The sequence below is a fragment of the Triticum aestivum genome, chromosome 3A (assembly GCF_018294505.1).
Source record: "Triticum aestivum cultivar Chinese Spring chromosome 3A, IWGSC CS RefSeq v2.1, whole genome shotgun sequence".
In the NCBI taxonomy this organism is placed as follows: Eukaryota; Viridiplantae; Streptophyta; class Magnoliopsida; order Poales; family Poaceae; genus Triticum; species Triticum aestivum.
This window is the reverse complement of record NC_057800.1, coordinates 450240532-450384710: the sequence shown is the minus strand read 5'-3', so window position 1 is coordinate 450384710 and position 144179 is coordinate 450240532. Positions and strand designations below refer to the sequence as shown.

At 44.8% G+C, this 144179-nt stretch overlaps 2 protein-coding genes, 1 long non-coding RNA gene and 1 pseudogene across 6 annotated transcripts; 1 reads left to right on the top strand and 3 right to left on the bottom strand.

The window, feature by feature from the left end:
• The first annotated feature begins 42854 nt into the window (after nucleotides 1–42854).
• On the top strand, nucleotides 42855–47001 carry LOC123061613 (uncharacterized). 4 transcript variants are annotated; one of them, XR_006429157.1, is made up of 4 exons: nucleotides 42855–43500; nucleotides 43601–43956; nucleotides 44787–45098; nucleotides 45187–47001. It is a non-coding gene; the product is annotated as an uncharacterized lncRNA (long non-coding RNA). The 4 variants fall into 4 exon arrangements; XR_006429158.1 differs by having other exon boundaries at nucleotides 43601–44019; nucleotides 45027–47001; XR_006429159.1 differs by having other exon boundaries at nucleotides 42856–43500; nucleotides 45027–47001.
• Nucleotides 47002–48942: 1941 nt separating this feature from the next.
• LOC123056931 (phospholipase A1-II 2-like) lies at nucleotides 48943–75281 on the bottom strand (annotated as a pseudogene).
• A 3656-nt stretch (nucleotides 75282–78937) lies between these two features.
• Nucleotides 78938–80901, bottom strand: LOC123061612 (phospholipase A1-II 1). Its single transcript, XM_044484789.1, has 2 exons — nucleotides 80295–80901; nucleotides 78938–79755 (listed from the first exon to the last, which is right to left on the bottom strand). The coding sequence occupies exons 1-2, from the start codon at nucleotides 80892–80894 to the stop codon at nucleotides 79171–79173; spliced, it is 1185 nt and encodes a 394-aa protein (XP_044340724.1). The 5' UTR covers nucleotides 80895–80901; the 3' UTR covers nucleotides 78938–79170.
• A 186-nt stretch (nucleotides 80902–81087) lies between these two features.
• LOC123061611 (putative pentatricopeptide repeat-containing protein At5g52630) lies at nucleotides 81088–84490 on the bottom strand. The gene is made up of 2 exons (XM_044484788.1): nucleotides 81707–84490; nucleotides 81088–81342 (listed from the first exon to the last, which is right to left on the bottom strand). Exon 1 carries the CDS (start codon nucleotides 84373–84375, stop codon nucleotides 82579–82581), a length of 1797 nt encoding a protein of 598 aa, XP_044340723.1. The 5' UTR covers nucleotides 84376–84490; the 3' UTR covers nucleotides 81088–81342; nucleotides 81707–82578.
• Between the last annotated feature and the right edge of the window lie 59689 nt (nucleotides 84491–144179).

Genomic DNA, 144179 nt, shown 5'->3' with positions numbered 1-144179 from the left:
AAGACCTCGGGCATTTGAGGAAGCCCATCATCGGAATATACAAGCCAAGTTCTATAATGAAAATTCCCACTAGTATATGAAAGTGATAACTCAAGAGACTCTCTATATGAAGAACATGGTGCTACTTTGAAGCACAAGTGTGGAAAAGGGATAGTAGCACTGCCCCTTCTCTCTTTTTCTCTCATTTTTTTGTTTTTGCTTTTTTATTAATTAATTTATATATATATATATTGGTGGGCTTCTTTGGCCTCTTTTATTTTTTTGTAAAGTCCGGAGTCTCATCCCGACTTATGGGGGAATCATAGTCTCCGTCATCCTTTCCTCACTGGGGCAATGCTCTAATAATGATGATCATCACACTTTTATTTACTTACAACTCAATATTACAACTCAATATCTAGAACAAAGATATGACTCTATATGAATGCCTCCGGCGGTGTACCAGGATGTGCAATGATCTAGCGTAGCTATGACATCAAAAAACGGACAAGCCATGAAAACATCATGCTAGCTATCTTACGATCATGCAAAGCAATATGACAATGAATGCTCAAGTCATGTATATGATGATGATGGAAGTTGCATGGAAATATATCTCGGAATGGCTATGGAAATGCCATAATAGGTAGGTATGGTGGCTGTTTTGAGGAAGGTATATGGTGGGTTTATGGTACCGGTGAAAGTTGCACGGTACTAGAGAGACTAGCAATGATGCAAGGGTGAGAGTGCGTATAATCCATAGACTCAACATTAGTCATAAAGAACTCACATACTTATTGCAAAAATCTATTAGTCATCGAAACAAAGTACTACGCGCATGCTCCTAGGGGGATAGATTGGTAGGAAAAGACCATCGCTCGTCCCCGACCGCCACTTATAAGGAAGACAATCAATAAATACCTCATGCTCCGACTTCATTACATAACGGTTCACCATACGTGCATGCTACGGGAATCACAAACCTCAACACAAGTATTTCTACTAATCCACAACTACCCACTAGCATGACTCTAATATCACCATCTTTATATTGCAAAACTATTGCAAGGAATCAAACATATCTTATTCAGTGATCTACAAGTTTTATGTAGGATTTTATGACTAACCATGTGAATGACCAGTTCCTGTCATCTCTCCAAATAGATATAAGTGAAGAAAGAGAGTTTAATTCTTTCTACAAAAGATATTCCCGTGCTCTAACAAATATAAGTGAAGCAAAAGAGCATTCTACAAATGGCGGTTGTCTATGTAAAGAGAAACATGCAATCCAAACTTCAAATGATATAAGTGAAGCACATGAAGCATTCTATAAAGCCATACTCAAAAGATATAAGTGAAGTGCAAAGAGCATTCTATAAATCAACCAAGGACTATCTCATACCAGCATGGTGCATAAAATAAAATTAAAACTAAATGCAAAAGACGCTCCAAGATTGCACATATCGCATGAACGAAATGAATCCGAAAACATACCGATACTTGTTGAAGAAAGAGGGGATGCCTCCCCAGCATCCCCAAGTTTAGATGCTTGAGTCTCCTTGAATATTTACTTGGGGTGCCTCGGGCATCCCCAAGCTTGAGCTCTTGCCTCTCTTCCTTCTTCGCACATCGAAACCTTCTCAATCATCGAACACTTCATCCACACAAAACTTCAACAGAAAACTCGGTAAGATCCGTTAGTATAATGAAGCAAATCACTACTCTAAGTACTGTTGCAAACCAATTCATATTTTGTTTTTGCATTGTGTCTACTGTAATATAACTTTTTCATGGCTTAATCCACTAATATGAATCGATAGTTTCATCAAAACAAGCAAACTATGCATCAAAAACAGAATCTGTCTAAAACAGAACAGTCTGTAATAATTTGAACATTCACCATACTTCTGGGACTTGAAAATTTCTACAAAAAATAGGAAAAATAAACAATTTGTATAGGAAGACAGTGCAAAAATAATCAGAACGATTTGACGTTCCAGCTAAGAATGTAAAATCGCGCACTACAGCCAAAGTTTCTGTCCTGCACCGTACAAACCATCAAGCAAATGTAAACATCCTAAAGGCAAACCTTGGCACATTATTTTTATAATAAAATGGAATTGTACAAGGGGATAATTATTTTTATTGAAATTTTTCTGTAATCAAGATTCACAAAGTTGCCGTGAGCATGAACAAAGTTCAAGGAGCTCTCCCACTTCAACAATGCTTGTCTTTCTCACTTTCGCTTTCCTTTTTGAAAAAGTTTTGGGTTCCCCTCTTTATTTTTGTTGTTTTTAAACTATATGAAAGCACTCAACAGAAATAAATGCTCAAGTAATGGATCCACCCGGATCCCAAGGTATATCAAAGCCAATTTTAATTAGCAATGATTTGTAATTTAGTAGTGAGCACAAAGCAACATATATCATGTAATGACGAAGTCTAACTCTCTTCCTATGCATCGGCATGTCATAAAAGAACAATTCATGCACACGTAGTAAAGGCCAATGCATAGTATAAACAGTTTCTTGCAATTTTATCATATTGGAAACATAGAGAGGTGGAGATATAGTTCCTCTCTCATAATAATTGCAAGTAGGAGCATCAAGCACATGCATATTATATCTATCAAAATCATCATGTGCAACGGTAAAAGGCATCCCATCAATATAATCCTTAATAAGAGCAAACTTCTCCGATATAGTATAATCGGGAGAATTCAAGAAGATAATAGGACTATCATGCGTGGGTGCAATAGCAACAATTTCATGTTTAACATAAGGAACTATAGCAAGTTCATCTCCATAAGCATAATTCATATTGGCATCTTGGCCACAAGCATAGCAAGCATCATCAAAAAGGGATATTTCAAAAGAGTCAAAGGGATCATAACAGTCATCATAGCAATCATCCTTCGGTAAGCACGAAGGGGAATTAAACAATGTATGAGTTGAAGAGTTACTCTCATTAGAAGGTGGGCACGTGTGATCAATCCGCTCTTCCTCCTTTTGTTCTTGTGCTCTCCTCCTCATCTTTTTCATCCAATGAGCTCACAGTGTCATCAACTTCTTCTTCCATAGATTCCTGCAAAATATTAGTCTCTTCTTGGACAACGGAAACTTTCTTAATAAGTGCATTAATTTCATAATTGTATTCATAATTCTCATAGCAATATTTGAGGATAGCTAAATTTTCAGATCTATAACAAGCATCATCAATATCATCAAACTCTTTAAACATAGATTCAATTTCATAAGCACCCATAAAAGCAACAAATTCTTCTGTTTGTTCAACATCATAATAATCATATATACCTCTAGCACAAGAAGCCAAGGTTTCATTATCATTAAATTTGCATGAAAAGGGGAGGTGTGGAGAATTCATCCTAGAGCAACAAGTATAATCATATTCCGAGCATAGTTGTCTAGCATACCACTTCAATATATAAATTTGATCCCATAATAGTTTCCCTTTTTGTGTCAAGCGATAATCCCTAAAGTATTCACGTTGATCCAACATTACTCCCATTACATAATTAAATGGGGTTTTCTCAGGATTATTAAAGTAGTACATAATATCTTTCACATAACCAGCATCGAGGGTTTTAGGAGGTTCCCCGTCTCCATGAGCAGAAAGTACACCTAATTTTTTTTTGGTATTTCGTGTTCCATATCCATAACTAAAGATAAAGAACAACTAAGAACAGCAAATAAAAATTACTTAGTGATAAAGCAAACAAGCACACACGAGAATATTCACCCCACGCTATTGCTCCCCGGCAACAGCGCCAGAAAAAGGTCTTGATAACCCACAAGTATAGGGGACCGCAACAGTTTTCGATAAGTAAGAGTGTCAAACCCAATGAGGAGCTAAAGGTAGAACAAATATTCCCTCAAGTTCTATCGACCACCGATACAACTCTACGCACGCTTGACGTTCGCTTTACCTAGAACAAGTATGAAACTAGAAGTACTTTGTAGGTGTTTTCGGAAAGGATTGCAAGAAAGTAAAGAGCACGAAAATAAAACTAGGGGCTGTTAAGGTAAATAAACGATAAAGTAAATATAGCGAGTGTAGAAAAGTGGTGGTAGGAGTTGCGAAATTGCCCCTAAGCAATTGACTACTTTACTAGACCGATAGCAAGTATTATGTGGGAGAGGCCACTGCTAGCATGTCATCCCTGACTTGGAATTCTATGCACTTATGATTGGAACTATTAGCAAGCATCCGCAACTACTAACGTTCATTAAGGTAAAACCCAACCATAGCATTAAGATATATTGGTCCCCCTTCAATCCCGTATGCATCAATTTCTATGCTAGGTTGAAGCTTCTGTCACTCTTGCCCTCCAATACATAGTCCTATAAACATACAACTAACCCTATGGTGTGATCCACGCGCGCGCTCATATGATGGGCACCAAAGGACAGCAACATAACCACAAGCAAATTAAATCAATCATAGAAATTCATCAACCACCGATAGGACAATGAAAATCTACTCAGACATCATAGGATGGCAACACATCATTGGATAATAATATGAAGCATAAAGCATCATGTTCAAGTAGAGGGTATAGCGGGTTGCGGGAGAGTGGACCGCTGTAGATAGAGGGGGAAGGTGATGGAGATGTTGGTGAAGATGGCGGAGGTGTTGGTGTAGATCGCGGTGATGATGATGGCCCCCGGTGGCACTTCGGTGCCACCGGAAGCGAGGGGGAGAGAGCCCCCCTCCTTCTTATTCTTCCTTGACCTTCTCCCTAGATGGGAGAAGGGTTTCCCCTCTGGTCCATGGCCTCCATGGCAAGGGAGGGGCGAGATCCCCTTCGAGATTGGATCTGTCTCTCTATCTCTCTCTGTTTCTGCATTCTCAGATTCTTCCCTTTCACTGTTTCTTATATTCTCAGAGATCCGTAACTCCGGTTGGGCTGAAATTTTGACACGATCTCTATCCGGAAATTAGCTTTCTTGCGGTGAAAGAAGGGCACCAACTGCCTTACGGGGTGGCCACGAGGGTCAGGGGCGCGCCTGACACCCTGGGCACGCCCCCCTACCTCGTGGGCCCCTCGAGCATCGTCTCGCGTGGATTCTTCTTCCCCAAAATCATATATATTCCAAAAAAAATCTCCCTCAGTTTTTATTCTGTTTTGACTCCGTTTGATATGGATATTCTGCGAAAGAAAAAACATGCAATAGACAGGAACTGGCACTGGGCACTGGATCAATATGTTAGTCCCAAAAATAATATAAAAAGTTGCCAAAAAGTATATGAAAGTTGCATAATATTGGCATGGAACAATCAAAAATTATAGATACGATGGAGATGTATCAGTATGTGACTCCTCCATTGATCCAATTAGTTTTTGTTCTAGTGCTTTATTCATTGCATATCTTTGCTGCTTATGTGACCCTATTCTTGAGCTTGCATGACAAATTTATGTGGTCAAAAGTAGTTTTGATGCATGAGGCTCTAGGCACTTGTAGGAGTAGTTGCTATCAATTTTGTTGAGTTTGGTTCACTTTTATTTTGAAGTTACTAAAAATTTCAGAAATTTTTCAGAGGAAGAAATATGTTTAGGAAAATGTAACAAGGTGCCTCTTCAGGGAAACAAGGACCCCGCTGCCACAGGAGGCGGAGGAGTATATGAGGAGGGCTGAGATAGCCCGCCTCCAAGCTGCAGCCCACGATGTAATGACTGATGCATCTCAGTATGACCCCAACTACAACTTTGGATATCCGCCAGGCCATCCGTGGCAATAGACCAACTTAGGACAAAAGCCTAAGCTTGGGGGAGTACGTATTTCCCACCGACATTACATTTATGTTCACACACTCATTGCTAGATGTCGGTGCTCATACTTTTTCATTGTAATATCCATGCTAGTTTATTTCCTTTTTTATGCTTTCTTCTTGTGTGTTTGATAAACCTTAAGAAAAATAAAAAAATTAGTAGTAGCTTTTAGCTAGTTTACTTTCCTTGTAGTAGTAATTAAAAAGAAAACCCAAAAAGATTTCCCTTTCTTCTTTTGCTTGTTGGGAGCTTTCCCGTGTAAATAGTTTCATTTCTTTTCTTTCCTTTGGGGGTCGATAGGAGAATACCATAATTAAATTGTTAAAGTGGTTCTTATATGCATTATTGTTGATCTGACAAAAGAGCCCATATTGCCTTGTCTTCTCCTGTTTATTGAATGCTTGCAAATTCTAGCTTAGTCCAATGCACATGCACTATTATTATTGTTCACATCGTTCGGTCGTGCAAGTGAAAGGCAATTATGACGATATATGATGGACTGATTGAGATGAGAGAAGCTGGTATGAACTCGACCTCTCTTGTTTTTGTAAATATGATTAGTTCATCATTCCTGATTCAGCCTATTATGAATAAACATGTTTGCAATGACAATTAGAGATCATAGTTTCTTATGCCATGCTTAATTAGCTAGGAGCTTATAATGGTTTACCTTGCGTGCCAACATGCTATTAAAATGGTGGTGATGTGGTATGATAGGGTGGTATCCTCTTTTGAATGATTTAAGTGACTTGACTTGGCACATGTTCACGCATGTAGTTGAAACAAAATCAACATAGCCTTCATGATATTTATGTTCATGGTGGATTATATCCTACTCATGCTTGCACTCAATGTTCATTGGATTTAATGCATGTTCATGACTGTAGTCGCTCTCTAGTTGGTCGCTTCCCAGTCTTTTGCTAGCCTTCACTTGTACTAAGCGGGAATATTGCTTGTGCATCCAATCCCATAAACCCCAAAGTTATTCCATATGAGTCCACCATACCTACCTATATACGATATCTACCTGCCGTTCCAAGTAAATTTGTATGTGCCAAACTCTAAACCTTCAAATAAACATTCTGTTTTTTATGCTCGAATAGCTCATGTATCAACTAGAGTTGTCCGTATCTTCCATGTTAGGCGGGTTATTCTCAAGAGGAGTGGACTCCGCTCCTCACTCACGAGAAAATGGCTGGTTACCGGGATGCCCAGTCCCATGCTTTATGCAAATCAAATCAAAATAATTGCAAACAAAACTCCCCCTGGGACTGTTGTTAGTTTGAGGCACTCGTTGTTTTGAGCAAGCAATGGATTGATGCTTGTTGGTGGAGGGGGAGTATAAACATTACCATTCTGTTTGGGAACCACCTATAATGTGTGTAGCATGGAAGATATCGCCATCTCTTGGTTGTTATGTTGACAATGAAAGTATACCGCTCAAAATATTATTCATCCTATTTTAAAATCGAGCTCTGGCACCTCTACAAATCCCTGCTTCCCTCTGCGAAGGGCCTATCTATTTACTTTTATGTTGAGTCATCACCCTCTTATTAAAAAGCACCCGCTGGAGAGCACCTCTGTCATTCGCATTCATTACTGATTAGTTTACATTGAGTGTGACTTGACTGGATCTCTTTTACCATGAATTACAATGTCTAGTCAGTCCTTGATCTTTAAAGGTGCTCTGCATTTATATTTTGCGGTCTCAGAAAGGGCTAGCGAGATACCATCTTGTTATATCATATTATGATTGTTTTGAGAAAGTGTTGTCATCCGAGATTTATTATTATTGCTCGCTAGTTGATTATGCCATTGATATGAGTAAACATGAGACCTAAACGTTATTGTGAATATGGTTAGTTCATAATCTTTGCTAAAAACTTGAATGATGGCTTTAAATACTTACAACAACAAGAGCAAACAGAGTTTGTAAAAGTTTTTATTTATCACTTTCAGTTTATCAACTGAATTGCTTGAGGACAAGCAAAGGTTTAATCTTGGGGGAGTTGATACGTCTTCATCGTATCTACTTTTCCAAACATTTTTGCCCTTGTTTTCGACTCTAACTTGCATGATTTGAATGGAACTAACCCGGACTGACGCTGTTTTCAGCAGAATTCCCATGGTGTTATTTATGTGCAGAAACAAAAGTTCTTGGAATGACCCGAAACTCCATGGAGATTATTTTTGGAAATAATAAAAAATACTAGCAAAGAATCAAGGCCAGGGGCCCACACCCTAGCCACGAGGGTGGGGGCGCTCATGCCCCCTGGGCGCGCCCCTGCCCCCTGGGCGCGCCCCCCTGCCTCGTGGGCCCCCTGGAGCTCCTCCGACCTCAACTCCAACTATATATATTCGTGTTCAAGAAGAAAAAAATCAGAGAGAAAGATTCATCGCGTTTTACGATATGGAGCCACCGCCAAGCCCTAAACTCTCTCGGGAGGGCTGATCTGGAGTCCGTTCGAGGCTCCGGAGAGGGGAATCCGTCGCCATCGTCATCATCAACCATCCTCCATCACCAATTTCATGATGCTCACCGCCGTGCGTGAGTAATTCCATCGTAGGCTTGCTGGAGGGTGATGGGTTGGATGAGATTTATCATGTAATCGAGTTAGTTTTGTTAGGGTTTGATCCCTAGTATCCACTATGTTCTGAGATTGATGTTGCTATGACTTTGCCATGCTTAATGCTTCTCACTAGGGCCCGAGTGCCATGATTTCAGATCTGAACCTATTATGTTTTCATCAATATACGAGAGTTCTTGATCCTATCTTGCAAGTCTATAGACACCTATTATGTGTTATGATCCGTTAACCCCGAAGTGACAATAATCGGGATACTTACCGGTGATGACTGTAGTTTGAGGAGTTCATGTGTTAATGCATTGGTCCGGTACTCTATTAAAAGGAGGCCTTAATATCCCTTAGTTTTTGCTAGGACCCCGCTGCCACGGGAGGGTAGGACAAAAGATGTCATGCAAGTTCTTTTTCATAAGGACGTATGACTATATTCGGAATATATGCCTACATTAAATTGATGAATTGGAGCTAGTTCTATGTCACCCTAGGTTATGACTGTTACATGATGAACCACATACGACATAATTCTCTATCACCGATCCATTGCCTACGAGCTTTCCATATATTGTTCTCCGCTTATTTACTTTTCCGTTGCTATTGTTACAATCACTACAAAACACCAAAAAAATTACTTTTTCTATCGTTACCTTTTGCTACCGTTACCACTACTATCATATTACTTTGCTACTAAATACTTTGCTACAGATATTAAGTTTCCAAGTGTGGTTGAATTGACAACTCAGCTGCTAATACTTGAGAATATTCTTTGGCTCCCCTTGTGTCGAATCAATAAATTTGGGTTGAATACCCTACCCTCAAAAACTATTGCGATCCCCTATACTTGTGGGTTATCAGTGCCTCTGCCTCCAGATCCGTGGAGGCCCCCCTTTCCTTCCTTCCCCCTCGGGGGGAAAGTTACTTTCCTCCTCCTCCTCATCATCATCATCCTCAATAGCGGGGGAGGAATGGGTTTCAGCGTCTTCGGACGTGCCTTTATGGCGGAGGCCACTTCTGGTCCCCTTGGCCTTCTTCTCTGGCGCCTGGTAGGGCGCCAGAACCAGCATCTTCATTAGAAGCGAGATAGCTGGGTTTTCAGGCAGTGGAGCCGGACACTGGATCCGCTCTGCCTTCTTTGCCCAGCCCTGTAAAGACAAATATGGAAGCTTAGACATCTTCCTTGAATACACAGGTGAAGGATACACCTTGCAATACGAAAAACTTACCGGACTGGCGGGATGGGCCAGGTTGTACCCATGGTCCTCGGTCGTCTCCGGCCACGTCTCATTGGCCTTGAAAAGCACCTTCCAGATGCCTTCGTGCATGACGCGGAAGAACGGTTGCAGGGTTTGGTGCTTGGCCGGATCGAACTCCCACAGATTGCAGGTCCGGCTCTGGCAAGGAAGTATCCGGTGAAAGAGCATCACCTGGATCACATTGACAAGCTTGATGTTCTTGTCCACCATGCTCTTGATGCGCATTTGCAGTGCAACTAGCTCGTCCGATGATGTCAAATCCAGGCCCTTCTCCTGCCAGGAAGTGAGCCGCATTGGGGCCCCGGATTTGAATTCAGGGGTCGCGGCCCAAGTGGTGTCGCGGGGCACTCTAACATAGAACCACTGCTTTTGCCACACCTTGATGGTCTCCACGAAGGTACCTTTGGGCCATGGGACATTGGATAACTTGCTCACCATAGCACCTCCGCACTCTGCGTGTTGACCGCCCACTACCTTTGGATTCACGTTGAAGGTCTTCAGCCACAGTCCAAAGTGGGGTGAGATGCGGAGGAAGGCCTCGCACACGACAATGAATATCGAGATGTTGAGGAAGGAATTGGGGGCCAGATCGTGAAAATCTAGCCCGTAGTAGAACATGAGTCCGTGGACGAATAGATGGAGTGGAAATCCCAGCCCACGGACAAAGTGGGGGATGAACACCACCCTCTCATGAGACTTTGGGGTGGGGATGATTTTCCCCTTGGCCGGAAGCCGGTGGGCGATTTCTGGGGCCAAGTACCCCGCCTCCCGGAGTTTCGTAATGTCCTTCTCCGTGACGGAGGAGGCCATCCACTTGCCCTACGCTCCGGATCCGGACATGGCTGGAGTGCTTTTTTGAGGCGGAAAAGATGGGAACTTGGGCGCTGAAGCTTGAGAATGGATGGGCAGAGAGAAGGAAGGTGTGGGTGAAAGAGGTGAATCCTTATCCCTTTATAAAGGCAGCGAATCAAGCGCCTCCCCACTCGCCTTAAAACTCGCCTATTCCCCAAGGGCCGTGCAGGTGGCGTGGTTGGATTGCCCACGCCCATATTGATGAGAATCTCGCAATAAGGGGACACGATCTCTGCTTTGACAAGACGTGCCAATGAAAACCGCATCTCGAAACGTGGAACGGGAGACTAAAAACGGTTTGAAATAATGACCGGGCAGAGACATGGCATCTCACTACAAAAATGTCAGTAGATGGGACTTGTTAAATATTATACTCTTTATGGAGCATGTTTTGCAGAGTCGGACACGTTCTCTGTGTTCGAGGACTACTTTGAAATATTCGGAGGAGGAACCCGCCTTGCAATACCGAAGACAATCTGCGTGCCGGACACCTCGTCATTGAAGCCTGGTTTAAGGGCTACTGACGGAGTCCTGGATTAAGGGGTCCTCGGGCGTCCGGCCTATGTGACATGGGCCGGACTATTGGGCCATGAAGATACAAGATAGAAGACTTCCTCCCGTGTCCGACTGGGACTCTCCTTTGCATGGATGGCAAGCATGGTGTCCGGATGTATTATTTCCTTTCTCTGTAACTGACTTTGTGTAACCCTAGTCCCCTCCGGTGTCTATATAAACCGGGGGGTTTAGTCTATAGAGCCAATCACAATCATACAGGCTAGACTTCTAGGGTTTAGCCACAACGATCTCATGGTAGATCAACTCTTGTAGTCCTCATACTCATCATGATCAATCAAGTAGGACATAGGGTATTACCTCCATCAAGAGGGCCCAAACCTGGGTAAAAACAATGTGTCCCCTGTCTCCTTTTACCATCGACCTTAGATGCACAGTTCGGGGCCCCCTACCCGAGATCCGCCGGTTTTGACACCGACAGCAACCTTCTGTACCCGTGAGATCCCATCTAGGGACCTTTTTCGTCACCCTGCCGGAGGGGGATTCGATCACAAAGGGCTTCTACATCGACTCTATTGCCCTTCCGATGAAGTGTGCGTAGTTTACCACAGACCTACGGGTCCATAACTAGTGTCTAGATGGCTTCTTCCCTCTCTCTTTGATTCTCAATACCATGTTCTCCTCAATGTTCTTGGAGATCTACTCGATGTAATATTTTTTGCGGTGTGTTTGAGAAGATTTGATGAATTGTGGATTTATGATCATCTTATCTATGAATATTATTTGAATCTTCTCTGAATTCTTTTATGCATGATTTGATATCTTTGTAATTCTCTTCGAACTATCGGTTTGGTTTGGCCAACTAGATTGGTTTTTCTTGCAATGGGAGAAGTGCTTAGCTTTGGGTTCAATCTTGCGGTGTGATTTCCCAGTGTCAGTAGGGGCAGAAAGGCACGTATTGTATTGTTGCCATCGAGGATAAAAAGATGGGGTTTTCGTCATATTGCTTGAGTTAATTCCTCTACATCATGTCATCTTACTTAATACGTAACTCTATTCTTCAAGAACTTAATACTCTAGATGCAAGTAGGAGCCAGATGATGTGTGGAGTAATAGTAGTGGATGCAGAATTGTTTCAGTCTACTTGACACGGACGTGATGCCTATATTCATGATCATTGCCTTGCGTATCGCCATAGCTTTGCGAATTTCTATCAATTGCTCGGCAGTAATTTGTTTGGTATCTTGAGAGAAGCCTCTAGTGAAACTATGGCCCCCGAGTCTATTTTCCATCATATAAGTTTCTATTTTCCATCATATAAGTTTCTGATCTACAATATTAGTTTCCGATCTACTATTTTTGCAATCTTTTACTTTCCGACCTATAAACCAAAAATACCAAAAATATTTACTTTATCGTTTATCTATCTCTATCAGATCTCACCATTGCAAATAACTGTGAAGGGATTGACAACCCCTTTATGTCGTTGGGTGCAAGTTGTTTGATTGTTTGTGCGGGTATTCGGTGATTTGTGCATTGTCACCTACTGGATTGATACCTTGGTTCTCAAACTAAGGGAAATACTTATCTCTAATTTTCCGCATCACCCTTTCCTCTTCATGGGAAAAACCAACGCAAGCTCAATAAGTAGCACTACCCTATCTCACATAGGTTTTGTTAAGTTTTGTGTGATTGAAGTGTTCAAGTTTTGCATGAGATATCGATATGAGGATAATCAGGAGTGACAAGACCATGATCTTGGGGATTACCAATGCACCCCAAGGTAATATTCAAGGAAGATCCAAGCAACTAAGCTTGGGGATGCCCCGGAAGGCATCCCCTCTTTCGTCTCCAACATTATCAGTAACCTCACTTGGCGCTATGTTTTCATTCATCACATGCTATGTGTTTTGCTTGGAGCGTCATTTTATTTTGTTAGGATTTGCTTGCTATTATTTAGAGTAATGTTTTGCATCTTTTATTTCAATAAAAATGTCAAGTATAACCTTTGACATGCTTATTTTGCAAGCCTATGTATGGTTGTTTGAAAAGAGAAAGTTGCAGCTAGTGCGTGAATTCTTAAAAAAAGTCAGAATGTGATAAAAAGTTGAATTTTTTTGCAGAATAAGATATGATCAATTTTCTATAGTTTGGTAATTTTTTGAAATTTTTTAAGTCATAGAAGTATGAATCTTCTTGCATTCTTTACAGACTATTCTGTTTTGACATGTTGCTATTATGTTTGCTTATGTTTGCTTGTTTAATGATTCTATTTGAGGATAGGAGTATTAAATATGCACAGGCATTTAGTATGCAATGTTGAATAACAATTTTAGTGATTTTCTATAGTAGAGAATGATAAGGTTACTGCATTGATTTATACTAACTTATCTCACAAGTTCTTGTTGAGTTTTGTGTGGATGAAGTTTTTAAGATTTAGGGAAACCATGATATAAAAGGAATTAAGGAGACAAAAAAGCTCAAGCTTGGGGATGCCCAAGGCATTGCTACCTCTTGAGCATGCGTTGGTTTTCCCTTGAAGAGGAAAGGGTGATGCAGCAAAGTAGCGTAAGTATTTCCCTCAGTTTTTGAGAACTAAGGTATCAATCCAGTAGGAGACTACACGCAAGTCGCCTAGTACCTGCACAAACAACCAAGAACCTTACAACCAACGCGATAAAGGGGTTGTCAATCCCTTAACGGCCACTTGCAAAAGTGAGATCTGATAAAGATAATAAGATAAATATTTTTGGTATTGTTGTTGTATAGATTGGAAAATAAAGGTTGCAAAATAAAATAAATAGTAAACTAGAATTATAGATCGGAAACTTAGATGATGTATAGTAGACCCGGGGGCCATAGGTTTCACTAGTGGCTTCTCTCAAGATAGCATGTATTACGGTGGGTGAACAAATTACTGCCGAGCAATTGATAGAAAAGCGCATAGTTATGATGATATCTAAGGCAATGATCATGAATATAGGCATCACATCCGTGTCAAGTAGACCGAAACGGTTCTGCATCTACTACTATTACTCCACACGTCGACCGCTATCCAGCATGCATCTAGAGTATTAAGTTAATAAGAACAGAGTAACGCATTAGGAAAGATGACATGATGTAGAGGAATAAAATCAAGCAATATGGTATAAACCCCATATTTTTATCCTTGATGGTAACAATACAATACATGCCTTGCTGCCCCTACTGTCACTTGGAAAGGACACCGCAAGATTGAACCCAAAGCTAAGCACTTCTCCCATTGCAAGAAAGATCAATCTAGTAGGCCAAACTAAACCAATAATTCGAAGAGACTTGCAAAGATATCAAATCATGCATATAAGAATTCAGAGAAGAACCAAATAATATTCATAGATAATCAAATTCATAAACCCACAATCCATCGGATCTCGGCAAACACACTAGAAAAGAGTATTACATCGAATAGATCTCCAAGAACATCGAGGAGAACTTTTTAATTAGAACCAAAGAGAGAGAACAAGCCATCTAGCTAATAACTATGGACCCAAAGGTTTGTGGTAAACTACTCACACATCATCGGACAGGCTATGGTGTTGATGTAGAAACCCTCCGTGCTCGAATCCCCCTCCGGCAGATCACCGAAAAAGGCCCAGATGGGATCTCACGGGTACAGAAGGTTGCGGCAATGGAAAGGTGGTTTCGTGGCTCTCCTGGATGGTTTTAGGGTACAAGAGTATATATAGGCGAAAGAAGTAGGTCGGTGGAGCTCCGTGGGCCCACGAGGGTGGGGGCATGCCCCCTGCCTCGTGGAAGCTTCGCAGACTTCCAGACTTGTACTCCAAGTCTCCTGGGTTGTGTTTGTTCCAAGAAAGATTCTCGTGAAGGTTTCGTTCCATTTGGATTCCGTTTGATATTCCTTCTCCGCGAAACACTGAAATAAGCAAAAAACAACAATTTGCACTAGGCCTTCGGTTAATAGGTTAGTCCCAAAAATAATATAGAAGTGCATATTAAAGCCCATTAAACATCCAAAACAAATAATATAATAGCATGGAACAATAAAAAATTATAGATACGTTGGAGACGTATCAGGCATCCCAAATTAATATTTCAACAAGTCTCAAGCATCTAAGCTTGGGGATGCCCCGGTAGGCATCTGACCTTTCTTCTTCAACAATTATCGGTTAGTATCGGTTGAGCCTAAATTTTGCTTCATCACATGAGTTGTGCTATTCTTGGAATGTCATTTTGTTTTGTTTTGCTTGTTGTTTTAATAAAATGCTTAGATCTGAAAGTTTTAAATAAAAGAGTGTCCTCAATTAGCTACCCATTTACTACTTGCTTGATCTTCACTTATATCTTTTGGTGTAGTTTGTCATTTACCCTTGTGCTTCACTTATATCCAATGAGTAAATTGTTGAATGAATTGAATATCATGAATTTGAAATTATATGCTCATACCATGCCTAGTATAGCTTCACATTGGGTTTAGAAAGTGAAATCTTTTGAAGCGTGACAATCACAATATTGGCCATACAAGCAATTCATTAATGATTTGTATAAGGAAGAGAACTTTCACATGCAAATATATTATCTTGGAAATATTCTATGATTGTGAATACCCATTAATTATTTTCAAACTTGAGCAAATTAGTTGAAGTTGGACAAGGAAGATGACATAATGAGTTATGGTTATGTATATTTGCATAGAAGTTATATTGTCATGGATCCTACAACATGTGGTGTTTGCCTAGGATCTTTTGCTAGCCAAAAATTCATACTAAGTAGAGATACTACTTGTGCATCCAAAAAACCTTAAACCTAGTGTCTTGCCATGAGTGTCCACCATACCTATCTATGGATTGAATAAGATCCCTCAAGTAAGTTGTCATCGGTGCATAAAGCAATAAGAATTGCTCCTAAATATGTTTGATCTTTTATTGTAAGGGAAAATTGAGCGTTGTACGAACTTGTGATGGCAAAGTAATAAAAGCATCGGACTGCATAATAAATGTTGCTATCATAAGGGGCAATATAACATGACGTTCCTTTGCATTAAGAGCTTGGTCATCCAAACATAAAAAGCACATGACAACTTGTGCTTCCCTCTACGAAGGGCCTATCTTTTACTTTTTAGTATTTACTTTTATGCAAAGAGTCAATAGTATGAATTCTAATTTGAACCTCAATTATCCTCTAGTTGGCAAGCATCATGTAGTGGGGAAAGATCTAGGCCCATATGACCAATCAAATATATCTGATCATGATTTATTATTGTTGGCAATTATCTCTATTATAAATGAGTTGGGAGGCAAAACATTAAGCCCCTATCTTTCTCTGTGTTCGATGGATGCCATTTCTAAGAATATGCTTGAAGTAGTAGCAATCATAGAAGACTATATGATGATTGAGTATGTGGAGCTTTTACTTAGACTCTTTTGAATAAGTTGAATTGCAATTGTTTGGTGACTAAGAATATATAGGTTGTTGAGTTTCAAGATAATTCATTGTTTGAACCTTACGTGTGAATTGGTAGCTAGTTTATCATGATGAGTTTTATGAGAAAGAGTTGCTGTTATGATGCTAGGAAAAGTGATTGAAATTACCATTGATTAAACTTATGCACTTTGTTAGCATTCACACTTCATAAATTATTTCTATTATCATTTACCTACTCGAGGACAAGTAGGAATTAAGCTTGGGGATGCTGATACTCCCCAACGTATCTATAATTTATGAAGTATTCATGCTGTTATATTATCATTCTTCGATGTTTTACAATCATTTTCTAGCAACTTTATATCATTTTTTGTGACTAACCTATTGACATAGTGCCCAGTGCCAGTTGCTATATTTTGCTTGTCTTTACATCGCAGAAAATCAATACCAAACGGAGTCCAAACGCAGCAAAACTTTTTGGAGATTTTTTTGGACCAGAAGACATACAGTGGGCCAAAGAAGTGCCAGAGGGCAGCCCCAAGGGGAGCACAATCCACCAGGGCGCGCCTGGGGGCCAGGCGCGTCCATGTGGGTTGTGCCCACCTCGGTGGCCTCATACACCGCCTCTTCACCCTATAAATTTCCAAATATTCCAACACCCCCGAAGAGAACTCTAGATCAAAAGTTCTGCCGCCGCAAGCCTCTATAGCCATAAAAAACCAATCTAGACCCCGTTCCGGCACCTTGCTGGAGGGGGAAATCATCACCGGTGGCCATCTTCATCATCTCGGAGGCCACCATGATGAGGAGGGAGTAGTCCACCCTCGGGGTTGAGGGTTTGCACCAGTAGCTATGTGTTTAATCTCTCTCTCTCTCATGTTCTTGAGATGGCACGATCTTGATGTATCGCAGGCTTTGTTAATATAGTTGGATCATATGATGTTTCTCCCTCTCTATCTTGTTGTGATGAATTGAGTTTTCCCTTTGATATTGTGTTCTTATCGGATTTAATATTTTCATGGATTTGAGAGCACTTGATATATGTCTTGCATATGAATACCCGTGGTGACAATGGGGTATTATATTGATTCACTTGAGATATGTTTTGGCACTCAACTCACGGATTCCTAAGGTGGCATTGGGGTAATCTATGCATAGGGGTTGATGCATGTTCTCGTCTTTTGTTTCTCCGGTAGAAATCTTGGGGCACTCTTTGAGGTTATTTGTGTTGGATTGAGTATTATAAATATGAATTTGTTTTGGTGTTATTTTAGTATAAACTCTTGATAGATTGATCAGAAATAATAACTTGGTGTTATTTTAGTATGAACTCTTGATAAATCGATCGGAAAGAATAACTTGGTGTTATTTTAGTATGAATTGTTGGATAGAGCGGTCGGAAAGAATAGCTACAAACAATTTGTTCTTATGTTCTCCGCTAGATAGCAACTTTGGAGTGATTCTTCATCGCATGTTGAGGGATGGTTATATGATCCAATTATATTAGCATTGTTGAGAGATTGCACTAGCGAAAGTACAGACCCTAGGCCTCATTTTCAAGCATTGCAATACCGTTTGTGCTCCGTTTTATCAATTGCTACCTTGCTGTTTTTTTATTGTTACTATTACAAAAATCAATATCTGTTATTATTACTACACTTGTATCACCATCTCTTCGCCGAACTAGTGCACCTATAGAATTTAACGTTGTATTTGGTGTGTTGGGGACACAAGAAACTTTTTATTATTTGGTTGTAGGATTGTTTGAGAGAGACCATCTTCATCCTACACTTCCCACGGATTGATAAACCTTAGGCCATCCACTTGAGGGAAATCTGCTACTGTCCTACAAAACTCTGCGCTTGGAGGCCCAACACGAGTCTACAAGAACAAGTTGTGTAGCAGACATCAATATCATCCATCCAGACCTTGTTCAAAGTAAATGTTCTTTTCAACTATTTGCATGTTCACTTCCCATCAATATCAAAGGAAGTGTGTATTATTTAAGCAACAAATTTCTATTCCATTTTCTTACTCTATTCCTACCTACTAACTTCTAGTTACCAATACACTTTTCTATTGACCTATTTTAACTATATTCTTTGTACTCCCACTCCTATCAGAAAGCGCCACTGACAAGGAGACTTCAAAGGAGGAGAACGGGGCTTCCAACAAGCGGAGGCGGGTCGAGCAAGAACAGCAAGCGACTCCAGCAGGACTAGACTTCATCAGCAGCCTCCCCGATGATATGTTGATAGTCATCATCTCCCTCCTCCCAATCAAATATAGGGCATGGAAAACCGTCCTTTCCTGACGGTGGTGTAACGTCCTCGATGCGGCTATATCTCCCACGTGTCGAAGCACGACTTAGAGGCATAACCGCATTGAAAGCAATGTCGCAAGTGAGGTAATCTTCACACAACCCATGTAATACATAAGGGACAGAGATACATAGTTGGCTTACAATCGCCACTTCACACAATACATGAATAAAACATTCCATCAACCAGATACAATCAAGGTCCGACTACGGAACCAAAATAAAAGAAGACTACCCCAAATGCTACACAGATCCTCGATCGACCCCAACTGGGCTCCACTACTGACCAACTGGAAAGAAACAACACAAAGGACAAGATCTTCATCGAGCTCCTCCTGAGCTTGGTTGCGTCACCAGCTCGGTAACATCGGCACCTGCAAGCTGGTTTTGGAAGTATCTGTGAGTCACGGGGACTCAGCAATCTTACACCCTCGCGATCAAGACTATTTAAGCTTATGGTTAGGTAAAAGGTATGAGGTGGAGCTGCAGCAAGCGACTAGCATATATGGTGGCTAACATACGCAAATGAGAGCGAGAAGAGGAGGCAAAGCACGGTCGAGAAGCTATGATCAAGAAGTGATCCTAGAACAACCTACGTCAAACATTACTCCAACACCGTGTTCACTTCCCGGACCCCGCCGAGAAGAGACCATCACGGTAACACACGCGGTTTATGTATTTTAATTAAGGTCACCTTCAGGTTTTCTACAACCGGACATTAACAAATTCCCATCTGCCCATAACCGCGGGCACGGCATTCGAAAGTTCAAATCCCTGCAGGGGTGTCCCAACTTAGCCCATCACAAGCTCTCACGGTCAACGAAGGATATTCCTTCTAGCGGGGAGACCCGATCAGGCTCAGAATCCTGGTTACAAGACATCCTCGACAATGGTAAAACAAGTCCAGCAAGACCACCCGCTGTGCCGACAAATCCCGATAGGAGCTGCACATATCTCGTTCTCAGGGCACACCGGATAAGCTAAGCGTACGGGAGCCAACGTAACCCAAGTTGCCAAGGGACGGCCCCACACGGTGCTCTGGGTTGGACCAACACTCAGAGGAGCACTGGCCCAGGGGTTTAATAAAGATGACCCTTGGGCAGGCCTACCCAAGGGAAAGAAAAAGGCTAGGTGGTGAATGGTAAAACCAATGTTGGGCCTTGCTGGAAGAGTTTTATTCAAGGCGAACTGTCAAGGGTTTCCCATTATAACCCAACTGCGTAACGAACGCAAAATCCGGGAACATAACATCGATATGACAGAAACTAGGGCGGCAAGAGTGGAACAAAACACCAGGCATAAGGCCGAGCCTTCCACCCTTTACCAAGTATATAGATGAATTAATTAAATAAGAGATATTGTGATATCCCAACAAGTAAACATGTTCCAACAAGGAACAACATCTCCATGTTCCAACAAGGAACAAACTTCAATCTTCACCTGCAACTAACAACGCTATAAGAGGGGCTGAGCAAAGCGGTAACATAGCCAAACAACGGTTTGCTAGGACAAGGTGGGTTAGAGGCTTGGCTTAACAATATGGGAGGCATGATAAGCCAGTGGTAGGTATCGTGGCATAGGCATAGCAAAAGAGCGAGCATCTAGCAAGCAAAGATAGAAGTGATTTCCAGGGTATGGTCATCTTGCCTGCAATCCCGCAAGGAAGAAGAATGAGTCCATGAAGAAGACAAACGGATGTAGTCGAACGGATCCTCACAACACGATGTTATTGAAACCAACCCGAAGAAGCACACCGGAAAGAAGCAAACAACATAGTAAACAACCACCACATAAACATGGCATCATGCATAAACAATTATGATGCATGTCCGGTTTGATGAAGCATGGCATGGCAAAGTGCACAAGCAAACTTACAAATTAAGTGGAGCTCAATATGCAACTCCGTTGCATATTGACGGAACACCACATCAATTATTTAGTTCACTCTCGGTTAGGTACTCAACAATATTAAATGTTGATTAGCATGGCAAGAGGTGAAGCATAAAGAAAACTACCTATCTAGGCAGGTTTAAATGAGGCCGGAACAACAAACAACAAGTCCGGAAACTCCTCATGTGCATATTTTAGGTTTTGGCACTGTTCTTCCCTAAACCATATTTTATAGTTGTTAAACATGCAAAGCAATGTCACCATGTTAAACTAGGCATTTTTCCACCCCATTTACATATATAATTTATTTAAAACCGAGCTACGGTTTAATAGATATGAATTAAAACATTTTAACATGGCATAGGAGCAAATTTAACCAAACAGCATTTTAAACATTTCAAACATGGATGAAAGTTGCATATTATGAAACTAGATGAAATTCTAAGCAAGTTTCATATATAATTTATTTAGATCCAATGCACGGTTGTGGAGTTATTATATGCATGAACCTAAAGGGGTTTTCTGAAAAACTGCAGTCTCTGGATAAGTGGGCAAATTAGCAGAACGGAAAAAAAATGGTGTGGGCCGAATCTGGGACAAGCCCAACAATGCACAGGGGCTGTAGGCGGCTCACCCTGGCCCAAGGCCCGTTCGGGCAGAGAAGGGAGCAGCGGATGGCCTCAACTGGGTCGTGGCCCACGCAGGCGCTGGCGCGGAACTAGGCCTCGCATGGCCCGACTGGCCCACGCGCGGAGGCGAATGGTGCTGGGGGTCACCGTCCTCCTCTGCTCGATGCAGAGGCAGAACCAAGCGCGGCGGCGCCCGCCGGCGATGTGGAACGATGGCGCGGCGGGGAAGAGTTCCGGTGAGGTTGGGGATGTATGGATCCGGCCTTGGGGCATCGGATCTGACGACGAGGATGGTCAGGGAGACGAGCGGCGAAGGTGGTGGACTCCAGCGAAGGTCAACGAGGCGAGGGTGACTGGAACTTCATCTGCAATGGCGCCCTGCGCGGGAGAGAGAGAGAGACGTGAGGGAGAGGGAGGACAGAGGAAAGGAGAGAGACGGATTTGGCCTGGGGTCACCGGCGGCGGCTCCGGGTCGCCGGAGTTCGTCCCGGCGCAGTGCGAGGTGATTCCAGCGATGGGCACGAGCGGGAGGGAGCGTCGGGCTCTCTCGACCCTGGTCAGGGACGGCGGCGCGGTGCGGGCGCCTCGGCCCAAAACGGCCCGGGGTGGGCCTCGGATGGGCCTAGCAGGGACCGAGGCGATGTGGGGCGTGGGGAGGCGACGTGGCGGCTTGCCACTGGCCACGGGCGGCGCCGAGTGGCGGTGCAGCCAATGGCCATGTGCCAAGTGGCGAGGTGGAGGTGGGGAGCGCCGGAAAACGAGGAGGAGGTGGATGGATCTGGTTGGTGGTGCAGTTTTCGAGGGGGATGCGGCGGCTGAGGGTAGGGGAAGGCTAGGGGCACCCAAAAATGGCAAGGGGGGCTTCTTAAATAGGCAGGGGTCTAGGGTTAGGGGTTTTCATCCGTTTTTGGACCCTCGGATCACGATCGGACGGCTCCGGATGGAGGAGGGACTAGGTGGAGTTTGTGGGCTGTGCAGAAGGCCTCGGGCTGAGAGGAGAGAAGAGAGAGAGAGAGGCCCCGCGACTATTTTCGGAGACCGAAAACGTCTGACGTTAGACCCACTATACTACCGCTGTAGTTATCCGTTGGGCTATCAAACGAACTCCGAATGCGATGAAACTTGGCAGGCGGCCTATCTACACTATAAAAAGACCACACGCCAACTTTCATCCCATTCCGAGAACATTTTCCGGCCACTTATAAAATAATATTTCGGGCATGCCGCAGGCGCGTGCAAGTGTGTCTGGGCTCAGAACAGACAACGGACAGAACGGGGAGACCGGGGTGGATGCAAGTTTTGAAAACATGATGATGCAAAGCGGATGATGACATGGCAAGATGCAACACGCAAGCAAAAGACAAGGCAACAACAGCGAATAACTGGAGGACACCTGGCACATCGGTCTCGGGGCGTTACAGGTGGCGCCCCCTATGGCACTCCATCCCTCTCGACCTCATCGACACCCACGAGGTCTGCCATGGCTATCGCAAAAGCTTGGATGCGTTCTCCTAGATCCTCGGCAGTCACCATGGCCCAACCAGAGGCCTTAGCATGGGCAAGTTCCGTTCCAATAGCAAGGACCGGACCAAGCTTGACGAGTGGTTCCGATCCCCGGCCCTAGATCAGCTCGAGGAGATCACTTTTGATGATGGACATATGTGCTCGCTGCCAACATCCGCGCTCTGCCTCGCGCCCACGCTGTGCGTCGCCAAGTTCAGGAACTGTAATCCCCCTTAATGACGTGTCTGCTCTTATTCTACCATGGCTGAAGCACCTCAATCTCATCGTCGTCTACCTCCCCAATGGTGACATGGAGCGCCTGCTCCGTGGTTGTACTGCACTCGAGTACCTTCGTCTTCAGGCGATCAATGGGTTGAGTGAGTAGCTTCCACATCACCTCCATGACTCTCCGGACTATTTATGCATGTTTTTGGTGCTGCAAGAAGACATCACAAAATGTGTACCATGGTATGGTCACTGAGGATACACCTTCACTTGAGAGATTACTTGTAGTTGATCAAGAAGGTCCAACAATAATCAATGTCAGTTCTACGCTGAAATTGACAGTGGTGGGCTACTCGTCTGACAAATAATTCGAACTCGTTATTGGATCCACACTCATTCAGGTACAATAGCCGCTTTCTACCTCTCCTTCTAGAAATTAACATTATTTCTATTTTTGAAGATGTATGTTTGTTTGTCATCCAGAAAATGATTCCAACAAGCTTGACCCTGAAACTGCGCACAATGAAGGTCTTGGCACTAGAATCTATCGGCCCCAACCTAGACTGCATGTAGGCACTAACACGTTTTCTTCTTTTGCAGATAAGATTAGGACAGGTGGTGGATACTGTGATACAATATAACAATCACATTGAATGCCTAGATCTGCATCTCTCAGAAGTTACTTTCAACTCCTACCGAGGGACCTTACCGGAGATTATATTCGCCAGGTTCTTTGTTGTCAGAGTAAGGGTGCTAAAGGTAATGAGGTTTTCCCTACATTTATTTCGCAAAAATGAATGGTTTGTTGATCAGCGCCGGCGGCTGCAGCAGAATGGAATTGTAACGCCCGGATAGTTATGCTACAGTAAACCTCTGCTAAAGATGCCATGTCACCTCTGTTACTGATGCTAATCACGTGTTAGTCCAAAATGTTTCAAATTCAAATTTGAATTAATGGAAAACAACCAAAGTTTTCAAACATTAAAACAAAAATGTTCGATTTGTGCCAAATATTGCACATATAATTATAGTGAAGAAAACACAGTTTTAGATAATGCTGAAATGCTCTAAAATAAATAAAACAGAAAAAGGGAAAATAAATAAAATAAAAAAATAGAAAACAAAACTAACAAAAAAAGAAAAAGAAGAAACCCCCCTAGCCCACTGTGTCAACCCGCCCAGCTACCGGCCGGCCAGCCCAATTGGCCCAGCCAGCCGACCCACCCCACTCCCCATAACCCCAGTCCCTCCCGAAACCCTAACCGGTCGCCCCACTCCCTCGATCCACCTCTCCCCTCCTATGCCCCCGATTGGATCGTGGAACAAACCACACCGCTGCCAATTCCCGTCGCCACCACGTCAACCCCCGTCGTCGGACCACCGCCCGGAACGCCCCTCGCCGCCTCGACCTCGTCTCCTCCCCGTCGCCGCCGTCTCCGACATCCTCCCCGCGCCCCACTACCCTAAACCCTCCACTACCCCGTGAGCTCCCCCTCTCCTCGTCGGACACCGCGCGCCCATGTCGTCCAACCCGCGCTTGCCATTGTCGCCCGACCTGCGTGCCGGCCGCACCCCGTGTGTGCGCCCGCGCGCGCCGGCCGCACCCCGTGTGTGTGCCCGCGCGCGCCGGCGGTGCTCACCCCATTGCTGCTGCGACTCGTGCGCTGCCTGCACCCCACTTCCACTCATGCCTCGCCGCATCGCCGCGCTCCGCCCGCGAGACCACCGTGGCCGCCGCACTTCGCCCTGTCCGACCCGCGCCTCACCTGCGATCCGGCCTGCCCCCTGTCCCAGCTCCCGCCGTCGCTGTTGGAAATATGCCCTAGAGGCAATAATAAAAGCTTTATTATTATATTTCCTTGTTCATGATAATTGTCTTTATTCATGCTATAATTGTATTATCCGGAAATCGGAATACATGTGTGAATAATAGACACCAACATGTCCCTAGTAAGCCTCTAGTTGACTAGCTCGTTGATCAACAGATATTCATGGTTTCCTGACTATGGACATTGGATGTCATTGATAACGAGATCACATCATTAGGAGAATGATGTGATGGACAAGACCCAATCCTGAACATAGCATAAGATCTTATAGTTCGTTTGCTAGAGTTTTCCAATGTCAAGTATCTTTTCCTTAGACCATGAGATTGTGTAACTCCTGGATACCGTAGGAGTGCTTTGGGTGTGCCAAACGTCACAACATAACTGGGTGACTATAAAGGTATACTACGGGTATCTCCGAAAGTGTCTGTTGGGTTGACACGGATCAAGACTGGGATTTGTCACTCCATATGACGGAGAGGTATCACTGGGCCCACTCGGTAATGCATCATCATAATGATCTCAAAGTGACCAAGTGTCTGGTCACGGGATCATGCATTACGGTACGAGTAAAGTGACTTGCCGGTAACGAGATTGAACGAGGTATTGGGATACCGACGATCGAATCTCGGGCGAGTAACATACCGATTGACAAAGGGAATTGTATACGGGGTTGCTTGAATACTCGACATCGTGGTTCATCCGATGAGATCATCGAGGAGTATGTGGGAGCCAACATGGGTATCCAGATCCCGCTGTTGGTTATTGACCGGAGAGCGATCTCGGTCATGTCTACATGTCTCCCGAACCCATAGGGTCTACACACTTAAGGTTCGGTGACGCTAGGGTTGTAGGGATATGTATATGCAGTAACCCGAATGTTGTTCGTAGTCCCGGATGAGATCCCGGACGTCACGAGGAGTTCCGGAATGGTCCAGAGGTAAAGAATTATATATAGTAAGTGCTATTTCGGGCATCGGGACAAGTTTCGGGGTCACCGGTATTGTACCGGGACCACCGGAAGGGTCCCGGGGGTCCACCGGGTGGGTCCCGGGGGTCCACCGGGTGGGGCCACCTGTCCCGGGGGGCCACATGGGATGTAGGGGGTGCGCCTTGGCCTACATGGGCCAAGGGCACCAGCCCCAAGAGGCCCATGCGCCTAGGGTTTCAAGGGAGGAAGAGTCCTAGGAGGGGAAGGCACCTCCTAGGTGCCTTGGGGAGGAGGGATTCCTCCCCTTGGCCGCACCACCCTAGGAGATTAGATCTCCTAGGGCCGGCGCCCCCCCCCTTGGCCCTCCTATATATAGTGGGGAGATGGAGGACTTCTCACCCCTGCCTTTGGTGCCTCCCTCTCCCTCTCCAACACCTCCTCCTCCTCCATAGTGCTTGACAAAGCCCTGCCGGAGTATTGCAGCTCCATCACCACCACGTCATTGTGCTGCTGTTGGAGCCATCTTCCTCAACCTCTCCTTTCCCCTTGCTGGATCAATAAGAAGGAGACGTTATGCTGACCGTACGTGTGTTGAACGCGGAGGTGCCGTCCGTTCGGTGCTAGGATCTCCGGTGATTTGGATCACGTCGAGTACGCCTTCCTCATCCCCGTTCTTTGAACGCTTCCGCACGTGATCTACAAAGGTATGTAGATGCAATCCAATCACTCGTTGCTAGATGAACTCCTAGATGGATCTTGGTGAAACCGTAGAATTTTTTTTTGTTTTCTGCAACGTTCCCCAACAGTCGCCTACTCGGCCTGGCCTCGCGCCCTGCCTCCGCCGCCGCTCTGCTGCCGCGTGCGGCACAGCCCCCCCCCCCCCCCCCCCCCCCGTGGGCATCGCCGCCTTTGACCGGGCCTCCAGCGGCCATGCCACCGACCGGCCTCCCCTGCTCGCCGCGAACCACTGTTGTTGCCGCGCTGTCCCGCTCCACTCTGCTGCATCGCCGCTCGCCTGCGCGCCACGTTCCCCCGCACTGCCGCACACCCCCACGCCCACTGTCCGCTCACCGCCCGCTTCCCCGCTTCGCCCAGCCGAGCCCGCGGCCACCCCCCTCCGTCGACGCCCCGTCTTGGCCACCGCGGCATGCGTCTCCCCTGACCGACGCCGTGGGCGCTGGCGCCCTGCTGCGCTGGGTCATGGCCTCCGCCCGTTAACGGGCGCCCATAGTGCCCGAACCCACTATGGCCCTTAGGGCCACTGACATGTGGGGCCCCAGCCCCAAGAACGTTTTTATATATAGAAAAATAAATAAATAAAAAGAATTTAAAAGTAATAGTTAATTAATTAATTAGTTAAATAAATAATTAACTTAAATAAGTCTGATAGATTAACCTAATTCAGTAATTAACCTAATTAACTACTGTTAATTAACTCAACAGTCAATGACATGCGGGACCCACACGTCAGCAAGCCAGTCAACACCTCTGTTGACTGCTGATATCATGCTGACGTCATGCTGACACAATAATGTTATTTTTGAATTAATTTAAAATTAATAATTTAAAAATTGATTAAACCTTTTAAAATAAATATTAAATAAACCATAACTCGGATGAAAATACTGTGTACATGAAAGTTGCTTAGAACGATGAGACGAATCTGAAGACGCAGCCCGTTCGCCCGCCACGCATCCCTAGCATAGCGAACACACAACTTTCCCCTCTGGTTCATCTGTCCGAAAACGCGAAACACCGGGAATACTTTCCCGGATGTTTCCTCCTTCACGAGTATCACCTCCTACCGCGTTAGGGCACACCTAGCACCGCTCATTGTCATGACATGCATCGTCATGCTTATGTTTGCATTATATTTATTGTTTCTTCCCCCTCTTCTCTCGTTAGACACTGAGACCGACGCCGCCGCTACCCAGTACAACTACGGTGTTGACGACCCCTCCTTCTCGGCTGAGCTTCCAGGCAAGCCCCCCCCCTTGATCACCAGATATCACCTATTCCTTCCCTCTACTGCTTGCATTAGAGTAGTGTAGCATGTTACTGCTTTCGGTTAATCCTATTCTATTGCATAGCCTGTCATTGTTGCTACAGTTGTTGATACCTTATGTGCAATCCTAAATGCTTAGTATAGGATGCTAGTTTATCATCAGTGGCCCTACATTCTTGTCCGTCTGTCATGCTATACTATCAGGTCGTGATCACTAGGGAGGTGATCACGGGTATATACTATATATCTTATACATGATACATATGGTGACTAAAGACGGGTCGGCTCGTAGAGTACCCGCGAGTGATTCACGGATTGGGGGCTGAAAGGACATACTTTCTCAACGGCCCTCTGTGTGGATCTTTGTGGATGAGCGATAGGGCAGGCTGAGACCACTGAGGAGAGAGGTGGGCCTGGCCCTGGTCGGCGTCCGCGGTTACATCAATTAACATGCTTAACGAGATCTTGGTATTTGATATGAGTCTGGCCATTGGCCTATACACACTAACCAACTACGCCGGAACAGTTATGGGCACTCGACGTCGTGGTATTAGTCAAAGCCTTCTTGACGTCAGCGACTGAGTGGCGCGCACCGGGTTGGACCGCGTAACGCAACTTCCTTTGTAATGGAGGCTGCTAGGTCTGCTCACCAGCCGCGTACGCAACATGCAAGTGTGCAACAGGCGATGGGCCCAGACCCCTGCGTGCTTAGGATTTAGACTGGCATGCTGACCTCTCTGTTGTGCCTAGGTGAGGCTGCGATGTTTTGATCTTCCGAGGCCAAGCATGACCCAGGAAAGTGTGTCCGGCCAAAGGGGATCGAGCGTGTTGGGTTATGTGGTGCACCCCTACAGGGAAGTTTATCTATTCGAATAGTCGTGTCCCTCGGTAAAAGGATGACCCGGAGTTGTACCTCGACCTTATGACAACTAGAACCGGATACTTAATAAAACACACCCTTCCAAGTGCCAGATACAGCCTGGTGATCGCTCTCTCACAAGGCAACGAGGAGAGGATAGCCGGGTAGGATTATGCTATGCGATGATACTTGGCTAACTTACCATCTACTCTCTTCTACTACTTCAAGATGGAGGGTGCCAGAAGCGTAGTCTTCAATAGGACTAGCTATCCCCCTCTTATTCTGGCATTCTCCAGTTCAGTCCACATATACTACCCCTTTCATTGATACCAATGCATATGTAGTGTAGTTCCTTGCTTGCGAGTACTTTGGATGAGTACTCACGTTTGCTTTGCTCCCTCTTTTCCCCCTTTCCTTTCCTCTCGGTTGTTGCAACCAGATGCTGGAGCCCACGAGCCAGATGCCACCGTCGACAACGACTCCTACTACACCGGAGGTGCCTACTACTACGTGCAGGTCGGCGACGACGACCAGGAGTAGTTTAGGAGGATCCCAGGCAGGAGGCCTGCGCCGCTTTCGATCTGTATCCCAGTTTGTGCTAGCCATCTTATGGCAACTTGTTTAACTTATGTCTGTACTCAGATATTGTTGCTTTGGCTGACTCATCTATGATCGAGCTCTTGTATTCGAACCCTCGAGGCCCCTGGCTTGTAATATGATGCTTGTATGACTTATTTTATTTTTAGAGTTGTGTTGTGATATCTTCCCGTGAGTCCCTGATCTTGAGCATACATGGTTGCATGTATGATTAGTGTACGATTGAATCGGGGGCGTCACAGGAATAGGCTCCGAAAAAGCTGAATTTCATTTTGGAACTTCAGATGATAGAGTAATCGGAAGTCATCGTGTCAACCCCATACATGACTTCTCAGTGGCTAACCCCTTTGCAAAAATTATGAGGTTTCAAAACCAGACTTACAAGTGGTAATATTAGTTTGAACATCTTTTATGTCCATGTTCAGTGGATCAACGCGGGCGTTTGTAGCTGATGAGCTAAATTTCATTTCTAATATTAGTTTGAACCTGGTAATCTTCAAATTTGAGCCATATAACTCTGGAATTTGAACCTTGTAATATTTCGAGCTTTTGTGGTATAATCGTCGAAATGGCATTGTATGAGACTCGTATATTGGTAGCACTATTTTGAACTTAATATGCAATGGACTTAAATTTTATTAACCATTCTCGAATGTGTTTACCTTGTCGATCTGATAGCACACAATCTATATAGCTAACTCAACTGTGATATTTGACATTATTGCACACAGTTGGTTTCTTCAACCATGTGCCCTATAGAGTGTAGAATTAATTATTGCACTCGAGTGTCCATCATCACCCTTCTATGTAACTTTGACCTCATCACCCGTGGGTAAACTTATGACTGAAGTCATTCCACACACTTCATTTTTACAAAGCTTTTTACCTATAAATGCCCATGATTTGCCCCTCTTCTAGCCGACGCACGGCCAAACTAGTCGGGCGGGAAGCTTGTGCGGTTGCGCGAGAACAGGCTCACCAACGATACATTTGGCGCCTCTTCAAGCCCACACATGGTCAAACAAAACATGTGTGGGGTTCTCAAGCATGCACTGGAATCCTCTGCTATGAATGCGGTGACAAGACATGACGATTACAGGTTGGCCGACCCCCATTTATTACAGCGGCCATTTAACCCTGGTATCTATTCAACCTTTCGATCGCGCCCCACTATTGCAAGAAGCACACCCACCACGACAAATTCTTTGAGGGTATCTTGCGCGGCTCCAATGGCGCTCCGAGCGGCTGCCGACGACGAGCAGCAGTTCACCATGCATGCCGTGCTAGAGACCCACAGAAGGTTCATGGAGCTCTCGGTGTTGTACACCAACAACCCGGTCTGCGTGGAGCACTCCATCCACATCATGGAGTTGTTGCTTGCTGAGGAGAAGTAGAAGGTGGTCGGGTTCGACCTCGAGTACACCCGTGCTCGTGCTGGGTCTCGTCCCAAGGTCGTCGTCGCCCATATGTGTGTGCGCAATCATGTCCTAGTCTACCACTACTTCCTGGCCACAAGGCATTGCGAGCGTTTCATGAGGTTTGTCAACAGCCCCCACTATATGTTTGCTACGGTGGACATCACCAACGATGTAAAGGTGCTCAAGAATTCGGGCATTTCCTGCCAGAATCTTGTCGACATCCAGGGCCAATACAAGATCTAGGGCAGCAACGAGCACGAGAAGGACTCACTGGTTCACCTCGTTGAGGCCATCATCGATCCCTACTACAGAGACATGAAAGATTCCTGCAACAAGGACAAGCATGCCTGGCACTCGGCCTGGATGGAGAAACTCGACAAAGCTCATGTCGTGTACACGGCCAAGGAGGCGTACACGAGCTACGAGATGTACATGTGGATAGTTGACATGAGGAAGTGCCTTCTTCTCCAAAACGGCCAGGGATCCAGCCGGAAGCAGAGCAATGGCAAGCATCATCGCAACAAGAAGTAGATGATTAGATCCTCGTTTATCCTAGTTTAGTATGCATGTAATTGCTTACTTTTGTGTGTGTGGAAATGTTATGTGTGTAGTCACTTGTGTAACTGTATGCTTGGTTATGCAATGTTGTCTTTTTAAGTATATATGTAATGCTCTGTAGATAGAGAGTACGTAGATGTTGTGCGGACAGAGTAAATCACATCGCACACGGACTAAAGAATGGAACTCGTCAGTGATGTTTTCATCAATCACTCACAATTGTATATTAGCAATCATTTGCTCACAACACACATGGCTTGTTAACAGGAATCATTTTGTGTTGTTATCGGTCTTCCCACACATTTCCGATTGCAGGCATGTTTTCCATGTATCACACACATCTTCTTAAGTTGAACCGTTTCTGTTCTCTTGGCTCAATGCAAACAGTTCATCCGAGTGAACTATATGCCGTATATCGCACACACATTCATCGGGCTGATCGTTTCTTTTCTGTTGCCTAATCACAAACAGTTCATCCGAGTGAACTGCATGCCACATATCGCACACACACCTTCATCTGGCTGCCCGTTTCTGTTGTTCCACCTCATCACAAACGGTTCATCAGAGCGAACTTTATGTCGTATACCGCACACACCTTGATCTGGCTGCCCGTTTCTGTTGTTCTATCTCATCGCAAACAGTTCGTATGGATCAACTATATGCCCCGCATTGCACACGCATCTAAAATCTGAACCGTGTTTGATGTATCCACCATCGCAAACGTTTTGCATCTTTTTTGACAGTTTTTTACATCACCGTTTGCGATTAATACATCGCATACAGTTTCGTCGAAGGGTCTCTGATTATAGTGTCGCGTTAGCAGCATCCTGCAGTAGTGTTACCTTAAGCTTGTGACCCTGTAGGTTCGGTAAATCATAGTCATGAACGAAACCCCTTCGTTCAATGACAGATAAAAGAACCATGGACATCCATATCGGTCCCTATGATTACACGGATGATATTCGAGTGAAACTTTGGTTATCATGTGATGCTTCCTTTGCTTCACGATACTTTACAAAACCCGGTGTGCATCGGCATCCTCCAATACCGTTGCTCCCATTACCGGTTTTGTTCTTCTTTCTTGTTGACGTGTTCCGGCATCCCCGTGACATAGTGACCTGTGTATGGCCAGACGATGATGCATGCCGTCACACGAGAGGGCCCTAAGAATATCTATCCATCATCTGAGGAGCAAATTCCACTCTCGAGCTGTCCGATCACTTGTCAAACTTTCTGGTGAGCCTGAAAGTTGTCGTTATGACCACCTTGTTACAGATGACGTTTGAGCAACCCCAAAGCCCACTATCTGGTAGGAAGTTATTAAGACACTCTCATGGTCTGAGGAACTAAAACACCTTCTAACATTCCGTGTTATAGCATATGATTTCAAACTATATAATCACATAGTATAACAGACAAGTATTGGGTCGATTCAATTTGATCGTTCTTCTAACCTCGTACCCTCAATGTTGTTTTAGGACTATCATTACACTTAACGATATCCTAAGGTCCGGAAAATGTGATCACCAACAACACTTGAGCTAGTCTTAGAGGCGAGACTAGGAACCTATTTTATTTCATTTATCATTCCACACGTGCATATGAGTTTTCCACTGAATCGCATATTCCAGTATCATAGCAGTTATAGCATGGAATATAAACTATTAATTATGAATATGGAAATATAATAATACAATATTTACCTCTAGGGCATATTTCCATCGGTCTCCCACTTGCACTAGAGTCAATAACCTAGTTAGCACTTTTAACTTTAACACCAATGGCAATCCGGTGTTAGTCCATGCTTTGCTTGTGGTATAGACTTTGTCCTATCGAATCTGACATCTTCAGAACCATGTGTATCATTTGCATTTCTATGCATCTATCATGCTTTCACAAGAATTCATAATTTGTGTGAAACCGGCTTGGTATATGAATCACTGGTAGAACCTTTGATTCCTTATACTGAGTTATGGAACCACTATTAAGAATAATGTTCCAATGATACAATCATCTAGAAACCATACCAAGCTCATGAATCATGAATGAACTTTCAATACATCAATGGAACCACAGTAATTTTTTGACCAATTCCAACTTGTTGTGCCACTATAAACCACTTTTAATTTGAAATCGAAAAATCACTTGGAGCATATATGAAGATTTTATTGATGTACTACTTACAACGAGCCTTCATTGATGTAACTCCTTACAACAATCTCTTCATTTTCTTCGTGTGTGAGAAACATGTCGTTAATCCTTAATGACATTTTTCATTATTGTCCTATGATTAACAATTTGACCATACTAGTAACTTTTACTTACAACTAACTTGGAGTATTGGAAATATCTTGTTGTTTACATACCATGGAATACAAGTGTGGTTGAAATCGTATTTCACTCATTAGTATTTCAGGATACCAACTCCTTCCATGTGACATTGACAAGAAACTCTTCTTGACATTTTACATAATAAACTGCTTTAGTATCCTATCAATATGTATTTTGGCTAAGTCCGATTAGACACTATTATCTCCATAGATCATTATGCCTAATACTAAGACTATTCATTTCCTAAGTATTTTACTGAAAACCTAGTTTCAATAAAGTCTTAATCTGTGTCGAGAAATTTACATAACTTCTAATCAATAACATGTCATGTACATATAGTGTTTAGAAATATTATCATGCTCCCACTTCTTGTAAATACAAGCATCTTTGCTTTACTCGATGAAATCAATTTATTTGACCACTTCATCAGTACGAAGATTCCAACTCCACAATGCTTTGCTTCACATCATTATAGGATCTCTTGAAGTTTGCATACTTACTAGCATCCTCTGGATCGACAAAGTTACCATGGATCTTATCAAACATACAACCTTGGTTCTATTTCCATCTCATTGGAATCATTTTGACATCCATCTAGTTTAACCCGAACTGACTTAAGTATTGCTATGATGTGGCAATCTCGTCATAGTTAATTCTTTGATCTTGTCATAAATTATTTGTAACAAGTCGAGTATTATAAAACATTTTTACCTTTGTCAGTTTATAGATCCATTACTATTCTTTAAACTTTAAGTCTTTCAAAGGGTTCATTAAGTTCTAACCTCGAATTATGTGAATTGATACTATCTCGGATTATGTTGGCATATAGCCAATTTCCAGAGTCAGGGCCCTCCAACGATTCTCTATGAATTATAGGTTCATTATTTTCCCAACAATATTTTGTCTGCATCCCACAATGGTTTGCACGAATTTTCCCAACCTATATGGTTCAGTTGCAAGTTCGACCGTAGTCTCTATATATCATGTAGAGACTTTTATATCAGTCGGAGTAAGAAATTCTAGAATTACTTCCAGTGTTTCTTTTCTTTGAGCAGATTACGAAGATTCTGCAATCTTGTCGAGTTGCACTGTCCTCCCACTCACTCTTTTGTAGAAAACATTTTCTTCAAAACTTCTGCACTCTATGGCAACACTTTGCGTCGGTGTAGTGATAGAGGAATACCCAACTATTTGGGATAACCTACAAAGTAGCACTTATTTCAATAAATTTGATGGCGCTCCTTTTTCAATGTGAAAGCCATAGTCTCTAAAGCATCATTTTGAAAGTATATTGGTGAAATAATTAATGTCATCTTTGATCTCACCATGTCATACATAGTTTGATTGCATCTACTTAAAACAATCTACTCTCAGTAATGTTTCTAGGAGGTGCAAGCTATAAAATTCTTTTATAGCTCATCAGACATTCGCTAAATTTTAACTCAAATATTCTTTTTTGCAATCCAATTGTAGAAACATAATTTTCTTGTTACAAGAATTTTTATTTCATTCTGAAAAACCTTTTGAAACACTTCAAAAAAATCCAGATTAATGTCTCAGTTAGTAAATATAAATATCCACTCGAGTCATCCTTGAAGATAGATAAATCCACTGCTTGCAACAACACTTATTGGACTACACACATCGATATGCATATTTCCAATTATCATGTTGCTCGTTCTCGCAGTATTTTAGTTTACTTCACTAATTTGACAAAACTTGCAAGTGTCAGATGATTCTCAATCAGATCACTTCAAAATTCATCACTATGAAATTTCTTCATGCTAGTTTCTCCAATGTGACTAAATACAGTGCCACACACATGTGGTATTTTTTTAGTCTTGCGACATTTAGCGTCAGTGTTATGGATGTTCAATTCTATTATCAATATTCATAACATACATCTTATTGACAATAAGAGTGTGTCCTTTTGTTCATAACATCGAACAACTATTGTTTTGTCATGGACAACCTCCTTCATAACATCAAACAATTATTGTTTTGTCATGAAGAACCTCCTTGCAACTTCTATGCAATGGGCTAGAGTGTACAAAAACTCTAAAATGAATTATGATAATAAATACAGAGGAAATACACTGATAGAAATACTATAACCTTTTACAATCCATCAAATATTTTAACCTCATTATTTGTTGGTCATTTAGCCCGTTCAAAGTTTCTTGCAACGATTTGCAATAAAATGCAATCGAGTCAATTTCCTTGTGATTAACCTTTTAACAACAATACCGAAGAATCAGTGATCAACAAAGTCATCAATTTTTTTCCAAGAACTACACTATACTTGACCGACCACCTTTGCATCTCATAACTTGTATGACATTCATACCTAAGCTGGACATTCCAGTCTTCTTATCTTTCTGCCTTTTACTTCTTATAGTTTTACTTCAATATTTCTCTTATTCTCAGAAGAAAGAACAACTTCAAGAGTGGTGTCGGACCCAAACTACCCTAGGCGTGTAAGTCTCATTACATCCTTTGGTTTTGTTCTTTCTCTACAAGTTTTCACTGTCAACACATGATTGGCTTTCTTCTGGATCATACACATTTCAATCTTAAACATAGTTGAACACTTCACTAGAATTTGCAAAAAACACTTCTTTAGATATCGCATATCTTTTAGCCTTTGTTTGTTTCTGAAAATAATTTTTAGTTCCAAGAATATCACATAACTATCCCAAAATTTTGAAGTTCGGGTTTCTTGGAAGCAAGCAGACCATAATGCTAGCTTTTGGATCGAAGGACATGAGTCTCGTCATCCATAGCATCAGTAAGAGAGTATTGTAAACATGCAGTAGGACAAAATCCTTCTTGGCACTTTTAGAGGACAATCCTCCCAAACATAAAGTTTCAACCAGATAAATAACAGTCAATCAATTTCAACAACAAAGGTGGAACTGTGAGCCATAGTCTACAACTATAATGCAAACTACACATAGACATTGTTCATAATTAATTTGAACTAGTTATTAACTGAATTAATACATAATTGTGCTCCCACTCAAATCAATATCTCTCATAATTGATAGTGAGTGACTCAAGATCCAAGCCTAGTTCTCAGCCATTGATGTGGACATCACTTATGACGAGAATTTTGACCGGTGGGAAAACTTTTTCCGATCATATCTCCATATGACCCTTCTTCATCTTTCGATGCTTTGTACTCCGAGCTCAGAACAATTCTGCTAAAACTTCAAGACAACCGAGTGATATCTGCAAGCATGTTCTGACCATCCTCGTCTTACACCTGGTCTCCCGTTTGTGCTCATGTGGACATGACCCACTTCAGAACGCTACATGTTATAGATGGTTGCCACACTGGGAAGAGCACCTTTTAACTTGATATTTACTGTGAGAGATCACCCTAGTAATTGACTACTACGGAACCAAAGGATGCAAACAACAAAGGGATAAACATCTCAAGCAATTCATAATAGCATGATATGGTATATAGCCCTGGGTGCCAGGAGTTCTCCGTGGTCGTCTTGAATCTCCAGTTGAAGTGACGTGACAACCAATATTTTGTTGCCATGGCAACCATTTCAAAAATGTTGTCATGGCAGCAATCTTAGAAAATGTTGTTGTGGCGACTATTTCAGAAAACGTTGCCATGGCACCAAATCTGAAATTCCATCGTGGAATGAAATTATAGCTCCTCGACACACGCCTTGGTACACCTTATCCTTGTCGGGGTCCTCTGTGTACAACTTGCCACCATCACATGTAACCTATCTCTATGATATTTGCATTAAGCTGGGAATCTCGTGGCTCTAGCCATCATGTTGTGACGCGCAGGACGCTTAACATTACAACATATATCCATCTCATACATAAACTCATTTTCATGACGAAGGCTATACCACATCATATGCAAACCCTGCAAAACCAAGTTAGACATCCTCTAGTCCGTTTCGCAAATTTTAATTACGTGGTTTATAGGGTTTTCGGATAAACTTAGCAACCTACGTGCACACCATAAAGTGATAATCCTTGTTGGTAGATTAACTTTTGGGGTGAGTGAAAGAAGAGACTTAATTAAAAATCTCATCCCCCCACACTAAACTTTGTCTAATACGCATGAGCCCCTAGAAGATCATCCATATTCATTTCCCCCTTGCGTACGCCATGGTTCACTATTCTTGACTATGGTGAAGCCCAAGGAACTGTTAGCAGATCGTCGACAGCCAGGGCCGACCGATTGTCAGAATCTTGTGAAAGCGACACCATGCCGTCAATGAACTAAACCAAAACAACACTCGAAGGAAGCATCGCAAGAACATCACCCTCACATCCACATGTGATCTAGATAGCAACCTACATCTACTCATAGAACCGCTCATGATGCCACTGTTGGGAAACGTAGTAGAAAACAAAACAATTCGCCCTACGATCACCCAGGAATAATATGAAGATGCATAACAGGTAGTGATCAACGATCATTATCGACTCCGGGAGTGCAGAGGAAGTAGACGAGTCGGTGTAGATCATACTTGAAGTCCCTCGAACGCTGATGACGATCCCACGAACCACCCACGAACGATCCCTCGAACAGAAGACCGAAAGAACGGCCTCTCTAATTGATCGCAAGTGTATAGTCTTCACGATTCGGCAGCGCTTCACTGTATTGAGCTAATCATTGCCGAAGAATTGGAGGGAAGAGATTAGAACCACATAGGACTTCTAATTATGAGGATTAGAGGTGGCTATGGCTCGCTCTAATTAGTCAACTAGGACCAACTAGAACGTGCACTAGATCAACTAGAGAAGGCTCCAAAACTTGTGTGTCCAAAGGGTAGAAATCCTCTACTATATATAGGTTGGAGAGAGAGAGAGGAGGGCTGCCACCAAGGAGGAAAAGCCTCCTTGGGGCACCACACAAGGGGGGGGGAGGAGTTGGACTCCTCCCCTAGTAGGATTCGACCCCCTTCCTTAGGGAAGAAGGGAGGCGCCTACTCCACTTGGGCCCTTGTGGCCCAAGTTGCCTTCCCCCTCTTGGCATTTTTAGGCCGTCGATATTTAAATTAAATATAAAATGTTTTAAACATTTTTATAGCATTATATATATATATATATATATATATATATAATTTAACATCCCCGGAAACATTTTCCACCTATATATAATTAATCGGTAATACCCGGTATTCACCGGAAACCCTTTCGGTGATCCCAAAACACTTCCGGAACCTCTCGGGACTATTCTGAATATTAATGAAGCAATTCGACAAATATATTATCATCACTCCCACACCACTAACACTCAGCAGATCGGGATTACCTTAGGCTTGTGACCCCGTAGGTTCAGTAAATCATAGACATGAACGAAACCCCTTCGTTCAATGACCGATAGCGGAATCATGGACATCCATATCGGTCCCTATGATTACACGAATGATATTCGAGTGAACCTTTGGTTATCATGTGATGTTTCCTTTGCTTCACGATACTTTACAAAACCCGGTGTGCATCGGCATCCTCCAGAGTCATCATCATGCTCACTATACTGTTGCTCCCGTTACCGGTTTTGTTCTTCTTTCTCATTGGTGTGTTCCGGCATCCCGTTGATGTAGTCACTTGTGTATGGCCAGACGTTTATGGATGTCATCACACCGAGAGGGTCCTAAGAATATCTCTCCATAGTTGGAGGAGCAAATCTCACTCTCGAGTTGTCCGGTCACTTGTCAAACTTTTCGGTGAGCTTGAAAGTTATCGTTATGATCACCTTGTTACAGATGACGTTTGAGCAACCCCAAAGCCCACCGTCTGGTAGGAAGTTACCGAGACATTCTCATGGTCTGAGGAACTAAAACACATGCTAACATTCCGTGTTATAATAAATGATTTCAGACGATATAATCACATAGTATAATAGACAAGTATTGATTCGATTCAATATGATCGTTCTTCTAACGTCATACCCTCAATGTTTTATTAGGACTATCGTTACACTTAACTATATCCTAAGATCTGGAAAACATGATCCACAAATCAACAATTATTTGCACGTGCACTTCCTTTGTTGTATACTGACTTTCATTATTCTGTTAAATAATTAGACATAATTTTAGTAAGCATCTTAATAGCATCAATTTATAAACCCCTAGCATTGTTGAAGTCATGGCCTACCACATCACACAATTCATAAAGACAACAATGAAAGCAAAAGAAATTCTCATACCACTTCTTATTATAGCCTCACATCATGAGATACATTAATAATATTACTCTCAAGGATTAATAGCACATTTCATAGATAAATTCAGAAAGTAAATATTCCACTAAGACAATATAGCTAACACAAAAAGTAGTATAAATATGATGCAGGATGCCCAACAACCTCCCCCAAGCTTCAAAGAAGGAATGATGGAGATATGCCTATTAGCATATATTTTTCTTATGATGGATATTTGTCGGTGTTGCTCTTTACGAAGCTCCTAGACTTCATTCTCCAAATTTCGGACGCAATCAAACACGTTGTAACGGAGAGGTGGGTGATAGCTCTCAAGATGTCATCATTGGTAGGACCCTAGTTGTAATTTTGTTAGCTTCTTTAGAAGTCCACTTCTTGGACAAGTGGTGATCTAAAGGTCCAGGCATGTGAACCCTAGGAGTGTTCTACACAAAAGTTATCGATCCTCACAAAACCTCACCTAGGATGTAGATACAAGTTGGTGCCTAGGAGGTTTTCTTCATGCAGACATCCTTGTAGTCTGCTTCATGATCTTCTTGGGGCCCTGAGTAACCCTTATGCTTCATGATCTTCTTAGGTTCCCCTCTATGGCTGAAATGGTGTGTCAGGATTGGCGTGAGCTTGGATATACTGCAAGTCTGATTCTTTTCCGCGATGATACAATTGTACCACCTTCACTATGTCTTCTTAGGTTTTGTAGCTTCATTGAAGGGATTATTTATCCTTTAAGGCGGTGTCCAGAGCGACAATGGGTCTCAAGTAGAGCTCAATCTGTGTGATGGGCCGTTCAGTTGTCCCCTACCCAACCAACATGGTCTTTGATGGCTCATCTGAGTTCTAGGATGAACCTATGTGCGTTTCGACTATGTGGTGCCTTGATCCACACTGAGGGCAGGGGTCCTCTTCGGTGATGGAAACGGACTGCTAGAGGCTCAAGTGCATCCAATCGATGTGGACAAGATCACGTCACATGCATAGTGGTGCCTCGCCCAAAGTCAGTGTGGCTTCTTTTTTGTTGTTGTGGTGATGGACGTCGGTCTCAGCGTTGCAAGCTGTGTTTCATTCATGTTATTGTTGTGCTTGTTTAAGCAAAGCCCGTGAGTTGTTTGTAACCACTATGTATTTGTCGTTTTTGGGTAAGTTGTTGGTCATTTAATTCCTTGTCGGTTAATGACTTTATTAATTCAATGTTCGACTTGTCTTGAGCCTTCGTTCGAAAAAAATGCTCATCATCTTGGTTCCAAAAAATTTACTTGCTAGACTTCGCTCTATATCGGCTTCTATGATTTCAAACTTGCATGTTTCAAATATGTGCGTCAACAAGATTGAGCGGTAACTAATATGCAAAGTCAGTGCATATAGGGCCCTTTGAGTTGAAGCCAGATGATTCCTTCCCCGCCACTATCTGGAGTAACTAATCACCAAATCATTGTCACATCTTGTTGTTACTTGGAATTTATTCACATCCGCCCAACGCTTGTGTCGGGTAATTGAATATTTTGATGCTTCTACAACAAGCCTAAGACAAATTTCCACATATTCTTCATTACACTTTGGTCCAACGGGTATCCAATGCTCTTGAGACAATTGCCATTGATCCCTCAAATTTCACCTCTCTCATCGGTCTATGGGGACAAACATGCTTGACAATGTCTGCCCTGTGCCTTATGATGTGTCCTCGTGAATGAAGATGAAGAGCCTCAAGTCACCATTAAAAGGTGCTCCAAAAACTTTCTTCTATGGTCAAATAGTTTTCCATCGCAACCTTTGCAAGATCCCTTTACTAGAGTGGGAAATCTTGAGAGCTAAATCAGCCTTCTTTTTGTAATTATGTACTCCCTCTATAAAGAAATATAAGATTATTTAGATCACTACTTTAATGATCTAAACGCTTTTATGAAGTAGTTATCCAAATGGTCTTATATTTGTTTACAGAGGGAGCACATGTTTTTTATTGGTCTTTAGCTTTTGTCTTTGCTTTCTTGTAAGGATATGGGTACAATGAACTGGTCGATGCAAGCTAACTTTTGCCTGTAGTAATCCCCTTCAAAATGAAAATTAATCTCACAACAAATTAACACAATCTCAATCCAGTGCTTAGAAGATTTCGAACTTGGGCATCTCACCTATTGCGAGACATAGCTTGGCATCAGCTCTCGTGGCAATGGCAGCGGGCCGGCCCATTACTGTAGCATTTTTTTTCTTCTCCTGTTTTACTAGGGTTTTTTCTTCAGTCTTATTTGTTTTTCTTTGGTTTCTTTTGTTTCTTTCTTGCTTTCTTTGGATTTTTATTTTCGTTTCCTTTCTTTTTGCTTTGGTTTTCCTTGTTTCTTTCCCTTTTTTTATTTTTCCTACTTTCTAAAAAATTAAACACATGCCTACTTTTTCCAAACACAATGTACATTTTTCGTATAGAGTAACATTCTTTATACACATTTACAATTTTTCAAATACATGATTACATTTTTCTTAAAACATGTTTTTTGAAAAAAAAATACATGTTACTCATTTTTAAAATACACCTTAGAACATTTTTTGAATGATATAAGAAATTTAACTATGGAAACCATTTTTTAGATTGTACAAACATTTCTTGAAATGTCATGAATACATTTTTGAAACTCGTCAACATTTTCTAAAATATAACGTACATTGTTTTGGGTGTACTATTTTTTTAATTATGTGAACATTTTTCTACATTGTATAAATATTTTTCAATGCCGTGTATGATTTTCAAATGCTTAGCATTTTTAAATGTCACTAAAAAAATTTCATACACATGGTTAACATTTTTCCACATGATTAACATATTTTTTACTTTTTCATTTACATTGTTCATTTTACGTATACATTAGAAACATTTTCCTATAGATGCTTAAAATTTTAAAATACATGATTAACATTTCTTAAATTTTATCTATTTTTTTTGCAATATCTATAATTTGAATAATTCGAAATATAAATCTTTGCTCTTTATCTTTACGTCTTTACGACGTACTAATAAACCAGCGATGGCTTCTGCTCGTACGTCGTCAGAAATCTTGCAAAAAAGCCCCTCTACTTCTGAGAATTCAACCCGCAGTCCCTGTCTAAGTGGACCTGGAAAAACGCTTCATTTTTGCACAAAACACCCTATTGTTTGGATTATTCAACCCGTGGTCCGAGCAGATTTTTGTAACGAGAAAAAAAGACCATAGGAGGAGCACGGGCTCGCCTCCTCTCCCTCTCGCCCAAGTCCTCGTCGCTGCCGCCGCCACCACCACCCACGCTGTGGCAATCTCCGGCGAGCTCCGGCGCCGCACAACACGCCCCAGAGCTCCCCACGGTCCGCGTCTCCCTCCCCTCCGGCCAGATTCTGCGCTCCCGACCTCTACCGCCCGGTCGCAACGCCACCCCTGTGGCTAGGGTTTGGGGCAGGGCTTCGCCGCCGCGTCTCCGGCGGCCCCGGGTTCGTCCCTCTTCCTACCTGGTCGGGATCCACCACCCCTACACCTCACCTTCGACGCCATGGGAGTTCCCCATCCACCATGGTCGTCGCCGTCAAGGGCTTCTTCACGAAGATGTGAAGGACGCCATGGACCTGCAGCTCCTTTTCTCCTCCACCACGGACGCCGCCTCACCCTTCCAAGCCGCCAGGCACCCTACAAACGGGTCGGCCCACAGCTCCTCCGCTCCTCTGCCATCTTGAGATGCACCTGGATCTGGGCGATTTCAGGGCCTTCATGGCTTTAGAATCGGCCTCTCGTTCGGGATCAGTTTGGATCTAGGACAAGCCAACCATGCTGCTGCGCCAAGCTCCTCTTGATATAGTACGCAGATACTCTGTTATAGTATTCAGATAAGCAAGACAGCTCTGCATTGCATCTTACATCAATTGAATTGAGGGATTGATAATTGGTTTTGTGGCAGGTTTACATGAATGCTATCCGGGAGAAGGCAAATATCAGGAGCAAATAAAATCAATCCCTGTACAAATAAAAACACTCCCTGCAATCTACCATTTTTTTGAGGAATTAGCCACATTAGAGTAGTTGATACATTGGATGAGTATTCAGAAGGTGCAGTCAATTTTTCCTTTGGCATCTAGCCCTCCTGTTGGTATAATAATGCAAATTGCCTTTTTTAAAAAAAATTGGTCCTTCATTTCTTTTCTTCGAGTTATCTGTGTATCTTTTAAGCTTTTGCTAGGCGAGGAAAGGTGGACCAAGTAGTCTAGCAGAACCAATTGCATTTTTGGGGTATTGGCTTCAGATTGGAGTGGGAAGGTATAGATATGTGTTCTTTCCACAAGAAGAACAATGAATACTACTACAATCTTTTCTAGCATGGTTTGTTCTCAGCCACCTGAGTTTTATAATCCTTTTTAGCAGATGATATTCTGACTGGTCTGCTATATTTTGTTCATGAAGACGTTCATGTTTACTCCCTGTTCAATTCAAGTCTGAAAGATTCATATTTGGGTGGACAGGTTTCACTGATTGAAAATATTTGAGATGCTCTTTTTGATGTATGGCAATATGCTATCTCAAATATGGTAGACGAGGAATACGGGCTCTTTTGAAGATAAATAAACTAGATAAAAAAGAATTGAAATAGCCAAGCAAGTTTCATTGCATGTTAATTATATGGTCTGCTGTACTGAACCTTTTTCTGCAATTTTCTTATTTGTTCTGCTTGAAAAAGCTAACACTGATCTTTTGCTACGTTTTGTGTTAATGAGTAAATGTTTTGTACAGAAAATCAGTGCTAGAGATTAGAATTGCCTCATATATAATACTCCATCTGTCTCATTATATAAGACATTTTTTCATGAGGTAGTACCAAATATGCCTTTATGTGCTTTCTTCAACAAGTCAAATGTGTGACTGACCTCCACCCACCTCCCCATTCGCAACAAGCACCAGGACGTGACTTCGGTTCTGCCAAGTAGGTTTTAATAAACAAATCCTTCCTAAATTATGAGTTGTTTTCTTACTGAGCAAACAGAATGCCCAACATTCCAATTTGTGATGTTAAGGCTAACAAGAGATGCATATATCATATTTAACATACTATCTGCACTCTTCCTAATTTAGTTTTTTTTTTGCTTGTCCAGAAAGAATAAATTGATGTTCGATTTGACTACAACCCTACAATGTTTGCTCTGAAAGGCATGTACTTTAAAAAAAGACATGATGTGCATTTGCATAGTTTGACAAATTCCGATCAATGAACTGTATTTTGTTTTCTGTTTTCATTGTAACATCAACCTTACGTGGTTATTCTTATCAATGTTTGAACTGAAGTTATACAATAGAGGGCATGTACTTGATTGTTTTAGTGTCAATATATTCAGAAGACATGGATCCATCACGGAAGGAGTAGAGGAAGACCATGGAAAGGAGGAGTTACTAGGAGCAGAATACTGGTGAGTTAACTTCGGTTTTCAGAATTGAAGCTTCAATCAGGTGAAGTGGTTCCTTTGGACATTGATATCTGCTGCATAATATATGTAGATAAAGGAAAATTGAATTAAGAACTCAATCGGAGCAGAGACCATGAGTTGTGGACCATATAATGTTGTCTGCTTCACTTTCAGTTTCTGCTGGGAAAATTTGCAGAACCGGATAATGTCTCAACACTGACTAGAAGAAAGGAAGCCACATATAGCTGGTTCGGCCAGCCAACTAATCCATGAAATTTACCTTCTTTGTCTTTCCTTTTTAATGCTCATCACATTTTTATATATGTGCACCATAGTTAAAGTTTGCAAATATTATTGCGCAAAAGCAGTCTGTTCCTTGCACCTGTTTTGCAAGCTGGATTATTCAAAGAATATATACAAAGATGGAAAAGGCAGTCGTGTCAGATTAATGTGGGGAGGGCAATATTGGGTAGAGATTCTTGCATCTGCACGTTAAGTTTGTGGCAATCGTGAATTGCTTTATTTTCCTGCCATTCGTATTTCTTGTGTGAATAACATCAAGATGATTTTGAGCCTGGAAACTTCAAGCGTGTCATAAGGCAGGAAACAAATCTGTAGAGAAGTATAGGTGATGTGCTAGAAAACATGGCCGTGCCACTGATTTTTCAGCTGGTCGTGCTTCATCTGTATGATGCTTTTGTTGATTACCAGCTTATGTAGGTTGCTTAGAAGCGAGGCCTTCCCATAGTTGACGAAGATATGTGTAACCAGTGAAGAATATTAGGATGGGAATTTTACCTATTCTATGGACTAGCTACAGTTCTTGGTGCCTTATAAATGATAAAGAGAGGTCTTTCTGACTAAATAATAATTTCCATTAGTTACTACTTTTCAGTTTTAGATTCCATTGTAATGTTGCTGATGATGTCAACACTGGTTTGACTTCTCATATATACGATCTCTAATTATTTCAGAAGATAATCAATCTGTTCATATCATACTACTTCCCATTATAACTTTCCCTGTGTATACTTTGGTAGTAGTGTGCTTTATTATTAGGCCCCGTAAAGATATGGAGTAAATTCTGCACCGCTATGACCTTTACCTTCTTTGTTAGTTTCTTGGTCGTCTTTTCAGATATACAATTGTTTACCAAATCGCGGCTTTGCAGGGAGGAGGTGTTGTCGCCAACCTCACGTTGATGTGCGGTACTTGCGCCTCTCTGCTTCATATGGACATAAGGCACCAAACTAGAACATTTCCATCATGTTATTTGGTGTTTAGAAAGTGTTTATCTGTAAGCTACATTAATACACTAGTAGTCCCACAACGTTTTGCATATGAATAGTTGTAGAAGAAACATGATAACAGGTTTCTTTTGTTGCTAACGTGTAGAGTTACTGTACAAATGCATTTTTTGCTACAGATTTACGGGTCATTATTTAGCTATTTCGGTTCCTCCTTATGAATAGATTTTTCTATGTATATGGCGGAAGATAATATAGACCTCTATTTGTAAACATCCATATAGTTTGTGGAAAATGGAAAACCTTACTTTTTTTTGTTATCTTTATGAAAATACTATTATCTCTTTTTAGCCCTTTACTATTACTTCCAAAAGAGTTCTTTTTAGTGACATGCAACTTTCTCCTTGATGAGTAATGATCTGGTTATCTTGATAAAGACTACTAATTCAGGTTATTTGTATGAATATTTCTATCAATTATAATTAATATTGTTTTGTTGCTTGTGGTAAGCCTCCCCACTTTGTAATGATCAATATATATGCCCGTACTTCAAGAATTTGTTGTTATCAGTGCTACATTTGGTCTGCTGATATGCATGAATTTTATTTTATTTCCATTTTTCATTTGATGCATGGAAGCAGTTTATCTATTTGGATGAATTAGTTTGACAATTACACAGAAATCTATGTGCCACGATGTTTAGAATAGCAAGTTTTCTAATTAACAAATGACGGCAAGCTAAACATTCAGCCTGAAACCACACGAAAGCTAATATAGAATCTCATTCTGCAAAGCTACCTTCCGATGGCCAATAACAACCGCACTGCAAGCACCGAAGCGAATATCTCGGTGCCTTTGGAGCATCACATCTATGTTGCTAATACTATTTTTGAAGTTGTTGGCACGGTTTGGCCAGTTAGGCCTTGGGACCGGCTGCACTATTATTGCTGTTGTTGTGCTCACTGGGCCAGCCCACTGAGCATTGCCGAACAGATTCTCATGTTTCAAATAAAGAAAAAGGAAGAGAAAAGAATAATATCCCCTCAAATATTTTCTGATTGAGCTAAAAGTTTCCAAACAATATGACTTTTAGGCTAAGTTAAATAAATCATAAAATCTTTGTGGATTCGAAAAATGTTCGCAATTCTGAAAAAAAATGTTTGAGAAATCAAAAAATGTTCACGAGTTTTCAAAAAGTTCCTGTATTAAAAATGTTAAGCAAATTGAACAAATGTTCACCAAAATATTATTGGTGAAGCAGCAAAGTATGGTCATGGCTTTTAGAGATTATGAATTTTTTTCTCCTGTTGCAACGCACGGGACTTTTTGCTAATAATAGTAAAAAAGTGAAGAAGAGAACGAAAAAACCACAAAGAAAAAATATGCATGACATAAACGTGAATCAGCATGATGCACCCACGTGGTTACTAGATCGGCCCAGCTGCAACTCCCTGCAGGCCACGTAGCCAGGAGTCGCTGTAGGCGGCACATAGCCATGCCGAAAAACTAGTGCTATTGTTAAAAAAAATTGAGAAGAAGTGCTATTGTTCAATTGGGGGAATTCAGAACACATTCTAAGCGGGCCACATGGGTCGGGCCTTTCACCTTATTTTTTCCAGTAGGCTTCTACCATAGTCTCATTAAAAAAGAAACTTAAGCCCGTTAAAAAAAGGGAGGCCTGCTATGCGTCGGCCGACGAATATTTTTAAAAGATCTGCTGGCCTGCAAGCCGTAAGATCCAATGCATCTAACGACCAAGAAGAGTTCTCATCTTCTACAACATAGGTCTTGTTGCAAAAGTCTTTGCAATAAAGGTCTTGTTGCATATTCTTTTGTAACAGCAGTCTCGTAGCGGATTTTTTTCAACAAAGATTATGTTACAAAAGCGTCAGCGCGCCTGCATTGATGTATCATTGTATTCCTGCAACATTGTTGGTGTTACTGCAACAGTGATGATGTTGCGGTCCTGCCCGAGCTCCACATCACCGACCGCTTGCAGGAGCCAACAATTGTGTGTCTCCTAACTGGCCATGGCGGCAATATGCCAACACCGCCAGGTGAGCACTGGCCAAGATTGCAGCACCGGTGCCCGGCATTGCCAGGGGAAGGAGGTTGCTGGTGCATCTCCAATTGCAGTATCAGCATCTCCGTCGGCCATGGTGGCATCACCATAAGTAAATCCTATCCGAATAGGAGAGGCGAAGGAGAGAGGTGGAGTAGGAAAGGGATTGGAATGGTGAGGACGGTTTGCAACAAAAGCACCCAAGGAGAGGCTTGCTTGCAGCGGCAGTAGTTGGGGCAGTGTGTCCTCGAAGCTGGACGAGAGATTGATTCCGGAGATGCCTAATTGCCTATAGGAAAAGAGGAAGACGATGGCTGCCTGGAGGATCAGATTTGTGTGGATGGTGGTTAGACACGTGGGACACTCCAGTAAGCACGATAAAAATTGGATCGAACGGTGATGGACGCAGCGGAGCAACGAGTTGATCAGCCGGTTGATTTCTATCATTTCCCCCTTATGTGTTTTTAACGTATCTAGCTTTCAGTTTCAATGAAGTAAAACTGCCAGTGCCACAGCTAGATGACTAGAGAGCGAGAAATGAAATTGGCTAAGTACTAAAAAAATCAAGTGATAAAGAAAAAGAGCACACGTTATCATATCACGATCCTCAAGGTAGCAACAGAGATGCCATGGCATGGAGCGGCAAAACAGCATCCAACGTCCAAATCATGCCTTTCCCCTAACCTCCTACAAGCTGTCACCGCCATCTCCGTAGTCTGATTCATGATCCTCCAAGACCCACCTCCCGTCAGGCCCCTTCACCATGTTCTTGTTGTGGTGCACCTTCCAGCCCACCGGCACGGGGTGCTCGTCGGTGAGGCAGTCATCGAACTTGTTCACCAGCGCGATGTCCCGGTCGACCACCAGCTCGAACTCCCCGTGCTCCCCCTGCCACCCGGCGACGCCGTGCAGGTGGCACTCGAGGTCGTGCGACTGCGACTCGTTGCCGTGGGGCTTCAGGAACGGCGAGCGGCGCGTGTCGATCAGCAGCTCCACGCCGACGTCGGCGTAGCCCACGGGTGGGTACAGCGGGATGCGGTCCGGCCGGTTCCGGACACGGAGCATCCGGAGACCTGGGAGGCGGTGGAAGATGTCACGGAAGTCGTGGTCGCCGGTGCGAGGGCTGCCGAAGACGACGGCGGTGACCGGCGCCCGGCTCCCGGCCGTGCAGAGGGCGGACTTGTTGTAGTAATTTGCGGCAATGTCGACGGCGTTGAGCGTGGCCAGAGTGGCGCCCAGGCTGTGGCCGACCACAGTGATGCTGGTCTGCTCGTCCTTGTATTTGTCCATCAGCCTTGCAATCTCTGTCAATACCTGCTCAGCCAGTTTACTACGGTACTGAACTGCGGATATATACGTACGTACTTGTCGAGAAAGAAGCTGAGCACGCACACGTACCTGCATCCTGGCGCTCTGCTTGCTCAGCTCCGAGCCTTCGTCGGCGGAGGTGTACAGCGACAGGTACCCGCGGTGCACCGACGGTTCGGAGCCGTCGGCGCCCTCCGCCCCGAGGATCCCGGCCGCCGAGGCGAAGGCGAGCTTGAGGTCGGCCACCCACTCCAGCGCCCGCTGCGTGCCGCGCCACGCCACGACGATGTCCCGGCGCCCGAGCGCGGCCGCGCCCTCATCCGTGGCCACGGCCACGTACCCCATCCAGTTGCACTCCCTTGCGCGCCCGTTCCGGCACAGCGGCCGGAGCAGCACCTTGCCGTGCACGTCGGCGCTGGCCGTGGCGTAGATGTACCGGGTCACCGCGTACCAGCCCGGGTGGGACACCTCCACGCGCCGGAAGAGGTCGGCTCGCCGGTACCGGCACATGCCGGCGTTCGGGGACCGACGCTCGGCGATGAACGCCTCGTACGTCGCCATGATCATCTCGCCGTAGTTGATGAGGCAGCGCCGGAGGTCGACGTCGAGCGGGTCCAGCAGGCTATCCCAGTGGTCGCTGCCGTGCAGCTCCCTCCACCGCTCAGCCATGTCGCCGGAGAACATCGCCAGGGCGTGCTGACCTTTGTGCGTGGTCGATCTGAACCGTAGACTCTACTCTGGTTCGGCCTCGTGCGATTGTGTTGTGCCTCCGTCGTGCCAACCTGTTTGTTTTAGTAGTTGACCTGGTAAGGTACAAGTGGAGGGCACATGCTACATGACAGACTGACCTCCTTTGATTCATAGGAAGGAAAACTGAAGAAAACACATAGGAATAAGAAGTTTTCCTATGATGACATTGTTTAAGCCTTTGGTTCAAAGGAATATATATAGCAAAGGAAAAAATGAAGGAAATTTTCTTTTGGTCCGTTCCAGAGAAAAACACAGAAATTTTACAATCTACTTAGACCTTTTTCTTTTCAAAACTATACGCGTGAAGAACGAGATGAATCCTTGATGGCATACTAACATGCTAATTATACCTTTTCATGTGGTTTGTCTTTGATTTGACTCTGTTTATTAGGACTGCTGGTTTTCCTGTTCCTCTAACCCAAACACTCAAGCCTGTAAAATTCCTACATTTTTTCAAAGGGGGAGAGAGGGGCGGGGGGTGTTGGGGAACGAAGTATTTCAAAAAAAGATCGTACGATCACGCAAGATCTATCTAGGGATGCATAGCAACGAGAGGGGAGAGTGTGTCCACGTACCCTCGTAGACCGAAAGCGGGAGCGTTAAGTAACACGGTTGATGTAGTCGAACGTCTTCGCGATCCAACCGATCAAGTACCGAACGCACGGCACCGCCGCGTTCTGCACACGTTCAGCTCCATGACGTCTCTCGAACTCTAGATCCAGCTGAGGCCGAGGGAGAGTTTCGTCAGCACGACGGCATGTTGACGGTGATGATGAAGTTACCGACGCAGGGCTTCGCCTAAGCACTACGACAATATGATCGAGGTGGAAGTCTGTGGAGGAAGGCACCGCACACAGCTAAGATCAACTTGTGTGTCTATGGGGTGCCCCCTCCCCCGTATATAAAGGAGTGGAGGAGGGGGAGGGCCGTCCTCCTAGGGCGCGCCCCAAGGGGGGAAACCTACTCCTAGGGGAAGGAAGGGAAGAGGGAGAGAAGGAAAGGGCCCCCGCCCCAAACCCTACCCCAATTCGGATTGGGCCTAGGGGGGCGCACCACACCTGGCCGCCTCCTCCTCTCTTCCACTATGGTCCATCAAGGCCTATTAACTTCCCGGGAGGTTCCGGTAACCCCGCGGTACTCCGATAAATACCCGAACTAATCCAAAACCTTTCCGGTGTCCAAACATAACCTTTCAATATATCAATCTTCATCTCTCAACCATTTCGAGACTCCTCATCATGTCCGTGATCACATCCGGGACTCCGAACTACCTTCAGTACATCAAAACACATAAACTCATAATATCGGTCGTCATCGAACGTTAAGCGTGCGGATCCTACGGGTTCGAGAACTATGTAGACATGACCGAGACTCATCTCCGATCAATAACCAATAGCAGAACCTAGATGCTCATATTGGTTCCTACATATTCTACGAAGATCTTTATCGGTCAAACCGCATAACTACATACGTTGTTCCTTTTGTCATCGGTATGTTACTTGCCCGAGATTCGATCGTCGGTATCATCATACCTAGTTCAATCTCATTATTGGCAAGTCTCTTTACTCGTTCCGTAATGCATCATTCTGCAACTAACTCATTAGTCACATTGCTTGCAAGGCCTATAGTGATGTGCATTACCGAGAGGGCCCAGAGATACCTCTCCGACAATCGGAGTGACAAATCCTAATCTCGGTCTATGCCAAGTCAACAAACACCATCGAAGACACCTGTAGAGCATCTTTATAATCACCCAGTTACGTTGTGACGTTTGATAGCACACTAAGTGTTCCTTCGGTATTCGGGATTTGCATAATCTCATAGTCATATGAACATGTATAAGTTATGGAGAAAGCAATAGCAATAAACTAAACGATCATAGTGCTAAGCTAACGGATGGGTCAAGTCAATCACATCATTCTCTAATGATGTGATCCCGTTGATCAAATGACAACTCATGTCTATGGCTAGGAAAATTAACCATCTTTGATTAACGAGCTAGTCAAGTAGAGGCATACTAGTGACACTCTGTTTGTCTATGTATGCACACATGTACTAAGTTTCCGGTTAATACAATTCTAGCATGAATAATAAACTTTTATCATGATATAAGGAAATATAAATAACAACTTTATTATTGCCTCTAGGGCATATTTCCTTCAATCTCCCACTTGCACTAGAGTCAATAATCTAGATTACATTGTAATGATTCTAACACCCATGGAGTCTTGGTGCTGATCATATTTTGCTCGTGAGAGAGGCTTAGTCAACGGGTCTGCAACATTCAGATCCGTATGTATCTTACAAATCTCTATGTCTCCCTCCTTGACTTGATTGCGGATGGAATTGAAGCGTCTCTTGATGTGCTTGGTTCTTTTGTGAAATCTGGATTCCTTTGCCAAGGCAATTGCACCAGTATTGTCACAAAAGATTTTCATTGGATCCGATGCACTAGGTATAACACCTAGATCGGATATGAACTCCTTTATCCAGACTCCTTCATTTGCTGCTTCCGAAGCAGCTATGTATTCCGCTTAACACGTAGATCCCGCCACGACGCTTTGCTTAGACCGCACCAACTGACAGCTCCACCATTCAATAAAAATACGTATCCGGTTTGTGACTTAGAGTCATCCAGATCAGTGTCAAAGCTTGCATCAACGTAACCATTTACGACGAACTCTTTGTCACCTCCATAAACAAGAAACATATCCTTAGTCCTTTTCAGGTATTTCAGGATATTCTTGACCGCTGTCTAGTGATCCACTCCTAGATTACTTTGGTACCTCCCTGCTAAACTAATAGCAAGGCACATATCAGGTCTGGTTCACAACATTGCATACATGATAGAACCTATGGCTGAAGCATAGGGAATGACTTTCATTTTCTCTCTATCTTCTATAGTGGTAGGGCATTGAGTCTGGCTCAATTTCACACCTTGTAACACGAGCAAGAACCCTTTCTTTGCTTGATCCATTTTGAACTTCTTCAAAACTTTATCAAGGTATGTGCTTTGTGAAAATCCAATTAAGCGTCTTGATCTATCTTTATAGATCTTGATGCCCAATATATAAGCAGCTTCACCTAGGTCTCTCATTGAAAACTTCTTATTCAAGTATCCTTTTATGCTATTCAAAAATTCAGTATCATTTCCAATCAACAATATGTCATCCACATATAATATTAGAAATGTTACAGAGCTCCCACTCACTTTCTTGTAAATACAGGCTTCTCCAAAAGTCTGTATAAAACCATATGCTTTGATCACACTATCAAAGCGTATATTCCAACTCTGAGATGCTTGCACCAGTTCATAAATGGATCTCTGGAGCTTACACACTTTGTTAGCACCTTTTGGATCGACAAAACCTTCTGGTTGCATCATATACAACTCTTCTTTAAGATATCCATTAAGGAATGCAGTTTTGACATCCATTTGCCAAATTCCATAATAATAAAATGCGGCAATTGCTAACATGATTCGGACGGAATTAAGCATCGCTACGGGTGAGAAGGTCTCATTGTAGTCAACTCCTTGAACTTGTCGAAAACCTTTCGCAACAAGTCAAGCTTTGTAGACAGTAAAATTACCGTCAGCTGCAATCTTCTTCTTGAAGATCCATTTATTCTCTATGGCTTGCCGATCATCGGGCAAGTCAACCAAAGTCCACACTTTTTTCTCATACATGGATCCCATCTCAGATTTCGTGGCCTCAAGCCATTTTGCGGAATCTGGGCTCATCATTGCTTCCTCATAGTTCGTAGGTTCGTCGTGGTCAAGTAACATGACCTCCAGAACAGGATTACCGTACCACTCTGGTGCGGATCTTGCTCTGGTTGACCTACGAGGTTCAGTTGTAACTTGATCAGAAGTTTCATGATCATCATCATTAGCTTCCTCACTAACTGGTGTAGGAATCACTGGAACTGATTTCCGTGATGAACTACTTTCCAATAAGGGAGCAGGTACAATTACCTCATCAAGTTCTACTTTCCTCCCACTCACTTCTTTCGAGAGAAACTCCTTCTCTAGAAAGGATCCATTCTTAGCAACGAATATCTTGCCTTCGGATCTGTGATAGAAGGTGTACCCAACAGTCTCCTTTGGGTATCCTATGAAGACACATTTCTCCGATTTGGGTTCGAGCTTATCAGGTTGAATCTTTTTCACATAAGCCTCGTAGCCCCAAACTTTAAGAAAGGACAACTTGGGTTTCTTGCCAAACCACAGTTCATATGGTGTCGTCTCAGCGGATTTCGATGGCACCCTATTTAACGTGAATGCAGTCGTCTCTAAAGCATAACCCCAAAACGATAGCGGTAAATCAGTAAGAGACATCATAGATCGCACCATATCTAATAAAGTGCGGTTACGACGTTCAGACACACCATTACGCTGTGGTGTTCCAGGTGGCGTGAGTTGCGAAACTATTCCGCATTGTTTCAAATGAAGACCAAACTCGTAACACAAATATTCTCCTCCACGATCAGATCGTAGAAACTTTATTTTCTTGTTACGATGATTTTCCACTTCACTCTGAAATTCTTTGAACTTTTCAAATGTTTCAGACTTATGTTTCATCAACTAGATATACCCATATCTGCTCAAATCATCTGCGAAGGTCAGAAAATAACGATACCTGCCACGAGCATCAACACTCATCGGACCGCATACATCAGTATGTATTATTTCCAATAAGTCTGTTGCTCATTCCATTGTTCCGGAGAATGGAGTCTTAGTCATCTTGCCCATGAGGCATGGTTCACAAGCATCAAGTGATTCCAAAAGCCCATCAGCATGGAGTTTCTTCATGCGCTTTACACCAATATGACCTAAACGGCAGTGCCACAAATAAGTTGCACTATCATTATTAAACTTATATCTTTTGGCTTCAATATTATGAACATGTGTATCACTACTATCAAGATTTAGTAAAAATAGACCACTCATCAAGGGTGCATGACCATAAAAGATATTACTCATATAAATAGAACAACCATTATTCTCTGATTTAAATGAATAACCGTCTCGCATCAAATAAGATCCAGATATAATGTTCATGCTTAACGCTGGCACCAAATAACAATTATTCAGGTCTAAAGCTAATCCTGAAGGTAGATATAGAGGTAGCGTGCCGACGGCGATCACATCGACTTTGGAACCATTTCCCACGTGCATCGTCACCTCATCCTTAGCCAATCTTCGCTTAATCCGTAGCCCCCGAGTTCGAGTTGCAAATATTAGCAACAGAACCAGTATCAAATACCCAGGTGCTACTGCGAGCATTAGTAAGGTACACATCAATAACATGTATATCAAATATACCATTCACTTTGCCATCCTTCTTATCTGCCAAATACTTGGGGCATGTCGGTGTCAAAACCGGCGGATCTCGGGTAGGGGGTCCCGAACTGTGCGTCTAGGCCGGATGATAACAGGAGGCAGGGAACATGATGTTTTACCCAGGTTCGGGCCCTCTTGATGGAGGTAAAACCCTATGTCCTGCTTGATTAATATTGATGATATGGGTAGTACAAGAGTAGATCTACCACGAGATCAAGGAGGCTAAACCCTAGAAGCTAGCCTATGGTATGATTGTTGTATATGGAGTTGATTGTCTACGGACTACAACCCTCCGGTTTATATAGACACGGATAGGGTTAGGGTTACATAGAGTCGGTTACAATGGTAGGAGATCTTGATATCCGCATCGCCAAGCTTGCCTTCCACGCCAAGGAAAGTCCCATCCGGACACGGGACGAAGTCTTCAATCTTGTATCTTCATAGTCCAGGAGTCCGGCTGAAGGTATAGTCCAGCCACCCGAACACCCCCTAATCCAGGACTCCCTCAGTAGCCCCTGAACCAGGCTTCAATGACGACGAGTCCGGCGCGCAGATTGTCTTCGGCATTGCAAGGCGGGTTCCTCCTACAAGTCCTTCATAGAAGATTGTAAGCACCAAGAGTAGTGTCCGGCTTTGCAAAATAAGCTTCCACATATTGCCATAGAGAGAATAATATTAACACAAATCAAATCTGCTGACGTGTTCCGCAATGCATCAACACACTACAGCCAAGTCCTTCACTCGAATCGTTTTCATTTTTCCACCTCAGCGTGTTTTGCGAGGCGGTTTCCTTGGCACGTCTTGTCAAAGCAGAGATCGTGTGCCCCCCTTTTACGGGATTCTCATCAATATGGACGTGGGTAACCCGATCGTGCCCGTTAGCTTGTTTTCTCGATTAAAGGCGAGTCCCAAACGGTTACGGGGAGGGCTCCTGGTATTCAACCTCTTATAAAGAGACCAGGGCCTTACTCCTTTTCTCCAATCCCAAAACAAGTTTGCCCGTCGCCTCGAGTTCCAACACCCTAGGCTCCAGATTCCGGGCGCCTCAGACCTTCGACAATGTCCGGTTTCGACCTTCAGGGCCGATGGATGCCCTCCTCCGTCATGGAGGAGGACGTGCTAAAGTTGAGAGAGGCTAAGTTCTTGACCGCCGAAATTCTGCACAGGTTGCCTGCTCAAGGGCAGGCTATCCCCAGTCCCCAGCCCGGTGAGAGCGTGGTGTTCGTGTCTCACTTCCTTCGGGGGCTAGGCTTCTCGATGGATCCCTTTGTGAGGGGACTGCTGTTTTATTACGGGCTGGAATTCCACGACTTAGCTCTGGAGTCCATCCTCCATATCTCCTTGTTTATCGTTGTATGCGAAGCGTTCCTCCGTGTTACCCCTCACTTCGGATTATGGCTCAAGACTTTCAAAGTGGAGCCGAAGATGATCAAGGGATGGCACGCAGAGTGCGGAGGCGCTGTTATAAGCAAAAATGCTGATGCTCCATGGCCCGAGGGCTCTTTTCAAGAGGAGCTAGGCTTGTGGCAACGAGAGTGGTTTTATATCACCACTCCCCGGAGCACCAAGTGGGTGGCGCTTCTTGCCTTTCGCTCGAGTCCCCCACCACGGCTAGCATCATGGGTTAACAGAGGGTTAGATTGGGGTTTGCCCAAAGACGTGCCCTTGTTATAGGGCCGCATTAAGGATCTCTTGGAAGGAGACCTCAGCCTGGTCAAGGTGACGCAGGTCATGCTGATTCGCCGAATATTGCCTAGCAAACGTCGCTCCCTTCGCCTGTGGGAGTTTAATCCAGAGGGACCGCGAGCTCTCCAGAATTTCATGGGCGCAACGCCCGCGGAGATGTATAAACTATTCTTCGGATCACGAGAGATGTGTCCGGATTTAACCGAGGACGCAGGCCTAAGCTGCAATCGACCGGATACTCAAGTAAGCAACCTTGTGCCCGGACCTTCTATCCGTATAATTGTCATAAACTTGCCCCTAAAAGAGCCATCCTTTTAAACAGGAGTGGATAGCGAAGGCAAAGCTGATCAGGTGTCCGGCTCCCCTTCCTGAAACCAGGCCGGATCTCGTGCTGGTCAGGATGCTGGAAATAATGCCTTTGGAGGGGGAGGACAAGGAAGCTATGGCCTCCTCGAAGGAGGCTGCTCCGAAGGGAGGAACCGACAATTCCTCTCCTAAGGGGAAGAAGAGAGCCGCCTCTGACGACCCGGAAACCATGGCCTCGAAGCGGGGAAAAAAATCCTCGTCAGAGGGTCCGACGCCAGGGAGTTCCTCGGCCGGACTACGCCCTCAAGGGGATCAGCCCTCCAGCGAGCCGTAAGTAGAGAAAGATTTTCCTTTTGAGGGATGAGGGAAATCCTTGATTTCTATCTGAGAAGATTAACCAAATTTTTACCTTGTAGCTCGGACCTCAGCCCTTCTCAGCAGAGCTCATCTTCGGGGGATCTCCTTCCGGAGATGATGGAGAGCGGGACGCCTCCCCCTGCTGTGCCGCCTAGCGAGGCGGGCGACCCTGAGGTGTCATCGCGGAGGGTTTCTCCGAATCCGGCAGGGGCGGAAGATAGCTATGTGGCCCCCCGAGGTTCTCCGCGTCCGGCCTTCGAAAGAGGTCGTGGGACAAGTCCGGCACCGTCTGGTGCTCGGCCGGAGGAGCTAAAGATTCTGCTGGGGCGAGCTTCTATCTCGGAGGAGCACCGTGCATTGATGGGCACGGTGATTGAAAGGATCTCATCCGCAGAGAGCGGATTGCATGAGTCCGTTAAAAGTTTACTGACGGGTTTTGAGGTACATTAGATAATGTACACTTTTGTCAGTTGCGCATGAATAAGATGCGCCCTGTGTAGATAGTAGCCCCTGAGACTCTGCGCGTCGTCAAGAAATGACGGCACGCAGAGGATCATAATCCCAGGTCTAAGATGTCGCCTTTGAATGTAGGCGGCAGGGTGTCCGGAATCGAGCCGAACTAAAGCGGCAACTGGACATGGTAGGTGCCGACATCACGCTTGTTAATAAGCGGCTTGATGAGGCTCAAGGTATGTAATTCCTCGGGCGGCATCAGGTAAGAACAGTTTTATGCCTGTGTCTTACGATGTGTGTGTGTTTGACGCAAATGGTGCGGCCGCCGTGGAGAGTCTTAGGGCAGAACTTGCCCGAGCTAAAGAACAAGCCAGAGAAAGTGATGCGGCTGCCAAGAAAGCCCTTGAAGAGCTGAGAGCCGAACAGGCTGCTCATTGCCGAAGCAAGGAAGAGATGGCCGAGATGGCCGAAAAGTTAAAGAGTGCTGCAGACCGTTGCAGACTTCTTGAGAAAGAAGACCAGGCGAAACAGACGGACTTAGAGAAGGCCGTTGCCAATGCCAAGGACGCGCGCTCTGCGATGAGAGCTGCGAAGGAGGAGCTGCGTCAGGCCGAACAGATTGCGGCTGGAAAGCCCTTTATGTTGCGAAGGAAATTTTGCGATCCGAAGTTTGCTCCGTTGGACCGGATGTGGAGTGTGGAGGATACCTATCTGGATTTGGCAGCAAGTGCTGCTGATGCGATCGAACACTTTCGAGATCAGAAAGATCGCGAAGTGGAAAAGCTTTTCTGGTCGCAGTTTCACAATCCAGAGCGTCCACTGGCAGTGGACGATCGTTTGGCTCAATGGGCTGAACTGAATAGGTTGTTCGGACTCGCCATGAAGTACGTCATGGGTCATCTGTGGCCGGGGAGATCGGAGCCGAAGAGTTATTTCAGCTTGGTGCAGCAATTCCTTGACGCGGTGCCGCGTATTGATGCAATAAAGAGGTCAGCATGCATAGAGGGTGCAAGGATGGCTCTTGCCCGTGTCAAGACATACTGGGCAGAGATGGAGACCGCCGTTGTTGCGTCCCGAGATTCGGACAAAAGCCGAGTACCCTCCGAGCACTATTTTCAGGAAGCCCTTGAAGGCGCTCGTGTAATAGAGACACAGTGCTCGAAAGATGCTATGTTATGATAGCATATGTAATTATAAAGTAATATTTTGATAAACTGTAGTGGCCTTTTTATACTTGTGCCTTCAATTATTGGGAACACCTCCTGTGCGGCCGTTTTAAGATATATATATATATACAAAATCTGAAAGATGGCAGTCGTTGGCTTCAGCCCCCACGCACATAGTGCGGGGGTGCTCGCAGAAGACGCATTTTCACACTTAACCCAATGTCTTGGTCCTACAAAGGAGGTGATAGCGCAGCGGGCTAGGCAACCGGACTATAATACTTTAACACTTTCACTTAGCCATAGGAGCTTGACAGTGAGACTATTTAGGTAGCCCCTTGGTGGCGACTGCGCTCGCCCGAGTTCGGGGCGCGTATGTGCCTGACCGGGAAGCGGCCCTTCGTTAAAGCGGAGGAATCCGATAGATTCCGATAGGTCATCGAGTGGCTGACCAGTCTCACGCTACATCATGACAGTTAGTTTTCGGCTTTCTCTACTGAGGTGCTTGCCCGGCCGAACCGGGGCACAATCGCAGTAGTTCTCCTGGTGCTACCTTAGCCGATAGAGCGGAATGTAAGGTAGCCGAACTCAGGAGCCGGGCAACCCAACATTTGACCAAAGACATGATTCGGAGCTGATGCATATAATGCCAAAACTTGCGACGCCGAACACTCCCTAAGGTGTTCGGTCTTTATGAGTGCAGGCGAAACAACACTCTTTATTATTAAAAAAGCCCCTAGTGTCCAGGTACGTGCAAAAATTCTAACGTGGCCACATGCCAAGACGCCAGCCTCCTCCTTGGTTATATCAGAAAGAAAAAAAATCAGAGGATGTGTAGCAACAAGAGACAGTAAAAAGGTTTACGCAGGGTCTTAATCTAAAAAGAATCCTTTAGGACGGGTCCCTACTGCATGTCTGCGCCTGTGTCTCCGTTGTGCCGTATCCTGGACGGGCGCGGTGCGACGTTCATCTGTAAAAGAGAGGAACTAAGTTGAAAACGGGTCGTGCCAAACAAAAGTTTAAAATAAACAAAGTATAAAGTAAAATATATAAGATTGAGCTTTATTGTCTCTTATTGTATATGCGTGGAGCCCCTAGTGCGGGGGTATATGGCTTCTAGGCCTGCATCAATGATGATTTTGCGCCGAACTCGTCTATCCACGTTCGTGGTCTTGAATGACCTATTTCTAAGTTTTTTGGCCGGTGAGGCCATTTTGCTGTGGGGCTGTCAAAGCGGCCGCATAGTCCTCCGCTTGGGGAGGTGCACTTTAGTGCTTCCCGTTCAAAGAGATGATGCCTCGTGGACCGGGCATCTTAAGCGTGAGAGATGCATAATGCGGTATTGCGTTAAAGCGGGCGAAAGCTTCGCGTCCCAGTAGTGCTTGATAGCGACTTGAGAACGGGACGATATGGAAGGTTAGCTTTTCACGGCGGAAGTTATCGGCAGAGCCGAATATAACTTCGAGCCGGAGAAAACCCATACAATGGGTGTCCGGACTGAGTGTTACCCCTTGAAAGGAGGTTTTGCTGCGGCAGATTCTTGCTGGGTTTATCCCCATGTGATGGATTGTATCCTGATATATCAGGTTTAGTCCACTGCCGCCGTCCATAAGGACATTTGAAAAACGGAGTCTGCCAATTATTGGATCGAGTATCAAGGCAGTCCAGCCTACATTCTTGATATTTCTAGAATACTCTAGCTGATCGAAGATGATCGGTTTTGACAACCAGTGGCGGGACCCTTTGGGGATGGGCCGTGTGGTGCGTATCTTTACGGACGCCGCACGTTTTGTTATGTGAAGTGAGTTCACTGTTTTTACTTCTTGTGGGAAGTTCTTTTGTTTCCTGGTGCTTTGCTTTTGGGGTTCGTCCTCGTCTTCGCTTGGTGTGTCGAGCCCCTTGTGTTCGGCATTGAGTCTGCCGGATTGTTTGAAAACCCAACAGTCTCTGTGGGTATGGTTAGCAGGCTTCCCGGGAGTACTGTGTATCTGACATATCCTGTCCAGGATTTTATTTAGGTTGGATGGATCGTCCCTGTTATCCTGGGGGGCGATTTTTCCTAATTTTGTCGTGAGCCTTTGAATCCGGCATTGACTGCCGTGCTCTTCGGACTTTTGTCCTTAGTCCAGCGACGGTCCTTGTTGCGTCGCGGTTTTCCGTTTCCATCCCTAATTTCGGATGTACTTGGGTCGCTGGGGCTGCACCTTGCCAAACAGCTGTCCTCCCCTACACAAAAGCGGGCCATGAGGCTTGTTAGTGCGGCCATTGTTCTTGGCTTTTCTTGGCCGAGGTGTCTGGCGAGCCATTCGTCTCGGACGTTATGCCTGAAAGCTGCTAAGGCTTCGGCGTCCGGACAGTCGACTATCTGATTCTTTTTAGTGAGGAATCTATTCCAGAACTGCCGAGCTGATTCTCCGGGTTGCTGAGTCATGTGACTAAGATCGTCTGCATCCGGAGGGCGGACATAGGTCCCTTGAAAGTTTGCTCGAAAAGCATCCTCGAGCTCTTCCCAGCTTCCAATTGTGTTTTCGGGAAGGCTTTTAAGCCAATGCCGGGCTGGCCCTTTAAGCTTAAGGGGTAAATATTTTATGGCGTGGAGATCATCGCCTCTAGCCATGTGTATGTGGAGGATATAATCCTCGATCCAAACTCCAGGGTTTGTTGTTCCATCATATGCCTCTATGTTTACGGGTTTGAATCCCTCTGGGAATTCATAGTCCAGGACCTCATCGGTGAAACATAGGGGGTGTGCGGCACCCCTGTATTTGGGTGTTCCGGATTCTGATGATGGCTTCATAGCGTTGCTTACGAGAGCTTGCTTTCTTGGCCCATAAATGGACCTGACTGGGCCATGATGTGAATCCTTAAGTGGGTCGCATGCCGATTTAGGTGCGGCACCGCTTGCCGCTTTATGGGGTCGTCTATCCGACCATGTGGCCTTCTCATTTTTTGAATGCGAGGGCTCTAGGGCCTCTTCGTCGAATTCAGGCAGTAGCTTTCTTTTCGGATAGCTTTTAGTGCGGCGATTGTCGCCGTATTTATCTGCGGTATTGATTACTTTGCTCCATCTAATACAGAGTGCATCTTCCGCTGTTTTTAGCTTCCGCTTCTTCTTTTTTAGGCTACGTGCAGTTGCAACGAGCCTCTCGTGGAGATTCTTCTGCTCCATAGGTTTATCTGGCGTGAGGTCGTCCGGAATGCCATTTTCGCCGGAGGAGGGATGTTTGGTTTCTCTATCCGTGTTGCCCTGTTCGTACGGTTGCTCTAAGGCCTGCTCGTCGTCTACCGGCTCGTCCTGCTCTATGGCTGGGTTTTTGTCGAGGCGGGGCTTGGGTCGGTGTTTATGCCGATGCTTTGATTGCTTTTCGAGGGGCCGATCTCCCGTCCCATCCCCTTTTTCCTCGTTGTCGCTTCCTTTAGGGGTGTCTACCATGTACACATCGTGAGATGAGGTGGCTGTCCAATGCCCTATGGGCGTTGGTTCGTCGGTATCTCCTGCATCGTCATCCATGCTGTCGATGTCTCCGGAGTCGAAGTTGAGCACGTCGTTTAAATTGTCGACAGTGGCTACCAAGTGGGTGGTGGGTGGGCTTTGAATTTCTTCATCGTCCGTATCCCATCCTCGCTGACCGTAGTTCGGCCAGGGCTCTCCTGGTAAAGAGAGAGACTTGAGAGAGTTCAGGATATTGCCAAAAAGGCAAGTGCTGAAAGATGTCTGCGGCGGTGAACTCCATTATCGGCGCCCAATCAGATTCGATCGGCAGGGGCGCGGGGGGTTCAGAGTTCGGAAAGGAGTCCGGATCCTCGGAGTCACGGATCATGCAGAGTGTGGGGCTAGCGTTCGGCTCGATCGCCTCTGAGATCGAAGCCCCCGAGGTGACGTCCAACCGCTCATCCTCGATTGGCGCAATAGGCTCCGAGTTAGGGGTCGGAACCGATGCGTGTGCGGCCTCCAGGACACTGTCCGGGGGCAGAGCTAGATCATGCCCCTCAAGGTAGCGCGGCGCGCTTGGCCGTGGCTCGAGCCTGTCGAAGATCAAGTCTCCGCGGATGTCAGCCATGTAGTTTAAGCTTCCAAACCTGACTTGATGGCCAGGGGCATAGCTTTCGATCTGCTCCCGGTGGCCGAGCAAATTGGCCCGCAGAGCGAAGCCGCTGAAGACGAAGATCTATCCGGGGAGAAAAGTCTCACCCTGGACCGCATCGTTGTTGATGATCAAAGGAGCCATCGGGCCTAAAGGCGACGACACAGAGGAACTCTCAATGAAAGCACCAATGTCGGTGTCAAAACCGGCGGATCTCGGGTAGGGGGTCCCTAACTGTGCGTCTAGGCCGGATGGTAACAGGAGGCAAGGAACATGATGTTTTACCCAGGTTCGGGCCCTCTTGATGGAGGTAAAACCCTACGTCCTGCTTGATTAATATTGATGATATGGGTAGTACAAGAGTAGATCTACCACGAGATCAAGGAGGCTAAACCCTAGAAGCTAGCCTATGGTATGATTGTTGTATATGGAGTTGATTGTCTACGGACTACAACCCTCCGGTTTATATAGACACCGGATAGGGTTGGGGTTACATAGAGTCGGTTACAATGGTAGGAGATCTTGAATATCCGCATTGCCAAGCTTGCCTTCCACGCCAAGGAAAGTCCCATCCAGACACGGGACGAAGTCTTCAATCTTGTATCTTCATAGTCCAGGAGTCCGGCTGAAGGTAGAGTCCGGCCACCCGAACACCCCCTAATCCAGGACTCCCTCAGGGCAGTTCCGCTTCCAGTGACCAGTCCCTTCGCAGTAGAAGCACCCAGTCTCAGGCTTAGGTCCATACTTGGGCTTCTTCACTTGAGAAGCAACTTGCTTGCCGTTCTTCTTAAAGTTCCCCTTCTTCCCTTTGCCCTTCTTCTTGAAACTGGTGGTCTTGGTTACCATCAACATTTGATGCTCCTTCTTGATTTCTACCTCCGCAGCCTTTAGCATCGCGAAGAGCTCGGGGATTGTCTTATCCATCCCTTGCATATTATAGTTCATCACGAAGCTTTTGTAGCAGTGATTGAAGAACTCTGTCAATGACACTATCAACCGCAAGATTAACTCCCAGCTGAGTCAAGTGATTGTGGTACCCAGACATTCTGAGTATATGTTCATTGACAAAACAATTCTCCTCCATCTTGCAACTATAGAACTTATTGGAGACTTCATATCTCTCAATCCGGGCATTTGCTTGAAATATTAACTTTAACTCCTGGAACATCTCATATGCTCCATGACGTTCAAAACATCGTTGAAGTCCCTGTTCTAAGCCGTAAAGCATGGCACACTCAACTATCGAGTAGTCATCAGCTTTGCTCTGCCAGATGTTCTTAACGTCATCAGTAGCATCTGCAACAGGACTAGCACCTAGCGGTGCTTCCAGGACGTAATTCTTCTTTGCAGCAATGAGGATAATCCTCAAGTTACGGACCCAGTCCGTGTAGTTGCTACCATCATCTTTCAACTTAGCTTTCTCTAGGAACGCATTAAAATTCAACGGAACAACAACACGAGACATTTATCTACAACAACATAAACATGCAAAATACTATCAGGTACTAAGTTCATGATAAATTAAAGTTCAATTAATCATATTACTTAAGAACTCCCACTTAGATAGACATCCCTCTAATCATCTAAGTGATCACGTGATCCATATCAACTAAACCATGTCCGATCATCACGTGAGATGGAGTAGTTTTAAATGATGAACATCACTATGTTGATCATATCTACCATATGATTCATGCTTGACCTTTCGGTCTCAGTGTTCCGAGGCCATATCTGCATATGCTAGGCTCGTCAAGTTTAACCCGAGTATTCTGCTTGTGCAAAACTGGCTTGCACCCGTTGTATGTGAACGTAGAGCTTATCACAGCCGATCATCACGTGGTGTCTCGGCACGACGAACTGTAGCAACGGTGCATACTCAGGGAGAACACTTATACCTTGAAATTTAGTGAGAGATCATCTTATAATGCTACCGCCGTACTAAGCAAAATAAGATGCATAAAGGATAAATATCACATGTAATCAATATAAGTGATATGATATGGCCATCATCATCTTGTGCCTTTGATCTCCATCTTCAAAGCACCGTCATGATCACCATCGTCACCGGCTTGATACCTTGATCTCCATCGTAGCATCGTTGTTGTCTCGTCAACTATTGCTCCTACGACTATCGCTACCACTTAGTGATAAAGTAAAGCAATTACATGGCGATTGCATTTCATACAATAAAGTGACAACCATATGGCTCCTGCCAGTTGCCGATAACCGTGTTAAAAAACATGATCATCTCATACAATAATTTTTATAATCATGTCTTGACCATATCACATCACAACATGTCCTGCAAAAACAAGTTAGACGTCCTCTACTTTGTTGTTGCAAGTTTTATGTGGCTGCTACGGGCTTAGCAAGAACCGTTCTTACCTACGCATCAAAAACCACAACACGGTATAGTGATTGCTTTTTGATCTTCATAAAGAACCTTGTTCATTGAATCCGATTCAACTAAAGTTGGAGAAACTGACACCCGCCAGCCACCTGTGTGCAAAGCACGTCGGTAGAACCAGTCTCATGAACGCGGTCATGTAATGTCGGTCCGGGCCGCTTCATCCAACAATACCGCCGAATCAAGAAACAACTAGTGAAGGTACGCAATATGTATATACCCATGCCCACAACTCCTTTGTGTTCTACTCATGCATTTAACATTTACGCATAGACCTGGCTCGGATGCCACTGTTGGGGAACGCAGTAAAATTTCCTACGGTCACGCAAGATCTATCTAGGGATGCATAGCAACGAGAGGGGAGAGCGTGTCCATGTACCCTCGTAGACCGAAAGCGGAAGCGTTAAGTAACACAGTTGATGTAGTCGAACGTCTTTGCGATCCAACCGATCAAGTACCAAACGCACGGCACCTTCGCGTTCTGCACATGTTCAACTCGATGACGTCCCTCGAACTCTAGATCCAGCTGAGGCCGAGGGAGAGTTTCATCAGCATGACGGCGTGTTGGCGGTGATGATGAAGTTGCCGACGCAGGGCTTCGCCTAAGCACTACGACAATATGATCGAGGTGGAAATCTGTGGAGGGGGGCACCGCACACGGCTAAGATCAACTTGTGTGTATTGAAGGAAATATGCCCTAGAGGCAATAATAAAGTTATTATTTATTTCCTTATTTCATGATAAATGTTTATTATTCATGCTAGAATTGTATTAACCGGAAACATAATACATGTGTGAATACATAGACAAACAAAGTGTCACTAGTATGCCTCTACTTGACTAGCTCGTTAATCAAAGATGGTTATGTTTCCTGACCATGAACAATGAGTTGTTATTTGAGTAACGAGGTCACATCATTAGTTGAATGATCTGATTGACATGACCCATTCCATTAGCTTAGCACCCGATCGTTTAGTATGTTGCTATTGCTTTCTTCATGACTTATACATGTTCCTATGACTATGAGATTATGCAACTCCCGTTTACCGGAGGAACACTTTGGGTGCTACCAAACGTCACAACGTAACTGGGTGATTATAAAGGAGCATTACAGGTGTCTCCAAAGGTAGATGTTGGGTTGGCGTATTTCGAGATTAGGATTTGTCACTCCGATTGTCGGAGAGGTATCTCTGGGCCCTCTCGGTAATACACATCACATAAGCCTTGCAAGCATTACAACTAATATGTTAGTTGTGAGATGATGTATTACGGAACGAGTAAAAGAGACTTGCCGGTAACGAGATTGAACTAGGTATTGGATACCGACGATCAAATCTCGGGCAAGTAACATACCGATGACAAAGGGAACAACGTATGTCGTTATGCGGTCTGACCGATAAAGATCTTCGTAGAATATGTAGGAGCCAATATGGGCATCCAGGTCCCGCTATTGGTTATTGACCGGAGACGTGTCTCGGTCATGTCTACATTGTTCTCGAACCCGTAGGGTCCGCACGCTTAAGGTTTCGATGACAGTAATATTATGAGTTTATGAGTTTTGATGTACCGAAGGAGTTCGGAGTCCCGGATGAGATCGGGGACATGACGAGGAGTCTCGAAATGGTCGAGACGTAAAGATTGATATATTGGAAGCCTATATTTGGATATCGGAAGTGTTCCGGGTGAAATCGGGATTTTACCGGAATACCGGGAGGGTTACCGGAACCCCCCGGGAGCTATTTGGGCCATAGTGGGCCTTAGTGGAAAAGAGAAGGGGCTGCCCTAGATGGGCTGCGCGCCCCCCCCCTTCCCCTAGTCCTATTAGGACTAGGAGAGGTGGCCGGCCCCCTCCTCCTCTTTTCCCCTCCGAGGAATCCTAGTTGGACTAGGATTGGAGGGGGAATCCTACTCCCAGTGGGAGTAGGACTCTCCTGCGCCTCCCCCCCTTGGCCGGCCAGCCTCCCCTCCTCTCCTCCTTTATATACGGAGGCAGGGGCACCTCTAAACACACAAGTTGACACAAGTTGATCCACGTGATCTATTCCTTAGCCGTGTGCGGTGCCCCCTGCCACCATATACCTCGATAATACTGTAGCGGAGTTTAGGCGAAGCCCTGCTGCTGTAGTTCATCAAGATCATCACCACGCCGTCGTGCTGACGGAACTCTTCCCCGACACTTTGCTGGATCGGAGTCCGGGGATCGTCATCGGGCTGAACGTGTGCTCGAACTCGGAGGTGCCGTAGTTTCGGTGCTTGATCGGTTGGATCGTGAAGACGTACGACTACTTCCTCTACGTCGTGTCATCGCTTCCGCAGTCGGTCTGCGTTGGGTACGTAGACAACACTCTCCCCTCGTTGCTATGCATCACATGATCTTGCGTGTGCGTAGGAATTTTTTTTTGAAATTACTACGAAACCTAACATGTATATGGGGTGCCCCCCTCCCTGTATATAAAGGAGTGGAGGAGGGGAGGGCCGGCCTCCTAGGGCGTGCCCCAGGGGGGATTCCTACTCCTACTAGGAGTAGGTTTCCCCCTTTCCTAGTACAAATAGGAGGGGGGAAGGGAAGAGGGAGAGAAGGAAAGGGGGGCCGGCCCCCCAAACCCTACCCCAATTCGGATTGGGCCTAGGGGGCGTGCGTCACCTGGCCGCCTCCTCCTCTCTTCCACTATGGCCCATGAAGGCCCATTAACTCCCCGGGGGTTTCGGTAATCCCCCGGTACTCCGGTAAATGCCCGAACTAATCTGAAACCTTTCGGGTGTCCAAACACAACCTTCCAATATATCAATGTTCATGTCTCGACCATTTCGAGACTCCTCGTCATGTCCGTGATCACATCCGGGACTCCGAACTACCTTCGGTACATCAAAACACATAAACTCATAATACCGACCGCTATCGAACGTTAAGCGTGCGGACCCTACGGGTTCGAGAACTATGTAGACATGACCGATACTCATCTCCGGTCAATAACCAATAGCGGAACCTGGATGCTCATATTGGTTCCTACACATTCTATGAAGATCTTTATCGGTCAAACCGCATAACTACATATGTTGTTCCTTTTGTCATCGGTATGTTACTTGCCCGAGATTCGATCGTCGGTATCATCATACCTAGTTCAATCTCGTTAACGCCAAGTCTCTTTACTTGTTCCGTAATGCATCATTCCACAACTAACTCATTAGTTACATTGCTGGCAAGGCTTATAGTGATGTGCATTACCGAGAGGGCCCAGAGATACCTCTCCGACAATCGGAGTGACAAATCCTAATCTCGGTCTATGCCAACTCAACAAACACCATCGGAGACACCTGTAGAGCATCTTTATAATCACCCAGTTATGTTGTGACGTTTGATAGCATGCTAAGTGTTCCTCCGGTATTCGGAAGTTGCATAATATCATAGTCATTTTTAACATGTATAAGTTATGAAGAAAGCAATAGAAATAAACTAAACGATCATGGTGCTAAGCTAACGGATGGGTCAAGTCAATCGCATCATTCTCTAATGATGTGATCCCGTTCATCAAATGACAACTCATGTCTATGGCTAGGAAACTTAACCGTCTTTGATTAACGAGCTAGTCAAGTAGAGGCATACTAGTGACACTCTGTTTGTCTATGTATTCACACATGTACTGAGTTCCCGGTTAATACAATTCTAGCATGAATAATAAACATTTATCATGATATAAGGAAATATAAATAACAACTTTATTATTTCCCCTAGGGCATATTTCCTTCGACGGGGGGGGGGGGGGGGCAACAGGGGCCAAATTATGGTGATACACATATTTTTCCTAAATTATACGTTGTTCATCTCCTAATTAGGACAAGACTAAATCAGGGATGTAGGGGGGCTGCTGGTCCCAGGGGCGGACCTAGGACGAAAATGTCCTGGTGTCCCATGGAGTGATTGCTTTTATTCGAGGGGGGGGGGAGTCGGGGCAGACTCTCTCAGCAGCTATAGCGGGTAATTTTTCACCAGGGATAGATGATATTTGGATGTTTTTGCTGAATTTGAGGATTTCATAGCGGTTGCCACATTGCAGTGCCCACGCCCGGCCGAGGCTCCCCTACAACAATTGCATCGCTATCATGAAGATTTAGCAGACAATTTACAATCATGCTTGTAGTACATGGTTTGTATAAAAATAACACTCAACAATTTAAAATGGACAGTAGTAAAAATGCTTGCCAAAAAAGCAAAATGAAGTGTTTAACTAGAAATACTAGTTGAATATATACGTAAAAAAATTCAAACTAAGGAAACAGAGATGATTGGTAAATTGGAAAATCACCATGAAAACCTGAAAAAGCAGAGTAATCCAAATCTCAAATAGATGTGAATCAGAATAATATTTTGGAATATCATAGTGATCCAATTCTGAAACAGATGGGAACCACTCGTCAAATTTGGATAAGTATCGTAACCTAATTCTCAATTGTAAGACCTTTGAGGTTCAAAACCCTAGCCAAGGATTGGACTTCAAAAATATGAGGGAGTTACCTTGCCTTAATATTTTCTCCACTAATCCAGCCATCCAGGGAAAAAGTCGGCATGCCGCCATGCGATGGTGAGCCACGGCTTGTCCCATGGGATGAGGACGAGGCCATGAGGATTCGTTGGAGAGGAGGCGAGAAACTAGAAGGCAATATGCGTAGATACACACAAAGAGGATCCGATCAGATTTTCTTTGGGTCGATCGATTAGATGGGCTGCATATGGGCCATTAGATGGGTTGCGCAAGCGCTCAGTCCTGGTGGCTTCTCGCCGATGTCCAACAATAGATTTTACCGGTGTCACACGCCTACATGGGCTATAAATATAACGTAATCGGAACAATTACCCGGTGTCCTGTGACACCGGTTGCTTGTACATAGGTCCGCCCCTGGCTGGTCCCCCTGTCTCCGCCATTGAAAGCAGGCCTGACAGTCCAACCGTCTCGCCGTATCAATGTGCCACTGTTATTTACATGTTGTTAGTGTAGTGTTGGCTTGTAGTTTTCTTTGCAAACTATAACTATGAATGAAAACATCGAAATGTAGAATTTCACTTCGTGAACATCTTAGAAAACAATACTTATACTTTTGGAGGGAGCAAAATATCCGATAATGATAATTTACTGACGGTCACATTGCTAGCCTCAGGTGGTCGATTCTAACCACCTCGTTCTTCCTACTTTAGGGCTAGCAGAGGCTATCACCTTGGTCGGAACCATCCGGAAGACGAAAGCCTAGCATCGCTTGCCACTTTCCTTCCCCTCTCCTTCACGCTATCACTCCTACTCTTTTTCGCCATCTCCACCACGACTTCCCCTCCACAACGTACCCACCTGCACTGACCCCACCACCAACTTTAGCTATCCATGTGTAACGCCCTCGATGCGGCTATATCTCCTACGTGTCGAAGCACAACTTAGAGGCATAACCGCATTGAAAGCAATGTGGCAAGTAAGGTAATCTTCACAACAACCCATGTAAATAGATAAAAGGGGAAAAGGTACATAGTTGGCTTACACTCACCACGTCACACAAATACATGAATAACATTACAATCATCCAATACACTCATGGTCCGACTATGGTACCAAAATAAAGATCAACCCCCACATGCGACAAAGTCCCCGATCGCCTCAACTGGGCACCACTACTGATCATCTGGGAAAGACACATAGTAATGACGCGAGTCTTCATCGAACTCCCACTTGAGCTCAAGCGCATCGTTTGGAACGGTATCATCGGTCCCTGCATATGGTTTTGGAAGTAAACTGTGAGTCACGGGCACTCAGTAATCTCGCACCCTCGCGATCAAGACTATTTAAGCTTATAGGTAAGACAAGGTATGATGTGGAGCTGCAGCAAGCGACTAGCATATATGGTGGCTAACATACGCAAATGAGAGCGAGAAGAGAAGGCAAAAGCACGGACGAACAACTATGATCAAGAAGTGATCCTAGAGCAACCTACGTCAAGCATTACTCCAACACCGTGTTCACTTCCTGGACTCCGCCGAGAAGAGACCATCATGGTTACACACGCGGTTGATTCATTTTAATTAAGTTAAGTTTCATGTTATCTACAACCGGACATTAACAAATTCCCATCTGCCCATAACCGCGGGCACGCCTTTCGAAAGTTCAAATCCCAACAGGGGAGTCCCAACTTAGCCCATCACAAGCTCTCATGGTCAACGAAGGATATTCCTTCTCCCGAGACATTCCGATCAGACTCGGCATCCCGGTCACAAGACATCCTCGACAATGGTAAAACAAGTCCAGCAACACCGCCCGAATGTGCCGACAAATCCCGATAGGAGCTGCACATATCTCGTTCTCAGGGCACACTCAGATGAGACTAGCTACGAGTAAAACCAACCCTCAAGTCTCCCCGAGGTGGCCCCGCAGGCAGCTCAGTCGGACCAACACTCAGAGGAGCACTGGCCTAGGGGGGTTTAAATAAAGATGACCCTTGGGCTCCGGAAACCCAAGGGAAAAAGAGGCTAGGTGGCAAATGGTAAAACCAAGGTTGGGCATTGCTGGAGGAGTTTTATTCAAGGCGAACTGTCAAGGGGTTCCCATTATAACCCAACCGCGTAAGGAACACAAAATCCGGGAACATAACACCGATATGACGGAAACTAGGGCGGCAAGAGTGGAACAAAACACTAGGCAAAAAGGCTGAGCCTTCCACCCTTTACCAAGTATATAGATGCATTAAGATAAACAAGATAATATGGTGATATCCCAACAATAAACAATGTTCCAACAAGGAACGATCTCAAATCTTCACCTGCAACTAGCAACGCTATAAGAGGGGCTGAGCAAAGCGGTAACATAGCCAATCAACGGTTTGCTAGGACATGGTGGGTTAGAGGTTTGACATGGCAATTTGGGAGGCATGATAAACAAGTGGTAGGTATCGTAGCATAGGCATAGCAAAAGAGCGAGCATCTAGCAAGCAAAGATAGAAGTGATTTCGAGGGTATGGTCATCTTGCCTGCAAAGTTGTCAGAGTTGACTTGATCCTCGTAAGAGAACTCAACGGGCTCCTCGTTCACGAACTCGTCTCCCGGCTCTATCCAAACAAGAACAACAAGCAAACGGAACACAATCAACCACGTGCAATGCTCAAACAACATGATGCAAACATGGTATGATATGCGGGATGCAGTATGCGATGCATATACAAGATTTGACAAGAAATGATTGAACCTAGCCTCAATGTGTAAATCCAAGAGTGCCACTGAAAATGTGAGGAGATTTCGGTTGAAATCGATATAAAGATCACCGGAATCGGATGCACGGTTTGGAAATGGCAAGCAAAACAAATATGGCACCGATCTGTGATAATCAGCAAGTGACCAACTAAATGCATCAAGATAAATACGCTACAGCACTCAAACATGACAACAAAATACATGGAAGGGATCCACTCATGCTTCTTGACAAAAGATGAACACTGAGCTACGGCTAATTCATCCAATAATAGGTTCAAATAAGCATGGCAAAAATACAAATGATAACAGGTTTCAGACTTAGTGAAATTAACACAAGTCTGGAATTTATCATCAAGAAGCACACTTTAGAGCATGAAAAGTACATGCTACAGGAACTTAACATGGCAAAGCAAGGCATGGCATGAAGCTACTCAAAGCACTTAATAAAAGTCCCTTAGTGACCTTGAGACGAAAGGGATCAGAAAATACAATTTCAAGCATGTGAACATGGCAAAAATATAAACAGATTTCAGACTTAGTGAAAAACTGGAGCATGCAAATCAGTTAACGAATAGGCATGTTTACGAGCTCGATGCACTCACTACAGAGTATGGCATGACAAACTAAGCATACACCCATCAAGAAGACATGGCAAGAACAAGAATATAGCATGCACGGATCAATAGCAACATCCTCGGCAAAATCGCTAAACATGTCAACAATTTGCCAGGATTCACGATATAGCAAAAGTAGAGCTCGATTGACTTAAGCTAGGGTGCTCCATAAATGCAAACAAAGACATGGATAGATATAGCACCACAATGTTAACAAAACATCCTTACTGATCATCCTCAAAAGAGACACGGATCACTAGGAAACAACAGGAACATATGGCATAACAACAAAATCAGGACAAGGACTTAGTGAAATTCTAAGTCCCTGAAATCAACATTACCGATTATGCTACTTTGCAAGCTTGTGCTAGTCACTACAAATGTCACAAAAATACATCGTAAGCACCCTTGTAAAGATGGCATGTCATATAACAAAACACATGTAGAGCTCAGGATCATAGCATGCACACATTAATCATGGCAAAAATGACAAATAGCTATTTGCTGAAACAGATCTGACAAATTCCTCACATAGCACTCTTCCAACAACATTTCGGGCATCAAGATGAGCTCAAATGAAAATGATGCAATGAGATGAAATGATGTACTCGTCGAGGCGAACATTTTGATATGCTACACGCACAAATCGAAGCTACAGATGCGGAGTTATAGCATGCCAAAGTTTGTAAAAAAAAATAGGTTCGGGGATGAAAAGTCAACCGTCTCGAATCTGGATCTGGATCGGATCCGGGCACTGTAGCTGCACTGTTCACCGAAGTCAAACAACGTCGCCGGAGAAGAAGGCCGGAGCTGGGGCGAGGTGGCCGGAGCTCCGGTGGGGGTCGGGGGCGGCGCCGGCGGTGGCCGGACGCGATGAGGCCGGCGGAGGTGCGGAGCGGCGCCGGCTCGGGTCGGTGGAGAGGCCGGGGTGGCGATCTGCATCGGGGGCGGCGAGGAGGCGAAGTCCGGCGAGGGGCAGCGCTCGCCGGCGCGGTGGAGGAGCGGGCCGGCGCCAGAGTCGATGGCGGCGGAGGGAGAGGAGTCGGGCGGTGCGGGCATGGAACGGCGGCGGCGGACGATGGGCTCGCGGGGGCCCGACTTGGGCCTCCCAAGCCGGAGCGGTGGGAGGCGGCGGGGCCATGTGGCAGTTCCTGAGTGGCCGGGCGCGGCGGCGCGGGGCATGTCTGGCGGGAGCAGACACGTCCGGCGGCGGAGGAGACAAAATTTTAGGGTTAGGGTGGTTTTGGATGTGGGATTTTTAGGGAAGAGACCATTTTATAGGTAGGAGGAGCTAGGAGGCTTCAAATTGAGCACGGTTTTCGGCCATGCGATCGTGATCGAACACTCTAGATGATGGAAGGGTTTTTTGTGGATTTTGGATCAAATTGGAAGAGTGTTGGGCTGCAACACAAACGAGGCCTTCTCGGTCCCTCGGTTAACCGTTGGAGTATCAAACGAAGTCCAAATGGCACGAAACTTGACAGGCGGTCTACCAGTAGTAAACCAAGGCCGCATGGCAAGTCTTGGTCCAATCCGGAAATGTTTAACCCCCACACACGAAAAGAGATAGAAAGGACCACCGGAGGAGATAGGAGCGCCGGAATGCAAAACGGACAACGGGGAAAATGCTCGGATGCATGAGACGAACACGTATCCAAATGCAATGTACATAATGACATGATATGAGATGCATGACAAAGACAACAACACACGAAGACAAAAACCCGACACCGAGGAAAATAAAATAACTTAGTGGCGGAAACGACAAGAGTTAGAGTACAGATAAGGTAAATTACATCCGGGGTGTTACACCGTGGGTCGGCATCGTTGTTGCACCACCTCACCATCCGTCTCTGGGACATTATTCTAAGCCCACTCCTCCTCTCACGCACCTTCCAAGTGTCGGGTAGCCACTCCCACACGAACTCCAACCGCAGCCTTGCCTCCACCGGCCACGGCACGATTGGCTGCATCATCTCTGGCTCTGGCTCATTCCTAGCTCGCTTGTGTCGTCGATGACGGCTTAGGCTCAAACATGGGTCGCCTACATCATCGCGATTTCTGTCTTGGTGCAGTGCCACTATGGAGATGATATCAAGAGGAGAAATAAATGAGTGACAAGACAAGGAAAAGAGATGAGAGAGAGAGAGGTAGAGGTCAAATCAGAAAACATTATGAGATGACTATAAGATATGTGGCTGTTTTTTCAAGAAAAAAACACAGTTGAATGTGATTTAGATATAGTGCAGTCATTCTTTTCGTTTTTTCCTTTGCTTCTGCATACACTCACCAACGCCCTTATTAATACTAAGAAGAAACAATTATTTTACTAAACTACCACATAAACAACAAGTGCACTTGTAGAAAGAAAGAAGTGTAAAAAGTGTAATTGCAAAATGTATGCCTAATAAATAAGAAGAAAACTAAAAAAACATATCGGCAACAAAAAAAACCTTGCAAATAGCGATTGTACAAAAAATGTGAACTTGCCAAACAAAAAAAGAGTGTAATGCACAAAGTACAATATGTTAAAAAGGTGACGTTGTACAGGCATGTAAATTTTCAAGTTCAAAGAAAAAAAATATCCATCACAAAAGAAGAGAAATTCATTTGAGAGATACAAAAGAATTCATGAGGGAACAGTGATAAAAAGCGCAACATCCTTATTCATGCATAATTATTTTTTGCCTGCCAAATGAATATTAGTTTGAACATTAAATTTTGAACTGTAACACTTGCCATGATCGAAAGTAAAAATTAACTTGTAGCGCAAAAAAATGCCAGTGATCTTTAATTTATTTTTGCCATCCGCATGATCTGGACCAAATGATTGCGGGGGCGTTCCCTGGGACCTCCTAACCTCCCAAATTATCATTTCTCTAAATTTTACATGTTAATATAACGTCACCTTTGTAACTATAAAAAATTAATACATTTGTAAACATGGTTTCTATGAAGTCCTCAGTATAATCTGGTTTCCACCAGATATTTTCTTTAGAAGCAGTGAGTACAAGGTTCAACTTCTCAGCCATGATGTTCTTTTCTCATAATAAAATAATGAGTTCAACATAGGAGGAGCTGTGCTCAAATTAAATAGGAGGTGGTGAGGCTCGAAAAAAGTCACCTAAGCATGACCGAAATAATTATTTCTTTTGATTCAAGCATGACAGGCATATTAGCTGTGCTAATTTAAATATGATAGGCTTCCGTTCCCTACCATCTAGGACAACCCCTTTCGGTCTTTCTCCTGCCTTTTCAAGTTAAGAACTTTTGTGGTCTCATCTCAAACAAAATAACAACTTTTCGCCCTAAAAATGAACAACTTTTCATTGTCTAAGAAAAAATATTAACTACTTTTCCAAAAGCCATCTTCTGGAATAAAAATAAAAACGCCTTTTTCCAAAAGCCAAGATGAAAAAGTGTCCAAAAGGCAGGATGAAAAAGTGGTTTTGGATCTATGACGCACTCAAGCAAGAAAGATAGAATGAAATGGAAGCAATAAGCTATATCTTGAGGCGAGGCACATCGTCACCTTTGATTTTATAACCTTCCTTAGCGCCTGCGATTGGAGAACAAGGTACGGTGGCCTATCAAACTGACTGTTCGTGTCGCATGCAATCGGTGGCAATATTAAATCGACAAAAGTGGAGAAAGAAATGCAACACAAGAGATATGGGACCGGGTACGGGGAAGCCAAGTGGACCGGAGAGATAAATGGCGTATTTACTGGGTGATTAAGAAACAAATCTCAGCGTATCCTACATTATTTTCCTACTTTGAACCGTTTTTTAGGGAATACTTTGAACTGTTTCCAAGTGGGTTGGGTGGCTCTTGTTTTGTGTTTTCTTTGGAGATACACTATGGAACTATGGAACGAGCTGGCCATGGCTGTTGTTTTCTTTCAGTAAGGAAAATGGTCCAATTTTTACTGTCTCTTAGATTTGATACAAGGAACGAGACATCATAACATGGGTCTGCTACCAATGGTTTATCCAAAGTTGGGAAATTACCTTGCAAACATTATTTATTTTCTTTGAAGAATTTCTAGTATTGAAGAAATTAACTTATGAGGTTAGCTTTTTGACGAAAACCCATCATGTTTGGATGTTGTGAAATTGATTACGAGTACTGATGATGACTGAACAGCTCATACAATGATGGTGCAAGAAATTAGATCACACCTTCAGAAAGGTAGGGAATTTTTAGTCAAGCATGTTAGGCGCGAACAAAACTCAGTTAGTCATTTTTAGCAAATTTTGGTAGAATAAAGAAATGCACTGTCGTGTGGCTTCGCTCAGGACCAGGCGAGGTGCCTGATCTTTGTAATGCAGACTTGGCCGCCGCTTGATTAATAAATTCTCTTTCTCCTCGCAAAAAGAAGTCCCGTGAGTAAGACCCCGTGCATTAATTTCTCCTAAAACATTCATTCCTTTTGTCATCCCTCCTCACCCCACACCGCCTTCCGTTTTGCCGATTTTTTCCAACGGTTTTACTTGAAAATCACCTCACTTATTGGCTTACCAAATTTACTTTGGTAAATCAATAAGTACTGATTTAATTAGCAGCTAAGTCCATTTTCGGACATATACATTCATACTAAAACGACAGCTAAATCACGGTGATTATGTACAAAATATTTGTGGCCTCATTGCATTGCACGTGCAATTATCTAGTGGGTTATCAGATAATGAGTAAAACACCTTTGATACCGGGAAAATTGATACACCTAACATGCGACTATGTGCATGTTACTTGTTATTAGGAAATAATCAAATAATGCACAAAGCACACAAGTTCCTTAACGTTGTTCATGCAGGGAAATGTCACACAGGCACAGCTAAACAAATTTAAGACTTTATTACAGCAAGATCGAACAGAGTTCTTTAAACTCACTGGTCCCGAAAGCAAATAACTTCACTGAAAAATATGAGTTGGAACATAACAGGATGCATTTCTTTACTCTCAAACAGTTAAAAGAAGACATGCAGAATATTTCCCATGTTCTAAAGGAAAGCTCGTTGGTTGCAACTTGTTGCCCAGCTGTCGCACTGAATTGCATCACGTAAAAGGATCAGTCATCATCATCCTCATGGTCGGCCAGATGCCACCGACCATCCTTGCCTTTCACCATACCTTTGTTCTGAACCACCCACCAAGACGGTGGGATCGAATACTCCTTCTTCAGTGCATCTTCGTGTTTATTCACCAACGCGATGTCCCGATCAACCTCCAACTCAAACCCTCCGTTGCTCCCTTGCGTCCCGGCAACCCCATGCATGTAACACTCCATATCATGCCATGTTAAGGGGTTCCCAGGGCTCTTGATGTAGGGTGATTCCCCTGTGTCGATCATGAGCTCCGTGCCGGCGTCGCTGTATCCCAGCTTTGGCCAGTTTGGGACCACGTCAGGGGAGTTCCGGACACGGAGCAACCTCAGATCTTCTGCACTGTCAAATGCTTTCTGGAAGTCGGAGTTGCCCACTCTGGGGCTACCAAACACGAAGGCCGAGACCGGGCAGGTCTTGTTGTAGCCGTTGGAGACAATGTCGGTAGCACTAATGGTTGCAAGAGCGGCCCCAAGGCTGTGACCTGTTATGGTGATGCTGGTCTCCTCTTGCTTGTACAGATCCTGCAGCCTTTCGACTTCATCCAACACCTGATGCAAGCTTGTTAAATAGTTTGACCGAAGGCCACGTCAAATATGCATGACTAGTAAGAGGCACAATTCAACATCTACTTGATTAAATAAATACCATGGCCCCAGTAATCCAAACTGTCTTAAAGTGCACGTTGTGCTGTGCCATGATTGTCTTTATGCAAGCTAAACTTTAGATGGATAATAAGGGGAATCACTCCCCGCCTAAAAACAATCATGATGTTTCCGTAGTGCAGTAAGGCTGAACACGGAAACACCAACGACTCGCTGGTGTAAAACAGGAAGCAAGACTTGCTTTCCCGACAGACTAATATGCATGTCTTTTGTTTCCTTTTCTTTTGCTTCACTTCAAATGGAAGAAAACTGAAACTTCAAGCACATGCATCATTACAAACTATACACTGATTAGATCATGGGGTTTAACACGCACAAAGATCAACTATATCCTAATTTAGAGGTTTGTGCTTCAGAACATGAGGCAATCTATAATACTGATTCTGGTGATATACTAATGCTGAATCAAGAATAACAAGAATTACCTGATATCGTGCACTCTGTTTATTGTACCGAGACCCTGGGTCAGTACTCGTGTAGACGGACAACCATCCTCCATGAACACGGGGGTCATGGGCACTGCCTGGTCGTACTATTTCTGAAGCAGGCACCAAGGAAATATCAAGGTCATCCATCCACTCTAGCACCCGTATTGTCCCACGCCATGCCACCACCACATCCCGCCTCCCGAGCACTTCCTTACCCTCGTCGGTGGCCACAGCAACAAACCCCATCCAATTTGATTGCTTGCTCCATGCGGCCTTTGACAGCGGCTTTATCATGAAATCATCCGGCAAGCTCACCGTACACATTGCATATATAAACTTCGTAATCTCATATAGATTAGGGTTTGATACATCTACCCTGCTGAGGAAGTCCTTGCGTCTGAAGAGGCAAGACCCAGCGTACCTTGACCTTCTCTCTCTGTTGAGCCCAGTGTATGCTGCCTGTGAGAGCTCACCATAGTTGATGATATTCTTCCGGAGGTCGACGTCAAGAGGATCAAGTAGCCCCTTCCAGTAATTCGCACCGTTGAGTTCTCTCCATCTTCTGGCGATATTTCCAAACCCTCTTAGAGAACTCATATTTGACAGGAAATGCTTCTGTTTGTGTTGCTTACAAGAGCCCACAACTTAAACCTTTTGTATATATATAGGACATGCTAGACTGCTGGCTTCCCCATGAAACCTGCAGGCTGCAGTTTGATATGCGTGTTGAAGATGAGCTCCCCTGTCACTCTCTAACCCTACCAAATCTCTCACCCACCTGGCAACCATTCATCCTGTATTTCAAAGCATAGAGAAGCTTGCAAGGATCAACTAAGGACCCAAAGATAATTCTATCATTCTATTCATACCAACTGGCACTAGCCCGAACAAGTAGGGAAGACAAATAACGTGCAACACACCATATCTTTGTGTGGTTCAAAAGAGAGGGGTTCACCAATCATCATTTGGGACCAGCAATGAACAGTGTCTTCTGCCCAAAATTTTACTCTGACCAATAACACCAGTGATTGTGTACACAATCAGTCTGCAAGACATTTTCCAAACGAAATGCATCCATCAAATCATGCCAACTAACCAAAAGATTCGATATTAAAACCCGTACTACCCATGATTAATAAATATATATATGATACCTAGTTCCTTTACAGAAGAATTACAGATAGTGACACTGGCCATACAATAATTGAAACCCTCTTCCCCTACTGTTTTTCAGTTTAAAAAGTATATCATTCCACAGTGTTAGGTACGATCATATCATGAAAACGTAAAGAAATTATACTCTACCATGCTGCATCACTTTCGTTGGATCACTCAAACTATTGCTGCATCACTTTCGTTGGATCACTCAAACTAGTCCAAAGAAAAAAATTGGGTAGCTTGTTAAATACCTCAGTCATTCTTCTGTGCAGAAGGAAGTGGCGTCAAATCATTGAACTGAGGTTGACCATAAGGATATCCTGTTGAAGGACCTGTCTCACAAGAGCATGTCTAAGCCCAGCAGTTTCAGTATACAGATACAGGTGACAACATCCAATCCAAAGAAATCAATCTTTTGCAGTTTCGGTGAAACCGGAGAAGCAGCTCTTTTAGGACTTGCAGGGCATTGGAATGAAAGTGTACATACTAAATGCAGATTATCAGACAAGCCCAAGAAAAAGGCATGCACACATGGGTCTGCCAAAGCATGAAGCGGTCGATTTCACAACAGTGGAGAGATATGCACAATAGTGTGTTTAGTGGCCCATTTTGATCTTCTCCCGGATAAAATGGAATAAACAAGTGCAACTAAATGTTCGATCGCTCTGTGAGGGGCTATGGTTACACTCATGTGAAAGCAATATGCACCACAGTATGATGCCATAACTCATAAGATAATATCATGAGTTCTTCTCTAACTAGTCAACAAAAAATGCTATGTTCAAGTGGATCCATGGTACATTGTATGAATACTGTAAATAAGAAGGCCACAGAGTCATGTTGACCCTGAATAATAGCAGCACTATGTGGCAATCTTCCATATCCAAGAATTGTTTCATCCTAAGTGACCAGACTTATTGCAAAATTTCCAAGCAGCCCTAAAATTGAATCCATCACCTCACTATTATGCCAAAATAAACTTTATGACTCGTATCAGCTTCTGAGTTCACATAGATCCATTTATCAAAGAAATGTACTTTAAGTGAAAGACCCAATCGATGAATCCATGTGAGCCAAACTGCCCAATAAGGACAATAGGAAAGAGAATGGTGTAGATCTAAGATCACCAGAAATCCCCACAAGAGCACAACCCATCTTCAAACCGGTGGAATCGACGGTTATCCCTGAGAACCACAACTCTTCCTGTACACTTACTGAGGTACTTAACTGCATTGTGACAATCATCACACACTCTTAAGTTCTTCATAACTCGGATTGGCACACCTTCCGGAACAATCAAGAGCCCTAACCCTATTGCTAGCCTTTCGCTGTGATACCCCAGTGATGCGCACTTCTCATCTCTGTCCACATCCTTAACTACTGCACTAGTGTCTGCCACATAACCAGCTGCCGCCATTTTCTTACCAACTTTCTCCAGCACATTATAAATTTCGCTGCTTCTTGGATGTCTCCTGCAGTTTGAAACAAAGGTATGCACCTCTCCTGCAGCCTCAAGCCAGCTAAGACCAGTCTCTTTCCGTATACCTGCATCACGCATTGCCTTCCTTGCAAGTGCTGCATCGACATGCCTTCCTGCAGCTGCATACGTGCTTGACAAGAGCATGTGTGCACCAGAGCTGCGAGACCCTGTCTCAAACAGTCTCTTTGCAGCAATTGCCGCAGTGTCTGCATCCTTGAACATGCGACATGCCATTAGGAGTGCACCCCAAACAGAATCAGGTGGTTCCATGGGCATTGACTCAATAAGGTCCAGTGCTTCAGTTATACGTCCTACACGACCAAGTAGGTCAACCATTGCAGCATAATGTTCAACCTGCGGTTCAATTCTATATTCTTTCATGAGGGAAAAATATCGCTTCCCCTCATCGACAAGACCAGCGTGGCTACATGCTGTGAGTAAACACAGGAAGGTAATGAAGTTAGGACGGAACCCGGCATTCTGCATCTTTGTGAAACGTTCAAATGCTGTGGAAGTATGGCCATGCTGTGCAGATGCAATGAGCACTGCGTTCCAAATCCCAAGGTTTCTCTCAGGTGCTGCACTAAACACCTGGTAAGCACAATCCACAAGGCCACACTTGGAGTAGAGAGAAACAAGCGAGCTGCCCACAAACGGTGATGCATCAAGTGCTGTCTTTATAGACCGGGCATGCACCTGTGCCCCAAGCTCAAAGAGTGTGGCTGCAGCACACACACGGACAATGCACGAAACTGTGAAGTCATTGACCTGCACAGCCTCCTCCAGTGCCGAGCGGAAGATGCAGAGTGCTGCAGGGTGCATCCCAGCATCCGCGTAGCCACCAATGAGGGCAGACCACGAGACCACATTCCGCTCCGGCATTTCGTCGAACACCCGGCGGGCGTCCGCAAGGTTCCCGCACTTAGCATACATGTCAAGAACCGCCGACCCCACGAACACGTCGCCCGCGAACGGCGTCTTGGAGGCGAGGCCATGGAGAGCATGCGGGGCAAGCGGAGGGCGCGAGGAGTCTGCGGCAGCTGCGACGGCCTTGGCGGCGGGGGGGATGGAGCGGTCGGTGGCGGGGACCCCGGCCGCGAGCATGCGGCGGAAGGCGTCAAAGGCTGCCTCCGGGAGGCCGTTCTGGGCGAAGGAGGATATGAGGGAGGACCATGCGGCGGGGGAGGGGGCAGCGGGGAGGTCGAGGAAGGCGCGGAGGGAAAGCTCGGGGAGCGAGCAGCGGGCGTAGAAGGTGAGGAGGTGGTGGGCGAGCAGCGCGTGCGAGGAGGCGACGGCGGGGAGATGGCCGCCCTTGAGAAGGTGGCCATGGAGCTGCTGGCCCTTGGGAAGCGCGCGGGCGGCTGAGAGCGCGACTAGGAGGTCGGCCAGCGTGCGCGCGCAGGCGGGAGCCACGGCGAGCGGCGGCAACGGCGGGGTCATATGGCTCGAGTTCGCGACTTAACTGCCGCCGCTTGAACTTTTTGTGTCTACGTACTAGGCTGCGTGGACGGAAAGGGTAGTGCTGGCATGACGCCGGCATCTTTTTCTTTCGAGGGACGGCATTGCCATTGTTTACAAAAAATGTAAAGACTATTTATTTAGAGGGGGAATAAGTTTAACTGTTTAAGTCCCTCTGTTTTTATTTACTGCTCTTATTAGCTTGACCTGAATCAAACTTTATAAAGCTTGACTAAGTTTATCAAAAATAATCTCAACTTTCACAAAAGAAATACACTCCCTCTATAGACAAATATAATACCATTTAGATCGCTATAGTATTATAATACCACATATGTCTATACGTTGCAACTAGAAAAATAATTAACATGTCCGTAGTAGCAATGTGGCATAACAATATTCGAACGGTGCCACCCAACAATGGCAGCAAGACGCACGCTACCATAAATGCATATAAATCATACATTAAAAATCATCATGTATGGTATTTTTGGTATGATTTTTATATAACTGCTTTGTTATTTAAAAGGCCTAATTTTCAAATCCTATATACCAAGGCATTATTTGGAAGTTGGTGCATTTTTTGGAATTCACACTGAGTCATAAAGAAATCTTGCTAAGTATGTTTTAGTCCCTCTCACCTCTTCCAAATCCACTCTCGTGTCGTGCCCTCTTACCAAGTATTATTCTATTGTGTTATTAGTCCAAACGCTTGTGTCATTGCTATTTGTCTTGCAGGAATCTATGCCGTGCACGGTCACCTCTTTAGGTATCTAAGAGCAATTTCAACGGGCCGACCCAAACGGACAGCGCATTTGTCCGTCTTTTGTCCATTTGGGTCGGCCGCTCGCCCGGCGTCCGTCCTGTTTTACATTTGGGTCGGCAGTGCGCCTAACGCGTCGACCCATTTTCATGTCCGCACTCATTTTTTTAAAAAGAGCTGCGGCCATGTCTCATGCCAGCGCCGGCATACATTGCCGGCTTCAAAAAATATCAGCACACAGTTCATGCTGGCGCACTCGCCAGCGGCCGGCAGACATGCTAGCACATAAAAGGGGTGAGACTTGAGTTCGATCACGCCACCCGTGGTCATGCCAGCACACAAGCCGGCATACAAAAAAGGAAGGTGCTCGCGGCCACGAGATCACTCGTCGGTGAACTTGAGCATGTCGGCCTGCATCTTCTCGAACCACGGCCTCTTTCTTGGCGACACGGTGTTGAGATCCACCTTCATGATCTCCACCTCGGTCATCATGCTCGCGAGAGCCACTTCTTTCGCCTTGGTCTTGGTCTTGGCGTTGGCGGCCTCGATCTCGAGCATCTTGGCTTGCTTCTCCGCCTCCATCTCAAGCATCTTGGCTTGCTTCTCCGCGTTCATCTCAAGCCTCCTCCTTTGGATCTCCATGAAGGCGTTCATTTGCTGCTCTTTGAAACGCCGGCGCTCCTTCTCCATTGAGTCCTTCTTGTTCATCATGCCCTCCATGCTTGCGATCAAGGCGTTCGATGCCGCGTCCCGATTGTCCTCATTCTTGGAGTTGGTCTTCCCCCGTGGCTGTGCCGGCTCGCCGTCCCCAACCTCCTCCATGGCTTTCTTCCCCCCACGCGACTTGAGGGCGGCATATTGCGCCTTGAACTTCTCCTCGTCTTTGATGACCCTGAAGCAATGGGAGAGGTTGAAGCACTTGTCGTTGTGTTGGACCTTGAATGCCTACAAATATTTCCATGCAAGCATATTGGCAAATGGTATGCAAATGAACCCGCAAGCATAAACTTGATGACACAAACGAGGGTGGCTTGCTAGCATACCATGTCTTGCATGCCGATGCCGCTCACAAGGTGGGCCTTGACGCTCTCAATAGTGGCACAGAACTTGTTGCACTCTTGTTGGATCACCCTCCATCACTTCGAAATGAACACCCACCCGCGCGTGCTCATAATTTGGTAAGGAGGAAACTTCTTGCGCTCATGAAACTCCCAGTGGACACGAATCCAAAAAGTTGAATGTTTTTGTTCGGCGCCCATCTTGGGGTCTTGTCCAATGTCTCGCCAACACTCGCAAAGAAGCTTGTCCTCGGCCGCCGTGTATGCCTTCGTGCGGGCCCGGGGAGAGGAGTAGGCGCGCGTGCGTCCGTCTCATGTCCGCGCCGATGCAAATCCGACTCAAAATGGGCCGGGAATGGGTCGGCATACGGACGCGAAGTGAACGCGCGTCCGTTTGGGTCAGCGCGTTGGGCCGCCTTTTGTGCCCGCGCCGACCCAAACGGACACCAGCAGACGAAATGGGTCGCCCCGTTGGAGTTGCTCTAGTTCCTAGGTATTAATTTCTCCTTCATTTTTATGCGCACTTGATGGGTGAGACACACACACTTCATCCTTTTAGTTCTTATTCTTGAGGCGCCTTGTTTGTCTTCAACACAATAATCTGTATAATTCTATATAAAATGGCGAGATGGTATGATGCATCTCCATCGTATCTACTTTTTCCAAACACTTTCGACCTTGTTTTGGAATCTAACTTGCATGATTTGAACGGAACTAACCTGGACTGACACTGTTTTCAGCAGAATTGCCATGGTGTTATTTTTGTGCGAAAACAAAAGTTCTCGGAATGACCTGAAACTTCACGGAGAATATTTTTGGAATATATAAAAATACTGGCGAAAGAATCAACACCAGGGGGCCCACACCCTGTCCATGAGGGTGGGGCGCGCCCACCCCCTTGGGGCGCACCCCCTGTCTCATGGGCCCCTTGATGCTCCACCGACCTCAACTCCAACTCTATATATTCACGTTCGGGGAGAAAAAAAATCAGAGAGAAGGATTCATCGTGTTTTACGATACGGAGCCATCGCCAAGCCCTAATCTCTCTTGGGAGGGCTGATCTGGAGTCCATTCGGGGCTCCGGAGAGGGGAATCTATCGCCATCATCATTATCAACCTTCCTCCATCACCAATTTCATGATGCTCACCGCCGTGCGTGAGTAATTCCATCATAGGCTTGCTGGACGGTGATGGGTTGGATGATATTTATCATGTAATCGAGTTAGTTTTGTTAGGGTTTGATCCCTAGTATCCATTATGTTCTGAGATTGATGTTGCTATGACTTTGCTATGCTTAATGCTTGTCACTAGGGCCCGAGTGCCATGATTTCAAATCTGAACCTATTATGTTTCCATGAATATATGTGAGTTCTTCATCCTATTTTGCAAGTCAATAGTCACCTATTATGTGTTATGATCCGTTAACCCCGAAGTGACAATAGTCGGGACAATTACTGGTGATGACTATAGTTTGAGGAGTTCATGTACTCACTAGGTGTTAATGCTTAGTTCCGGTACTCTATTAAAAGGAGGCCTTAATATCCCTTAGTTTCCGATAGGACCCCGCTGCTACGGGAGGGTAGGACAAAAATGTCATGCAAGTTCTTTTCCATAAGCATGTATGACTATATTCGGAATACATGCCTACATTACATTGATGAACTGGAGCTAGTTCTGTTTCACCCTATGTTATAACTGTTACATGAGGAATCGCATCCAACATAATTATCCATCACTGACCCATTGCCTATGAGCTTTTCACATATTGATCTTTGCTTAGTTACTTTTCCGTTGCCACCGTTACAATCACTACAAAAACTATTACTATTACCTTTGCCACCATTACCGTTACTTCCATATTACTTTGCTACTAAATACTTTGCTGCGGATATTAAGTCTTTCAGGTGCGGTTGAATTGACAACTCAACTGTTAATACTTGAGAATATTCTTTGGCTCCCCTTGTGTCGAATCAATAAATTTGAGTTGAATACTCTATCCTCGAAAATTGTTGCGATCCCCTATACTTGTGGGTTATCAAGACTATTTTCTGGCGCCGTTGCCGGGGAGCATAGCTCTATTCTTTGAGTCACTTGGGATTTATATCTGTTTATCACTATGAGGAACTTGAAAGATGAAAGAACCAAGATTTTCCCCTCAACTACGAGGGGAGGTAAGGAACTGCCATCTAGCTCTACACTTGACTCACCTTCTGTTTTGAGTAAACTTACGACACCTACACTTGCTATTTATTCTGATATGTCGCATGTTATTGATGATGTCACTTCTGCTTTACATGATAATTATGATGAAACTACTTCTATGCTTGATAATACTGTGCCATTAGGTGAATTTCTTGATGAACAACTTGCTAGGGTTAGAGAGAATAAAATTATTGAAACTGATAATATTGATGAAAGTGATGATGAAGATTCTCTCCCTAGATATGAATTGCATGTTGTGCCTGAGGGTTATGTTATGGATGAAGAAACCGCTAGAGACTTTTTAGCTTGCAATGATAGATATGATCTTAAGAAACTGTTAGCTAAGCTGAAAGAAAAATCTTTGAATGCTAGAATGAAATATGACCCTGCTTTTGCTACTTCACCTATCTGTATTTTCGATAAGGATTGTGATTTCTCTGTCGACCCTGAGTTAATTACTTTGGTTGAATCTGATCCTTTTTATGGCTATGAATCTGAAACTGTTGTGGCACATCTTACTAAATTAAATGATGTAGCCACCCTGTTCACTAATGATGAGAAAAATCGCTATTACTTTATCCTTAAGTTATTTCCGTTCTCATTAAAGGGTGATGCTAAAATATGGTTTAATTCTCTTGATCCTGGTTGTGTGCATAGTCCCCGGGATATGATTTATTACTTCCCTGCTAAATATTTCCTTGCTCATAAGAAACAAGCTGCCTTAATGGAAATATATAATTTTGTGCAAATTGAAGAAGAGAGTCTCCCACAAGCTTGGGGGAGGCTTATCCGATTACTTAATGTTTTGCCTGATCATCCTCTCAAGAAAAATGAAATACTTGATATATTTTATAATGGACTAACCGATGGTTCCAGAGACCACCTAGATAGTTGTGCTGGTTGTGTTTTCAGGGAAAGAATTGTTGATCAAGCTGAATTGCTATTGAATAATATGTTGAGTAATGAAAATGATTGGACACTTCCTGAACCAATTCCTAAGCCAACTCCAAAGAAAAGGGGTATTCTATTTCTCAGTCCTGAAGATATGCAAGAGGCAAATAAATCTATGAAAGAAAAAGGTATTAAAGCTGAAGATGTTAAGAATTTACCACCTATTGAACAGATACATGGTCTTGATAACCCGACACAGGTAGTAAAGGTAAATTCTCTCTATAGATTTGATAAGGGTGAAATCCCATCTACTAAGTTTACGAGCCAATGCTTGGATGAGTTTGATAATTTTATTGTTAAACAAGAAGACTTCAATGCTTATGTTGGTAGACAATTGAAACATAATGCTTATATGATTGAACACTTGAGTGATTATATGTCTAGAGTTAAAGGTGAACTTAAACTTATTAGTAAACATGCTTCTATGGTTACCACTCAAGTAGAACAAGTGCTTAAGGCTCAGAATGATTTGCTCAATGAATTAAATAATAAGAAAAATGATAATGTTGTTAGAGTTATGACTAGAGGGGGTAAAATGACTCAGGAACCTTTGTATCCTAAGGGCCACCCTAAGATAATTGAGCAAGATTATCAGAGAACTAATGTTGATGCAGCTAGTTCTTCTAAAAAGAAGAAAAATAAAAATGATAGGACTTTGCATGCTTCTAGTGAACCTGTCGTAGAGATTGAACCTGCTGTTGATCTTGATAACCCACAATCAAAGAATCAACGTTATGATAAGAGAGACTTCGTTGCTAGGAAGCACGATAAAGAAAGAGAACCATGGGTTCAGAAACCCATGCCTTTTCCTCCTAAACCAACCAGGAAAAAGGATGATGAAGATTTTGAGCGCTTTGCTGAAATGATTAGACCTATCTTTTTGCATATGCGTTTGACTGATATGCTTAAAATGAATCCTTATGCTAAGTATATGAAAGATATTGTCACAAATAAAAGAAAGATACCGGAAGCTAAAATTTCCACCATGCTTGCTAATTATACTTTTAAGGGTGGAATGCCAAAGAAACTAGGAGATCTAGGAGTACCAACTATACCATGCTCCATTAAAAATAAACTATGTTAAAACTGCTTTATGTGATCTTGGAGCCGGTGTTAGTGTTATGCCTCTCTCTTTATATCATAGACTTGATTTGAATAAGTTGACACCTACTGAAATATCTTTGCAAATGGTTGAAAAAATCAACTGCTATACCTGTCGGTATTTGTGAGGATGTGCCTGTTCTGGTTGCAAACGTTACTATTTTAACGGACTTTGCTATTCTTGATATTCATGAGGACGATAGTATGTCTATTATTCTTGGAAAACCCTTTTTGAATACTGTAAGGGTTGTTATTGATTGCAACAAAGGCAATGTCACTTTTCATGTTAATAGTAATGAGCATACGGCACACTTTCCGAGGAAACAACCTCAAGTCCACAGTATCAATTCTATTGGAAAAAAATCCAACAATCACTATTGGAGGTTTTGAATTTCCTCTTCCTACTGTCAAGAAAAAATATGATATTCTTATTGTCGGGGACATGCATATCCCCGTTGAGGTAACTTAGTGTTATTCAAAAATTCTCCAGTTTCATGTTATTCGAGAAGAGTTTGTTAACAAGACTTGATCAACCTTGTTAGTGGATTCCTTTTGATGAGCACGAGATGGATGAAGTTAGAAAGCACAACTCTATGTACCCTCTTTTTACTTTCTGTTACTTAGATTGAATAAAGCAAAAATAGTATTTTCTGTTTGTTTTCTGAATTATCCTTGCAATAAAAAAATACCCTGAAAATAAAAGTTCTCCAAATGTACTGAAAATTTTAGATGATTTTTTGTAGAATATTTAAGAATTATTGGCACTGAGAACACACCAGGGGGGCACACCACCTGGCCACGAGGGTCCAGGGCGCGCCAACCCCTCTAGGGCGCGCCCCCTGCCTCGTGGACCCCACATGGGGCCCCTCCACTTATTCTTGCACCCACACGTCTTACTCTAGAAAAAATCCTCCACCAGCTCAAACCCGAGTTCTAGCTCATCTTGCTGCCATTTTCGATCTCCTAGCTCAAAGCTCCATTCACAAAACTGCTTTGGGGGATTGTTCTTCGGTATGTGACTCCTCCAATGGTCCAATTAGTTTTTGTTCTAGTGCTTTATTTATTGCAAATTTTTGCTGCTTAGGTGACCCTGTTCTTGAGCTTGTATGTCAAATTTATGTGGTCAAAAGTAGTTTTAATGCATGATATGGCCTCTAGGCACTTGTAGGAGTAGTTGCTATCAATCTTGTTGAGTTTGATTCACTTTTATTTTGAGTCACTAAAAATTTCAGAAATTTTTCAGAGAAAGAAAATGATGAAGAGATTGTTGAGGGGCTCTTCGAGCCGAAGCTCGAATGATAAGCAAAGTGAAGAGAATAAGAAGCCCAAATATAATCTCCCTCGCATTGTGGAGGTTCGGCCGTGCGAATGGCCTTGTGATGAGTTCTTGAGAACAGCCAGGATTTATGAAGACTTTTATTATTTGGCTGAGAATGCAGGCCTCATCGACTTCCTCCGCGACCAACGCAAACAGTATCTCCTCCTCACTAATATTTTCGTGCAAAATTTTCACTTTCATGCTTAGAATCACCACCTTCGGTGGAATTTCACTTATATGATGAGGTTAAGGAGATGTCACTATATGATTTTTGCCGGGTTTGTAAGATACCCTTTGCGGGAAGCATAGAGGAACCACATCGTAATGATGTGGAGGGATTTATTGATATGATTGTTGTAGGGGAAACGAGGAAAGTTTCCGATGCAAGAATTACTAGCATCCATTTTCCTGTTCTACGTTACTTTGCAATATTTGCTAGTAGATGCTTAATTGGTCGTGGGAACAGTGGAAACCGTAGTGCCCCTGATATTGTTATTTTGCGCCATGCTTTGTTTCATGATACCACTGAGTTTAGGTGCTATTGTTACTAAACGGTTAAATCTGAACCGCATAAAGGGCCCCATCTTCGGAGGCATCTTTGCTTAGCGCCTTGCTGCACACTTTAACATACCTATTGGACATTATGAGAAAGAGGAAAAGTTGATGTCTCCTATTTTTCTAGATTATAAGAGTATGGTAGCACATGATTTATATTGTTAAGGATAAGAAGAAGGTGCTTAAGTATAGATTGATTTTTGATAAAAACTACTATGAGATTATTACCTTGCCTGCGCCCTCATTGTTTAACATATTTTCAGGCATGTACCTCGTTTTGCCGAAGGCCATTCATGCCTACCGGAGCCTGACATCAGCTCCAGAGCCTGAGCCGGAGACACCCCTTGATCATTATCGGCAGTCTGTTTATCAGTGGGATCTGGAGGAGATTGCCAACTAGTGGCACCCAGAGGACACTCCTCCATACACCAGAGAGGGCAGCTTTGAGCCATGGCCCTAGAACAACTTAGGTCAAAAGCCTAAGCTTGCGGGAGTACGTATTTCTCACCGACATTACATTCATGTTCACACACTCATGCCAGTTGTCGGTGCTCATACTTTTTCATTGTAATATCCATGCTAGTTTAATTTTCTTTTCCAGCATTCTTCTTGTGTGTTTGAAAAACCTTAAGAAAAACCAAAAAAATAGTTGTAGCTTTTATCTAGTTTACTTTCCATGCATGTAGTAGTAGTTAAAAGAAAACCCAAAAAGATTTCTTGCTCTTCATTTTCTTGTTGGGAGCTTTCCCGTGTAAATAGTTTTGTTTCTTTTCTTTTCTTTGGGGGTCGAGAGGAGAAGACCATGATGAAAATGTTGAGTGGCTCTCATATGCATTATTGCTGATCTAACCAAGAGCCCATATTACCTTGTCTTCTCCTGTGTATTAAATGCTTGCAGATTCCAGCTTAGTCCAATGCACGTGCACTATTAATATTATCCACACCGTTCGGTCGTGTAAGTGAAAGGAAATAATGATGATATATGATGGACTGATTGAGATGAGAAAAGCTGGTATGAACTTGACCTATCTTGTTTTTGTAAATATGATTAGTTCATCGTTCCTGATTCAGCCTATTATGAATGAAACATGTTTGCAATGACAATTAGAGATTATAGTTGCTCATGCCATGCTTAATTATCTAGGAGTTTATAATGGTTTACCTTGCAGGCCAACATGCTATTAAAATGGTTGTGATGTGGTATGATAGGGTGGTATCCTCCTTTGAATGATTCGAGTGGCTTGACTTGGCACATGTTCACACATGTAGTTGAAACAAAATCAACATAGCCTCCATGATATTTATGTTCATGGTGAATTATATCCTACTCATGCTTGCACTCAGTGTTGACTAATTTTAATACATGTTCATGACTGTTGTCACTCTCTAGCTGGTCACTTCCCAGTCTCTTTCTAGCCTTCACTTGTACTAAGCGGGAATACTGCTTGTGCATCCACTTCCATGAACCCCAAAAGTTATTCCATATGAGTCCACCATACCTTCCTATATGCGGTATCTACCTGCCATTCCAAGTAAATTTGTATGTGCCAAACTCTAAACCTTCAAATGAAATTCTATTTTGTATGCTCGAATAGCTCATGTATCAACTAGGGATGTCTATATCTTCCATGCTAGGCGGGTTATTCTCAAGAGGAGTGGACTCCGCTCCTCACTCACGAGAAAATGGCTGGTAACCGGGATGCCCAATCCCATGCTTAAATTAAAATAATTGCAAACAAAACTCCCCCAGGATTGTTGTTAGTTGGAGGCACCCGTTGTTTCGGACAAGTCATGAATTGATGTTTGTTGGTGGTAGGGGGGTATAAACTTTACAATTCTATTTGGTAACCGCATATAATGTGTGTAGCATGGAAGATATCCAGATCTCATTGTTATGTTGACAATAAAAGTATACCACTCAAAATATTATTTATCTCTATTTCAAAATCGAGCTCTGGCACCTCTACAAATCCCTGCTTCCCTCTGCGAAGGGCCTATCTATTTACTTTTATGTTGAGTCATCACCCTCTTATTAAAAAGAACCAGTTGGAGAGCACCGCTGTCATTTGTATGCATTATTATTAGTTTACATTGAGTATGACTGTGACTGGATCTCTTTTACCATGAATTACAATGTTTAGTCAGTCCTTGATCTTCAGAGGTGCTCTGCATTTATGTTTTGCGGTCTCAGAAAGGGCTAGCGAGATACCATCTTGTTATATCATATTATGATTGTTTTGAGAAAGTGTTGTCATCCAAGATTTACTATTATTGCTCGCTAGTTGATTATGCCATTGATATGAGTAAACATGAGACTTAAATGTTATTGTGAATATTGTTAGTTCATAATCTTTGCTGAAAACTTGAATGTTGGCTTTATATATTTACAACAACAAGATCAAACAGAGTTTGTAAAAGTTTTTCTTTATCACTTTCAGTTTGTCAACTGAATTGCTTGAGGGCAAGCAAAGGTTTAAGCTTGGGGGAGTTGATACGTCTCCATCGTATCTACTTTTCCAAACACTTTTGACCTTGTTTTGGACTCTAACTTGCATGATTTGAATGGAACTAACCCGGACTGACGTTGTTTTCAGCAGAATTGCCATGGTGTTATTTTTTGTGTAGAAACAAAAGTTCTCAGAATGACCTGAAACTTCATGGAGAATATTTTTGGAATATATAAAAAATATTGGCGAAAGAATCAACACCAGGGGGGCCACACCCTGTCCACGAGGGTGGGGGGCGCGCCCACCCCCCTAGGGGGCGCCCCCTATCTTGTGGGCCCCCTGATGCTCCACCGACCTCAACTCCAACTCTACATATTCACGTTCGGGAGAAAAAAAATCAGAGAGAAGGATTCATTGCGTTTTACGATACGGAGTCGCCGCCAAGTCCTAATCTCTCTCGGGGGGACTGATCTGGAATCCGTTCGGGGCTCCGGAGAGGGGAATCCGTCGCCATCATCATCATCAACCTTCCTCCATCACCAATTTCATGATGCTCACCGCCGTGCATGAGTAATTCCATCATAGTCTTGCTGGACGGTGATGGGTTGGATGAGATTTATCATGTAATCGAGTTAGTTTTGTTAGGGTTTGATCCCTGGTATCCATTATGTTCTGAGATTGATGTTGCTATGACTTTGCTATGCTTAATGCTTGTCACTAGGGCCCGAGTGCCATGATTACAAATCTGATCCTATTATGTTTCCATGAATATATGTGAGTTCTTGATCCTATTTTGCAAGTCAATAGTCACCTACTATGTGTTATGATCTGTTAACCTCGAAGTGACAATAATCGGGACAATTACCAGTGATGACTATAGTTTGAGGAGTTCATGTATTCACTAAGTGTTAATGCTTTGTTCCGGTACTCTATTAAAAGGAGGCCTTAATATCCCTTAGTTTCCGATAGGACCCTGCTGCTACGGGAGGGTAGGACAAAAGATGTCATGCAAGTTCTTTTCCATAAGCACGCATGACTATATTCGGAATACATGCCTACATTACATTGATGAACTAGAGCTAGTTCTATGTCACCCTATGTTATAACTGTTACATGAGGAATCGCATCCGACATAATTATCCATCCTGATCCATTGCCTATGAGTTTTTCACATATTCATCTTTGCTTAGTTACTTTTCTGTTGCCACTGTTACAATCACTACAAAAACTATTACTATTACTATTACCTTTGCCACCGTTACCGTTACTTCCATATTACTTTGCTACTAAATACTTTCCTGCAGATATTAAGTCTTTCAGGTGCGGTTGAATTAACAACTGAACTGTTAATACTTGAGAATATTCTTTGGCTCCCCTTTTGTCGAATCAATAAATTTGGGTTGAATACTCTACCCTCGAAAACTGTTGTGACCCCCTATACTTGTGGGTTATCATGGTACTATTTAATGGGGTAGCATATCCGTCGATCAACTTTTTGAAGCAAGCCTAGTTTGACTTGGCCCATGTTTTTTAGGCAGGCTCTACCATCCATTAGTACAGTGGAACATGTGAAAAAGATTTGTGTATTTGTGCTGTGTTGCGAGTTCAACTCCCGCTCGAGCACCAATTCTTTTTGCCTCGTTCTAGGCTGGAGCGTGAGCCAGCAGCAGCTCAGCCAGCCAACGCAGGCAAGACTTGGCCTAGCACGCTTCGGACATATAAAATATAGAGATATGGGACAGCCGGCTGCTTCCCTTAGTTTTTCCTTTCTTTTACAAGTAGAACGTCTCGGTTTCCAATTTCCCTCAACAAAAAAAAGATGTCTCGGTTTCCAAATAAAAAGTAGCATACGTAAAATAGTTAAAACACGACGAAACAAAGCGAAAACAAACCAAGAATACCTATTCCCTTTAATAGTAGGTATAGATTTATTCACAGAGTGAGTATATGGTATGAAAAAGCTAAAAAATATTAAGTGATGATGCTAATGGTATTTATTTGGTATTGTTGACTTAATAATTTTACATGGTTAGTTATAATCTTTGTTGAAAACCTGGGTGCTACTTAAGCTTATTTATGTAAACAAGAGCAAAAGAGTTCGTAAAAGTTTTTTTTCACTTTCAGTTTATCAACTGAATTGCTTGAGGACAAGCAAAGGTTTAAGCTTCGGGGAGTTGATACGTCTCCGTCGTATCTAATTTTCCTAATGTTTTTTCCTCTAATTTGCATGATTTGAATAAAACTAACCCGGATTGACGCTATTTTCAGCAGAACTACCATGGTGTTGTTTTTGTGCAGAAATAAAAATTCTCGGAATGGAACGAAACTTTTCGGAGAATTTTTATACAATAAAAGAAGATTACTGGAGCCAAGAACCACCGGATGGGGGTCCCTAGGGGAGCACAACCCACCAGGGTGCCCCCCTCTAACACGCCTAGGTGGGTTATGCCCACCTGGTGGCCCCGCTGACCCTATCTCTGACGCTATAAAATCCTATTTTCGGAGAAAAAATCAGGAAGAAAGAATTATTGCGTTGCACGAGACAGAGCCACCACCACCTGCTGTTCTTCATCGGGAGGCTAGATCTGGAGTCCGCTCGGGGCTCCGAAGAGGGGATCTTTGATCTTTATCATCACCAACCCTTCTCCATCGCCAATTCCATGATGCTCCCCACCGGGAGTGAGTAATTCCTTCGTAGGCTCGCTGGTCGGTGAGGAGTTAGATGAGATCCATCATGTAGTCGAGTTAGTTTTGTTAGGGCTTGATCCCTAGTATCCATTATGTTGTAGATTGATGTTGCTATGACTTTGCCATGCTTAATGCTTGTCACTTTAGGCCCGGGTGTCATTATTTTAGATCAGAACCGTTTATGTTATCACCATTATATCTATGTTCTAGATCCAATCTTGCAAGTTATAGTCACCTATTACGTGTTATGATCCGTAAACCCCGGAGTTACAGTATTGGGGATACTTTCAAGTGATGACCGTAATTTGAGGAGTTCATGTATTCACTATGTGCTAATGCTTTGTTTCGGTTCTCTATTAAAAGGAGGCCTTAATATCCCTTAGTTTCCTTATGGACCCCGCTGCCACGGGAGGGTAGGACAAAAGATGTCATGCAAGTTCTTTCCATACGCATGTATGACTATTTACGAAATACATGCCTACATTATATTTATGAACTGGAGCTAGTGTTGTATCGCCCTAGGTTATGACTGTTATATGATAAATATCATCCAACGAATTCACCGATCCAATGCCCATGAATTTTTCACATGTTGATTTTGCTAAGTCATTACAACTGTTGTTACTGTTACACTTGCTACAAAATCATTGATATCACTGTTACCGTTACTATTGATGTTACCAATATTATCAAAACTATCATACTACTTTGCTATTGATCACTTTGCTGCAGATAATTAATCTCCAAGTGTGGTTGAATTGACAACTCAGCTGCTAATACTTGCAAATATTCTTTGGCTCCCCTTGTGTCGAATCTACAAATTTGGATTGAATAATCTACCCTCGAAAACTGTCGCGATCCCCTATACTTGTGGGTTATCAAGACCTTTTTGTGGCGCAGTTGCCGGGGAGCATAGCTATATTTGTTGAGTCGCTTGGGATTATTATCTATTTATCACTATGAAGAATCTATAGGATACAAACACCAATATCATTCCCTCTAGAACGAGGGGAGGTGAGGAACTGCCATCACACTCTGCACTTGATTCACCTTCTGTTTTGAGTAGACTTTCTGAAGGAAATATGCCCTAGAGGCAATAATAAAGTTGCTATTTATATTTCCTTATATCATGATAAATGTTTATTATTCATGCTAGAATTGTATTAACCGGAAACTTAGTACATGTGTGAATACATAGACAAACAGACTGTCCCTAGTATGCCTCTACTAGACTAGCTCGTTAATCAAAGATGGTTAAGTTTCCTGACCATAGACATGTGTTGTCATTTGATGAACGGGATCAAATCATTAGAGAATGATGTGATGGACAAGACCCATCCGTTAGCTTAGCATAATGATCGTTTAGTTTTATTGCTATTGCTTTCTTCATGACTTATACATGTTCCTCTAACTATGAGATTATGCAACTCCCGAATACCGGAGGAACACCTTGTGTGCTCTCCAACATCACAACATAACCATGTGATTATAAAGATGCTCTACAGGTGTCTCCGATGGTGTTTGTTGAGTTGCCATAGATCGAGATTAGGATTTGTGAAAGTGCTAGTGATCGACTAGAGGGGGGGTGAATAGGCAATTTTTATGAAAGTCTTCAAAACATGGAAGTTTCGAAGACAAACGATAGAAATAAACCTATTACCATGCAGCGGAAGGTAGACTACACTAGGCAAACCATAGTCAAGTATTCAATGAAGTGAAAGCACAATGACTAATAGCAGCTAGGCAGTAAAGATCAAGTAGGAACATATTGTGAAGCCAATCAGAACAAGCAGTCACTCAGTGAAGACAAAAGATAATGCAATCATACAATGACTTCACAAGGACCGAGAATAAGTAAAGGGAAGGGAAGGATGAAACCAGTGACTCGTTGAAGACAATGATTTGTTGGACCAGTTCCAGTTGCTGTGATAACTGTATGTCTGGTTAGGGAGGCTGAGATTCAACTCAGAAGACCTCGTCTTCACCTTATTCCCCTTGAGCTAAGGACACCTAGTCCTCACCCAATCACTCTAGTAAGTCTTCAAGGTAGACTTCCAAACCTTCACAGACTTCGTTCACCGGCGATCCACAATGACTCTTGGATGCTCAGAACGCGACGCCTAACCGGCTGGAGGATTCAGTCCCCAAGTGTAATAAGTCTTCAGATCACACAGACAGGAAGACTTAAGTGATTGAAGGAGTCCTGGATTAGGGGTGTCCGGATGGCCGGACTATACCTTCAGCCGGACTCCTGGACTATGAAGATACAAGATTGAAGACTTCGTCCTGTGTCCGGAAGGGACTTTCCTTGGCGTGGAAGGCAAGCTTGGCGATACGGATATGCAGATCTCCTACCATTGTAACCGACTCTGTGTAACCCTAACCCTCTCCGGTGTCTATATAAACCGGAGAGTTTTAGTCCGTAGGACAACATACATAACAACAATCATACCATAGGCTAGCTTCTAGTGTTTAGCCTCTTCGATCTCATGGTAGATCTACTCTTGTACTACCCATATCATCAATATTAATCAAGCAGGACATAGGGTTTTACCTCCATCGAGAGGGCCCGAACCTGGGTAAAACTTCGTGTCCCTTGCCTCCTGTTACCATCCGGCCTAGACGCACAGTTCGGGACCCCCTACCCGAGATCCGTCGGTTTTGACACCGACATTGGTGCTTTCATTGAGAGTTCCTCTGTGTCATCACCGTCAGGCTTGATGGCTCCTACGATCATCAATAGCGATGCAGTCCAGGGTGAGACCTTCCTTCCCGGACAGATCTTCGTCTTCGGCGGCTTCGCACTGCGAGCCAATTCACTTGGCCATCTGGAGCAGATCGAAAGCTATGCCCCTGGCCGTCAGGTTAGATTTGGAAGCTTAAACTACACGGCTGACATCCACGGGGACTTGATCTTCGACGGATTCGAGCCACTGCCGAGCGCGCCGCACTGTCACGACGAGCATGATCTAGCTCTGCCACCGAACAGTGCCTTGGAGGCTGCACCCGCATCGGCTTTGACCCTTAATTCAGAGCCAACTGCGCCGATCGAGGATGGGTGGTTGGACGCCGCCTCGGGGGCTGCGATCCCAACGGCGATTGAGCCGAACACCAGCCCCGCACTCTACGAGACTCGTGACTCCAAGGAGCCGGACTCCGAACCCTCCGTGCCCCTACCGATCGAATCCGATTGGGCGCCGATCATGGAGTTTACTGCCACGGACATCTTTCAGCACTCGCCTTTCGGCGATATTCTGAAGACACTGAAGTCTCTCTCTTTATCAGGAGAGCCCTGGCCGGACTATGGTCAGCAAGGTTGGGATTCAGACGATGAAGAAATTCAAAGCCCACCCACCACCCACTTTGTAGCCACTGTCGACGACTTAACCGACATGCTCGACTTCGACTCCGAAGACATCGACGGTATGGACGCCGATGAAGGAGACGATGAAGAACCAGCGCCTATCAGGCCCTGGAAAGCCACCTCGTCATATGACATATACATGGCGGACACCCCCAAAGAAGGAGATGACGATGGAACAGTGGAGGATGACCCCTCCAAGAAACAGCCTAAGTGCCAGCGTCAGCGGCGCCGCTCAAAATCCCACCAAAACAAATACGGTGATTCCAGCACGGGAGATAATAATACTCCGGAAAGTGCCGAAGAAAACCCCCTCCAGCAAGATTTAGCACAGGAGGATGGAGAAACCAGCCCTCATGAGAGAGCGGCAGACAGAGAGGTCGAGGACGATAATTATATGCCTCCCTCCGAAGACGAGGCAAGCCTCGACGACGACAAATTTGTCGTGCCAGAGGATCCCGTCGAGCAAGAGCGTTTTCAACACAGGCTTATGGCCACGGCAAGAAGCCTCAAGAAAAAACAGCAACAACTTAGAGCTGATCAAGATTTGTAGTCGACAGATGGACTGAAGTCCTTGCGGCCGAAGAGCATAGACTCGAACGCCCCTCCAAGAGCTACCCAAAGCGCAGGTTGCTACCCCGATTAGAGGAGGAAGCACTTGATGCGGCCGACCGGCCACCTCATGGCCGTGACAGAGAGGCCTCTTGGCCCTCCACCCAAGCCGCACCCCGTACCAAGGCATGGGAATATGTGCCAGACTTACGAGATATGTTGGAGGACAAGGCAAGGAAAACAAGATCGATCTACGGATCGCGTGGGCGCCCCACGGCTCGAGGCGGTAACCGTCACGCAAGCCACAAATTCGGCAGGGCCGAACATAGTAGACAAAGCTCATTGGAGCTACGTTGTGATATAGCCCAGTACAGAGGCGCCGCACACCCACTATGCTTCAAAGACGAAATAATGGATCATCAAACCCCCGAGGGTTTCAATCCCGTAAACATCGAATCATATGATGGCACAACAGATCCTGCGGTATGAATCGAGGATTATCTCCTTCATATCCACGTGGCCCACGGCGATGATTTCCACGCCATAAAATACCTCCCACTCAAGCTTAAAGGACCAGCTCGGCATTGGCTTAACAGCTTGCCAACAGGATCAATCAGTTGTTGGGAGGACCTGGAAGCTGCATTCCTCGACAATTTCCAGGGCACTTATGTGCGACCCCCAGACGCCGATGACCTAAGTCACGTAATTCAGCAGCCAGAGGAATCGGCCAAGCAATTCTGGATGTGGTTCCTAACAAAGAAAAATCAAATAGTCGACTGTCCGGACGCTGAGGCCCTAGCAGCCTTCAAGCACAATATCCGTGACGAGTGGCTTGCCTGGCACCTTGGACAGGAAAAGCCGAAGTCTATGGCAGCACTCACGACACTCATGACCCGCTTTTGCGTGGGAGAAGACAGCTGGCTTGCTCGTAGCAACAATATGACCAAGAACCCTGGTAATTCGGATACCAGGGACAGTAGTGGCAGGTCGCGTCGCAACAAGCAGAAGCGCCGCATTAACGGTGACAATGCTGAGGATACGACAGTTAAGCCGGATTCAGAGGCTCTAAATCCGGTCAGCGGAGAAAGCCATTCAAAAGGAATCCTAGGGGCCCGTCCAGTTTGGACCGTATACTCGACCGCTTGTGCCAGATACATGGCACCCCCGAAAAGCCGGCCAATCACACCAATAGGGATTGTTGGGTGTTCAAGCAGGCAGGCAAGTTAAATGCCGAAAATGAAGACAAGGGGCTGCACAGCGATGACGACGAGGAGCCCCAGCCGCCGAACAACATTGGATAGAAGGGTTTCCCCCCACAAGTGCGGATGTTGAACATGATATACGCAACCCACGTCCCCAAAAGGGAGCGGAAGCGTGCGTTAAGGGACGTATACGCGGTAGAGCCAGTCGCCCCAAAGTTCAACCCATGGTCCTCCTGCCCGATCACCTTTGATCGAAGGGACCATCCCACTAGCATCCGTCATGGCGGATTCGCCGCATTAGTTCTAGACCCAATTATTGACAGATTTCATCTCACTAGAGTCCTTATGGACGGCGGCAGTAGCCTGAACCTGCTTTACCAGGACGCAGTGCGGAAAATGGGCATAGATCCCTTAAGGATTAAACCCACCAAAACGACCTTTAAAGGCGTAATACCAGGTGTAGAGGCCAACTGTACAGGCTCAGTCACACTTGAAGTGGTCTTCGGATCTCCGGATAATTTCTGAACCGAGGAGTTAATCTTCGACATAGTCCCATTCCGCAGTGGCTATCACGCACTGCTCGGGCAAACCGCATTCGCCAAGTTCAATGCGGTACCGCACTACGCATACCTTAAGCTCAAGATGTCAGGCCCTCGAGGAGTCATTACGGTCAAAAGAAACACCGAACGCTCCCTCTGAACGGAGGAGCACATGGCGGCCCTTGCAGCGGAAGTACAAAGCAGCCTCTCCAGGCAATTCTCCAGTCCGGCCATTAAACGACCGGACACCGTCAAGCGCGCCCGGAGTAACCTACAACAAGACCGCCTGGCATGATCCGAGTAGGCGTAGCAATGCGGCCCCAACCCCAGCCCTCGCAAAAATGCGACACCAGTACTTCGCGTACATAACTACGCTCTAGAAATACCATGGGTACGGGGGGAGGGGACCATCACGGCACGCCCGAAACACGGCTTAAACCCCACCAGGGGCTGCCGATTTTTTAATTTTCTCTTACTTTCAGGACTCCACTCTTCGGAAGGCCTGTTCGGCAGTTCAATTGCCACATAAATGATGCAAGAACCAGGGAAGCAGACAAGCCACGCCGCATTACGGAACTCTCAGGTGGTCTCTATCACGAGCAGTATACCTGTTTCGCATACTATTCCGTAGCTTGCCCCTGGAACAGACATGTTACATAGTCCAACCTTTTGCTCATCGCATTATTTGTATCGTTCTACTTTGATCGCAACCCTCTTTAATAAATAGTGCATAGCTTTTGTCTATTTTCGCATTACTCTTTTTTTATTTATATATGTTCCTTAACGACATGTCGCACCCGTACACTTTGGTACGGCCAAAATATGCCAGGGGCTTTAGTACCCCTCAATATGGTGTGAGAAGTCCGAACACTTTAACAACTGCGGCACCCCGAACTTATAGCATTATATGCATCGGCTCCGAATCATGTCTTGGGTCAATAGTTGGGTTTGCCCGGCTCCTATGTTTTGGTGCCTTACGTTCCGCTATATCAGCTAAGGTAGCACTAGGAGAACCACTGTGATTGTGCCCCAGTTGAGCTGGGTCGAGAACCTCAGTGGAGAAAGCTAAAACTGACTGTCATGATGAAGCGAGAGCTGGTCGCTGTTCGAGAGGTTTTTCGAGTCCCTAACGACTTATGCCGCTTAGAGCGAGGAGCCGGCTCTGTCCGGCCAAGGCGTGGATAGCGCCCCGAACTCGGTCTTCCGAATACCAGGGGCTTCGCCGAAATTTAAAATTATAGAATTCTATGGCTAAGTGAGAGTGTTCAAGCATTATAGTCCAATTGCCTTGTTTGTTGGGCTGAGCGCCTCCCTCGAAGGACCCAAACATGGGAAAAAGAGTGCTCAGGTTTATCCCCGAACACCCCAGCACTAGCGGCACGGGGGCAGAAGCCGACGACTTGCCATCTCTCAGAATTGATAAACAGCCGCACAGAAGGTAATATTTTAAATTCCAACAGCATTTCTTAGCGCATATAAACAAGTTTTCAGCGCACAGGACAAAACGAGCAAGTTTCACTCAAAAATTACATCCCTAGAACATTCATCCGCCACAAGGCAGGCACCCTTCAGAACATCCTTATAATAATTCTCGGGCTTGCGATGCTCTTTCCCCGGCGGTGGCCCGTCCTTCACAAGCTTCTCAACATCCAGCTTGCCCCAGTGCACCTTAGCACGGGCAAGGGACCTACGGGCACCTTCAATGCAGACGGAGCGCTTGATGACTTCGAGCCTTGGACATGCCTCCACCAGCCGCCGCACCAGCCCGAAATAGCTCCCAGGCAGAGCCCCTCCAGGCCACAGCCGAACTATGAGGCCCTTCATGGCCTGTTCGGCCGCCTTCTGGAGCTCGACCAGTTGCTTCAGTTGGTCGCTCAGGGGCACGGGGTGCCCGACCTCAGCATACTGAGACCAGAACACCTTCTCTGTCGAGCTGCCCTCCTCGGCTCGATAGAATGCGGCGGCATCGGACACACTCCGGGGAAGATCTGCGAACGCTCCTGGAGAGCTCCGAATTCGGGTAAGTAACAAGTAACTCACGTTTATGTGTTTGCTTTGCATAAAGAATGCCTTACCTGCCGCTATCTTCTTCACCTCATCCAACTCCTGGAGGGTCTTCTGGGATTCGGCCTTGGCAGACTTGGCATTTTCAATAGCCACCGCGAGCTCGGACGCTCGCGTCTTTGAGTCAAGCTCCAAACTCTCATGTTTTTCCATGAGAGCCTGGAGCTCTTGCCGTACCTTGCCAACCTCGGCCTCATACTTCTCCCGCTCGGTGCGCTCCGTGGCCGCCCTCTTCCCGGCCTCGACCAACGCTTGCATAAGGGTCGCCACCTCAAACGTGGCCCCTACAATAGCCACGATAATCCTGTCATTTTTTGCAATTGCACCTTTTTATATATATTTAAACAAGGTATTTCTTACCTTCATTGTCCTCGGGCTGCTTCTTGGCACGCCCGAGCTCTTGCTCAGACCGCTCGAGGTTCTGCTTTAGCGTGTCCACTTCCGCAGTCAGTGCGGCGGACACAAGCAGAGAAGCCTGCATACGCATATTGACTCCTTTTTGTTAGACTCCTGCGAATTTTATTTGATCCTCTATTCGGCTTTTCTTCCCGAACGCCAAACAGAGCATCAGGGGCTACTGTCTATGCAGTAATATTATTTACTTACCTCAAAGCCTGTTAAAAGGCTAGTACAAGCTTCAATCAGTCCGCTCTTGGTGGACTGAACCTTCTAGACCACCGCACTCATAATGGTGCGGTGCTCCTCATCGATGGAGGCGCCTTGGAGCACCTCCAACAGATTGTCCGGCGCCTCCAGTTGGACGGGGGTCACTGACATGATGGGCTTGCTCCTCTTGGAAGGAGGTCCCCCGCCGGACTCTGGAACCTTTGAAGGTTCCGGAGCGGTGTCCGGCCTAGAGCCGGACTTGGAGCCCTGGGGGGTTTCATCCCCTTTACTCCTGGAGTCCGGGAGGTCGCCTTGCGGCGCCTCCAGGACCACCTCCTCCCGGCTTGGAACCTGTTGGGATAACACTTCGGTATCGTCCGTAGGGCGGGGGGAGGAAGCCGTCAGAAGCGAGTTCACATCCGACGAGTCCAGTGAGCCGCTCGACGACGCGTCGAGCCGGTCTTTGGGTGGGCTGCATAAACATATTCGACATAAGGGAAAGTTGTGCAATAAACGAATACTATGAATTACTCTGGTATCCGGATACTTACAATTTCGCTAGGGGCTTGGCCCTGGGCGGTCACTCCTCTCCGCCGTCGTCGGCGTCGGTGGAGTAGTCCGGAGGAAGGGTTTTCCCCTTCTTGGACCCTCCGGCCTCCCCAGAGAGGGCGGCCTTCCTCCTCCCGCTGGAGGGGGAGAGGTCTCTTCTTCTTCCTCCTCGTCTTCATGGGAGGAATGCGCCTCGGAACCGTCGGATGATGGATCCGACACCTCCTGGCGCCGGGCACTCTTTCGAGTCCCCGTGGCCTTTTTCGCGACCTTCTCCTCTGGCACCACATAGGGTGCCGGAACCAGCAACTTCGCCAAGCGAGCGTCCGCTGGGCCTTCGGGCAAAGCAGCCAGATAGTTGATCTGTCCGGACGTCACCTGCCAATCCTGTCAAAGGTAAGGGAGCTTAGATCCCGCATGGAGTCAAACTATGAAAAATTGATACCCTGTAAAAGGAAAAAAAAAGCTTACCGCATGAGCGTGACGCTACGTACTGAACCCGCGATCCTCGGTAGCGGATGCAGGGGCCTCGGCGCCCTTGAAAAGCACCTTCCAGGCATCTTCGTACGTCGTGTTGAAGAGCCTGCTCAGAGTTTGGTGCCGCGCTGGGTCGAACTCCCACAGGTTGAAAGCCCGTTGTTGACACGGGAGGATCAGGCGGATGAGCATAACCTGGACTACGTTGACAAGTTTGAGCTTCTTGTCCACCAGGGTTTGGACGCATGTTTGGAGTCCGGTCAGCTCTCCTTTGTTACCCCACGACAGGCCCGTCTCCTTCTAGGAGGTGAGCCGCGTAGGGGGGCCTGATCGAAACTTGGGGGCTGCGACCCATTCGGGGTCGCGCGGCCCGGTGACGTAAAACCACCCCGATTGCCACCCCTTCAGGGTCTCCACAAAGGAGCCCTCGAGCCATAAGACGTTGGCCATCTTGCCCACCATGGCGCCTCCGCACTCCGCCTGGTTGCCGCGCACCACCTTCGGCTTGACTTTGAAAGTCTTGAGCCATAGGCCGAAATGGGGGCGGATGCGGAGGAAAGCCTCGCACACGACGATAAACGCCGAGATGTTGAGGACAAAGTTTGGGGCCAGATCGTGGAAATCTAGGCCATAGTAGAACATGAGCCCTCGGACAAATGGGTGAAGAGGGAAGCCCAGTCCACGGAGGAAATGGGGGAGGAACACCACCCTCTCATGGGGCCTAGGGGTGGGGATGAGCTGCCCCTTTTCAGGAAGCCGGTACGCAATGTCGTTAGACAAGTATCCGGCCTTCCTCAGTTTTTTGATGTGTCCCTTCGTGACGGAGGAGACCATCCACTTGCCTCCCACTCCGAACATGGCTGGAGAAGGTTGAGGTGGGGAGTGCGGACTTGGACGCTGGAGCTCGAGTGCGCGAGAATGGATAAGCAAGGGAGGAAGAAGGCGTAGGTGAAAAGGTGGATCCTTATCCCCTTATATGGGTGGACGCAACTACGTGTACCCACCAGCCTGGTAAAACTCGCTTATCTCCAAGCGCCGTAATCAATGGCGCGGTTGGGTTACCCACGCCCGTATTGATGAGAATCCCGAAATAAGGGGACACGATCTTTGCTTTAACAAGACGTGCCAAGGAAACCGCCTCGCATGACGCGTTGAGGTGGGATAATGAAACGACTCGGATAAAGGCTTGGTCGTGGTTTGTCACACTACGGAATACGTCAATAGATTAGATTTGTGTAAATATTATTCTCTCTATGGCAATATGTGGAAACTTATTTTGCAGAGCCGGACACTATCTTTGTGTTCAAAATCTTCTATGAAGTACTTGGAGGAGGAACCCGCCTTGCAATGCCGAAGACAATCTGCGCACCTGAGTCATCGTCATTGAAGCCTGGTTCAGGGGCTACTGAGGGAGTCCTGGATTAGGGGGTGTCCGGATGGCCGGACTATACCTTCAGCCGGACTCCTGGACTATGAAGATACAAGATTGAAGACTTCGTCCCGTGTCCGGAAGGGACTTTCCTTGGCGTGGAAGGCAAGCTTGGCGATACGGATATGCAGATCTCCTACCATTGTAACCGACTCTGTGTAACCCTAACCCTCTCCGGTGTCTATATAAACCGGAGGGTTTTAGTCCGTAGGACAACATACATAACAACAATCATACCATAGGCTAGCTTCTAGGGTCTAGCCTCTTCGATCTCGTGGTAGATCTACTCTTGTACTACCCATATCATCTATATTAATCAAGCAGGACGTAGGGTTTTACCTCCATCAGGAGGGCCCGAACCTGGGTAAAACTTCGTGTCCCTTGCCTCCTGTTACCATCCGGCCTAGACGCACAGTTCGGGACCCCCTACCCGAGATCCGCCGGTTTTGACACCGACAGTGATGCCTAACACTCTTTGGCTCTGGGTGTTTAGGGCTTTATCCTCGCAAGGAATTCTCTCTCAAAGGCTTCGAGGTGGGTTGCTCTCAAACGACAAAAGCCGTACTCTAACTCTGAGCAGCCAACCGTTTATGGTTGTAGGGGGTGGGATATTTATAGCCACTAGGCAGCCCGACCTGATTTGTCCGAAATGACCTTGGGTCATTAAGGAACTGACACGTGTTCCAACGGTCAGATTTCAAACACACATGGCAACTTTACTTGGACTACAAGCAAAGCTGACTTATCCAACTCTGGACAAGATTTGCTCTCATAGTCTTCACTTGAAGACATAGGATTTTGGTTAAGCATCACTTCAGTCATTCTGAATGGTTCTCTTGGACCCCACTTAACAGTACGGTGGTTCCTATGACTCAACAAAGAAAAACACAGAACGACGAAACTGCTAAGTCTTCGCGCTCCATAGTCTTCACGCGATGTCTTCTCTTATCATAGTCTTCAATGTGAATGTCTTCACATACCACCTCTGACTTCAATGTCTTCATACATTTTTAGGGGTCATCTCTGGTAGGAAAACCGAATCAATGAGGGACTTCTACCTGTGTTATCCTGCAATTCTCACAAACACAATAGTCCCTCAACTAGGTTTGTCGTCAATACTCCAAAACCAACTAGGGGTGGCACTATATGCACTTACAATTTGTCACTCCGTGTATCGGAGAGGTATCTCTGGACCCTCTTGGTAATGCACATCACTATAAGCCTTGCAAGCAATGTGACTAATGAGTTAGTTACGGGATGATGCATTATGGAACAAGTAAAGAGACTTGCCGGTAACGAGATTGAACTAGGTATGATGATACCGATGAACGAATCTCGGGAAAGTAACATAGCGATGACAAAGGGAGTGACGTATGTTGTTATGCGGTTTGACCGATAAAGATCATCGTAGAATATGTAGGAGCCAATATGAGCATCCAGGTTCCGCTATTGGTTATTGACTAGAGATGTGTCTTGGTCATGTCTACATAGTTCTCGAACCCGTAGGGTCCGCACGCTTAATGTTCGATGACGATTTGTATTATAAGTTATGTGATTTGATGACCGATGTTTGTTCAGAGTCCCGGACGAGATCATGGACATGACGAGGAGTCTCGAAATGGTCAAGAGGTAAAGATTCACATATTGAAAGGTTGCATTTGAACATCGGAATGGTTTCGAGTGGTTCGGGCATTTTTCCGAAGTACTGGGAGGTTACTGGAACCTCCCGGGAGAAGTATTGGGCCTTTTGGGCCTTATTGGAGGAGAGGAGAAAGGCCACATGAGAGGGGCACCTCACCCCCTTTCCCAAACCGAATTGGACTAGGGGAGGGGTCTGCCCCCCTCTTTCCTTCTCCCTCTCTCTCCCTTCCCCTTTTCCCTTTCCGGTGGAAGGAAGGAGGGTGGGCGAATCCTACTTGGACTAGGAGTCCAAGTAGAACCCCCCTTATGGCGCGCCCCTAGGTCGGCCACCTCCTCCCCCCCTTTATATACGGAGGCGGGGGGGGGGGGGGGACCCCAAAGGCACAACAGACATCTCTTAGCCGTGTGTGGTGCCCCCCTCCATAGTTTACCACCTCAGTCATATCGTCGTAGTGCTTAGGCAAAGCCCTGCGCCGGTAACTTCCGTCGCCACGCCGTCGTGCTGGCGGAACTCTCCCTCAGCCTCAACTGGATCAAGAGCTCGAGGGACGTCATCGTGCTGAACGTGTGCTAAACACGAAGGTGTCGTACGTTCGGTGCTAGGATCGGTTGGATCGTGAAGACATTCGACTACATCAACCACGTTACTAAACGCTTCCGCTTTTGGTCTACAAGGGTACATAGACACACTCTCCCCTCTTGTTGCTATGCATCTCCTAGTTAGATTGTAACACCCTCGATGCGACTATAGCTCCCACGTGTCGAGGCACGACTTAGAGACATAATCGCATTGAAGGCATATGTCGCAAGTGAGGTAATCTTCACACAACCCATGTAACACATAAGGGAAAGAGATACATAGTTGGCTTACAATCGCCACTTCACGCAAATACATGAATAAAGCATTACATCATTCAAATACAATCAAGGTCCAACTACGGAACCAAAATAAAAGAAGAACCCCAAATGCGACGAAGGTCCCCGATCGACCCCAACTGGGCTCCACTACTGATCAACTGGAAACGGAACAACACAAAGGACAAGATCTTCATTGAGCTCCTCCTGAGCTTGAGTGCGTCATCTGCACGGACTCATCGGCACTTGCAAGCTGGTTTTGGAAGTATCTGTGAGCCACAGGGACTCAGCAATCTCGCACCCTCGCGATTAAGACTATTTAAGCTTATGGGTAAGGTAAAAGGTATGAGGTGGAGCTGCAGCAAGCGACTAGCATATATGGTGGCTAACATACGCAGATGAGAGCGAGAAGAGAAGGCAAAGCACGGTCAATACAAGTATGATCAAGAAGTGATCCTAAAACAACCTACGTCAAGCATAACTCCAACACCGTGTTCACTTCCCGGACTCCGCCGGAAAGAGACCATCACGGTAACACACGCGGTTGATTCATTTTAATTAAGGTCAACTTCAGGTTTTCTACAATCGGACATTAACAAATTCCCATCTACCCATAACCGCGGGCACGGCTTTCGAAAGTTCAAATCCCTGCAGGGGTGTCCCAACTTAGCCCATGACAAGCTCTCACGGTCAACGAAGGAATAGACCTCCTCCCGAGACATTCCGATCAGACTCGGTATCCCGGTACAACAAGACATTTCGACAGGGTAAAACTAAACCAGCAACACCGCCCGAATGTGCCGACAAATCCCGATAGGAGCTGCACATATCTCTTTCTCAGGGCACATGCAGATTGTCTTAGGTACGGGTAGGCCAGCCCAGAGTTGCCCCTGGTGGTCACCGGCAGCTGACAGGTTGGACCAACACTCAGAGGAGCACTATACCAGGGGGGGTAAAATAATGATGACCCTTGAGCCGGCCGACTCAAGGGAAAGAAAACGGCTAGGTGGCGAATGGTAAAACCATTGTTGGGCATTGCTGGAAGAGCTTTACTTAAGACGAACTGTCAAGGGGTTCCCATTATAGCCCAACCGCGTAAGGGACGCAAAATCCGGGAACATAACACCGATATGACGGAAACTAGGGCGGCAAGAGTGGAACAAAACACCAGGCATAAGGCCGAGCCTTCCACCCTTTACCAAGTATATAGATGCATTAATTAAATAAGATATATAGTGATATCCCAACAAGTAAACATGTTCCAACAAGGAACAACATCTCCATGTTCCAACAAGGAACAAACTTCAATCTTCACCTGCAACTAACAACGCTATAAGAGGGGCTGAGCAAAGCAGTAACATAGCCAATCAACGGTTTGCTAGGACAATGATGGGTTAGAGGTTTGACATGGCAATTTGGGAGGCTTGCAAGCAAGTGGTAGGCATCATAGCAATGGCATAGCAAAAGAGCGAGCATCTAGCATAGCAAAGATAGTAGTGATTTCGAGGGTATGATCATCTTGCCTGAAATCCCGCAAGGAAGAAGAACGAGTCCATGAAGAAGACAAACGGACGTAGTCGAACGGGTCCTCACAAACGCGACGTTATCGGAACCAACCTGAAGAAGCAACACCGGAAAGAAGCGAACAACATAGTAAACAACCATCACATAATCATGGAATGATGCGCAAACAAGTATGATGCATGTCCGGTTTAATGATAAATGGCATGGCAAAGTGCAACAAACAATACTACAAGTTAAGTGGAGCTCAATTTGCAACTCCGTTGCATATTGACGAAACACCACGTGACTTATTTAGTTCGATCTTGTGTATGTACCCAACAATATTAAATGTTGTTAAACCTGGCAAGAAGTGAAGCAAAGCAAACTACCTATCTAGTCAAGTTTAAATGAGGCCGGAACGACAAAACAACAAGTCCGGAAAATCCTCATGTCCATATTTTAGATTTGGTACTGGTCTGCCCTAAACACAATTTTAGAGTTGTTTAACATGCAAATAAAGGTCACCATGTTAAACTAGGCATTTTTCTACCCCATTTACATATAAAGTTTATTAAATTTGGAGCTACGGTTATTTAGTTATGAATTAAAGCATTTTAACATGGCATAGGAGCAAATTTAAACAAACATCATTTTAAATATTTTAAACATGGATGAAAACGACATATTATGAAACTAGATGCAATTATAAGCATATTTCATATTAAGTTTATTTTAATATGATGCATCGTTTGTGAGTTACAATATGCATGATCATGAAGGGGTTTTCTGCAAAACTGGCAGCCTCAGGATAATTCAGAAAAACGTCCTGACAGGAAAAAAACACATAGGCCGAAACTGGCAGGCCCGAAGGAACAGGGAAACGGGAGGGCTCCTCACCCAGGGGCTCGGCCCAGTAGGAAGCAGAGGACGCCGGATGGGGCAGAAGTTGGGCCGGCCTGTCTGAGGCCCATGCAGCACTGGATCCGGGCTTGGAGTGCGGGCTCAACGCGCTCGGTCTCCTCGAGCACCCGCTCGAGCAGGAAGCAGGGGCGGCGGCTACCGCGTCAAACGCCGGCGAGGGGCGGCGTAGAGAGGATCGGCGAGGAGCGGGATCCGGCCTGAATGGATGCGGGGCGGCGCGGGCTTCCCGGATCCGACAACGGGGAGGCCGGATCGGGCGGCTGGCGACGGACTTCGGCGACGGCAGCACAGATCCAAGCCCATGGCGTCTCTGCAGGCAGAGGGGGAGAGAGATCGTGAGACCTGCGAGAGAGAGAGGAGAAGGAGAAGGCGACGGGGGCTCTGCCTGGGGTCGGCGGCGAAGCTCACCGGCGGCGGGGTCGCTGCGCGGTGTGGGACGGCAATGCAAGCGTGGGCGAGGAGGAGCACTCGGGGAGGCGCCGGCGGCCTGGAGCAGGGGCACGGGGCTCGCAGGTTGGGCCCAGATCCAGCCCAAGGTGGGCCGGTTGCGGGCTCGGGCGGCCGCGCGGGGTGGAGGAGGCTAAGAGGCGACGTGGCGGGCTCCCAGTGGATGCAGGCGGCAGCGCTGGTGGCGGCTACCCACTCGGGCAGCGCCAAGTGGCGATGCAGGGGTGGCCGGCGCCAGAAATTGAGGAGAGGAAGTGGGAGGCAGCTGGCTGATGATTGGGGGCGCGGATTTGGAGGTGGAGGGGAAGGAATGACCAGATTTGGAAGGAGGGGTTTCCTTATATAGGCAGGGTTAGGGTTTGAGGGGTTAGGAGAGGTTTTCGGAGCCCCCGATCGTGATCTGACGGCTCCGGACGCGAGGAGGGGTAGGTTGGAGCTTGTGGGCTATGCAGAAGGCCTCGGACTGAGACAAGAGAAGGGAGAGACCTGGCGTTTATTTCCGGAAACCGAAAACGTCCGACGAAAAGACCGGCTATACTGCCGCTATAGTTATTCGTTGGGCTAACAAACGAACTCCGAATGCGATGAAACTTGGCAGGCGGTCTACCTACACTATAACAAGACCGCACGCCAACTCTCATCCCATTCCGAGAACATTTTACGGCCACTTATAAAATAATATTTCAGACATGCCGCGGGCGCGTGCAAGTGTGGTTGGACTCAGAACGGACAACAGAAGGAACGGGGAGACCCGGACGGATGCAAGTTTTGAAAACATGATGATGCAATGCACATGATGACAAGTTGAAATGCAACACGCAAGCAAATGACAACACAATAGCAGCGAATAACTGGATGACACCTGGCACATCGGTCTCGGGGCGTTACAACACTCCACCACTACGAGAGGATCTCATCCCGAGATCTAGAATGGCACCGGAGGGAAAAACGGAAGAGAAAGAGAAGAGGTAAAACTAAGTTGCTTCTTTGACAAACGAGTGAGACCAAAGAAGCTTGAAAAGGTTAAGCCATTTCGGGAAAAAGAATAACGGAGATGACAAATTTGAAAACACTCCGTTAGAAAAGAGGGACAAAGAACATTGCGAAAAAACTCGAGGTTGAAGGGCAAGATGTATATTGAAAACACTCCGGTTAAAACAAGTTAGAGAAGGATTAAGAATGATATAATTTGAGTAGCACTCCATCTAAGAAGGGAGGCAAAACTTGGCAGAATGGGAAAAATTCGAAAAGCAGGCACGACATTTCGGTTAAAAGGATAAGGACGAAAAGAACACGATCCTGACAAAACAAGAAGATGGGTTGCAGAGAGCAACATCACAATGCCTCCAGAACAAAATTAATAATCGAATGGAATGAACGAAGGAAAACAAGATCTTGAGGGAGCACGCTTACCACAATTGCTCGAACGGGATTGTTGGAAAACCAACAACGAAAAGAATAAGGTTGATATGGTCTTATGGAGTACATCTCAAATCATGAGGTGACAACTGGCACTCACGGAAAAAGAATTGGATTGATATGAACCAATTGACGAGAAAGTAATTTCACCGGGAAGGATAGATGAAGAACTTGGATCATATATTATCCCCATAAATAGCAACAATGCTTAGGGAAGGCTTGTGGTGAAATATAGCCCAAGATAGCTCCAACAACGAGATTGATGGATTTAAAATATCCCAATCTTGTGAATGAAGAATGATATATCACCACCTCCAATGATATGGAAGAAAGAATTGCACTCCGGATTACAATATGAAGAAAGCTTGAGTTTCTTAGAAAATAATCTCGATGAACACTTGGAGAAGGAATTAAATCCTTTATGAACCATCATGTAGAGCCTCCATGAAGAACTCTGGTAATAAAAGAATGACCAATCGAAAGGAAAGAGAAGTTGAATCCTTGCAATGATTAGATGGATCTCCGTGGTGATATAATTGAAAGAGGTTGGAACCCCGGGAAAAGAGAAGATGAAACCAATGAAACTGAGAATTTGATAAGCCTCCGGAATAAGGAATTACTCACTTCGATGAAACAAGAATAAAAATTATGTTACGCGTATCCTTCACCAATTAAATTGATGACAAGCAGCGTATTTGACATACTACTTATTCTTGAAGAAAGGATTAAGATAGATATAGCGTCAACTTGGAAAGGTCTTCAACGAACCACCGGTAGGATAGAAATAACAAATGGATCGATACAATAACAAAGGAAGAGAAATCTTGAACGAGCCATCGGTAAGAATTGAAAACGAACGAAGTAAAAGGGGTGAATCACCGGTAAGAATTTGAAAATGGGAAAAAGGCACAAATCGCTGGGAAGAATTATAAAATGAACGAAGATGCTTGAGAGGATTTAGATACAAGAGAATGAGGAGATCACGAGCTGAATAGAGATCTCTTGAACGAAGCACCGGTAAGATTGGAGAATGATAACTAAAAGCTGAGAATTAATAAATCTTCTGAAATGATGGGCTCCGGATGAACAAACTGAAAAGGCTCTTGAATTACTCCGAATGGTTGAAAAGAATTCTCACGATCAAAACAAATACGAGAGGATGGCAACAAGCTAGAATTACGAAATTTGAAGAGAATGGGGCAAGATTAAGAGAAAAATCTTCTTCGATCTTCAAATGACGACGAGAAACACCACCAAGAATTATTGAGGCACACCGGAAGAATCAAAACGAAGAGGTTGAACCAACGATGAAAAGAATTTGGAAGATCTTGGAGAAGACATTTGACTGATGATAACTCATTCTTACATCAAACTTTAAAAGTAATTTAGGATAGTTCCGGGTAATAAGAAGAGTCAGGTAAAATCCTGGGAAAAGACCTGTGGGTTAGGGCCCACACAAAATAAACTCCGTTGAAATGATTAAAAAGAGAGGTTGCACCGGTTGAATTAAATGACGTGAATGAGATACCAATCTCGAAAGAGCTTGAACGAATGCAGAGTGGAAACACGAATCTTCGAGATATCTTGAGCACTCCGGAACAATTAAATGGCGAGAAGTGAATGAATATGAGGTGCACCGGCATGAGAAGATATTTGAAACAAGGAAAAAGATATGATCAACACCGAAAGCTTGAATTGGTTCCACCGGAGAAGAAAACGAGTGAAGAGAGACGAACTTGAAGCTTCGTTAGCATCTTCTGAGAATCAATGGATAAGAGCATTGATGGAAAAAAATGGGGAGACTTCACATCAATAACATGATAAATGATTAAGAATTCTGAGTCCTTGAAGGAAATAAGGGAGGGAGGGCGGGAAAAACAAAAGCAACTTGGGGACGGATGAAACGAACACCGTTGAGAAGAACTGATGCTTGGTCTTGCGGAGGTTGAAATGATCGGATCTACTTGAAGAGAAGCACGCCGGTTAAAAAAGGATTGACAAAACAATCTCGATGATCAAGAAGGATTGGTATTCACATCGAAGTATGAGAACACCGCTTCGGAAAGGTATGGAATCAACACTTGACTTCAAAGCAACTCGAATACCACAACTAAAAACAAAAACAAAGGGATTGGCTTGCAGAATAAGCCAGAACAAACATATGATAGAGATTTCGTCCGAAGTTTTCGTGGTGGGGCCTACACGGGCTCGATCGTACAGCACCATCATGTACAAGGCAGTGCACATGACATACGAAGCGTCCCCGAGTCGGCATAGCCAAGGACTCTTTAAGACACAACGAGACCACTGTAAAACCGACCGTGAATAGGCGGACCACTAGACGTCGAACCCCAATTTCATATCATACATCTGTCGGGAAGATATCCTAAGAGCTACTTGAATTCCCACCTATGAAACTCCCGAACCTTTCCGGTTATGCAATCAGGTGTTGGGGATACAGGGGAAGCATAATATCTCACCCAAACTAGCAAATCCTACATCCAGCTGTATCCATCCTTCAACACATAACCAAGAAACCTTCGGAAATCATCTACCTCAACCTTTGAAAAGCATCCGTTATACAAGTTATGGCGATACTCCCGAACTCCCGCCCCAGTACTGGGTGGCGTCGAGGTTATCTCACCAACGAACTGCATAAAAGAGATTTTCGATGTCGGCGTACTAGACTCAGGTATTCCAGAACTGCAACGATAAAATTATGATGACAACACCTCAGAGCTCAACTCCCCGGGACACTTCCACAAAACCCCTGACAGGAGGCACCAAGACAATGTTCTCATCATAAAACCATCGGAACGATTCCAAGATACCCGCGTGATCCTAAATTTTTTTAGTGAAATTTGAGAAGAGAAGAGTCAAAACTCTACGTCAGGATGCCTTACCAGAGCGATGAGGAGACTGGGAAGTAAAAAAATCCTAAACTCTCCGATATATAATTCCTAAAAGACTCAAAACATTTTTCTAGACACAACTCGGCCGCTAAAACAATCAAGCAATGGGGCTCCTAAGGTCGGGGAAGGCTCTGATACCAACTTGTAACACCCTCGATGCGACTATAGCTCCCACGTGTCGAGGCACGACTTAGAGACATAATCGCATTGAAGGCATATGTCGCAAGTGAGGTAATCTTCACACAACCCATGTAACACATAAGGGAAAGAGATACATAGTTGGCTTACAATCGCCACTTCACGCAAATACATGAGTAAAGCATTACATCATTCAAATACAATCAAGGTCCGACTACGGAACCAAAATAAAAGAAGAACCCCAAATGCGACGAAGGTCCCCGATCGACCCCAACTGGGCTCCACTACTGATCAACTGGAAACGGAACAACACAAATGACAAGATCTTCATTGAGCTCCTCCTGAGCTTGGTTGCGTCATCTGCACAGACTCATCGGCACCTGCAAGCTGGTTTTGGAAGTATCTGTGAGCCACAGGGACTCAGCAATCTCGCACCCTCGCGATTAAGACTATTTAAGTTTATGGGTAAGGTAAAAGGTATGAGGTGGAGCTGCAGCAAGCGACTAGCATATATGGTGGCTAACATACGCAAATGAGAGCGAGAAGAGAAGGCAAAGCACGGTCGATACAAGTATGATCAAGAAGTGATCCTAAAACAACCTACGTCAAGCATAACTCCAACACCGTGTTCACTTCCCAGACTCCGCCGGAAAGAGACCATCGCGGTAACACACGCGGTTGATTCATTTTAATTAAGGTCAACTTCAGGTTTTCTACAACCGGACATTAACAAATTCCCATCTGCCCATAACCGCGGTCACGGCTTTCGAAAGTTCAAATCCCTGCAGGGGTGTCCCAACTTAGCCCATGACAAGCTCTCACGGTCAACGAAGGAATAGACCTCCTCCCGAGACATTCCGATCAGACTCGGTATCCCGGTACAACAAGACATTTCGACAGGGTAAAACTAAACCAGCAACACCGCCCGAATGTGCCGACAAATCCCGATAGGAGCTGCACATATCTCTTTCTCAGGGCACACGCAGATTGTCTTAGGTACGGGTAGGCCAGCCCAGAGTTGCCCCTGGTGGTCACCGGCAGCTGACAGGTTGGATCAACACTCAGAGGAGCACTGGCCCGGGGGGGGGGGGTAAAATAATGATGACCCTTGAGCCGGCTGACTCAAGGGAAAGAAAACGGCTAGGTGGCGAATGGTAAAACCAATGTTGGGCATTGCTGGAAGAGCTTTACTTAAGACGAACTGTCAAGGAGTTCCCATTATAGCCCAACCGCGTAAGGGACGCAAAATCCGGGAACATAACACCGATATGACGGAAACTAGGGCGGCAAGAGTGGAACAAAACACCAGGCATAAGGCCGAGCCTTCCACCCTTTACCAAGTATATAGATGCATTAATTAAATAAGATATATAGTGATATCCCAACAAGTAAACATGTTCCAACAAGGAACAACATCTCCATGTTCCAACAAGGAACAAACTTCAATCTTCACCTGCAACTAACAATGTTATAAGAGGGGCTGAGCAAAGCAGTAACATAGCCAATCAACGGTTTGCTAGGACAATGATGGGTTAGAGGTTTGACATGGCAATTTGGGAGGCTTGCAAGCAAGTGGTAGGCATCGTAGCAATGGCATAGCAAAAGAGCGAGCATCTAGCATACCAAAGATAGTAGTGATTTCGAGGGTATGATCATCTTGCCTGAAATCCCGCAAGGAAGAAGAACGAGTCCATGAAGAAGACAAACGGACGTAGTCGAATGGGTCCTCACAAACGCGATGTTATCGGAACCAACTCGAAGAAGTAACACCGGAAAGAAGCAAACAACATAGTAAACAACCATCACATAATCATGGCATGATGCGCAAACAAGTATGATGCATGTCCGGTTTAATGATAAATGGCAAGGCAAAGTGCAACAAACAATACTACAAGTTAAGTGGAGCTCAATTTGCAACTCTGTTGCATATTGACGAAACACCACGTAACTTATTTAGTTCGATCTTGTTTATGTACCCAACAATATTAAATGTTGTTAAACCTGGCAAGAAGTGAAGCAAAGCAAACTACCTATCTAGTCAAGTTTAAATGAGGCCGGAACAACAAAACAACAAGTCCGGAAAATCCTCATGTCCATATTTTAGATTTGGTACTGTTCTGCCCTAAACACAATTTTAGAGTTGTTTAACATGCAAATAAAGGTCACCATGTTAAACTAGGCATTTTTCTACCCCATTTACATATAAAGTTTATTAAATTTGGAGCTACGGTTATTTAGTTATGAATTAAAGCATTTTAACATGGCATAGGAGCAAATTTAAACAAACATCATTTTAAATATTTTAAACATGGATGAAAACGACATATTATGAAACTAGATGCAATTATAAGCATTTTTCATATTAAGTTTATTTTAATATGATGCATCGTTTGTGAGTTACAATATGCATGATCATGAAGGGGTTTTCTGCAAAACTGGCAGCTTCAGGATAATTCAGAAAAACGTCCTGACAGGAAAAAAAACACATAGGCCGAAACTGGCAGGCCCGAAGGAACAGGGAAACAGGAGGGCTCCTCACCCAGGGGCTCGGCCCAGTAGGAAGCAGAGGACGCCGGATGGGGCAGAAGTTGGGCCGGCCTGTCTGAGGCCCATGCAGCACTGGATCCGGGCCTGGAGTGGGGGGTCAACACACTCGGTCTCCTCGAGAACCCGCTCGAGCAGGAAGCAGGGGCGGCGGCTGCCGCGTCAAACGCCGGCGAGGGGCGGCGCAGAGAGGATCGGCGAGGTGCGGGATCCGGCCTGAATGGATGCGGGGCGGCGCGGGCTTCCCGGATCCGACAACGGGGAGGCCGGATCGGGTGGCTGGCGACGGACTTCGGCGACGGCAGCACAGATCCAAGCCCATGGCGTCTCTGCAGGCAGAGGGGGAGAGAGATGGTGAGACCTGCGAGAGAGAGAGGAGAAGGAGAAGGCGACGGGGGCTCTGCCTGGGGTCGGCGGCGAAGCTCACTAGCGGCGGGGTCGCTGCGCGGTGTGGGACGGCGATGCAGGCGCGGGCGAGGAGGAGCGCTCGGGGAGGCGTCGGCGGCCTGGAGCAGGGGCGCGGGGCTCGCAGGTTGGGCCCAGATCCAACCCAAGGTGGGCCGGTTGCGGGCTCGGGCGGCCGCGTGGGGTGGAGGAGGCTGAGAGGCGACGTGGCGGGCTCCCAGTGGATGCAGGCGGCGGCGCTGGTGGCGGCTACCCACTCGAGCGGCGCCAAGTGGCGATGTAGGGGTGGCCGGCGCTGGAAATTGAGGAGAGGAAGTGGGAGGCGGCTGGCTGATGATTGGGGGCGCGGATTTGGAGGTGGAGGGGAAGGAATGACCAGATTTGGAAGGAGGGGTTTCCTTATATAGGCAGGGTTATGGTTTGAGGGGTTAGGAGAGGTTTTTGGAGCCTCCGATCTCGATCCGACGGCTCCGGACGTGATGAGGGGTAGGTTGGAGCTTGTGGGCTGTGCAGAAGGCCTCGGACTGAGACAAGAGAAGGGAGAGACCCGGCATTTGTTTCCAGAAACCGAAAACGTCCGACGAAAAGACCGGCTATACTGCCGCTATAGTTATCCGTTGGGCTAACAAACAAACTCCGAATGCGATGAAACTTGGCAGGAGGTCTACCTACACTATAACAAGACCGCACGCCAACTCTCATCCCATTCCGAGAACATTTTCCGGCCACTTATAAAATAATATTTCGGACATGCCGCGGGCGCGTGCAAGTGTGGTTGGACTCAGAACGGACAACGAAAGGAACGGGGAGACCCGGACGGATGCAAGTTTTGAAAACATGATGATGCAATGCACATGATGACAAGATGAAATGCAACACGCAAGCAAATGACAACGCAACAGCAGCAAATAACTGCACGACACCTGGCACATCGGTCTCGGGGCGTTACATAGATGTTGCATGATCGTAGGATTTTTTTTGAATTACTACGTTCCCCAACACTTGCAACACCACCACATGTTATTAATCCTGATATGTCACAAGTTATTGATGACGCTACTTCTATAAATACTACTCATGATGATGCTAGTACCTTGCTTGATGATGATGTGACACTAGGTGATTTTCTTAATGAAAAAATTGCTAGAGCTAAAGAGAATGAAATTACTGAAACTGATGAGATCATTGAAACCGATGAAGTAGTTGAAACTGAAAATCTTGAAACACCTATTAGACCTAGCTCTCCTAGATATGAATTGCCTAAGGTACCCGAAGGCTATGTTATGGATGTTGGGGAACGCAGTATTTCAAAAAATTTCCTACGATCACGCAAGATATATCTAGGAGATGCATAGCAACGAGAGGGGAGAGTGTGTCTACGTACCCTTGTAGACCGAAAGCGGAAGCATTAAGTAATGCGGTTGATGTAGTCGAACGTCTTCGCGATCCAACCAATCAAGTACCAAACGCACGTCACCTCCGTGATCTGCACACATTCAGCTCGGTGACGTCCCTCATACTCTTGATCTAGCTGAGGCCGAGGATGAGTTGCATCAGCACGACAGCGTGTTGACGGTGATTATGAAGTTACCAAGGCAGGGCTTCGCCTAAGCACTACGACAATATGACCGAGGTGGAAAACTGTGGAGGGGGGCACCGCACATGGCTAAAGATTAACTTGTGTGTCTATGGGGTGCCCCCCTCCCCTGTATATAAAGGAGGGGAGGAGGAGGAGGGTCGGCCACAAGGGGCGCGCCCAAGGGGGGATTCCTACTCCTAGTAGGAGTAGGTTTCCCCTTTTCCTAGTCCAAGTAGGAGAAGGGGGAAGGAGGAGGAGGAGAGAAGGAAGGAGGGGGGCGCCGCCCCCTCCCCTTGTCCAATTCAGATTGGGGCAAGGGGGCGCGCACCACCTCCTGGCCAGCCCTCTCTCTTCTCCACTAAGGCCCATAAGGTCCAATAGCTTCCGGGGGGAGGGGTTCCGGTAACCCCCGGTACTCCGAAACTTATCCGAAACGACCCAAACCATTCCGATGTCTGAATGTAGCCTTCCAATGTATGAATCTTTATGTCTCGACCATTTCGAGACTCCTCGTCATGTCTGTGATCTCATCCGGTACTCCGAACAACCTTTGGTACATCAAATCACATAACTCATAATACATATTGTCATCGACGTTAAGCATGCGGACCCTACAGGTTCGAGAACTATGTAGAAATGACCGAGACACATCTTCGGTCAATAACCAATAGCGGAACCTAGATGCTCATACTGGTTCCTGTTGGAAATATGCCCTGGAGGCAATAATAATAAAGTGGTTATTATTATATTTCCTTGTTCATGATAATTGTCTATTGTTCATGCTATAATTATATTAACCGAAAACCGTAATACATGTTTGAATACATAGATCGGTATATGTCCCTAGTGGGCCTCTAGTTGACTAGCTCGTTGATCAATAGATGGTCATGGTTTCCTGACCATGGACATTGGATGTCGTTAATAATGGGATCACATCATTAGGAGAATGATGTGATGGACAAGACCCAATCCTAAGCATAGCACAAGATCGTGTAGTTCGTTTGCTAAAAGCTTTTCTAATGTCAAGTATCATTTCCTTAGACCATGAGATTGTGCAGCTCCTGGATACCGTAGAAATGCTTTGGGTGTACCAAACGTCACAACGTAACTGGGTGGCTATAAAGGTGCACTATAGGTATCTCCGAAAGTATCTATTGGGTTGGCACGAATCGAGACTGGGATTTGTCACTCCGTATGATGGAGAGGTATCTCTAGGTCCACTCAGTAATGCATCATCATAATAAGGTCGAGGTATGGGATACCGACGATCGAATCTCGGGCAAGTAACATACTGATGGACAAAGGGAATTGTATACGAGATTGATTGAATCCCCGACATCGTGGTTCATCCGATGAGATCATCATGGAACATGTGGGATCCAACATGGGTATACAGATCCAGCTGTTGGTTATTGGCCGGAGAGATGTGTCGGTCATGTCAGCATGGTTCCCGAACCCGTAGGGTCTACACACTTAAGGTTCAGTGACGCTAGAGTTGTTATGGGAAATAGTATGTGGTCCGTATGTCATGAGGAGTTTCGAAATGGTACGGAGGTGAAGAATTATATATGGGAAGTCCAGTTTCAGTCGCCGGAATAATTTCGGGGGTTATCGGTATTGTACCGGGACCACCGAAAGGTGTCTGGGGGTCCACCGGGTGGGGCCACGTGCCCCCGTGGGCCAAGTGGGCTGAACAAGGATGGGAACCAGCCCTCTAGTGGGCTGGTGCGCCCCCCAAGGGCCCAACGCGCCTAGGGTTGAAAACCCTACGGGGTGGGGGCGCCTCCCACAAAACTTGGGGGGGGGGGAAGTTCCCCCCTTGCCCCCCCCTCTAGATGCATCTAGGGGGGTGGCCCCCTCTCCCTTCACCCTATAAATAGAGGGGGTACGGCAGCCGCACCCTTCCCCTGGCGCAACTCTCCCCTCTCCAACACCTCCTTCTCCTCCGTAGTGCTTGGCGAAGCCCTGCCGGAGAACCACGAGCTCCATCACCACCACGTCGTCGTGCTGCCGGAGTTCTCCCTCAACTTCTCCTCTCCCCTTGCTGGGTCAAGAAGGAGGAGATGTCCTCGGGCTGTACGTGTGTTAAACACGGAGGCGTCGTCCGTTCGGCGCTTGATCGAATCTTCCGCGATTTGAATCATCGTGAGTATGACTCCTTCAACTGCTTTCTTGTAACGCTTCCGCTTAGCGATCTTCAAGGGTATGAAGATGCACTCCCTCTCTCTTGTTGCTAGCATCTCCTAGATTGATCTTGCTGACATGTAGGAAAATTTTGAATTATTACTATGTTCCCCAACAGTGGCATCATGAGCTAGGTCTATGCGTAGATTCTATGCACGAGTAGAACACAAAGTACTTGTGGGCGATGATTTGTTCAATTTGCTTACCGTTACTAGTATTATCTTGATTCGGCGGCATTGTGGGATGAAGCGGCCCGGACCGACCTTACACGTACGCTTACGTGAGACTGGTTCCACCGATAGACATGCACTTGATGCATAAGGTGGCTAGCGGGTGTCTGTCTCTCCCACTTTAGTCGGATCGGATTCGATGAAGAGGGTCCTTATGAAGGGTAAATAGCAATTGGCATATCACCGTTGTGGTTTTTGCGTAGGTAAGAAATGTTCTTGCTAGAAACCCATAGCAGCCACGTAAAACATGCAACAACATTTAGAGGATGTCTAACTTGTTTTTGAAGGGTATGCTATGTGATGTGATATGGCCAAAAGAATGTGATGAATGATATATGTGATGTATGAGATTGATCATGTTCTTGTAATATGAATCACGACTTTCATGTCGATGAGTATGGCAACCGGCAGGAGCCATAGGAGTTGTCTTAATTTATTGTATGACTCGCGTGTCAATGAAAACGCCATGTAATTACTTTACTTTATTGCTAATCGTTAGCCATAGTAGTAGAAGTAATAGTTGGCGAGACAACTTCATGAAGATACGATGATGGAGATCATGGTGTCATGCCGGTGGCGATGGTGATCACATGCCGTCCCCCGAAGATGGAGATCAAAGGCGCAAGATGATATTGGCCATACCATGTCACTTTATGATTTTCATGTGATGTTTGTCATGTTTACAACTTATTTGCTTGGAACAACGGTAGGATAAATAAGATGATCCCTCACTAAAATTTCAAGAAAAGTGTTCCCCCTAACTGGGCACCGTTGCGAAGGTTCGTTGTTTCGAAGCACCACGTGATGATCGAGTGTGATAGATTCTAACATTCACATACAATGGGTGTAAGCCAGATTTACACATGCTAAACACTTAGGTTCACTTGACGAGCCTAGCATGGATAGACATGGCCTCGGAACACGAGAGACCGAAAGGTCGAACATGAGTCGTATAGTAGATGCGATCAACATGGAGATGTTCACCGTTGATGACTAGTCCGTCTCACATGATGACCGGACACGACCTAGTCGATTCGGATCATGTATCACTTAGATGGCTAGAGGGATGTCTATCTGAGTGGGAGTTCATTAAATAATTTGATTAGATGAACTTAATTATCATGAACTTAGTCTAAAATATCTTTACAATATGTCTTGTAGATCAAATGGCCCACACTAATGTTGCCCTCAACTTCAACGCATTCCTAGAGAAAACCAAGCTGAAAGACGATGGTAGCAACTATACGGATTGGGTCCGTAACTTGAGGATCATCCTCATAGATGCTAAGAAAGCATATGTGCTTGAAGCACCGCTAGGTGATGCACCCATTTTCCCAGCAACTCAAGATGTTATGAACGCCTGGCAGTCGCGTAGTGATGATTACTCCCTGGTTCAGTGCGGCATGCTTTACAACTTAGAAGCGGGGCTCCAAAAGCGTTTTGAGTAGCACAGAGCATATGAGATGTTCCAAGAGCTGAAAATGGTTTTCCAAGCTCATGCCCGAGTTGAGAGATATGAAGTCTCCGACAAGTTCTACAGTTGTAAGATGGAGGAAAACAGTTCTGTCAGTGAGCATATACTCAAAATATCTGGGTTGCACAACCATTTGTCTTAGGTGGGAGTTAATCTTCTAGATGACTCGGTCATTGACAGGATCCTCCAGTCGCTTCCACCTAGATACAAGAGCTTTGTGATGAACTACAATATGCAAGGGATGGAGAAGTCCATTCCTGAGTTATATTCAATGCTGAAATTAGCGGAGGTGGAAATCAAAAAGGAACATCAAGTGTTGATGGTGAATAACACCACTCGTTTCAAGAAAGGCAAGGGTAAGAATAACTTAAAGAAGGACGGCAAGGGAGTTGCCGCGCCCGGTAAATCAGTTGCTGGGAAGAAGCCAAAGAATGGACCGAAGCCCGAGACTCGGTGCTTTTATTGCAAGGGAAATGGTCACTGGAAGCGGAACTGCCCCAAGTACTTAGCGGATAAGAAGGCCGGCAATGCCAAAGGTATATGTGATATACATGTTATTGATGTGTACCTTACCAGCGCTCGTAGTAGCTCCTGAGTATTTGATACCGGTGCGGTTGCTCATATTTGTAACTCAAAATAGGAGCTGCGGAATAAGCGGAGACTGGCGAAGGATGAGGTGACGATGCGCGTCGGGAATGGTTCCAAGGTCGATGTGATCGCCGTCGGCACTCTACCTCTACATCTACCTACGGGATTAGTTTTAAACCTCAATAAATGTTATTTAGTGCCAGCTTTGAGCATGAACATTGTATCTGGATCTCGTTTAATGCGAGATGGCTACTCATTTAAATCCGAGAATAATGGTTGTTCCATTTATATGAGAGATATGTTTTATGGTCATGCCCCGCTGGTCAATGGTTTATTTTTGTTTAATCTCAAACATGATGTTACACATATTCATAGTGTGAATGCCAAAAGATGTAAGGTTGATAATGATAGTCCCACATACTTGTGGCACTGCCGCCTTGGTCTCATTGGTGTCAAACGCATGAAGAAACTCCATGCAGATGGACTTTTGGAGTCTCTTGATTATGAGTGATTTGACGTGCGAACCATGCCTCATGGGAAAAATGACCAAGACTCCATTCTCCGGAACAATGGAGCGAGCAACCAACTTATTGGAAATCATACATACTGATGTGCGCGGTCCAATGAGCGTTGAGGCTCGCGGTGGCTATCGTTATGTTCTCACCCTCACTGGTGACTTAAGTAGATATGGTATGTCTACTTACTGAAACTCAAGTCTGAGACCTTTGAAAAGTTCAAGGATTTTTAGAGTGAGGTAGAGAATCAACATGACAAGAAAGTTCTTACGATCAGATCATGGAGAAGAATACTTGAGTCACGAGTTTGGCACGCACCTAAGGAAATGTGGAATTGTTTCACAACTCACGCCGCCTGGAACACCTCAGCGCAATGGTGTGTCCGTGCGTCATAATCGCACTCTATTGGATATGGTGCGATCTATGATGTCTCTTACCGATCTACCGCTATCATTTTTGGGTTATCCTTTAGAGACTGCCACATTCACTTTAAATAGGGCTCCGTCGAAATCCGTTGAGGCGACACTGTATGAATTATGGTTTGGCAAGAAACCTAAGCTGCCATTTCTGAAAGCTTGGGGATGCGATGGTTATGTCAAGAGACTTCAACCTGAAAAGCTCGGACCCAAGTCGAAAAAATGCGTCTTCATAGGATACCCTAAGGAAACTATTGGGTATACCTTCTACCTCAGATCCGAAGGCAAGGCCTTTGTTGCCAAGAATGGATCCCTTCTGGAGAAAGAGTTTCTCTTGAAAGAAGTAAGTGGGAGGAAAGTAGAACTTGATGAGGTGCTGCCTCTTGAACCGGAGAGTAGCGCAGCTTAGGAAGATGTTTCTGTGGTGCCTGCACCGACTAGAGACGAAGTTAATGATGGTGATCATGAAACTTTGGATCAAGTTGCTATTGAACTTCGTATGTCCACAAGGAAATGCTCCACACCAGAGTGGTACAGCAACCCTATCCTGGAAATCATGTTGTTAGACAACGGTGAACCTTCGAACTATGAAGAAGTGATGGCGGGCCCAGATTCCAACAAATGGCTTGAAGCCATGAAATCCGAGATAGGATCCATGTATGAAAACGAAGTACAGACTTTGACAGACTTGCCCGATGATCGGCAAGTCATAGAGAATAAATGGATGTTTAAGAAGACTGACGGGAATGGTAATGTGACCATCTATAAGGCTCGGCTTATCGCTAAGGGTTATCGACAAGTTCAAGGGGTTGACTACGATGAGACCTACTCACCCGTAGTGAAGCTGAAGTCCATCCGAATCATGTTAGCAATTGCCGCATTCCATGATTATGAGATATGGCAAATGGACGTCAAAACAACATTCCTTAATGGTTTCCTTAAGGAAGAATTGTATATGATGCAGTCGGAAGGTTTTGTCGATCCTAAGAATGCTGACAAGGTATGCAAGCTCCAGCGCTCCATCTATGGGCTGGTGCAGGCATCTCGGAGTTGGAACATTCGCTTTGATGAAATGATCAAGGTGTTTGGGTTTATGCAGACTTATGGAGAAGCCTGTGTTTACAAGAAAGTGAGTGGGAGCTCTGTAGCATTTCTCATATTATATGTGGATGACATACTATTGATGGGAAATGATATAGAACTTTTGGAAAGCATAAAGTCCTACTTGAATAAGTGTTTTTCAATGAAGGACCTTGGAGAAGCTGCTTACATATTAGGCATCAAGATCTATAGAGATAGATCGAGATGCCTCATTGGTCTTTCGCAAAGCACATACCTTGACAAGATATTGAAGAAGTTCAATATGGATTAGTCCAAGAAGGGGTTTTTGCCTGTATTGCAAGGTGTGAAATTGAGCACGACTCAATGCCCGACCTCGGCAGAAGATAGAGAAAAGATGAGTGTCATCCCATATGCCTCAGCCATAGGGTCTATTATGTATGTCATGTTGTGTACCAGACCTGATGTGAACCTTGTCGTAAGTTTGGTAGGGAGATACCAAAGTGATCCCGGTATGGAACACTGGACAACGGTCAAGAATATCCTGAAGTACGTGAAAAGGACTAAGGATATTTTTCTCATTTATGGAGGTGACGAAGAGCTCGCTGTCGTGGAAATGTCACGGCAGATGTCCTCATAGAAGGACTTAGTTGTGGAACCATTGCGATGAGGTTAGCTTAAAGGGGTTAAAACGGGACAAAGGACACGAGGATTTATACTGGTTCAGCCCCTTGTGGTGAAGGTAAAGGCCTACTCCAGTTGAGGTGGTATTGCTAGGGTTTCGATTACCAGGGAGCGAATATGCTTTGCCCGGATCTTTACTTGATGTTTCCTGCCCTAAGCCACTGTCGGGTCGTCCCCTTATATACACGGGTTGACGCCTGATACGTCTCCAACGTATCTATAATTTTTGATTGCTCCATGCTATATTATCTACTGTTTTGGACATTATTGGGCTTTATTATCCACTTTTATATTATTTTTGGGACTAACCTATTAACCGGAGGCCTAGCCCAGAATTGATGTTTTTTGCCTGTTTTAGGGTTTCGAAGAAAAGGAATATCAAACGGAGTCCAAACGGAATGAAACCTTCGGGAACGTGATTTTCTCAACGAACAAGACCCGGGAGACTTGGACCCTACGTCAAGAAAGAAAAGAGGAGGCCACGAGGTAGGGGGCGCACCTACCCCCCAGGCGTGCCCTGCACCCTCGTGGGCCCCCTGTTGCTCCACCGACGTACTCCTTCCTCCTATATATATCCACGTACCCTCAAACGATCAGAACAGAAGCCAAACCCATAATTCCACTGCCGTAACTTTCTGTATCCATGAGATCCCATCTTGGGGCCTGTTCCGGAGCTCCGCCGAAGGGGGCATCGATCACGGAGGGCTTCTACATCAATACCATAGCCTCTCCGATGAAGTGTGAGTAGTTCACCTCAGACCTACGGGTCCATACCTAGTAGCTAGTTGGCTTCTTCTCTCTTTTTGGATCTCAATACAATGTTCTCCCCCTCTCTTGTGGAGATCTATTCGATGTAATCTTCTTTTTGCGGTGTGTTTGTTGAGACCGATGAATTGTGGGTTTATGATCAAGTCTATCTATGAATAATATTTGAATCTTCTCTGAATTCTTTTATGTATGATTGGTTATCTTTGCAAGTCTCTTCGAATTATTAGTTTGGTTTGGCCTACTAGATTGATCTTTCTTGCAATGGGAGAAGTGCTTAGCTTTGGGTTCAATCTTGCGGTGTCCTTTCCTGGTGACAGTAAGGGCAGCAAGGCACGTATTGTATTGTTGCCATCGAGGATAACAAGATGGGGTTCTCTTCATATTGCATGAGTTTATCCCTCTACATGATGTCATCTTGCTTAAGGCGTTACTCTGTTTTTAACTTAATACTCTAGATGCATGTTGGATAGCGGTCGATGAGTGGAGTAATAGTAGTAGATGCAGGCAGGAGTTGGTCTACTTGTCTCGGATGTGATGCCTATATACATGATCATACCTAGATATTCTCATAACTATGCTCAATTCTGTCAATTGCTCAACAGTAATTTGTTCACCCACCGTAGAATACTTATGCTCTTGAGAGAAGCCACTAGTGAAACCTATGGCCCCCGGGTCTATCTTTATCATATTGATCTCCTACTACTTACTTATTTCCTTTGATATTTACTTTGCCTTTATTTTACTTTGCATCTTTATTATAAAAATACCAAAAATATTATCTTATCATATCTATCAGATCTCACTCTCGTAAGTGGACCTATAGGGATTGACAACCCCTATTTGCGTTGGTTGCGAGGATTTATTTGTTTTGTGCAGGTGCGAGGGACTCGCGCGTAGCCTCCTACTGGATTGATACCTTGGTTCTCAAAAACTGAGGGAAATACTTACGCTACTTTGCTGCATCATCCCTTCCTCTTTGGGGAAAACCAATGCAGTGCTCAAGAGGTAGCAAGAAGGATTTCTGGCGCCATTGCCGGGGAGGTCTACGCAAAAGTCAACATACCAAGTACCCATCACATACCCTTATCTCCTGCATTACATTTTTTGCCATTTGCCTCTCGTTTTCCTCTCCCCCACTTCACCCTTACCGTTTTATTCGCCCTCTCTCTCTATCCTCCCTCTCCATTTGCATCTTTTGCCCGCTTGCTTTTTGTTTGCTTGTGTGTTAGTTTGTTTGCTTGTCGTTATGGCTAGCCCCTTATCTTCTTCGTTGTCTCCCGAGAATGAAATTCTAAATTTTAAGCAAAGGGAGGGTGAAAATCTAAAAGATGCTTGGTATAGAATTTGCAATGCTAAAAATAGATCTACAAGGAAGCAATCTACTACTATTCTCCTTCACAATTTTTATGTAGGCAATACTCCTTGGCACCGTTATGTTCTTGATACTATTACCGGAGGGAACTTTCTGGGTAGCCATACTTTTGGTTCTTATAATGCTATGTTAGATTTATTTGGCTCACCCCCTCTCTTGGTTAATGAAACTATATTAACTTTGGAGCATGTAATGCAAAGGCTTGAGATTATTGAAAATAAGGTTGCTACCGTAGAGTTAATTGAAAATTTGGATAAAAAGATCCATAGCCGAATCTCTCAATATGGATCTAAAGTAGGAGGTACTTTGAAAGATATTAAAGAAAAGGAACCCATAGTTAATGAGAAAATAAATCACGATTCCGTTAGGATCGATAAACTTGAGAATATTATTACCAACTTGGGAACCGCATTTTCTTCCGTAAAGAATACTCCAAGTCCTTCCACTAAAGTTTCCAAGCTTATGTATGTTCCTAAAAATAAGGGTGAATCATCTAGTAAGGAAAATGCATATCTCAAATCTATAAGTGTTCATCCCAATCTTTTTGCTATCATTATGGAACCATTTGTTACAAATGAATTTTTCGATCTTGTGCCTAAAAGTTTGATAATCAATAAAAATAAAGAAATTCCTAAACATGGTAGATGCCTCATTGAAGAATTGCCTACCAAAGATGGCAATACCTAGATCTATTCTTGCTTGTTATGCCTAGCTAGGGGCGTTAAACGATAGCGCTTGTTGGGAGGCAACCCAATTTTATTTTCATTCCTTGATTTTTTTTCTCCTGTTTAGTAATAAATAATTTATTTAGCCTCTATTTTTGTTGTGTTTTTTGTGTTTAATTAGTGTTTGTTCCAAGTAGAACCGTTGGGAAGACTTGGGGAAAGTCTTGTTGAACTTGATGTAAAAAACAGAAACTTTAGCACTCACGAGAACTGCTGTCATTTTTATTTGGAAAGTGCTATTTAGTTAATTATTTTTGCAGATGATTAATAATAAATTCCTCACGTCCAGCAATTTATTTTAGAATTTTTGGGGTTCCATATCTTGCGCTAGCTACAGATTACTACAGACTGTTCTGTTTTTGACAGATTCTGTTTTTCATGTCTTGTTTGCTTATTTTCATGAATCTATGGCTAGTAAAATAGTTTATAAATCATAGAGAAGTTGGAATACAGTAGGTATAACACCAATATAAATAAAGAATTACTTCATTACAGTACCTTGAAGTGATCTTTTATTTTCTTTCGCTAACGGAGCTCACGAGATTTTCTACTTTAAGTTTTGTGTTGTGAAGTTTTCAAGTTTTGGGTAAAGATTTGATGGATTATGGAACAAGTAGTGGCAAGGGCCTAAGCTTGGGGATTCCCATGGCACCCCCAAGATAATATAAGGACACCTAAAAGCCAAAGCTTGGGGATGCCCTGGAAGGCATCCCCTCTTTCGTCTACTTCTATCGGTAACTTTACTTGGAGCTATATTTTTATTTACCACATGATATGTGTTTTGCTTGGAGCGTCTTGTATTATTTGAGTCTTTATTTGTTAGTTTACCACAATCATCCTTGTTGTACACACCTTTTTAGAGAGCCATACATGATTTAGAATTTGTTAGAATACTCTATGTGCTTCGCTTATATCTTTCGAGTTATATAATTTTGCTCTAGTACTTCACTTATATCTTTTAGATCACGGTGGTGGATTTGTTTTATAGAAACTATTGATCTCTCATGCTTCACTTAGATTATTTTGAGAGTCTTTATATTATGGTAATTTGCTTTAAATCCTAATATGCTAGGTATTCAAGAATAAAGAAATTCTCTTATGAGTGTGTTGAATACTATGATAAGTTTGATAATTGATAATTGTTTTGAGATATGAAGATGGTGATATTAAAGTCATGCTAGTTGAGTAGTTGTGAATTTGAGAAATACTTGTGTTGAAGCTTGTGATTCCCGTAGCATGCACGTATGGTGAACCGTTATGTGATGAAGTCGGAGCATGATTTATTTTTTGATTGCCTTCCTTATGAGTGGCGGTCGGGGACGAGCGATGGTCTTTTCCTACAAATCTATCCCCCTAGGAGCATGTGCGTAATACTTTGCTTTGATAACTTGTAGATTTTTGCAATAAGTATATGAGTTCTTTATGACTAATGTTGAGTCCATGGATTATACGCACTCTCACCCTTCCACATTTGCTAGCCTCTCTAATACCGCGCACCTTTCGCCGGTATCATACACCCACCATACACCTTCCTCAAAACAGCCACCATACCTACCTATTATGGCATTTCCATAGCCATTCCGAGATATATTGCCATGCAACTTTCCACCATTCCGTTTATTATGGCACACTCCATCATTGTCATATTGCTTAGCATGATCATGTAGTTGACATCGTATTTGTGGCAAAGCCACAATTCATAATTATTTCATGCATGTCACTAATGAGTCATTGCATATCCCGGTACACCGCCGGAGGCATTCATATAGAGTCATATTTTGTTCTAAGTATCGAGTTGTAATTCTTGAGTTGTAAGAAAAATAAAAGTGTGATGGTCATCATTATTAGAGTATTGTCCTAGTGAGGAAAGGATGATGGAGACTATGATTCCCTCACAAGTCGGGATGAGACTCCGGACGAAAAAAATAAAAAGAGAGAGAGAAAAGAGGCCATAAAAAAGAGAAAAAAAGAAAAAGGAGAAAAGGCCCAAATAAAAAAAAAGGAAAAATGAGAGAAAAAGAGAGAAGGGACAATGTTACTATCCTTTTACCACACTTGTGCTTCAAAGTAGCACCATGATCTTCATAGTAGAGAGTCTCTCATGTTATCACTTTCATATACTAGTGGGAATCTTTCATTATAGAACTTGGCTTGTATATTCCAATGATGGGCTTCCTCAAAATGCCCTAGGTCTTCATGAGCAAGCAAGTTGGATGCACACCCACTTAGTTTCTTTTTGAGCTTTCATATACTTATAGCTCTAGTGCATCCGGTGCATGGCAATCCCTACTCACTCACATTGATATCTATTGATGGGCATCTCCATAGCCCGTTGATACGCCTAGTTGATGTGAGACTATCTTCTCCCTTTTTGTCTTCTCCACAACCACCGTTCTATTCCACCTATAGTGCTATGTCCATGGCTCACGCTCATGTATTGCATGAAGATTGAAAAAGTTATGAGAATGTAAAAAGTATGAAACAATTGCTTGGCTTGTCATCGGGGTTGTGCATGATTTAAATATTTCGTGTGGTGAAGATAGAGCATAGCCAGACTATGTGATTTTGTAGGGATAACTTTCTTTAGCCATGTTATTTTGACAAGACATAATTGCTTTGTTAGTATGCTTGAAGTATTATTATCTTTATGTCAATATGAACTTTTTTCTTGAATCTTTCGGATCTGAATATTCATACCACAATTAAGAAGAATTACATTAAAATTATGCCAAATAGCACTCCGCATCAAAAATTCTGTTTTTATCATTTACCTACTCGAGGATGAGCAGGAATTAAGCTTGGGGATGCTTGATACATCTCCAACGTATCTATAATTTTTGATTGCTCCATGCTATATTATCTACTGTTTTGGACATTATTGGGCTTTATTATCCACTTTTATATTATTTTTGGGACTAACCTATTAACGAGAGGCCCATCCCAGAATTGCTGTTTTTTGCCTGTTTTAGGGTTTCGAAGAAAAGGAATATCAAACGGAGTCCAAACAGAATGAAACCTTCGGGAACGTGATTTTCTCAACGAACAAGACCCGGGAGACTTGGACCCTACGTCAAGAAAGAAAAGAGGAGGCCACGAGGTAGGGGGGTGCGCCTACCCCCCCAGGCGCGCCCTCCACCCTCATGGGCCCCCTGTTGCTCCACCAACGTACTCCTTCCTCCTATATATATCCACTTACCCCCAAACGATCAGAACAGGAGCCAAAACCCAAATTCCACCGCCGTAACTTTCTGTATCCACGAGATCCCATCTTGGGGCCTGTTCTGGAGCTCCGCCGGAGGGGGCATCGATCACGGAGGGCTTCTACATCAACACCATAGCCTATCCAATGAAGTGTGAGTAGTTTACCTCAAACCTACGGGTCCATAGCTAGTAGCTAGTTGGCTTCTTCTCTCTTTTTGGATCTCAATACAATGTTCTCCCCCTCTCTTGTGGAGATCTATTCAATGTAATCTTCTTTTTGCGGTGTGTTTGTTGAGACCGATGAATTGTGGGTTTATGATCAAGTCTATCTATGAATAATATTTGAATCTTCTCTGAATTCTTTTATGTATGATTGGTTATCATTGCAAGTCTCTTCGAATTATCAGTTTGCTTTGGCCTACTAGATTGATCTTTCTTACAATGGGAGAAGTGCTTAGCTTTGGGTTCAATCTTGCGGTGTCCTTTCCCGGTGACAGTAAGGGCATCAAGGCACGTATTGTATTGTTGCCATCGAGGATAACAAGATGGGGTTTTCTTCATATTGCATGAGTTTATCCCTCTACATCATGTCATCTTGCTTAAGGCGTTACTCTGTTTTTAACTTAATACTCTAGATGCATGCTGGATAGCGGTCGATGAGTGGAGTAATAGTAGAAGATGCAGGCAGGAGTCGGTCTACTTGTCTCGGACGTGATGCCTATATACATGATCATACCTAGATATTCTCATAACTATGCTCAATTCTATCAATTGCTCAACAGTAATTTGTTCACCCACCATAGAATACTTATGCTCTTGAGAGAAGCCACTAGTGAAACCTATGGCCCCCGGGTCTATCTTTATCATATTGATCTCCTACTACTTATTTATTTCCTTTGCTATTTCCTTTGCCTTTATTTTACTTTGCATCTTTATCATAAAAATACCAAAAATATTATCTTATCATATCTATCAGATCTCACTCTCGTAAGTGGCCCTATAGGGATTGACAACCCCTATTTGTGTTGGTTGCGAGGATTTATTTGTTTTCTGCAGGTGCGAGGGACTCGTGCGTAGCCTCCTACTGGATTGATACCTTGGTTCCCAAAAACTGAGGGAAATACTTACGCTACTTTGCTGCATCATCCCTTCCTCTTCGGGGAAAACCAGCACAGTGCTCAAGAGGTAGCAACGCCCTGCGGCCTACAGAGTCCCGGCCGGCTCATACAACGTGTCCGGTTCAGCGACGTATCTTACATGCCTTATATTACAAGTCTACATGTACATGGCGGTTTATACTTACGGGCCTTAAGCCGCCTCTGGGCTTGGGCCTCCTACAAGCCTATCTGTGAATCGCCATCTTGTATATTCTTGGGCTTCATATAGATGAACCGCCATTGTGATTGACCCGGCCCCTCTTGGGCGGGTTATATCTGGTAGTCATATCCCCAACATTAGGCCCAAGTTGATTTGAACTTGTTCATGTCAATCTTCAACACTTAGAAAAATCCTCCTACATCTGCTATGGAAACCTTATAACCTGCCAAGACATCATCTCCAGGAATTTTGGAAACTCGCCACGACGTCATCTTTAATGGATCTTTATCTTTAATGACCTTCCGAAAATCAAGGCATTTAATTAGTTGGATAATCATCATTTGGCCTCCTCACTTTTCGCGCCTCCCTGTTACCCCTTTCCTTATAAATAGGGTCAAACCACCCCCTTCTCATTCTCCTCTCTTCTCCTTCTCGTCTTCTTCTTCCTCGCAACGCACCAGCCCACACGAGCTCCACCACCATCGACCTCCGTCCCCTTCGTCAACTCTGGCCGCTGCATCGCCCTGAACGGTCCAGAAACGTCGTGGCGCTCCTCCACTGCCAACTAGCATCAGTAAGTGATGTCTACTACACAACCTTCTTCTTGTAGACATTGTTGGGCCTCCAAGTGCAGAGGTTTGTAGGACAGTAGCAAATTTCCCTCAAGTGGATGACCTAAGGTTTATCAATCCGTGGGAGGCGTAGGATGAAGATGGTCTCTCTCAAGCAACCCTGCAACCAAGTAACAAAGAGTCTCTTGTGTCCCCTGTTGGAAATATGCCCTAGAGGCAAGCAATAATAAATTAGTTATTATTATATTTCCTCGTTCATGATAATCGTTTATTATCCATGCTAGAATTGTATTGATAGGAAACTCAGCTACATGTGTGGATACATAGACAACACCATGTCCCTCGTAAGCCTCTAGTTGACTAGCTCGTTGATCAATAGATGGTTACGGTTTCCTGACCATGGACATTGGATGTCGTTGATAACGGGATCACATCATTAGGAGAATGATGTGATGGACAAGACCCAATCCTAAGCCTAGCACAAGATCGTGTAGTTTGTATGCTAAAGCTTTTCTAATGTCAAGTATCATTTCCTTAGACCATGAGATTGTGCAACTCCTGGATACCGTAGGAATGCTTTGGGTGTACCAAACGTCGCAACGTAACTGGGTGGCTATAAAGGTGCACTATGGGTATCTCCGAAAGTGTCTGTTGGGTTGGCACGAATCGAGACTGGGATTTGTCACTGCGTGTAAACGGAGATGTATCTCTGGGCCCACTCGGTAGGACATCATCATAATGTGCACAACGTGACCAAGGAGTTGATCACGGTATGATGTGTTACGAGACGAGTAAAGAGACTTGCCGGTAATGAGATTGAACAAGGTATCGGGATACCGACGTTCGAATCTCGGGCAAGTACTATACGGGTAGACAAAGGGAATTATATACGGGATTGACTAAATCCTTGACATCGTGGTTCATCCAATGAGATCATCGTGGAACATGTGGGAGCCAACATGGGTATCCAGATCCCGCTGTTGGTTATTGACCAGAGAGATGTCTCGGTCATGTCTGCATGATTCCCGAACCCGTAGGGTCTACACACTTAAGGTTCGGTGACGCTAGAGTTATAAAGATATTAGTATGCGGTTAACCGAAAGTTGTTCTGAGTCCCGATGAGATCCCGGACATCACGAGGAGTTCCGGAATGGTTCGGGGGTAAAGATTTATATATAGGAAGTCCAGTTTCGGCCACCGGGAGAGTTTCGAGAGTCATCGGTATTGTACCGGGACCACCGGAAGGGTCCCGGGGGTCCACCGGAAGGGTCCCGGGGGTCCACCGGGTGGGGCCACCTATCCCGGAGGGCCCCATGGGCTGAAGGGGCGTGGGAACCAGCCCCTGGTGGGCTGGTGCCCCCCCTTGGGCCTCCCATGCGCCTAGGGTTGGAAACCCTAAGGGGTGGGGGCGCCTCCACTTAGCTTGGAGGCCAAGCCACCCCTAGGGCTGCCGCCCCCTCCCTAGATGGGATCTACAAGGGGCCGGCGCCCCCCCTAGGCCCCTATATATAGTGGAAGGGAGGGAGGGCAGCCGCACCTGAAGCCCTGGCGCCTCCCTCCCTCCCGTGACACCTCTTCCTCCCCGCTTGTGCTTGGCGAAGCCCTGCCGGGATCCCGCTACTTCCACCACCACGCCGTCGTGCTGCTGGATCTCCATCAACTTCTCCTCCCCCCTTGCTGGATCAAGAAGGAGGAGAAGTCTCCGCTCCATACGTGTGTTGAACGCGGAGGTGCTATCCGTTCGGCGCTAGGATCATCGGTGATTTGGATCACGACGAGTACGACTCCATCAACCCCGTTCTCTTGAACGCTTCCGCTTAGCGATCTTCAAGGGTATGAAGATGCACTCCCTCTCACTCGTTGCTAGTATCTCCTAGATTGATCTTGGTGACACGTAGGAAATTTTTGAATTATTGCTACGATCCCCAACAGTGGCATCATGAGCTAGGTCTATGCGTAGTTTCTATGCACGAGTAGAACACAAGTTGTTGTGGGCGTCGATTTTGTCAATTTACTTGCCGTTACTAGTCTTATCTTGATTCGGCGGCATCGTGGGATGAAGCAGCCCGGACCGACCTTACACGTATGCTTACGTGAGACTGGTTCCACCGACTGACATGCACTAGTTGCATAAGGTGGCTAGCGGGTGTCTGTCTCTCCCACTTTAGTCGGACCGGATTCGACGAAAAGGGTCCTTATGAAGGGTAAATAGAAATTGGCATATCACGTTGTGGTTTTGGCGTAGGTAAGAAACGTTCTTGCTAGAAACCTATAGCAGCCACGTAAAAAACTTGCAACAACAATTAGAGGACGTCTAACTTGTTTTTGCAGCATATGCCGTGTGATGTGATATGGCCAAAAGTTTGTGATGAATGATATATGTGATGTATGAGATTGATCATGTTCTTGTAATAGGAATCACGACTTGCATGTCGATGAGTATGACAACCGGCAGGAGCCATAGGAGTTGTCTTAATTTATTTATGACCTGCGTGTCAACATAAACGTCATGTAATTACTTTACTTTATTGCTAACCGTTAGCCATAGTAGTAGAAGTAATAGTTGGCGAGACAACTTCATGAAGACACGATGATGGAGATCATGGTGTCATGCCGGTGACGATGGTGTTCATGCCGTGCCTCAAAGATGGAGATCAAAGGCGCAAGATGATATTGGCCATATCATGTCACTTTATGATTTGCATGTGATGTTTGTCATGTTTTCACATCTTATTTGCTTAGAACGACGGTAGCATAAATAAGATGATCCCTCACTAAAATTTCAAGAAAGTGTTCCCCCTAACTGTGCACCGTTGCTAAGGTCCGTTGTTCTGAAGCACCACATGATGATCGGGTGTGATAGGTTCTAACGTCGCATACAATGGGTGTAAGCCAAATTTACACACACAATACACTTAGGTTAACTTGACGAGCCTAGCATGTACAGACATGGCCTCGGAACACGGAAGACCGAAAGGTCGAACATGAGTCGTATAGTGGATACGATCAACATGAAGATGTCCACCGATGATGACTAGTCCATCTCACGTGATGATCGGACACGGCCTAGTTGAGGCGGATCATGTATCACTTAGATGACTAGAGGGATGTCTATCTAAGTGGGAGTTCATTGAATAATTTGATTATATGAACTTAATTATCATGAACATAGTCAAAAGGTCTTTGCAAATTATGTCGTAGCTTCACGCTTTGGTTCTACTGTTTTAGATATGTTCCTAGAGAAAATTTAGTTGAGAGTTGACAGTAGCAATTATGCGGACTGGGTCCGTAAACTGAGGATTGTCCTCATTGCTGTAGAGAAGGATTATGTCCTTAATGCACCGCTCAGTGTGCTGATCCTCGAGCGTCGTCTGTAGATGTTGGGAAACATCTGACATACACGTTTTGATGACTACGTGAAGTTCAGTGCGTAATGCTAACGGTTTAGAATTGTGGCACCAAAGACGTTTTTGAAACGTCGCAGAACATATGAGATGTTCCAAAGACTGAAATTGGGATTTCAGACTAGTGCCCACGTCAAGAGGTATGAGACCTCTGACAAGTTTCTTAAGCCTGCAAACTAAGGGAGAAAAGCTCAATCGTTGAGCATGTGCTCAGATTGTCTGAGTACTACAATCGCTTGAATCGAGTGGGAGTTAATCTCCAGATGAGATAGTGATGATTCTCCATAGTCACTGCCACCAAGCTATTGGAGCTTCGTGATGAACTATAACATATCAGGGATAGACATGATGATCCTTGAGCAACTCGCGATGTTTGACACCGCGAAAGTAGAAATCAAGTAGGAGCATCAATTGTTGATGGTTAAACCACTAGTTTCAAGAAGGGCAAGGGAAAGAAGGGATACTTCATGAGACGGCAAATCAGTTGCTGCTCTAGTGAAGAAACCCAAGGTTGAACCAAACCCGAGACTAAGTGCTTCTATAATGAGGGGAACGGTCACTGAAGCAGAACTACCCTAGATACTTGGTAGATGAGAAGGCTGGCAAGGTCGACAGAAGTATTTTGGATATACGTTATATTAATGTGTACTTTACTAGTACTCCTAGTAGCACCAGGGTATTAAAATACCGGTTCAGTTGCTAAGTGTTAGTAACTCGAAATAAAAGGCTACGAATAAACGGAGACTAGCTGAAGGTGAGATGACGATATGTGTTGGAAGTGTTTCCAAGGTTGATATGATCAAGCATCGCATGCTCCCTCTACCATCGAGATTGGTGTTAAACCTAAATAATTGTTATTTGGTGTTTGCGAGCATAGACATGATTGGATTATGTTTATCGCAATACGGTTATTCATTTAAGGAGAATAATGGTTACTCTGTTTATTTGAATAATACCTTCAATGGTCTTGCACCTAAAATGAATGGTTCATTGAATCTCGATCGTAGTGATACACATGTTCATGCCAAAAGATATAAGATAGTAATGATAGTACCACATACTTGTGGCACTGCCATTTGAGTCATATTGGTATAAAACGCATGAAGAAGCTCCATGTTGATGGATCTTTGGACTCACTCGTTTTGAAAAGATTGAGACATGCGAACCATGTCTATTGGTAGATATGCATGAAGAAACTCCATGCAGATGGATCGTTTGGACTCACTTGATTTTGAATCACTTGAGACATGCAAATCATACCACATGGGCAAGATGACTGAAAGGCCTCGTTTTCAGTAAGATGGAACAAGAAAGCAACTTGTTGGAAGTAATACATTTTGATGTGTGCAGTCCAATAAGTGCTGAGGCACGCAGTGGATATCGTTATGTTCTTACTTCACAGATGATTTGAGTAGATGCTGAGTATATTTACTTGATGAAACACAAGTCTGAATTACTGAAAGGTTTAAGTAATTTCAGAGTGAAGTTGAAGATCGTCGTGACAAGATGATAAAATGTCTGTGATATGATCATAGAGATGAATATCTGAGTTACGAGTTTGGCACACAATTAAGACATTGTGGAAATTGTTTCACAACTAATACCGCCTGGACCACCATAGTGTGATGGTGTGTCCGGACATCATAACTGCACCCTATTGGATATGGTGCATACCATGATGTCTCTTATCGAATTACCACTATCGTTTATGGGTTAGGCATTAGAGACAACCGCATTCACTTTAAATAGGGCACCACACAATTCCGTTGAGACGACACCGTATGAACTATGGTTTAGAGAAACCTAAGTTGTCGTTTCTTAAAAGTTTGGGGCTGCGATGCTTATGTGAAAAAGTTTCAGGCTGATAAGCTCGAACCCAAAGCGGATAAATGCATCTTCATAGAATACCCAAAAATAGTTGGGTATACCTCCTATTTCAGATCCGGAAGCAAAAGTGATTGTTTCTAGAAACGGGTCCTTTCTCGAGGAAAAGTTTCTCTCGAAAGAATTGAGTGGGAGGATGGTGGAGACTTGATGAGGTTATTGAACCGTCACTTCAACTAGTGTGTAGCAGGGCACAGGAAGTTGTTCCTGTGGCACCTACACCAATTGAAGTGGAAGCTTATGATAGTGATCATGAAACTTCGGATCAAGTCACTACCAAACCTCATAGGTCGACAAGGATGTGTACTACTTCAGAGTGGTACGTAATCCTGTCTTGGAAGTCATGTTGCTAGACAACAATGAACCTACGAGCTATGGAGAAGCGATGGTGGGCTCGGATTCCGACGAATGGCTTGAGGCCATAAAATCCGAGAAAGGATCCATGTATAAAACAAAGTATAGACTTTGAAAGAACTACTTGATGGTCGTAAGGCTGTTGGGTGCAGATGGATTTTAAAAGGAAGACAGACAATGATGGTAAGTGTCACCATTAAGAAAGCTCGACTTGTCGTTAAGATGTTTCCCAACAAGTTCAAGGAGTTGACTACGATGAGACTTTCTCACTCGTAGCGATGCTAAGAGTCTGTTGGAATTATGTTAGCAGTTACTGCAATATTTATGAAATCTTGCAGATAGGATGTCAGAACATTGTTTCCTCGACATTTTTTCTTGAGGAAAGGTTGTATGTGATACAACCAGAAGGTTTTGTCAATCCTGAAAGATGCTGACAAGTATGCAAAGCTCCAGCAATCCTTCTAAGGACTGGAGTAAGCATCTCGGAGTTGGAATGTACGCTTTGATGAGATGATCAAAGATTTTGGGTTTATACAAAGTTTATGAGAAACTTGTATTTCCAAAGGAGTGAGTGGGAGCACTATAGAATTTTTGATGAGTATATGTTGTTAACATATTGTTGATCAAAAATGATGTAGAATTTTTGGAAAGCATGCAGGGTTATTTGAAAAGTGTTTTTGGATGGAAAACCTGGATTAAGCTACTTGAACATTGAGCATCAAGATCTATAAGGATAGATCAAAATCACTTAATAGTACTTTCAAACGAAAACATACCATGACAAGACTTTGAAGGAGTTCAAAAATAGATCGG

What these genes read in the sequence shown, in the direction of transcription:
- LOC123061612 (XM_044484789.1), bottom strand. Translation starts at nt 80,894, where the DNA reads ATGAGTTCTCTAAGAGGGTTTGGAAATATCGCCAGAAGATGGAGAGAA. An exon ending in AACAGAGTGCACGATATCAG is followed by an intron (nt 79,756 to 80,294) that starts GTAATTCTTGTT and finishes AGCTTGCATCAG; the next exon opens with GTGTTGGATGAAGTCGAAAG.
- LOC123061611 (XM_044484788.1), bottom strand. Translation starts at nt 84,375, where the DNA reads ATGACCCCGCCGTTGCCGCCGCTCGCCGTGGCTCCCGCCTGCGCGCGC.